Here is a 144,179-nt window from a genome sequence, read left to right on the forward strand (position 1 = left end):
GCTGCAGAAGGTTCCAGGTTCAGTCCTCAACATCTCCAGTCAGAAGAATCACAGGTAGCAGATGAAGACTGGCCAGTCAGAGGAGGCAACACATAACAACTACACCACGGTGGCTCTCACCTATAAGCTCACACGGATCTCATGTATAGCTCTTTTGCACAAATAGTGAAATGCATTTTGTGTTTAATGGTTCTGATGATCCATTCTGTCATGGTGCATCAACAAGTCTATGGAACCAGATATGCTTTTGCACCTGAACTTTGGATAAGGTGCTGGAAAGGAAGATGAGATACACCTACTAATCACAAGAGGTGCCAAAGAGGTGCTGACCAAGGTCCTGAGGCTGGATTAGGTTGTCTGAAAGACAAACTGGGCAAGTGAGCACAACCTGAGCTCCACTGCGAGAGAAGGGGACGGCTCATACGCACACATTCCACACTCAGTACAGTTCAAGGGAATGAGTTAGAGGTGATGAGAGGGATCCTTTTCTGCCTGAGACCCTGAAGAGCCACTGTCAGTCAACAGAGACGATACTGGGCCCTATGGGCAAGAAATCTGGCCTGCAGGAGGTTTGATTCCAAAGTTCCACATTCAGATTTCACACAGACGGTGAAGGCATAGACTAGAAAATGAATATAAAAGCAACTCCTTTTAAAAGGAAAAAGAGAAATAAGCACCAAGTGAAGTGAGGCAGATGGCTGCGAAAGGGAGAGCTTTTTTGGGGGTGCTACCTCGGCTATACAACAGCTTCCCTACATACATAAGAAACTACATAACTACATAACTACAACAAAATTACAAAAACATACCCAAACCAAACAATTTCCACATAAATCACAACAAGATCTATAATAGATACTGAAAACCAATAGCAACCACCACCCATACCCCTCCCCAAACACCCCAGCCCTGTTCAGCAGCCTCAGCTTTTGTGCTGGAGTTAGTCAGGGCCCAGGCCAGGTGGAAAAGGTCTGCATAGCAGGGAGCAGGGCCTTCTGCAACTCACAGCCAATATGGTCTTTGGCCTCCAATGGCCTCAGCTTTTGTAGGTTTGGAGTGTTTGCTCTCTTCCAATTTTTTTTGCTGCTGATTTTCACTGCAATAGTCTGTGTTTTTCACATTGTTTTAGCAGGGAACATTTATTTATGGGTGACCATAAACAAATAAATAAGGTAGTTAAGCAAACTTTCTGTGAGCAGAATTGATGTGCAATTGAAAAAGCCCAGGCCCCGTCCTGGTTTGTAGACAGATCTGATGGTGGCAGTGTATTTGTGCCATTTAGCTTTTGAACATTTGGCCTTTCTTGTATTTGTTTCTTTGCAGACTCCATGGCTACAAGCATATAACTTTATCAGTACCTCTCTAATCAACCAGAAAAGGTAAACAGAGCTTGCTTCTAAGATGTCCCCAAATCAATAATGGCTAGAAATAAACATTTGGGTTGGGATCCTCTCTGCATCTTTGCAAACTACCAATGGTGATTCTGTGGGTGGTTTGAGACAATAAATTATCTTTTCTCCTTTCCGAGTCCTGCTATAGCTTCTATTATATATCAATAATCAGATTTCATTAAGTCTGTTTCTGGGCTCAGATCAATACTAATGACAAAGCACAAAACATTAAGATGACCCCCCCCAAGCCCTGGTGAACAAAGTCCTGCTCTAGTGAGCAGGCAAAAGTGGAAGAATGAGAATCATGTATTTATCCCAAGACTCAGAGGAAGCTGCCATATACCTACTCAGGCCATTGGTCCCTCAAGTGCAGTATTGCCTATGCTGACAGGTAGTGGCAGGAGGCACATGGAGACACCAGGAATTGAAGCTGGGACCTTTGTATGCAAAGGAGGTGCTCTACCTGCTTGCCAAGCGTGGGGGGTTAAGTGTTACTAGGATTTCCTTCCACCGAGGCCTTGACACACACTCAGCGCCAGGCTCTTTGTCCAGCAGCTGGTGTCCCTGATAAAATCTGAACTGTCAGAGAAAGGCTTCACATAACCTCTTAGAATCCTAGAATTGTAGAGTTGGAAGGGACCCTGAGGCTCATCTAGTCCAGCGCCCTGTGATGCAGGAACTTCAACTCTTGATGTATCTGTGCTTATCCCTAATCAGGATATGTTGGTGCTGAGAAAATAGAGGTGCTCTGCTCATGGTCTTTGTAGCCTGCAGCGCTCCTAAGGGAGTTAGAGCTAGAAATATTTCCCCGCTAATCCAGCCTGCTTTGTCAAATATTGATATAATGCGCCCTCTCCCCTTAGCAACCTCTGCTGTCTAAACAGAAAGCCATGATCAGCTTAGGTAGGATATGAAAAATGATGACGTGGGCCTAACGGGAAATACGTGATTTTTAAAAAAACAAGCTCAGCCATACAGCTGGTCTCCCCCCCCCAATCTCCATCCCAAAAAGCTAATAACTTCCAGACTGAACTCTGTGTTCCAAGTCTCTTGTTTACCTCTTCTACACCTCTCACAGAAAGGCAGGAACACTTGTGCTAGGTGAATAGTCTTATGATGCAACTAATCTATCTCAGAGAACGGAAAGGGTATTTATCACTTTTTGGGGTTGTCAATAGCTCCTCTTGGGTGTGAAGAGAAATCTTAGCCCAACCTAGGTGTATTCTTAAGACCAATTTTTGCTTAATAATAATGGAGCATGAGTATATGGAATCAAAGACTGTGTATTCATAAGATAAGTAAATAGTGATTGAATACAATAGGTTAGAATTTAATTTTGTGACTTGATGAAGAGTTACTTAATCTGGGATTTCGGTGTTAATGCAATTCTCTTTTTGGTTCAGTTTTACTGAATTAATACTATAAATACTTGGTTATATTTTATTTATATTTGAAAATATTTGAATCAACAATGGTCATCATCATTAGCTGGTGAAGCTGAATTGCAGGAATGCAAGCCTTCCATAGGGAAACCCATTGCTCCTGTTGACCACTATTCAAACCCCTAATTTATTTTCCAGGTGGAAGCAGCAGCAAGGGGGTCATCTATCTTGGACCTTGTCCTCAGGGAGGAACTGATTGATGAACTGGAATTACTGGAAACCTTGGGAGGAAGTAATCATGTCCTCTTGGATTTCTTTATACAAAGGCAAAGGGAAGATGAGTGTAGTCTGACATGCACTCTGGACTTTAAGAAGACTGGTTTCAGATAGTTAATGAACTACTGGGTTCAGAAATACAAAAAGAGAAAGGAGTCCAAGATGGATGGGAGTTTCTTAAAAGGGAAATATTGAAGGCCCAAATGCAGACAATTCCAACAAGAAAGAAAAGTGGGAGACATCTAAGGAAACAGCTGTGGCTGCATAAAGAAGGAGCTTACAGAGAAGCTGAGAGCAAGAAGGGCATGTATAAGAAATGGAGGAAAGGAGAAATCACGAAGGAAAAGTATACATGAGTAGCCAACAGTTGCAGGGAGAAGGTCAGGCTGGCTAAAGCTCAGGATGAGCTCAGGCTTGCAAGAGAGGTTAAACATATTTTTAAAAGTTTCTTCAGCTGTGTTCAAAGCAAGAGAAAGAACAAGCAAATAGTAGGTCTTCTGTGTGCAGAAGATGGGGAAATGCTATTGGATGACAGAGAGAAGGTGGAACTGCTTAACACCTACTTTGCCTCTGTTGTTGTTGTTGTTTAGTCGTTTAGTCGTGTCCGACTCTTCATGACCCCATGGACCAGAGCACGCCAAGCACTCCTGTCTTCCACTGCCTCCCACAGTTTGGTCAGACTCATGTTTGTAGCTTCGAGAACACTGTCCAACCATCTCGTCCTCTGTCATCCCCTTCTCCTTGTGCCCTCAATCTTTCCCAACATCAGGGTCTTTTCCAGGGAGTCTTCTCTTCTCATGAGGTGGCCAAAGTATTGGAGCCTCAGCTTCATGATCTGTCCTTCCAGTGAGCACCCAGGGCTGATTTCCTTAAGAATGGATACGTTTGATCTTCTTGCAGTCCATGGGACTCTCAAGAGTCTCCTCCAGCACCGTAACTCAAAAGCATCAACTTTGCCTCTGTCTTTACCTAAAAGAAAAGCTGTGCCTAACCTGGTGATAACAGAATAAGCTATGCAAGGAGGGAGCTGCAGCCCAAGATAAGACGTGGTACCTAGCTACTTTAAATGAATTCCTATCTGCTGGGCCTGATGAGCTGCATCCAAGGGTACTAAATGAGGTTGTGGATGTAATCTCAGAGCCTCAGTCTAATATCTGAGGAATTATTGGAGAACAGGTGATGTCCATGCAGACTGGAGGCGGGCAAAAGTTGTACCCATCTTCAAAAGGGGGGGAGAAGACCGAGGTAACTATCAACTGGTCAGCTTGACATCAATACCAGGAAAGGTCCTAGAACAGATAATTCAACTGTTGGTCTGTGATTACTAAGACCCAGCAGGATTTTCTCAAAAACAAGTCATGCTAGACAAATAACATTCTTTTCTTTATACAGAATTACCAAAATTTTTGGTAGAGTTTGATAGAGTTATCTGAGCTTGGTGGATCAGGGGAATGCTAGACGTAGTGTATATTTATTTCTGTGAGGCTTTTGACAACGTCTCTCATGATATTCTTGAGAGGAAGCTGGCAAAATGTGGGTTGAATGTTGGTGGACTTGTAGCTGGTTGACTGACCGAACCCAAAGAGTACTCATTAATGGTTCCCCATCATCCTGGAAATAAGCGACAAGTGGGGTCCCACAGGGTTCTGTCCTGGGCCAATTGTTGTTCAACATCATTATAAATGCCTTGGATAAAGGAATTGGGGGGTTGCTCATCAAAACTGCAGATGACACCAAACTGGGAGGGGGAGCAAGTGCTGCAGAAGAAAGAATTGGGTTTCAATATGATCTTAACATATTGGAGAACAGAGCCAAAGATAACAAAATGAATTTCAAGCGAGACAAGTGTAAGGTTCTGCACTTAGGCAGGAAAAATCAGTTGCCCAAATATAAAATGGGGACACCTGGATTATCATCTGTCATGTATGCTTTAGTTGAGATTCCTGCATTGCAAGACTAGAAGACCCTTCTAACTCTACAGTTCTATGATTCTATGATTTACCTGTTATAAAGATAGCTGCATTTGCCTTGGGTAAAACCCCCTACACAGAAAGGCTTTTAAGGATTGGCTAGAGGCACTTAGAGGCCACTTTCCTATGATTATCAGCTTCAAATGGATCATCATGGTATTTATGCTCTTCTTGTAAACAAGCACATTCAGCTTTGGTTTGCTTTACAGTTCCCATTCTGCAGTTTTGTAGGGGGAAACCTGAGAGATTTTCACCGCAAACAAGCTTCTCTTGAGGGTTGTTTACCATACAGGGCAGCCCCTTCAAAACATGCATGTTTAAACAGATGGTTCCCATTGACTATTAAAGCAATTCCTGCAAGAGAGTCAAATCTAAAGGAGAACAGATGGAGCAAAATTCTGTTGACATCCAGGGTTGATCTTTTGCATATTCATCACCTGGATGTTCATATTCAGACTTGTGATTCTGACCATATTGAAATGCCACCTAAGATAAATTATGGTGTAACTTAGGTTAGATAAACTAGCGGACATTTAATGGGCTTGTTTTCAACCATTCACTGCAGGCCAACAAGGGATGGGATATTATTATGTCCACGGCAGCCACAAGTCATAGGAAGTACCATCATCTTTCCCAGACTTTTAACTGTAAATATCCTTTTAACTGGTGATGCTGGAAACTGAACTTAGGAATGTCGCTGCTGCCTAAATTCTTTCAACATTGGGGGACTGAGCCTGGGGCTTCTGCATGTACACCCTACAGCTGATCGCAGTAGCTCTAAGGAACATGGGAAGCTTCCGTAGACCAGGCATGCTATTCATCTAGCCAAATACTTCCCACTTTGACTAGCAGGGTCTCTTCGCCATCTCATGCAGAGGTTTTTCCACATCATTTGCTACCCATTCCCTTTTAGCACAGCAGGGAGAGGCTTCAGGGACAAGGGAATGGAAGAGGCATGCTCTCCATTTTTATCCCCCCCCCCCCGGAACTCCCCTCACGGGAATATGGGAATGCTTCTGTAGAGGCTTGCTGGAACTCCAAACAGGGATGGGGCTACACTGCAACTTTTTACTGAAGCTTTTACTTATATACTATGCTTGGCTGCTTAGTACCATGTACAGGATAATGCACCTTCCATTCATTTCAAATAGATCATGCAATTTTATTCATAATTGTTTGTGACTTGGCATGAAAATAGCTCCAAATAGTCTTAGGGGAAGGTGCATTTTAATTACTTGAATTATATCACATTTCAGCCTAGTTCTGCTGTTCAGTGAATCACTGCTTTTTTCTGGGAAGCTTTGATAAGCTTTCTGAGAACTACTGTAAAAACATTTTTGTTTATCCTAGACTAGCAGCAGCCAGGAATGCAGTGCAACTGATACTTCAGTTGGCAGAGCAGGAGGCTCTTAATCTCAGGGTCATGGATTTGAGTCCCAGGTTGGGCAGAAGACTCCTGCATTGCAGAGGGTTGGACTTGATGACCCTCCTGGTCCCTCTCAACACCATAATTCTATGATTCATGTTAATCACAGATGAATCAGTTGATTGCATGTGCCTTGGATAAAACGACTTAACCCACAATTCAGCTGCCAGTCAGCAATCAAGAAAACACGCAGAATGCTTTAGACGATGTCAGCAGGAGAAATGTGGAAATGGCCATAACAGCCACGAGTTTGGTTGGCTTTAAAAGAGGATTGGGCAGATTCATGAAGAATAAAGCCGTGATTGCTATGCTCTGCCTTCATGGTCATAGGCAGAAAAAATAATAATTTATATGCCGCCCATTTGAATAGGTCGCCCCAGCCACTCTGGGTGGCTTCCATCAAATTAAAACATCAAACACAGTAAAATGTTTCTGAATAGCAGTAGCTGTTAACCACAAGAGCGGGGAGAGCTCTTGTGCTTGAATCCTGCTTGCTGGATTTTTTTTTAAAGCAACTCTATGTACCCTTGATCCTAGCTCAAACATTTTTGAGAGATGGATTTGATAAGTAGCATGGTAGATGAGGTGCAGAGAAAGAGTCCAATTATTTTAGTGGCTGTGCTAGAAAAGTGATTTCAGCCCCGTCGTGGACCTTCCATGAGCCTCATGGTTGAAACAGCAGTTCTTCCTCCTTTGGATGTAACTTGATTGCCTCCCGCAGGACAAAGTGTTATAGCTGAAATTAGTGTTCAGGAAGCGCCATCCTTTGCCGGGTGACCCACTCAGCAGGTATCGCTGCTGTGGCTGCATATTGCTGCATTTGTAACTACCGTAGTTCAAAAAGAAGACTGTAGTCTGTATAATCCAGGCATGGGGGCTGTGAACTGAGGGTAAAGGTTGCTCCACATTAACATAAAGGATTGGTTTATCTCAAGCTTATCTCTATTTCTGAACACCCGTTCCATGGGCTGCAATGAATAGTACTGTGAGTTCCTCTTCCTGTGATACTAGGCAGATCATTACATCAAATGTCCATTGAATTGCAGGCTTCTGAACTCCAGGGAATATGTGGCGGTAGATGTGGCCTATACAGCCTGATCCTATGCAGGCTTGTGGTTCTGCATAGGATCAGGTTAAACATGTTTCAACCTTCTTCAATAGCAACCATCCTCCCTAGGCATGCCTGATGGCAACAGAAAAGGCTCTCTCCATTGCCCCAGCCTGCTAGACCACACTTGATAATTTGTGGACTATGTCTGCTTGCATGTGCCATCTGTATTTGGTTGCCAAATCCCATCCCTTCCCACCAGCCATCCTGCAGACTGCTGTGGAACAGCAGGATGGGGCTGGCAAAGTCCCTTTCAATCCAATCCTTACTGATGGGTTTGGAGAATCCTGAACAGCGTAAGTACCTGCCTTGGTACATCATAGGTGCTCCTTTGCAGCTGTGGGGGACTGAGAAGAAAGACATGAAACTGTAAGAAAAATAATGGAATCAAAGAATCTTCGAGTTGGAAGGGACCCAAGGGTCATCTAGTTCAGTGTTTTTCAACCACTGTTCTGCGGCACACTAGTGTGCTGCGAGATGTTGCCTGGTGTGCCGTGGGAAAAATTGAAAAATTTGAAAGATTTAAAAATAAAGTATTTTATAATTTTTCATATTTCTGTTTACTTACTATTTCATAATAAAGTAATTATAAAGTACTTTCTTTGTGTTTGATTCCTATTCAAGAGAATTACTTTATATATAGTCAATATAGGCACAGAGTTAAATTTTTTAACATTTTCTAATGGTGGTGTGCCTCGTGATTTTTTTTATGAAACAAGTGTGCCTTTGCCCAAAAAAGGTTGAAAAACACTGATCTAGTTCAACCCCCTGCAATGCAGGGATCTCAGCTAAAGCACCCATGACCTTTTTGGGAGTGTGTGTGTCATATTTAATATAATGAGCTGGGGTGGGTGATCATGCACAATTTATTATTATTATTTATTAAATTTATTGGTCACTTTCTACAAACGCACACCTACATACTGTTTTAAACCAGGGTTTAAAAAAACAACAACATCTAAAAGCCGATTGTTTTTTAATAATAAAAAATTGATTAAAACATTCCACCCACCCCAAAAGGCCAGAGATAACCAAATCCCAAAGTCCTGATGAAAAATGAATGTTTTTAATGTAAAAACCTTAATAAAAAATATTTTTTTAAAAAAATGAATGTTTTTGGCTTGGTGCCTAAAGACACGTAATGGTACCAGACAAGCCTCTCTGAGGGAAGAGCCACATTTATTTATCCATTTCAGTTAAAAAGCAACAACTTCAAAATAAATAAAAAATGAGGAAGAGACGAAGAACGAGGACGAGGCGGCCGGGTAAAGACAAGCGCCCTCCTCCTCCTCCGTTTTATTATTGCCTCCTCAGCCAAGGCGGCGAGGAGGCAGGAGGGCAAGAGCACGCGAGGAAAAGCAGGAGGAGAGGGAGAAGGAAAACGAAGCGCCCGCCGAGAGGCGTGGCGGGTCACGCGCGCAGCGGCCTATCGGAGGCGGCGTCGACGGCGGCGGGCAGGGTCACGCGGCGGCGGGCGCGCCTGCTCCTTCCCCCTCCCCTCCGTCGGCGTGAGGCGAGGGCGAAGCTGGTGACTGAGGGAAGGCCGGAGGGAGGAGGTCGTCTTCGCTGCCGCCCCCCCGCCGCCCCCCCTTGCCGCCGCCGCCGCCGCCATGGTGCTGGAGTCGGTGGTGGCCGACCTGCTGAACCGCTTCCTGGGCGGCTACGTGGAGAACCTGGACAAGTCGCAGCTCAAGCTGGGCATCTGGGGGGGTAAGGACGGGGGGGCGGGGGGAAGCGAGGCTCCTCCTTACCTGCGGGGGGGGGAGGGGACGCACCTGTCTCTGCACCCAAGGGGGGGGGGCGGGCAGAGAGAGCGAGGAGGAGAACTCGAGGCGGGTCTCTCACCCCTCCTGGCCTGCTCCACCCCCCCTGAGTCCCCCCTTCTCCCACTGGGCTTCCCACACCCTCGGATATGGGCGCTGCGCCCCTTCCTCCTCCTGTCAGCCCCATGTGCTCCTCTGACAGGTCCTTCCCCCTCCTCTTCAAGCGAGGTGCAGTGGGGGGGGGGTCTTATCATTATCAGAGCAGTCTCCTCTTGCACCCCCTTATTCATCAGTTTAGCTTCTTCCGCTTTGTCTCTCATGCCAATTTTATGCCCCTTCTCATCTTTAGATGGGTGGCACCTGGTCTGTAGACTAGTTCCCTCTCCCGTCGGGCTTATGCATGCACCACCTCTCTGATTCAAGGGTTGCGCTCCCCAAACCAATTTTGTGCTCTTACTCCTGTTTCTGGCAGAGCATTTGACAAATGGGGAGCCACCACTGAAAAGGCCCATTCTTGTGTTGCCACCCTCTCAGCCTCCTGAGGTAGGGGCACGTATAGAAGGGCCTTAGGTGACAATTGGAAAGTCTGGGTCGGTCCTTGATATATCGGCGTCTTGAGCCACATAAGGCTTTATAGGTCAATACCAGCAAGTCTTCTGTTGCATGATTTTGAGAGTTCATGCTGAGTCCAGGTAGCCCCTTAAGCCCAGGGATGGGGAACAGTGACTCCAGACGATGTTTGACTCCAGCTTCTCTTGGCCTCAGCCAGCATTTCCAGTGCTTAGAGATAATGGGAGTTGTAGTCTTAACAACATAAGGAGGGCCAGAACTTCCCCATCATTGCATTAAGTTGTGTTGTTATATCTAGGAAATATACCAGATTGTGAAATATTCCTGTTTTGTTAAGTAGGCAGTCAAAGGTTATAACGCCTCAAGAACTGGAAACTGTTTGCAATGTTATGCCAAATATGATCACACCTATTTCGCAAAGAGCCACGTCTCCTTAAAGTATAACTTGGTTTCCTTCTTTAATGATCAAATTGGTGACATCTGAGGTTTTGATATGCTAAGTTGCACCCCACCATGTCAAGTCATAATAATAAATATAGCACATGATCTATTACAGTTTATTTATAATGCTTTCAGGCACCAGGAAGGCATTTTTTGTTTGGCTTTATATATAATAGAGCAGGCTAACTCAGAGTGTTGGATTAGAGGGTCATTGATTCAGTTTTGAGTTTAAAATTGTGCACTTTAAATTTATGATACTTTTAAAATATGTTACCAAAAACCCCAATGTTTTTAAATAAATTTATTCACCAGCTCATAATTCCTTTACAAGGGAATTTTTTGTTTTCATTGTATGGGAAGAAAACTGAGGCTGATGTCTTGGCTAGGTTGGAGGTTGAATTTGGGGGCCTCCATCCATTTCTCCCAGTTAAAATTGGAGTAATGTTGCCACAATATTTCACTATTGTGGTTCCTCATCTTGAGAATATCTGTGTTGGACACATCCAAGTCAGTGTGAATCCCTTTTCATGATCCCTTTTCAGCCCAAGGGGCATTATTGAAGTACAAGGCAGAAGCACCTGAAGAAGACTGTGGAGCGGGACTGGTGGGGTTGGTGGTCTGGTGAGAGTTCTATAGGCTGGATTAGAGAGGACTGGGGCGCCACATTCACAGTCAGGCCTGAGGTTCCCTATCCATGACACAGAGACAGCGTGCATGTTTAAGGTAGAGCTCATAGGAGCCAACTCTTAGGAGTCGAGGTCCCTTCGTCCCACCCAATAAAATATCTGAGGGGGCCAGCCCCTCCATTTATAGGTATTGCCATTCAAATGCAGTGGGTGGGTACAGCATCATGTGATTAATTATGTGGGGCAGGGCTTACCTGGAACCCCTACTCCCTAGTAGAGATCCTGGTGTTGCAGAAAGCCTAAAATGAAACCAGTAACTTTATTGCTTTTATTTCTACTTCCTTAGCATCAAATTAAGCTGAAGGATTTTAAAGCTTCCTTGTAAAAATTATCCTTCCTTCTGCAGTGGCTTTAGCTGGGATCATGTTGTTTACTTTGTTGGGCTGGCTTGAAGCAAGAGAACGGGGGTGGGGTGGGGGGTGGAGAAAGAGAGAGATTGGAAGGGTAAGAAAGCATCAGATATTGCCTTGAAAATCACCCATCATGTGATGACTAAGAGGAACTATGTGTGTTCTTTTGGAAGAAGAAACAGTTCGTAGATTATGTGAGTTATGGCCTTGAGTGAGGTGTTTGTTGCACACCAAAGGTTTTTTTTTTTTTTTGCTTTTTGTTTTCTTGGCTAGACTGTTATCAGGGTTGGCTCAAGGCTTTTTGTAGGGTTGCCGTGCTTAGTCAATTGTTCAATTTAGATTAAAAAGTTTTTTTTCCTTTTAGGAAGCAGTTCTTAGATATTGAGTTGCTTTTATTACAAAATAGTAGTTTTTCAGAAATGTTGGTTTATTTGAAAATAAATTTAATCCTAGGACAGTGGGTAGGATTCCTTCCAGCTTGCCAAACTGAATCATACTTTGTTTCCCCAGCCCACCCCCTGTGATGTAATTTTGGCAGGTGTGGGGGGCACATGGAGAGAGGAGAAGGGGAAAGTCCTAGTTTATAAGCAGAAGTTGATCAAGGGAGCCGTGGAACCATAAAAGGTTGAAAACCTCTGCTTTAAACAATTACAAAAAAAAGCAAATGTCCATATTTAAATGATTTTTAGTAATTGTTTGTAATGCTGTAACCTACACTGGGACCTTAGGGTGAAAGGTGGGTAATAAGTAAATTAATAAAAATAATTTTAGACATGCTGTTGGCATCCTTCTGTCTTGAGAGAAAATGGAGTGTGCCTCGGGGGGTGAAGTCAAACTGCTGTGTTAGCAGTACTGTGGGGTCCCCCCACAGTGTGGGGCAGTGTGTATGGTTGCCCAGAGGACAAGACCCTTCCTCTCAGCCTTGCTGATGTGGTCCAAAGGAAACCCAAGCAATATGTTTGACACTAGTTTGGCTGCAGAAGTTGCTGGAAGGAGGTGGACAAGGGGCTAGCCAACCGTCTGGGCTCCATTCTGGATTTGTTGAGGTTTAACTCCTTAGCCTTTTCTTTAGGATCAGAGTTTTCCTTCTTCTAGATGGGCTACCTTCCTAGGTTGACTAGCTCCACCTGCCCTCTACAGTATGTGTAGCTATTTGATTATCCTTGGTAAATGAAAGTACACTACTTTAAAAGCAATCAAAACATGAACTGTAAGAATCTTGAACTCCATAGTGTGTTTCTGGAGATTGGCACTGTGATGAATATCACAGTAAACGAAAGTGAAAGACTTCAGTAGAAAGACTCTTCTTTCTTGACCAGATTCAACAAGCTCTTTATAGTATGAAAACATGTTCTATCCATTATGTAGTTAACTTGTTCTCTACAAAACTGGGTGCATTTAAGAGATTCAAATTAAGCTGCTATTGAACTACAAGAATGACTAGTTAAAGCTAGCATGGCTTTTCTTATGGATCACTGAAATGTTTAGCATCTTCTTCCTTATGATATCTTTATAAATCTTTACATATTGTTGCTGTGCAGTACAATTGTACATACATTTTGAAACTGGAAAATATTTCAAAACCATTAAAACAAGTTTCTCTTTTTGCAGTTCTAGAATAGAACAAGTGATACCTAAAACAAAATGTTCTAGCGTGCTGTGTTGCTGTGCACTACCCTCACTAAGAATATTCCATTCTTCCCCCCTTTTCCATCCAGTCCCTGTTTAGTTAGCATTCTGAGCCCACTGAGCATGCGTGATCCTCAATGGGCTGTTTTTTGGGGGGTCTCCCTGATGGTTTAATTTTATTCTTTTGTACTTTCGCAAATCCTGAGGTTGCCCCACGCCTGTGGATAGCTGCTTTTTTTATGTGAATGGTTTCCTTTTGTTTCCATAAGCATTGGTTACTGGAAGAATTCAAATCTCTATTAGTATGTGTTTGTATACATAGTTCATAGAAAATAAAGAGATCTTGATATCTGATTTCTTTTGCTTTATAGGTAATGTGGCACTTGACAACTTGAGGATCAAGGAGAACGCCCTGGTAAGCCATCTGTCATCTAGGAAATTGCTTGGGTTTGCTTTTTTAAACTGTGCAGGTCAAGCTTGAACAGTAGCAAAGTCTCATTTTTTATCTTCATTTTTATATACTAGCGTAATTTTGTCTTTTTTCCAACAGGTGAATAAGAGGTAGTGGTGAGGAGCAATCAAGAATAGTCTGATTGAGCTCTCCCTCCCTTCACAATGTTGTCCTGAGCCAGTGCTTGAAACTCCCTTTGTTCTAGGTGCATTTTGCAGCAGGGAATTTCATTTATGTGAGCAGTTTCTGAGCTCTTGGGTGCCATACCGAGCCTAAGATTTCAGATTAAAACTGCCACTGTGGAAAGAAAAGGACCTTTTTCTGCCTCCCCACTTCCAGCCACTGTCTGAAGACTGGAAAAGGGACTCTCATAAGCATATTAAGGGGTGGGCAGGGGCTTTGTTTTTTGCAGTCTTGAGATTAGGACTAGACCATGTGAAAAATGAGCATAGGATTTTAACTGCAGTTCATTCATTTTCAGCTTTGTATTCTTGTTATTAAAAAGGCATGCCTAGACACTCTATTGTGGTGCCCATAACTTAGCTTTAAGGTGCCATTTAGCTCCTAGCTTTCATATCTCAATTTATGACACTGTCTGGAGCCACTTCTCACCATCCCTACCTTGCCATTTCATGTCTTCTTTTAAGCTTCAAAGAAGATGCTGGGATAGCCAGTCACAGACCCCTGTATCATATATAATTTGGGTCCTGCTCTGATTTGTTTATTCAAGTCAGTGGAACTATTGTTGCTTAAGTACGTCAGTAAACAAATTGTGAACCAGAGTGCCTAAATACTCTTAGGTCCAATACTTAATGGAATGCTTATTTCAGTTTTACTTGGGAAGAAGAGGTAGCTTAGCTGGAGGTTTCTCTGCTCCATGTTAGCATGTCATTAGGTGCATGTAGTATACAGTGGTGCCTCGCAAGACGAAAATAATCCGTTCCGCGAGTCTCTTCGTCTAGCGGTTTTTTCGTCTTGCGAAGCAACCCTATTAGCGGCTTAGTGGATTAGCGCTATTAGCAGCTTAGCGGCTTAGCGGCTATTAAAGGCTTAGCGGCTAAAAGGCTATTAGCGGCTTAGAAAAAGGGGGGGAGCGGAAAAAATCGCAAGACTTGCAAGACGTTTTCGTCTTGCGAAGCAAGCCCATAGGGAAATTCGTCTTGTGAAGCGCATCGAAAAACTGAAAACCCTTTCGTCTAGCGGGTTTTTCGTCTTGCGAGGCATTCGTCTTGTGGGGCACCACTGTACTGTCTTTCCCCCCAGTGATGATTTGCAGCCTTGCCCAAACTTTAGTAAACATACTAGTGGGGGAAGATAGCATTTGCCATGGGTTTTGGGTGCTTGATGAATCTTTTTGTTCCTTTGCTCTATCTAATTCTTAAACTCAACAACTTTAAACAAGTTTTAAAACTATAAAGCAAAGCTAGTGGTAAGAGCCTTCTGATATGTAACGAGTATGTTATTTTCCTCTTCTCTACCACCTCTCCCCCCCCCCCCCCATTTCTCAGAGTGAGCTGGATGTACCTTTTAGAGTAAAGGCTGGACAAATAGGTAAGTAGATGGTTCTCATTTGCATTTTGATTTGGAGATTGAAAAGCTGGAAGTTAGTAGCATCTTGGTAGTTTGTATATTAGTGTACAATAGCTAAGAACCTGCAGCTGCTTTTTTCAAGGAAATTGGGCAAAGTACACAACAATTACTTGGCCAATTTATAAGGCTTAGAACAATGTTTTCTGCATTTTAAATTAGAATACCATTTGTGGGGAAACAAATATTTTCTACTTTGCAGAATGGGAAACACTTCGATTTCATTCCCTCTGCTTCCTGGTTATATTTTCCTTTTATTTTCCACTCTGCTGCTGTCCTAAACAGATGCCCTGGATCTGAATGTTTGTTGGAGTTTTATGGGCTTTTATTCTAGCTGACTCTGTCCTATGGACTGCTGTTATTAATACTCATTTAAGTTTTAAGAGTAACTTGCAGTTTGGTGATGCAAGGAAAACAAACAAGCTTCTGTCAGATGCTTTCTGTAAATCATATGATGGACAATAACTGCTCATGATTTTTTATCACTTAGCAAATAATTGAAGTAGAATATTTGATTTCATACTTAAAATGCATGAATCCAGCAGTGGAAAGCCTAGAACAGCCTTGTATTTCTATGCCACCTATTATAAAATGTGCAATAAAGTATAATATTTATTTTTCAAATTGGTATATATAAGCGCCCCCTCCCCCAGTTTCCAATCTTCTAACTGTCACTTTGCATCTAAACGTCCTGCTCTGGACTGACTTCTTGAAGCAGCAGTTGTTAAGCCCCCTCACAGGTCAGGGCTTCTGCCCTTTGCTGCTGCTGCTGGCTCTCACAGCTTCTCGCTTAGGTGGCAGCTGTAGGAAGTAATAGAGGAGCAAACCACCCCACCCAAATTGGAAACAGCCACAGATAACAAGGAATTGTGTGCATGCACGTGAGCAGGCTGTCAAGGAAGAGATGGAGTGCTTGGTGTCTCCTCTGTACCCAGCAGTGGCGTAGCGTGGGGGGTGCAGGGGGGGCCGGCCGCACCGGGCGCAACATCTGGGGGTTAGGGGGCGTAAATTACTTGCCTTGCCCCGGGTGCTGACAACCCACACTATGCCACTGGTACCCAACATAGAAACCTAGCAGGCAGCTTGCGGAGGGAAATCCTCTCCTTCACATTCTGCATAGAAATATTGTCAGCTGCTGGAGGAGCTGGAGCTCCTTGCCTCTCGTCTATTCGCTCTCAGAAGACTAGTAGCTTTTATGGGCTTATTTAGAAAGGTGGGAAATATTTGTCTTGCTCTCAGGTTCAGTTTTGTTTCCTCTTCAAAGTGTTTCTTATAAAACCACCAAAAGCAAATGCATAATTAAAATGCCAACCTCTTGCTTGGCTGCATTTCTTAATTTTGTGTAATTTGAATGGGAACACAGGAAGAGTAAGCTTACTTTGAGGAAGTGTAGATTTTCCTGCATTATTTACCTTGGGTGTGTTATGGGTATAATGAAAGAAGTCCAAGATTAAGATTGCAATCCTGTGCCAAGACATGTGCTTAACTTTCAATGCCCTGTAATATAGTTCTTCTCTAGAGCTACAAGTACTGTGTTTCCCATGTGAAAATGAAACGAATGATACCCCCTTGTTCATGTACAGTTTGTTATTTTTAACCTGAAAATTGTAAATATTTGTGTTTCATCCCAACAGATTTATGATGCAACAAATCCTGGCATCTTTTTGGGATCAGAAACTAAACAGTTACTCCTCTTATCTGTTTTTTATTCATTAGCATACACAGTTTTGATAGCACAGCAGATCTGATAGCCTTTTCACCTGTGTAGCATCTGGAGCCTTGGGATCAGCCTAATAGAAATATCACTTGGCAAAAACTCTTACGTTGTAAACAAGGCAAACAATATTTTTTCGAAACAGACTTCACCTGCATGATTCAGTCTTTGCTCATTCACCGAAATATAAAATGTTTTGATTTTTTTTAGATAAGCTTACTTTGAAGATTCCTTGGAAGAATTTATATGGTGACGCAGTAGTTGCAACTCTAGAAGGCTTATATCTTCTTGTTGTCCCAGGGGCAAGTAAGTGGTTGATGGGTAATCTGAAATGCAATATGTAGTTACAATGTATTGCTAGTGCCTTACACAGATTTGAAGACAAGAAAGATTTCTTTAGAATAGGCTGTTGTGGGTCATTGGATTAAGCACATAGCTTAATCTGTGTTTACAGAAATTTGTCCCACTATGTTCCATGGTGCTTATTCACAAGAAAGTGTATAAAATACATGTTATTGTTGTTTCCTTTTTTGTAATATTATGTAAAATTTCCCTTTCTGTGTTATATTAGATATTGCAAACTCATGTTATTTAGGCATTAGTGCAGTGATCCTTACTGAAGAAGGCACTTGCTGTGGAGCCCTTTCTTTCTGCTTATGTGAAAATTTCCTATACCATTTCATAATTTTCTGTGTTTATAATTTAGTGTTGCATCTGTATTGAGGATGAGCAAAACCATGGTTTGTGAATACACTTCAAGCCATTGTTTTGAGGCATTCCACAGTTTAGAGATCAGGAGGATTATACTTGAACTGGATGGTTGTGTAGCTGGTGCCCCAGAATTACTTCCTCCCATCCATCTCTCTTGTTGGCATTATCAGTCCATTTTGCTAAATGTGAAAAAGGAGGCTTTTTTGGTGTGTTTTTTTTAGTTTTGCCTCTTACATTCATGCAAAAGAAAAAATAATCCAACATTCAAACCAAAAACAAAGATGAACAAAAACATACAAATACGTATTAACTGAGTAAACATTTTTCCTCCACAATTTACCAATAATTAATATTCTAAATTATCAATCATTAACATTCTAATCTTTTGAGGTGACTTCCAGCCACCTCAATGAGTCATACTTTTCCTTCATTAATTGCCTTCTTTTGATGTTTCTCATTTCTTGGTGTTTTACGATTTACCGTATTTTTCGCCCTATAGGACGCACTTTTTCCCCTCCAAAAATGAAGGGGAGTGTGCGTCCTATGGGCAAATGCAGGCTTTCGCTGGGTGGGCACCGACCCCTCTCGCTCTCCAGGCTTCAGGAAGCCATCCGCAAGTCTTGCAAGCCCGGCGGGAGGTCCCGCGGCTCGCAAGGCTTGCGGGCAGCAGCCTGCAGCCCAAAAGCTCGGGGGACAGCGGGGAGGTGCAGCGCCGCCACCCCGCTATTCCCCGACCTGATCTGGAGGCTAACGGGGGGGGGGGGAGAAGCAAGCTTGCTTCTCCCCTCTGCCAGCCCCACAAGCTCGGGGGATAGCGGGGAGGCGGAGACCCGCCACCCCGCTATTCCCTGACCCGATCTGGAGGCTGGCGGGGGGGAGAAGCAAGCTTCCCTGACCGATCTGGAGCTTGCTTCTCTCCCCCGCCAGCCCCACAAACTCGGGGGACAGCGGGGCAAGCCGCTGCCCCACGGAGGCTAGAGAGGCTGTCCCTGAAGGCAGAAGAGGGAGACGGAGCACTCCGTCTCCCTCTTCTAGCTTGGGGGTGGCTGTGCAAACCTGGGGGGGAAATAAAATTTTTTCCCTTGATTTCCCCCCCAAAAAACTAGGTGCGTCCTATGGGCCGGTGCGTCCTTTAGGGCGAAAAATACGGTATTTATAGTAACTATTTTGTATTTTGCAAAATTAGTCAAAGCATAATAAAGGTTTTACTTGAGAACATTTTTTTTTAAAAAATAGATTCTATAACACTCCCATTCCTTGCTGAACTTTTGGTTTGTTCGATTCCTAATTATTTCTGTCATTTTCGCAAGCTCAATATATTCAAATAATTTTATCTGCCTCTCTTCTTTTATTGGGCTCTCCTCTCCCTTCCCTTTTCTTGCTTCTGTTGTGGCGTATAAAAATATCCTCTTTTTCCAGTTCTTCATAGTAGTAGTAGTAATAATAATAATAATAATAATAATTAATAATAATAATAATAATTTTATTATTTATACCCCGCCCATCTGGCTGGGTTTCCCCATAGATACTATCCCAAAAGTTTCTGATTTTCTTACATTCCCACCACATATGAAACATTGTTCCTTCTGCCTGCTTACACCTCCAGCATTTATTTCAGTTTGTTCAGCTTTGCTAATTTGCTAGGTGTCAGATACCACCTATAAAACATCTTCATTTTCTGAGGCATCCATTTGTATTGTATGCCCAAAATATTTTGCCCATTTAATCATAACATCTTTCAATTCTTCATCTTTTACTTCCCAATCAAGTAATAGTCTATACATTTTAGATAAAAATTTGCTTCTGTTTTGTATAGATTCTTTTTCCAGCCCTGAAATTTCTGTTGCGAACCCATTTTGCTTTTTTGATTTAAATGTTTCATTTCATTGATAATATTACAGCCAGTCTGTAACATAATGCCTGATTTCTTCATTTTTTTTTAACTTCAATTGATTTGCCTCCTCTTCCAACAGTTCTTTATAAGTTACCAAGTTCTTTCCCATATTTTTTTTCTTTACCTAAATGGCTTCTAACGGTGATACCCACCAGCTTGGTCAGGAGGAGGCACTAAACTAGAGCCATCAGAGATACATTGCCTCTTTATTGGCTTGCTGTTTTGACTAGATCATGAACTCTGTCTCCTAGGCATTAAATATGATGCAGAAAAAGAAGAAAAATATCTACAGGATAACAAGCAGAAGGAGCTATCAAGAATTGAAGAAGCCCTGCGATTAGCAGCAGAAAAAGGTATTGTATGGTTATTCTTGAGGGTTCTAAGATGATACTTTTGAAGAAATTGGAAGGGGCATGTTAATCAAACACTGTCTTGAAGTAGGTCATAGCTAGAGTTGCTTGGGTATTTATTAACCTGATACTAGAGTCTAGGAGTTTGAAATCTGTTTTCAGTTTGAAATCTGTTTTAGTTTTCTTCATAAATGTCATTCTCAACACACTGTATTGTAGGGTGGTTCTTGTTTTTGTCCTTCACATTGCCATCATTTGGAAGCTTTTACTATTACATTATTTTTTTAAAATTAAAAAGTAGTATATGGAGTTGTAATAATTAGTGTCTGAAGTGTGAAAGCTACCTGTGTTATTTCGGTGTGTGTGTGTCTATATACATATATATATATATTTTCAGTTTAAAACTGAAAGTAAACACTGCTGGTTTCATTCTCTTGGGCGTATGAGAGGGCAAGGGGGAACAAGCCAAGGGCTTCTTCCTACTTTTGCACGTGGTTTAGCATGATGTGTGAACTCAACCAATGTGTGAAGCTCGTGATGTTGTAGATTGTTGTAATGTACAATGATAAATAAGAGGCTGTTGGTGAAAGTGGAATAGTTTTTCTAAGTATTTTAAAACTAGTTCTCTCTCTTTGAATGTTTAAAAACCCTGTATTAGTGGTTTAGATTGAAAAGTAGAGTCTATTGTTTTAAAATATGTGCATTTTGGTTACTGCTGTCATATGGATGAAGGAGCTCATTCAGATTTCATATGTGGACTGGAGGACATTGTGTATAAGGATGTCAAGTCTGGTGGGTATGCATGCTTAATGATTACATTAAAGGGTATTTGAAAAGGGAAACTGAATGCCTGTTGGTCTGCTAGATCAAGCTACTTCTTGTGACAGGAACTAGGTTAATGTTAAAGTACTCTCTCAATGGTAACTTTAGGGAAGCTCTGATTCCCTAAAGTACTTTGAGAAACAAGCATGCCTCAGAGACTCTGAAAGCCAATTTATCAACGGAACACTGGTTGCAATATTTTGTAATTATTTCAATCATTGTTTCTTGATAAATTGGCTGTAAAATCATACATATAAAGGCTGTGATTCTTGCATTTTCAACAGGAGTTTATGTTGTTGCAAATATAATGGGTTTGATTCAGAGAAGATTCTGTGAAACTCACTTATCCAGCATGGCTTTCCTGGGTCCTACGCCCTCCTACAGCTGCCTGTACCACATAAAGTGCTGCTCCCAAGGGTTGGTACATCCTCTAGAATGCCATGATATGGGTATGGTGCAGGATGGGGAAATTAGACAAATTTGTTGGGGCTTGCTTTCACAAGCAGAAGTGTTTATCCACTTGTGTGAGACATCTCTGGGTGTAAGCCATTATTCTCATTGCTGAGATGAAGCATTCTTTTTTCGTAAGAAAAGCATTCCATTGATTGGCATGTCAGTCTTAGTCATGTCTCCTTGGAATGGGTTATGTGAATGAAACATGTAGATGATGGCATTGTTTGGTTGTAAATTAATCCAGTAATGGAGTCATATGCTCTTCTAAAGCCATGACTTAAGAGTATCCATTTTTTAAAATGTTTTTTTCTTGCCTTATGTAAAAGCCTCTCACCTAGCTAGTAAGCAAATTTAAAAAGAGAAAGAGGAGAGACCTGGCTATAAATAGACTGTGAATGCTGTTTTCCTATCTCTTCCCTTCTCTACGAGTGTGGCTGCAGGGATTCTGCATATTCATCTTTTTTCAGAGCACATGTGCAGGCAGTCTTAGCCCTGGCAGTTTACCCTTCTCTCTTCAGTTTTGCTCACAAAGAGAGTTAAGTCCAGCAATAGTCTTCTCTGCCTCCAAATCTCAGTATTTTGGGTTGTAGACTTGATGGAACTACCAGCCTCCTACTACCCCAGAGCTAGGCCTAGAAGAGACGCATGTATTTAGAAAACTTTGCCTACTTTCTGAAATTGTCTAGGGAGCCCCATTGTGGTTGTTTTTGTAGCACCCTTGGTCTACTTAGTCTGATTATTTTTTCCTCCTTTCATACACAGACTAATTGGGAAGTGGAGCACCGGGGTTGTTGTTGTGGGGTTTTTTTGCAGGCAGCTGGGGATGATTAGGGAACGTGTGGGCTGTTTTAAGGATGGAGTGAGATATCCAACTAAGTTCACTCTGAGTAGACCCATTGAAACCAATGGATTTAATTTACTCAAGTCCACTGATTTCAGTGAGTCTATTTTGAGTATGACTAATGCTGGATGTCTGCCAGAATCTTGTCCCACAGTGGATTCACTGCTTCTCAGTGGCAGATACAGCAATTGTTATAAAACTTTGTCTTTAAATTATAGAAATTTTGCTGAAGGAAGGTGTATCTCAAAATGTCTTCCTTGTTTGTAGTAGCTTAGCCACTTAGAGTAGACCTATTAACATCATCTATTAGCCATGTAAATTTCAGTAGGTCTACTCTGAGTAGGCCCAGGGCTGTAGTCCCTCTTTAGATTTTATAATTTTGCTGTAAATCCATTTTCTATAGTCTCATTTGGAAAAAAAGAATAGTATGAAATAGTGAAATGGTTTTATACTGGAGCTGCAAACTAACTCTATGCTTCTATATTCCAAATGTCTTGCCTAAATAATCTTATTTTTTGTTTTCCTTTATTTTCATTGCTTCCTTTAATGATGCCTGCCTAACTGTAATTTATCCTCTTTCTGTAAAATTGCTTACATTGAGAAGGACGTAAGTCTAAAAAGACTAAAAAGCGTTTTAAGAAATCATTTAAAGGTAATGGTCACTCAAAAGGTGGGTATAACTAGCACAGTGTGTTGAATATTCCTTTTCTGTTGCTTTTCTTTTTATAATAAGAAAATGCAGTAATATGTGCAACCTTCTTTTAGGCCAGCAAGTTAGTTAGTGAGACTTTGACTTTACTGGATATAAACAAACTACATTGATTTTAAATTAATTATAATTACAATAATAATGTCTGTTAAAGCAGAAATTGGGTAGTTCCTGCTCAAATTAGTGCTTGAATTGTTTGGCCTTCAAACCTCAGTTGGGCACAATCCAGCAATAGCTGTTCAGATTCGATTTTGCCAGAGGATTAAGGGCTCTTTCCCCTGAATGAATTCCAGTGAACACAGTAGTGAAAGGTTTAACACAGCTAGTTTCATTTTTAAATGATGCATTTGTTACAGAAAGAAGTCTGTAGTAGGTTCATACTTAAGTGTACTCGTTCGCATTATCATTCCAGATGGTTGACAGATTTGGACTACCTTCTCAGTTGTAACTCCCTCTTTTATCATCCAAGTATTTCCTTTCCACAGGCCTAAACCATTCTGAAGTCCATGCCCAATAGAACATCAGTCAGATTAATCCTCTCCCTAACATCTGTTTGTCACTTGTTTTAGTTTACCTGATACCCGCTTCAGAAATAAATGTACTTTTTCCTTTCTGTCCTTGAGCTTCTCCATAAGATGTTCCAGTGCTAATGAAAAGGTGTTCAGATGTTTTAAAAAGAACGTCCCCTTCTTTTATTGACATTCTGTTCTCTCATTCCATTCATTTGTGACCTTTTAATCTTACGCTGAGCTGTTTATATTTCTCAGTGATCAAAGCAATACTTTTGATTAATTAAAGAATGTTATGGTTTTGGATATTCATACACAGTCCTGCTGAGCTTTTGCCTTTCAGCAGTTATGGCAATGATGAAAACATTGTTTGATAGTTCTTGGTTAATATTCACTGAAACTGACCAAACAGCCTGTTTTCTGCCCTATTTCTGTGCCCTGTTTTTTGCAAAGATCAGCAGTCCTTAGCAAAACAGCTCTTGCTTGGAGTTCTGTATACTTGAATAAGAATGTGTGAGACTTACTGCCTTCTGCCTTTTAAGGATCTGATGTTAAGATATTTTACAGTTTTTAGACTGGCTTTCCATCTCACTATTCAAGATGGTAAATAGGCTAAATATTACAAGTTGCTTGTTGGAGTCATTCCTAAAATGGGTATTGGCATAGGCTTCCAGGTTTGTGTGAAATATTTATTGAGTGAAATTCATATGCCTTAGTCATGTTCTCCAGGTGTGCTCCCAGTTCTTTAGGTGCCTGGAGAAATCAGGTGAAAGCTTGCCCTGTTCATGCAACCTGTAATGCTAGTTAGGTCCTTTTATAATTAATACTTTTATAATTTATAATCTCCCTCTCCCACCTTGTTATAAATTATTCTTGGCTGCATGCAGTGCTTTTTTCAGGGGGTACTCAAGGCTACGCAGTACCGAACCCTCTTTTTTTGTTTGTTTGTTAAAAAGTGTGGCACTTACTGTAACAACTTCATGATGGGTACCAGCACCTCTTTTTTGTTGTTAAAAATGTGACATTCACTGTAACAACTTCATGGTGAGTACCAGCACCTATTTTTCTAGAAAAAAGCACTGGCTGCATGTATTTTTATTCTTGTTTTTATCAAACACTTTAGTGTTTTTTAAACATTTTAATTGTTCTGTTAATTGCCTTGAGACTTTGGCATTAAGGGTAGGCTCATATTTAGAAAATTAAAATAAATAATCAACATTCAGCACTCATTGACAATTATTCAGGGTCCTTGGCTAGGTAAGGTAAGTCTGAAGCTGCCTTAATACAGTTATAAAACAGTAAGTAGAATTTTAGCATAATAGAAACCAGCAGGTATATTATGGGATAAGCTTTTGTGGACTTGGTTCAAGTACATCAAATGCAGTGGATTCCAGTCTATGAAGACATAAATAAATTTGTTGGTTTCTAAGGTGGAGCAAGACTTCATGTTGTTTTTGCCGCAAAACAGTCTAGTTACTGCTGTAGAAGTCAGTGCAGATATGTGGTTTTGATCTGTAAAGTGCTGATAAGGATATGGGGAAACAAGCAACATAAAATGTAGGGTGAAGAAATTTCTGAGAAAAAATGTGTAGTTTTGTGCAAGATAGAGTACCGTATTTTTCGTCCCATAGGACGCTCCGTCCCATAGGACGCACCTACTTTTTTGGGGGGAACTAAAGGAATTTTTTTCCCCTTTATTCCCCCCCCAAAACCAGGTCGGGGAACAGTGGGATGGCGGCGTTGTGCCTCCCCGCTGTCCCCCGAGCTTGTGGGGCTGGACGATGTCTGCCCGGCGCGAGGGGCGCTCTGCTTCAGGGTGCCCCACGCGCCGAGCAGCAGGCTGCTATCCGCAGCGTGGGGAGCCCTGCGGGGAAGTCCTGCAGGGCTCCCCACACTGCAGATGTCTGTCCGGCGTGCGGGGCGCTCTGCTTCAGGGTGCCCCGCCCGCCGGGCAGGCTGCTATCCGCAGCGTGGGGAGCCCTGTGGGGAACTCCTGCAGCGCTCCCCACACTGCGGATGTTTGTCCGGCGTGTGGGACGCTCTGCTTCAGGGTGCCCCGCCCGCCGGGCGGCAGGCTGCTATCCGCAGCGTGGGGAGCCCTGCGGGGAACTCCTGCAGCGCTCCCCACGCTGCTGATGTCTATCCGGCGTGCGGGGCGCTCTGCTTCAGGGCGCCCCGCCTGCCAGGCGGCAGGCTGCAGACGCCTGCGCAAAGCACGGGCGTCCTCCGGAGGGCGCCCCGTGCTCCGCGCTGCAGGCTGCCGCCCGCAAGCATTGCGCTCCCGGGGGGACATCCCCCAGGTGCGCAAGGCTTGCCGACACCTGCGCAAAGCACGGGGCGTCCTCCGGAGGGCGCCCCGTGCTCCACGCTGCAGGCTGCTGCCCGCAAGCCTTGCGCACCCGGGGGGGATTTCCCCCGGGTGCGCAAGGCTTGCGGATAGCTTCCTGGAGCCTGGAGAGTGAGAGGTGTTGGTGTGCACGGGCGCCTCTCGCTCTCCAGGCTTCAGCGAAAGCCTGCATTCGCCCCATAGGACGCACACACATTTCCCCTTCATTTTTGGAGGGGAAAAGGTGCGTCCTATAGGGCGAAAAATACGGTAAGTCTGGGAAATATTTGTTGTGTTTGACTGTTAATTTGGAGGTAGAGAATAGTACAGTGCTTTTATGTAGGGGGAAAACCCTATTTTAACTGAATCTGAAATGTGTTGAAAGTAGGTCAAAAGAACCTCTGCCTGGTTTAGAGGCTTCTGACAAATTTCTGTTTAACTTGGGGGAATGCTGGATGCTGTGAACGAAACGCTCACTGACCTGGTTTGGATGTAATGCTGAGCTATGGTTTAAGATTACCTGTCTGAGTCTTAGATGTAGGTACTTCCTTTCCCCCTTCTAGCACTGCTACAGTGAGCAGATTGGAATTTCTTGCTTCAATTTTTAAATAACTGTGGTTTAATGTTATGTGTGAACTTTGAAGCACTGTACTTGGTCTTCACTGTGGTTTATGGAAACAAGGCAACTTTATAGAGCTAATGTTCAGACATGTTAAACAAGAGTGAAAGTTTACAGTCTCCTTGTGGCTGCACTGGAGATGGGGAGGGGAAGCATACCTTCCTGAAACTAGTTCATGTAACATTAAACCTGTGTGTGGAGTGTGTCTTAATGGTGGCCTGTTGCTGAGAACTGGCCTGCCGAGCCAATTCTGTCAGCCTCCTACAGATGGCAATATACTTGGGCAGATATAATAGCAACTTGAAATCAGTATTGTGTAGAATGTGATTCAATTTAAGTAAAAACAACAGCACTTTGGGGGCCCTTTCCATGAATGAATTCTTGTCTGTGCTTTACTGAGAGCAGGCATAGGCAAACTCGGCCCTCCAGATGTTTTGGGACTACAACTCCCATCATCCCTGACCACTGGTCCTGTTAGCTAGGGATGATGGGAGTTGTAGTCCCAAAACATCTGGAGAGCTGAGTTTGCCTATGCCTGACTGAGAGCATTGACCTTCTATCAAGTTTATTCCCTTCCTTGCCTTCAAATATAAATATAAATTGGCCCATGTAGAGAAGATGGAACTTAAACAAAATCTCCCCCCCCCCCCAAATCCGGAATCTTAGAAAGCAAAGGTATTCACTCTCACTGTTGCTTTATTAAATGTTGCTTAGTGTCATAGTTTGAATCTTTAATGAAATGAAAGTTTTGCAGTGGGGGCTGACTTGCACTTTTTATGTTTTTAGATAAACCAAAGGAAGAGAAGAAAGATACATTTTTGGAAAAGCTTGCAACACAAGTTATAAAAAATGTACAAGTCAAAATCACAAGCATCCATATAAAGTATGAGGATGATGTAAGTAATGTGAATTCCTTTTACTGGTGGCAAACAAAGTTAATGCTACTGTATTCCTTTGCACTGTTCACCCCATAACATTTAATAAAGCATATAATCAAGTTGGTTTACAAAACTCAAGAAATATCAACATAAAATAGTAAATTACAACATCACTAGAATAATCCAGGTTAACCATAATCTAAAATAGCAGTTGGAAGTTGCAGTGTCCAGCACGAGGCTGCTGAACTAAGAAGGGGTTTACTCCTTGCAGGAAGATGAGTCTCCCTATGAACCTAATTCTGGGTGCCACCACTGGGCAGGCCCTGTCCTGTGCCCACCTGCCACACATTTGGAGGTGGGGGAGAGGCTCTGAGAAGGGTCTCTGAAGCAGACCATAGTTTTTGGCAAGGATTGTATGGTGGTGATGGGGGAAGTGATTCTTAAACACTGGATGCCTCCAATGCCCATTGATGCCTCCAAATTGTCTTCAAAGGTGGAAAGTACATTATAGTAATCTAGACAAGACCCATGGAAATCAACAGACTTAAGTCCATTAATTTCATTGGTTCTACATGGCGTATTACTTAGCTGGATATCACCCGAATACTTTTTTTACACTTGTAAATAAGGCTTTCAAAAACAAAAAATGTTCTAAGATGTTTCATATTGCATATAATAATAACTCCTACTTTTATTGTTTTTAGATCACAGATCCTAGCCGACCAATTTCCTTAGGAGTGACATTGGGGGAGCTTAGCTTACTGGTAATGCTTACTGTTTTCTGGTAGAATTCAAGCAAATTTGGGAGGGGAGACCAAGAAAGCATATTTCCATGCTTTTGATTAAATAAAGAGGAAATTAGTTTGAGATTTGTAATTTACTTAGGAATGTGTACTTGTATTTAAAGGTAAATGGAAATGTTGATATAATTATTATGAGCTTTTCATATAATACAGCCTGGAAATAAGGTTGCTGTTTGATCAAAGACAAACCATGGATTTCAGCTTTATTTTATGAAAAAATGAAATATTACTAGTTGCTCAGTAGCCTCAGGGAAAAATGGAAGAGGTCAAGTCCGCCTAGAAAATATTTTTCTAGATTGTTGGCTGAGAAGGAATCGTCTAGAAAATAACTCTTTCCTCAGTGCTGATGCAAATGAAAACCGCTGTCATCTGTGAAAATCATATGTCATTTGTATTTTTTCTGGAGCAAAGAAGTAGGGTTATATGGGGGGAATGGAGCCAAGGGAAGGAAATATTCATATGCGAAATCAGCAGAGATTAAATTCAGAGGAAGGGGACAGTAATTGCTTCCAGTGGAAGCCCCATTCCTCTTGTGGTCCTTGCTCTGGAGGGCCTCAAAACTTGTGGGTACGTATAGGACACTGCTGCTGGAAAAGGGAAGATTAGAACAACTCCTTGGCAAGCAGATTAGCTACTGCACTCTGGATTCCACCCATAGTGCTTTAGCTTTCTGTTTGCTCTCTATCCCCTGAAATTTTAGGGCTTGTTTATGTGGGAATTATTTTATTGAAAATATTTTTTAAAAATTTATACTACTTACCTGATCTTTAAAAATGGATTCTTACAAAATACTGTTTGGTCAAAACATGGGAAAGAAGTTGGATCATACCAAATAACCTTTTTCGTCCTGAGATTATTTGGGAAATGCCTGGAATCCACTACCTGGGGTGGGTAGTATAGCGTACAAAGCGTTTAAAACAAACATAAGTTAAATTCAATTATTTCTATTTCCAGACTACTAATGAAAACTGGACTCCTTGCATTTTAAATGAGGCTGCAAAAATCATTTACAAGGTACGGTCAGAGCCTCTGATACAAAGTTTAAGAGCAGAAATTTTATTTCTTAGTTAACCAGTTACCAGGATTCAAAGCTATTTTTGTTACACCTGTGGTATTTTTGTCCCTACCCCTACTTGAACAGTAGAGGCTGCTCCTCTCTTGTGAGTACTGCAGTCTAATTGTGAAAATCTGCTTTTCAGCAAAACTTGGCTTCATCTGAACATTACTGAAATATACTCAGAATCCTGTAGTGATTTCATGCTCTTTATTGCAGCTTGTAAAACAGTGATTAAATTGACCCCCAAACCTCAGGCTTTTATATACAATATTTACACAATGAGTCCCGTCTGATTGGCTGATTCTTCTTCCCTCCTGGAGCCCGATTGGTCTTCTCCTGCAGGTCTATCAGTTGCATTCTATGATCCTACCAGCCTAATAGGCTGATTAACTTCCTCCTGGAGCCTGAATGATCTCTTCCTGCAAGCCAATCAGTTGTTGTATTCTAGGATCCTACTTGCCTTTTGTTCTAGGATCCAAGCTTACTACATAACAATTACAATTCACCATGCTTGCTGGCTTAATTAACAAATACCCTAGCAAATAGGAATTAACAAATACCCTAGCATGGAAACATTTCATACTACTTCACTGTTCTCTCTACCTTCTTTATGCTTACAGTATTCTTCAAGTTTAGGATTTAGGATAAAGTGTGCAAAATACCTAATGAATGGCTACACCACTGAATTCACTGTAATTTCTAATGTCAACTTTGTTTTTGGACGTTTGGACTGAATTGCACTCTTACTTTTAAAATAAGTAAGATGTTCCTATTTGGTGAAAGATTTTATATTGTACATTTTAACAGCTGATGAGATGTGTTTGTTCTTTCAGCTTCTGCGTCTTGATTCTCTCAGTGCCTACTGGAATGTGCAGAGTGAAATGTATTATCATGCTTCCAGGGAAGAAATACTGGTAAGTTAAAGCCCCTCTGTGTGTGTCTGTGTGTGTGTGTGGGGGGGGGGTTGCCACCCTTGTTGTGTTGCTGGCTGACCCCTCCCCTACTTAGAGCCTCTACCCACCCACCCGCTCCCCCTCCTGCCTGTAAACCCCACCCCAAACCTTCCCATCCCTTATAGCAGGGGTGCATTTAATATTTCATTAAAAGGTTGTGTTTATTTGTGGTTTCTGCCTCTGATGTATTTTTTTAAAATGTATTTTATGTTGTTAGCCCCCCCTGAAGGTGGTATAGGAACTTCTGTTTAAATAAAGAAGCAAGCTCTTTTGCAATGGTTAAGAGTTGCCCTGCAAGGGATAAAGTATTGTCTTTTTGATTGAAAATTATTGAACGCTAATTTAATATTAAATGCCTTGCTGTTGAATAGACTCATTTTATTTTTTAAAGAACTATGTTTGCCCGAAACGGTGTATGCCCTCCCCATTCCCTTGTTGAGGTGGCTTTGGTTGCCAAAACACTCTTTTAGCTGTTAAGCAGATTAGGTTGTCAGGCTTCTTCACTAATGTGATTACTTGAAAATTAGCTAACACATTTAATGGCCAACAGATGGTTCTTGCTAATATTTAGTACGTTATTGTTACATATGTTGTGATTTCCTTATTTTATGTTGCCATAAATATTAAATAGCAACTAAATATGATGTGGTTGAAGTTTCAAAATTATTTATTATCATTTGAATTTTTTATTATTATTTGCATTTTCAAAAACAGGAACAGAGAGCATATCTAACCCCTCCCCCCCTTTCCTCTCTTTCCCGCTTACAACTTCATACCAAATACAACATGTATACATACACCATATGACTTCCCTTCCACCCTTTCCCTAGTTCCTTTGCTTTTCTACTACTTTGCATAATCCACTTCTTTTTAATCCTCCAATTTGTTATTTATTAAAAACTCTGTCTATTTCAGTTCTGCTGGATTGTTTACACAAGACCTTCTAAGCTATGTATTTGTTTATACAGGTTCTTAAAATATTCAGTAAACATTGTCCATTCCTCCTTGTATTCCTTATCTTCATTTTATCTGGTTCGTCATACCAGTCAGTTCAGCATATTTGAACATTTTATACTGCCATTCTTCCTTAGTGGGTACTAGACTTGTTCTCCACCTTTGTGTTAATAAGGTTCTAGCTGTGGCGGTGGCGTATAGTAGTAAACTCTCTTGGTTTTTTGGGGACCTCCGTTGTTACCACCCCCAAGAGTTTTTTTAAAGTATCTTTTTAAATTCATTATATATAGTTTCCCAATATGCCTTAATGATTTTACAGGACCACTACATGTGAATAAAAGATCCCTCAATTTCATTACACTTTCAACATAAAGCTTTTACCTTTCAACAACAACAACAATATTTATTACGGCCATAGGCCCATACAGGTAAAAACAACACATAAATAACAGCTTGTGCACATGGGGAAAAAAAAACAGTCGCTAAAACACCACAGTAACAATAAAATACTATAAAATGGAATGGCATATGACGCCTTAGTTAGTTTGTAGTGCTCCTTGGCGTCGCTTTTGGGTAAGGACAGCGACCAGGAACCTAGCCACATTCAGGGTCGTATGGGTATCCTTATCCTGCAAAATTTGAGCAAGGTGGAATTTTGGTGGGGTACCCTCTAGTTTCTGTATGATTGATCCCAACAGATTTGCCCGTGGCACATTGAACAGGGGGCAAGTGAACATGATGTGCTGGAGCGACTCCGGCGTCTCCTTATCACATTCACACGTGGCGGGGGCTTGGCCCTTTGAGAATCTATGTCTCAGGACGTTGGAGGGAAAAACGTTGAACCTCGCTTTGGTGAAGGCCAGTCTATGGGCAACAGTCGAGAGGGAGGAGAGGTATGATGGAACGCAGTAAGTTAAAGTGATACCAATGTTCTGGGGCGAACAAACACCTCCCCCCAGCATATAATTTCGCTGTAGATCGATGTCATCCAGTCTTTGGCGGATCAGTCTTTGAGCAGTAATTTGGTCTAGTTTTAGGGAATCTGAAGGAGAGATTCCATAGCTCAGGAGTTTGGCATGAATTCTACTAGTCCAAAGGCTAGCGAATTCATCTCGCCATAAGCACTGGACAAGGTAGTGGTTTGGTAATCTATGCCACAATGATAACCAATAATTGAAGACTTGCTTCCACAGGCAAGTTTCTAAGGATGCGATCTTCAGTTCTAGTCGCATGGCTGCGTTGCTTACGCACAGGGGGAGCATTAGGAGCCGCCGCAGGAATTGATTTTGCAGTGTCTCGAGAGGAGCAAGATCTGTCATCACGGCCCAAAGCGGGGCAGCATAAGCTAGCACGGCGACCACTTTTGCCTTGAACACCTTTAGGGCCGAGGGAACATGCAAAGCTCCATCCGAAAAAAAGAATCGGAGGAGCGCATATGACAAAGTTTTGGCCTTGTTAAGTAGGTGTTGAATTTGAGCTTTCCACCCCAAGTTGTGTTGAAAAATAACTCCTAGGTATTGAAATTTTAGGACTTGCTCTATTTTTGCTCCACCAAGCTTCCATTCGTATAATCTCCGGCTTCTGGAGAAAATCAGAATCTTGGATTTAGCATGGTTGATGGTTAATTGGTTGAGTTGACAATACGTGGCAAAGATCTTCAAAGCTCTGGTTAGTCCAACACGTGTATAGGATAGAATTACCGCGTCGTCCGCATATAAAAGGAGTGGGCAGCGATAGTCCGCAAGTCTAGGCGCGTGTGTACTTGGAGATGAGTTAACTAGGGGTGCTCGCATGTCGCTGATGAATAGGTTGAATAGACAGGGAGCCAATATGCATCCTTGGCGCACTCCCTTGTTTATTGGTATCGAATTTGTGAGATCGCCCGCAGGGGTAAGTCTCACTCTAGCAAGGGTGCCTTCATGGAGCTGACTTATAAGCCATAGGAGTCTTCTATCAATGCCCTGTTTCGCAAGTTTCTCCCATAGAATATTTCTAGGAACGCTGTCAAAGGCTGCCTTTAGGTCTAAGAAGGCAGCACAGAGGTAGCCCCGGGGGGGAGAGGAGTACTTTCGTGCCAGATGGTAAAGAACTATCGCATGATCGGTTGTAGAGCGTTTAATTCTGAACCCTGCTTGTTCGTGGCCAATCTGATTAGTCTCATCTACCCATCGCAATAGTTTAGTCAGCAAGAAGCTGGCATAAATTTTCCCTATGATCGAAAGGAGGCTGATGTTACGGTAGTTTTCCGGCTCCATTGGAGAACCTTTTTTATGAATTGGTACTATAATGGCCTCCTTCCATATTTTGGGGATGAGGCCAGAAGCGTTGATTGCATCAAAGGTTTTGGCCAAGATGCCAGCCCACCATTTTGGGTGTAGTTTAATGGCTTCAGCAGGGATCAGATCGGGCCCTGGGGCTTTACCCGGTTTCAGCTGCGCTATTAGCTTGGCTATTTCGTCCGGATCGGTGGGAGGCCAAATAGGTAGGTGGGTAAACAGGTGCGTCAGGTGGTCGGAGGGAGCATCTGCCTGTGAGAAGCATTTCTTCAGGAACAATTCCCATGTCGGTGCAGGGATGACTGCCCTTGGGTATTTCCTCACCCTTCTGTTGATCAAAGACCAGAATTCCCTGGATCTGTGTGATTTTGAAGCAGTAATCAAAGCCTGCCAGCGATTGTGTTGCCACTCACGTTTGGCAATTTTCTGCGTGCGTTTGTAAGCTAGCTTGGCTTGTGCATAACTAGCTGGCAGAGTAGCTGCATCGGAGGTCTTATATACATTATATATAGCACGGAGGCGCTGTCTTGCTTGTTTACACTGAGAATTATACCAGGGGGCACCGTAAGTATATTCATTTCAATTTAATATTTTGGGTGGTAACCTGAAGAAGGACGTAAGATCAGTCGTATGATGGTGGAAGCGTTTCAGCACTATGCTATGCTCGTCTGAGGCAGAGCCTATGTTTACCTGTATGGGCCTATGGCCGTAATAAATATTGTTGTTGTTGTTGTTGTTGAAGCTTTTACCTTTTTTTTTTAATAAATATTTATGGAGAATTTTTCAATAGATTATAATAACAAACAAAATAACATATACTTTGACAATGACCATATTTTCTTCACTTCTTTGGACTTCCTCGCATCTCTAGTTCCTGCGTTCCAAGTTTCTCGAGCTTTACCCAGCAAATTATTATCTTGTATCAATTCTTAAATTAAAATTTCCCAATATTATATCCCTAATTTTAGATAATTTTACCCAAACCTTAAAAACTTAAACTTTGACTTCATATTTATCCAAAATTTATCTTATCCAATTTTTCCATTTATCTTCATATTCCCTTTAACTAGTTTAATGGAACCATATTGTTGTTAATCTTGCATCTTTCTTAACATTCATACAATTTACAATACTTTTGTAAATAGTCCTTAAATTTTTTCCAGTCCTCTTCCACGGCCTCTTCTCCCAGGTCTCGGATTCTGCCGGTCATTTCTGCCAGTTCCATATAGTCTATCAGTTGCATCTGCCATTCTTCCAGTGTGGGCAAATCTTGAGTTTTCCAGTGCTTGGCAACAAGTATCCTTGCTGCTGTTGTTGCATACATGAAAAATATTCGATCCTTCTTTAACACCCACTGGCCGACAATACCCAAGAGAAAGGCCTCTGGTTTCTTAGGGAAGGTATACTTAAATACCTTTTTCAACTCATTATATATCATTTCCCAGAGAGCCTTAACCCTAGGGCAAGTCCACCAAAGGTGAAAGAACGTTCCTTCAGCTTCTTTGCACTTCCAACATTTATTGTCAGACAAATGGTATATTTTTGCAAGCTTGACTGGGGTCATGTACCACCTATATATCATTTTCATAACATTTTCTTTCAAGGCATTACATGCCGTGAACTTCAACCCAGTGGTCCATAACCTTTCCCAGTCAGCAAACATAATATTGTACCCAATGTCTTGTGCCCATTTTATCATAGCTGATTTGACCGTTTCATCTTGTGTATTCCATTTTAACAGCAAATTATACATTCTTGAAAGTACCTTAGTTTTAGGTTCTAACAATTCTGTTTCTAACTTTGATTTTTCCACCTGGAATCCTATCTTTTTGTCCAACTTAAAAACTTCTTTAATCTGAGCATAATGTAGCCAATCTCACACTTTGTCTTTTATTTTCTCCATACTCTGCAACCTCCAGTTATCTCCATCTTTTTCTATTATTTCCCAATATTTCGGCCATTTGGCCTCCATATTGAGTCTTTTCCGAGCCTTAGCTTCCATTGGTGATAGCCACCTTGGGGTCTTGTTTTCGAATAAGTCAGCTTTTTCCTTTTTTAGACATTTTCGTCAATCTGGTGGGTGTTAAATACCATCTGTGGGCCATTTTCATAATATTTTCTTTTATCACATAACATGCCATAAAATTCAAAGTTCTTTTTCCACAACTTTCCCCATAATTCATAATCAATATATTGACCCACATCTTGTGCCCACTCAGTCATACTTGATTTCACAAATTCCTCTTTAGTTTCCCACACATGTGAAGCTGCCTTATACTGACTTGGATTACCTACTACAGTATGGTCTACTCTCCAAAACCATAAGCAGAGACCTTTCCTAGCCTTGTAACCCTATGACTGATGCCATGGATTTAACCTGGGATTTTGTGCATGGGAAGCATGTGCTCTACCCACTTAGCCTCAGTCCTTGTTTACTTTTATCAGGATTTATATTCTGCCTTTCTATAAATTTTCCCCTTACATTTATATCCTGCCTTTCTTCTGTCATGGAACTGAAGGTGGTTTACTTGAAAATCCTAGGCAGACAGCTATCCAGGTATTGCCTAGACGGAGACCTCCTTACCTTCAGCAAGGTGTCTACCTCATGTGCCTTTGACCATATCCCACCCCAAGTCTTGGGCATTTGTGGCTGTGTTGCCTTTCTGGAACTGTCAGGCATACATTTAGCCTTTCTACATGCTTCCCAGAAGAAGAAGAAAACATTTGATTTGCATTCTTTTTCTAATTAGCGTTAATTGATTGTTCCAGGTGTGCATTGCTTATGGTTGCCATCTTTGTGAGACTGCCATGGAAGTGGCTTTCTTTGCTCAGAGCACTAGACTGCTCCGGTGTTGTGTGTGTGTGTGAGTGCATGCATGTGCGCGCGTGCTTTGTATGCAGCTGTTTCCAGATTCAGTACCTGGATTCTTCAGTTTAAGGATCTAGAATCTAGACCTCCTCAAGCATGGTTAGGAAAGATTAATGCCTGAGATCTGAGAGAGCATTAAGTTGGACCTATGGTGTATAAGTCCACATACTTACTTTTAATATGCTGAGTTGGATATTCAAACTGCTGGCCTGTAGAAGTTTCATTTTTGTCTAACACAATAGAAAGGAACTATTTCAATGAAGTGATTCCATCTATAATCTAGATAGGGAGCTTCCTCTTGGTCAGCACAAGACCCAACTGTAGTCTAGGGCATTGTGCCTAATAGCTTAAAATAATGTAGTCACTTACATTGGAAGAGGATTTAATTTTCCTGATAACAGATATGCTTTGTGGTATAGACTTAATAGCGTGTATGAAGTAATGGCAAGTTTCTTCTTCAGCATGAGTAATGCAGTGGGACAATAGCTATCTGATAGATAATCAGTCCTAGCAAATAGAATTTGAGAAGAATAAAAACCAACAGCACAAAATAATGGTCATCAATACCTAGTAAGGAAAAGCAGAACTACTCATTTTGATTCTGTGATCAGGAACAGTTAGTGCATTCACAGTTTCCCTTAACCAAATGGCATAAAGTCTGGCTCCAAATCCTTAATACAGGTTGTAGAAACATAAATCTTTGGAACATAAATATTTGACAAATATGTTAAGTAATCAGTTTGCAGAGATGGTGCATATGAATAACAGTTGCATATGTACAGCTTTTGCTTCATTTTGAATGTTTTTGCCATATGGCTCTGGTCATGAGATCCTACTATCTAAACAGGAAGTTGGGGATTCAATGATAAGAACACTTTATCTAACAGTGAACAGAACCTGTTACAGTTTATAATTTAGATTCATGATTGTTTGCAATTCCTTAATTAAAAAACGTCTGTATATAAACTCTAGCGTGTCTCAGTAACAAGAGTATCAGTCTGTTTTAGGAAACTGGTTTTTGAATCGCTAATATCCTCATTCCAAAGAGTGTTAACGACACAGTTATGAGACAAGAGCTAAATCACAACACAAATAGCATGATGGAAACAACCTCTTTCCTTTATTGCATTATTTTATTTATTCCTTTCTTTTATTGCATTATTTTATAAGTAACAGGGAAGTGAGAACATTCAATCATGGCTACCTTTTCCTGGTTGAAATACTAATTTGGCTTAATTTTGTGTTTCTCTTTCACATCTGCAGATTTATTTCTTGGGACTGCAGTAATCTACCAGCTTTGCAATATATTTTCTTATAGAGGAAGGAAAATAGGGAAAATCTCGTGTCATATAGCTTGAGTTCTCATACTTCAGTTCTTAATGTGCTTACTTGCGAGTTAAATCCTCATATTTATTTCTGTTGTGTTGTGTCAAATGAAACATTTGTTTTCCTCTGTTTCACACACCTTGATTCCCACATCCTCCTCCAATGTTTTCCTTTGTGGTTGTCTACTTTAGATGGTCAGCCTACATATTTTACATACAGCTTTTCAAAGCAGTAGGTGAAAAATTTAGACCAAATAGGTATGGTTACATGCAAGTTCTGTTCATTGGGATTACTTTGAAAAACACTGGAATACTATTTTAGATAGCCTTCAGTACAAGAGATACAGTCTATGAAAGTGTAATACTGTTTTGGAGAAAAAGCTGTGGAACAGTTTCTGTAAATATTTTTATTATATGCAAGCTATACGTATGAATTGGAACTCAGAAGTCGTGAGACAATTATGTCAGAATTGAGCTTCACCAAAGCGATCCCACCCCCCATGTCAGGGAAGAGTTAGAGTTAGAAGTTTCCAGTTTCTCAGAGGGAGAAAGCTTTCCCCAAGGGGGGGAAGGAGAGCAGTGAAGCTAACAGAGGAGAGCAACAAGAACAACAGGGAGGGTAGCTGAAATAAGTGACTCTGAGGAAGAATAGTTCAGAACCGTTTATAAGATTGTTTTGTTAATACACAATAAAAAGTTATAAAAGAACAAGAAGCGTTTGTGTGGTGATCTGAAGAGGACAATGACCAATCCTGACACCCCAGTTCAGCATTCGAAACTAACCAGGCAGCAGGCGTGTTTTGCAACAAGGGGTGGTCCAGTTGTGAACAATTTCAGAAGTCTAGTTGCTGTCTCTGGTACCTGAGACTCCGGATTAAAATTGCTGCTGTCCTCCCTAAAAAGCTCTGGGAAATGTGTGTGTGTGTGTGCGCGCGCCGGAGGGAGCTTTGCACCACGCAGCGGTTATGCTTAAGAAAGCCCTGGTCATCAGCCTTCCTCCAGTGAGCACCAATGGGGTGCCAGGGCGAGTACAACATACAGACCCCCTTGGTCTGCTTGGGTCTCCTTGGCATTCCAAGGTAGGGGACTGAGGAGAAGGGACAGAAGTGGTGGGTGGCATGGTAGGCTTGCTGGATGTCTTGTGCAGAAGGGAGACTCATTTGGAACTGCACAGGGGAAGGCGACGCCTCCAGGTCCATGCAAAGATGCCTTTGCGGAAAGGAACACCACAGCAGCCTGGCTGAAAGTTACACCAAAGGTGGGGAAATAGTAGTGGGTGGGGGACCTTTCACTTCCTTGTGAGGGGCACACTGAAATAAAGAAGAATATCGTGTGCCCATCATGAGTTTGCAGTTATTTAGCTTAAGGCACATCCTTTCAGAAACTGAGCATCTGGTAGTCCTGGAAAGAGGGCAGGCGTTAGTTCTTGAAGGCTGTGGTGGTGGTGGTGGGGGAGACGTTAAACGAAAAGCCTGAGCGTATCGGCTCCGTAGCCTGTGGCAAGCTTGCAGCCCAAAAATAAATAAAAAGTGTTGCTGATTTTAAAAAAATGCAATTAGACATTCTGTGTTGGTGACCACAACCCAAGTTCCAGGAGTCATGTGGTGAATAGCTTTTCCATCCCAGTTTCTAACTGTGCCCCAGTTTGAATATGCATGTTTCAGATGTTTAAAGGTTTATTTTTGTCATTTACAGGAGCAGTTGAAAAGGGGAGTCCCTTCACCTTGCCAAGAGCCTCCAAATGATCAGTATAGTAAGTATGAAGGACAGAATTTGGGTTTGTGGCTACACAATTCTTGCCTCTGCTGGTAGTGAGGGGCAGCAACTCTTTACTTCAGTAGTTACTTTTTACAGTATATTGTATAGTGCAACACTGCTTTTAACTTATTTTCATAGTATTATGCTAATTCTGATTTAAGGACTTGTTTCTCTCCCCCCCCCCCATTAAAGTATTTAAACCAGTATCAGCATCTGCAAAGCTGTATATTAACCCTCATGCAGAACTTGAACTACAAACTCCTAAGATTGTTGGGAGCATGGAAGTCCAGAGCATTTCAGTTGAACTGACCAAGCCACAGGTAAGATGGCTTGCAACTTTATGAGTTTTAGTTTTTTTAGTTTTTTAGTCTTCTTTTAGTTTTGTGCCATTAACTTCAGTCACCTGTGTCACCTTGCTCTTAGTTACTTGCTCATGTTGTTACTTCGCAAACCATACTGGAAGAATGTGTATGAGGACAAATACCTTATAAATACGTTATAAAACTACATGTTTAACTAGTGAAATGTGATAGAGCCTGTTTTCTTGAGCATTTTTAGAGTAAGGAACATGTATTTCTCCCAGTCTGGTGAAAGACAGGGGTGGAAAACCTGTTTGGTCTGATGGTCCATATCATTTTCTCCCCAAACCCTGCAGGCCAACTTTTACAGGTGGGTTGTTACATGTCAATCAGCATCATGACCAACATAACTGACAGTTGATCCATGAAGCGTGTGTGTCTAGGTCCTGCTTCTTCAGCATTTTCCTATAGAGATTGTGTTGGTGAAGCAGCACTCAACAGGTTAGAACTCTTTCCCCAATCTGCTGACACTGCCCAGTAACACCAGCTGTTTGATAGGTGGGTGTGGCATGACGTAAATGACCTCCCAGTCCAAATTTTACCCTCCGGCGAGACAGGATTGGCCCACAGGGCAGGGGTTCACATCCCTGGTGTAAGGAATGTATTTCTCTCAATAGAGGTTTGCTGTACCTCATGTTACATACGCTTCAGGTTACAGACTCCGCTAACCCAGAAATAGTACCTCGGGTTAAGAACTTTGCATCAGGATGAGAACAGAAATCGTGTGGCGGCAGCAGCAGGAGGCCCCATTACCTAAACTGGTGCTTCAGGTTAAGAACAGTTTCAGGTTAAGAATGGACCTTTGAAACTAATTAAGTACGTAACCAGAGGTTCCACTGTATTGTGATCAGCATTAATTTGCCTTAAGTTTTGAAGAAAGCTTCATGTTCTTAGTACAGTGGAACCTCATGTTATGTACCATCCTCCTTACGAATGCTTCGGGTTACGAGCTCTGCTAACCCGGAAGTAGATGCTCCCGCTTGCAAACTCTGCCCCGAGATGCGAGCAGAAGTCACGCTCCGGCAGCACGGCGGCAGCAGGAGGCGCCATTAGCAAAATAACGGTTTCGGGTTACAAACAGACCTCCGGAGCGAATTACGTTTGTGACTGGAGGTACCATTGTATATGGTTTGAATTGAGTCTGTTAAAAAAGATCTGTTGGCTAAAAATTAGGACTTCTGTATTCTGACACAACATACCTCTATGCCAGGGACAACTACTGAGTGATGGCTATTCCTTTCTTTCTTTATAAGAAAAGGATACTTGTATGTCCAATACAGTTATTTAAACTAAATAGACCTTTGTCTTGTCTCTAGTATGGCAATCTTTAGTCTCTTTAGTCTGAATGCTTTAAATACTGTGATTTCCTGGTGGTAAGATACAATGTCCCCCTTCATTTGTTTAGTACCTTAGTATGATTGACCTTCTGGAGTCCATAGATTATATGGTTCGAAATTTCCCATACAGAAAGTACAGACCAGAGGTACCACTGCATAAGAATGCCAAACAGTGGTAAGTTGTAGACCTTTCTGTATTTGTTGTTCTTGCTTTTTAATCTTCTTACATGCTTATGGCAAGATTGCTAATTATTCTCATAACTCAGGACAGCTAACAGCATTCCTAAAGTGTTCTTCACATGGATGGTCAAACAGAACTCCTGTATGTGCTGTAAGTGTCCACCACCGTGCATACACGGTGATCTGTGAGAAAGTAGGATGTGTTCATAAGAAATATCAGGTCTCTCTTGGGCTTTCCCCATTTTTTCTAAAGCAAGCTTTAAGAAATTGAAATCCTTCTCTACTGCTACTACCCCTTTTGTTATCTTGCCCTGTTTTTGAGGCTGTTGGTTGGCTTATATTATTGAAACAAATTGACACATAGGTGGCAACTGTTTTATAAGAATATTAAACAGTTTTGTGCTTAAGTTGGAAACTAGAGTGATTTCCCACCCTCTAGCCCCATGTTCTTCAATCTTGAGCCAATGGATGTTTTTGTATTGCAACTCTCATCATCCCTGACATGACTAAGGTGGTCAGCTCTAAATGCCCCCCTACGCGGTATAGCCCATATCCTATACGTGTCAAATGTCAGTTGTAGTCTGTTCTTACAGGGGGGATTCTAATTTTTCCTGTGAGGAGTTGTGGCTTCTTCCCGGTTTGCAAAGCCCATGACTGGACTCTCAGCAGCCAACTCTCAAACATTTTGAGTATGTACAATGGATGTATCTTCTCAGATTTTGGGAAATTAAATGGCGAACAAAAAAGTTTGTATTCCATGGCATCTTTGGAAATAATGCAACCTGAACTGGACTGTCATTTGTTTCACATACCACTCCAGGTTTCCCTCCAAGCTCTCTTTGCTTCAGTAGCCCACTTTAAAGAAAAGTAATTTACTCGCTGCTCCCGTGAAACCTCTGAAACTTGAGATCCCTTGCCCCATCTATTGCATTCTTCTGCCAGTCTCTGTTCTGTAGTATTATTCCAGGTTGCAACAATTTCTCGTCATTTGTATTGAAAATGTAATTGGGATGTGTGTTTTTTTTGCAGGTGGAAATATGCAGGAAATAGCATCCTTGAAGTCCATATCAGACGATACAGCTGCATGTGGTCGTGGAGTAACATAAGGCATCATCGGCAGCTTCTGAAAAGCTACAAAAATGTTTATAAAAGCAAACTGACACAAACCAAAGTATCAGAAGAAACACAGAGACAGTTGCAGGTATTCGATGTGTTTCTAGAGTGTGTGGTGTTGTAAATGCAATGCATTGCTATAAACTGGGGAAGGGGTGACACCTCCACAAATACAAAACCTTCTCAATTTCTTTCTACTCTGGCAATTTTTTAATCCATATGTAATATTACCTTGTGAAATCATTTTGTAGATATATTTTCTAATACGGACTTCAGCAATAAGAGCTGACTTATTTTGTTGGAATGAAACTGAGAGTTTACTTATGGTAGGTGCTAAGCAACATTTGATACTATTAGCAGGATATAAATACATAGCATGTTATTATGTTATGGTGGCAATATGATGTTACACCTTGACCAGCGTGATCAGCAGAGTATTCACAGCTTTAGCAGAGTAGTAGTCCAGCAGAGCATCAGTTTCTTCTTGCCCTCCAGATGCCAGGCTTTCCAGAGTTGACGGTTAAAAATCTCCTTGTCCACACAGTTCAGTGTAAAGTTTTTATTGTCTTAAAACACAAAACACGTCCAACACACTAACTACATAAATGTAAGAGATGCAAGTGCATCATGAAGTGTTCTACTAAGTACAGTTCTCTGGTTTAGATGTAGAGATCCAAATATCCAGATAGATTCAACTCAGTTGTATCCATAGTTCTACTAGTAATAGTAATGGTATTGCAAGAGGAATAATAAGTTTGGACCTAAAACACTGCTGACCGCAGCACTGACTTTATACCTATCAATGCATGTACACACATTCCTTAGAGAAAGGGAGGATGGATGATCCCCCATCCAGTGGCCCCCAACCTTGAACTGTTTGTAACAAAGCACTGCAGCTGGTATGCGAACCCTGAACAGAATTCAGACACGGGGAAAGGGGAGCTTGAGATGCAGACCAAGCAGTTAGTGCAATTTCACCCTTATCCCCAAATTACACCAATATAGCAGAAGAGGCTAAGGCTGTATGCCAGTGGAGGGGATTTTTTTCTGCTTGGCAGAAAATGGGCCAAATTTGACAAGCGGGTGGGGTTGCCCACTTGTCAATCATCTGACATCATTATGACACACGGCAACTTTGTGTGTTTAGGGCCCAGTTTCTGGAACTTCAGAATGCTGTTTTTTGAACCTCCAAAAAACAAAAGTTCAAGAAGCAGCACAGGACTGTTTTCAAAAGAGAGACCGACCACTTCCCCAATCTAGAGCAAGGCATGCCGTCACCACCCATCAACTAATAGGGTTGTGCACCTTTCTTCAGCAAAGGAACAATTGGGAGCTCACTTTAAGCTCTTGATTGTTCATTTGAAGCCAGAGTGGTATCTGCACCACACCTGATGTCCCATGATGTCAGGTGTGTGGCCATGGTTTGGGGGAAATCTCCTCACGGGCCAAATTATCTCCCTTGGTGGGCTAGGTTTTGCCCATGGGCTGAAGGTTCCCTGTCCTTGCTCTTCTTCATATTGTTGAGTGCATCAACATAACTAATGAGGATGAGTACCATGCACAGCTTTGTGAAATGACTGCAAAGCAAGTTTGCTGTGAAGCAAAAGAGAGAAAAAGTGGCTTAATTGAATTAATTAAATGAGACTTGTCATCCAGGTAACATCCTTTGAAGGCATTGGATGGCACATGACTGGTCCTAATACGCACTGATTGATGAGATTTGCTGAAATAACTGCTAACTGCCCTGTTAAAATGTTACATTAAAGTTGTTTTTATGCATTTGTTCCACAGGATTTAGAAAAAGCTCTAGATGTGTTCAATATTGTTTTAGCAAGACAGCAAGCACAAACTGAGGTAAGCTCTACTTTATCTTTTTTCATTGCATCGTAGTTATTAAGAAACGACTACGATGAATGTAGGCAGCTCTCCACTTGCGTCCGATCTGTCTGCCTGTCAGTTGCTAGGCGGGGAGGCAGAGCAGCCTCAAGAAAGGCCTGCTGCACCTCTGGCTCGTGAGGAGACCCTCCCTGTCCTCTCTGGGGAGGGTCCCCTTGCAAGTTGGGAAGACTCTCCAGGGTGCTCCCTACTTACCCAATTTTTATCTTTACCAGATTTTTTTTAAATAAACCTGTCCCACTATGCATTCTGGCTAAAGTGGTGTAACACTTTAGGGAACATCTAGGGAAAGGCTGAAATTGGCTCCCATCAACACAACTAGGATTCTATAGTAAGATGTTCACCTTTGTTCTTCTTGCAGACTCCTATTACATAGTTCCTATTTATTAGCAAAACATCTCCATTCTATCCTTTGCCAAAAATTGTCTTCTGGAAGCGAGAGGAAGGCCACTTAAACATGCAATGCTTAAAAAATAAAAACTAGTTTGCCATTCAACACTCATTTTTCAGTTTTTCCTTAGGAGTGATCTCTTGTGCATCCTTTGCTTATTGGCGGTTGCAATGCCACAGTGTATCTAATTTTTCTTTCATGCATTTTTTAAACTTTCCGATTTATAGGTTATAAGGTCAGGACAAAGGCTGTTGAGAAAGAAATCAACTGATGGAGAGAAGAAAGGTGGTGGATGGTTTAGTGGATTGTGGGGGAAGAAGGAATCTAAGAAAAAAGATGAAGAAGAACTTTCAGTTCCTGAAAGTAGGTTTGCATCTACGAGTAGCTGGGGCACTAGATACTTAGCTTATGTGGATTGCCTGGATTGCACAAATTTTCATATTACTGGCTATAGTGGCTCCTATATTTTCCTTAAATTTGTGGCATCATTTCAGTGATAAAATAATATCAGAGTTCATCAGTAAAAATGGGACAAGAGACACCCACACTTCATGTCTATTTGTAAAGCAATTCAGGGTTTCTATTCAATAAAATCTCACTAGAAGTTTTAGTGGAATCTTTTCTTCAAATACTGCAAGTGATGTGAAAATATTTTAAAAATAAGCAAGCACTCGAAATGAGTAGCTAATGACAATATCTCAAACCTTTTGTTCAGCTATTGATGATCTCATGACACAAGAAGAGAAGGCGAAGCTTTTCACTGCCATCGGCTATAGTGACAGTTCTCACAATCTGTCTTTACCCAAGAAGGTATTTGTACTTTTTAATAAATGTAGGAATATCATGTGTGTGTGTGTGGCAGTTGTTTTTCTCCAAATTATTATTTTCTTCTAAGGGCTTTTTTATTTTTTACATTGGATGAAAATGGATCCAAGAGAAATTGTTGGGTCAAATTAGTCATATTGATTTGTTTGCTGTTGGTGGGTTCTTGTTGTTTCATTGGGCTGTGTATAAAGGAGAGTCATAATGGTGTGAAGGCGTCCTCTTCTATTTGTCCCCATGTCAGTCTCCCCACCTCTTCTTCCCCAAACTTATACTGTATACAACACTAATATCTCACATCAAATGTTATTGATCTGTAGAAAAGACTCTAAAACCTGAAAAAGAGACAATTTTGTAAATCAAGAAAATGTTTAATAACAACTATTTTTTAAAAATGGATGCTAGAGAGGCTGAGCACTCCTAGGGTTAATAGATAAATTTATTGAACCATTATTAACTTGTAAAGTAGTTTGAAGCCTGGGTGCTTTGTCACTGGCAAATGGTTCAAGGCCACTGAATGGAAAGTAGGCTGAGTTGAGAGGGACCTTGGGAACTATCTAGTCCACCCCCTTTCTCAGTGAAACTGCAGCATCCTAGACAGATGGCCTTTCATTTGGCCTTTGTTTAAATACCTCCAGTGAAGGAGAGCTCATTACTGCCTGAAGTATTCTGTTACACTGTGAAAGAGTGCATACTCTCAGCAAGTTTTTCCTAATGCTTTACTCAAATCTGCTTCCCTGCAATCAGTTTTAGTCCTTGCCTCCTGGAGCAACATGTTCTGCATAACAGCTCTGAAGGCATTTCAAGACCACAATCATATCTTCTCTTTTCTATGCTAAGCATAACATCCCTCTTTCAGCCTGTTTTCATAAGACTTTCCAGACGCCTCACCATTCTGGTCACAATCCATACATAGTTAGGCAAAGGCTAGGCCAGATGCTAGAGGCCTAGGCTTAAGCTAAATGTTCTGGGAGAATAATGTAATGGATATTGGTTTCTAAAATGGAGTATTCACCAATGATAATTTGTTAGTCCTATGCTGATATTTTGAGACATGTGCTTGGTGAAAGACTGGAGTCTTCCCACCTTGCAATTTGGTTCATCCCTGACCTAAACTACACATGCATTAGAAGAGTTAGTGCAGTTTGCCATCAATAAAGTCTTGCTGCATCTTGGAACTTAGCCATTGGAGAAAACTTTGGCGTAATTAATATTTTTCAAGAATCCTTTAAATACAAGTTTTGTCTTACTTTGCTGTATATATGTTTATTAAGTAGACATTGATGAGTACAGTGGGCAATGAAATGTATGGCTAACTTTCTTTACTGCTTATATTTTCTGTTTAGTATGTTGCCCATGTGGTATCCCTGAAACTCTTAAGCACTTCCTTTACAATTAAAGAAGACAGAAATGTTCCAGACACTCTTAAAATCCAGATAATTGATTTAAGCACTAAAATATCACAGAGACCAGGAGCACAAGCCCTTAAGTAAGTTTCTGTTGTGGTAGTGGTACGTGGTTGATGGCACATAGTAAAAACTAATCCAGTCCTTTGGTTGTAAATTGTTTTAACTGATTTTAGTATTGCATTTTTACATTGCTGTAACCCGACCTTGAACCTTGTGGTGAAGGGTGATTAGAAATTAAATTAAATTATCTGTTTCATGTTTCTTTTTTTAAACTAGTGTGTTTTTTGGACAGTTCTTATTAGAGACATGAAACTTTTCAAGTCTAGTATCTGCCATTAAATGAGTGGTGTGAGGGGTGCTGAAACCCATCTATAACTTGTTAGGATATATCGGGATGACACTATGATGAAACCTAAAAATGGATTCTGTCTCAGATTATATCTATTCTTTTCAAAGCAGAGACAGATATATGTGCCATAAATTTTGATTCACAGTTAAGTGCATAGGCTTGCTATCCCTCCTGCTTCAGGTGGGCTGTGCATTTTTCCGTTACCTTTTAAAAGGTTTGGATATGTATATGCTCCTCGTTATGTGTATTCTCCTCATTCTATTTTAAAAAAACAAAAGGAAACAGGACAACCTCTTAAGTTATTTGGGGCAGAGGTGTGGAGGCTCATTGACATCACAAATTTCAGCCAATTAGTTCTGTGCACAGCTGGCTGTAACTGTTAAGCAAAATTAGCTTCTTTTGAGCTCAGCCCAGAAGAGCAATTCTATGTCTAAATAAGGCAAAGTGGACTAACTGAAAGCGAATCGTTCATATTCTGTTCATCTATACATACCGTTACCTTATTCCTTAAACTGATGCTACTTACAGACACACACATTCACAAAAGTGGTGCTCTGCCAAATTCTTTTCCGATTTTGTTCTGCCTTACACCTGATTTGGTATGGCCAAGTCTAGTCCCTGTAATATTGATTAATATTTAACTGCATGTATAAGTTCTGCATTCAGATTGTCAACTTTTAACTTGCAGGGTAGAAGCAAAGCTTGAACACTGGTATGTAACTGGTCTGAGACAGCAGAACATTGTTCCTTCACTCGTGGCTTCCATTGGGGACACACGATCATCTCTGCTTAAAATAGAATTTGAGAATAATCCAGAAGACAGTACTGCAGATCAGAGATTCTTTGTTGAATCACAGCCTGTGGAAATTATATATGATGCAGTGAGTATTGTTCAGTAATGATTAACAGTGTTTCTTTCTCTTGAAGTCCTGTATTTTTTATTCATGGATTTGCAATTCCATTACGAAAACTGCATAAACAAAATTTTCTTTTGCAGAAAACAATAAATGCAATGGTGGAATTCTTCCAGACAAGCAAGGGCATGGACCTTGAACGCTTAACAACGGCCACTCTTTCCAAGCTAGAAGAAATTAAAGAGAGGACTGCCACAGGTATCTTTCCAGAAACGTGTTCGCTTGATTACATAGAGGGATTACAGAAGACTGACCAAATGACCTTTTGAATGCTGTTTAACATCTATTTGTTTTAAAGCCTGCACCATTTTCTACACTGCACACTCAAGATTTTTAAAAGTATCCTCATTTTGTTTTGTGTTTTAGGGCTTGCACATATTATTGAAACTCGCAAAGTCCTTGACTTGAGGATTAATCTGAAACCTTCTTATCTTCTGATACCACAGACAGGTTTCCACCATGAAAAATCCAACCTTCTTATTCTGGACTTTGGTACTTTTCAGGTATATAATCCTTAGGTTTCTAAAGATCAAAGCTTAAAAGGTCTCTTCATTTAAATAGTTTAGAAATGGAGGAGTGGGTGTTGTTAGTGAATGACCTACGTGACCTGAGTCTTGAGGTTTGTGCTCTGTGCCCCTTCCTTTAGAGTTCTATCATTTTTGGTGAACTCTGATAATTGACTAACCCTGAAGACTATTTCACTGGTCATTTGTAGTATTTTAAGTTAATGAACCTATATATTTTTAAAAATCATTCCATAAATCAGTCTGCTGATTAATCTTGCTGCTATGAAAGATGAATCTGTGAAAATGAGGTGTCTAATATGTTCTAAACAATAATGAAAAGTGATTATTCAATAGTTGAACAGCATCAATCAAGGCAACCACCATACCTCAAGTACATCACTGGAAGAGATCATGGATAAAGCATATGACAAGTTTGATGTAGAAATCAAGAATGTGCAACTGCTGTTTGGCTTATCAGGTATTCAGTCTGTAAGGAAATAAAAGTTACATGTAAACAGAGTCTTGATTACTGGCTGGTGTTTGGAGCTGAAAGCAATGCTTTGAGAATCAAATCCCAAGACAAAATAATTTGTATACTGGTGTTAGGAGGAAGAGGTGGCAACTGGTGCCTGTTTCTGCAGAACCTTGCAACTGGCCTGGCCAGAAGTAAACACGGCTGGGCTGGATGTGTTGCAGTGGTAGCTCTGCAGCCTCCATTGTGGCTGTATAAAGTGTATCTGACAGAGCAGGTGAACCGAGATTGGCAGAGAAGCAGGAACCACAGAGCCTCATTCACAGACAAGGGAACAACCTGTGCTTTGAGGTACCTAGGTATAAATCTGGGAAGTAGGTGTGTGTGAGGAAGCCTGTAGAAAGGGGAAGAAAGCAGGTGCTTGGAAGTCATTAGCTACCGTACTTGAAACTCCAGGGATGAATAGAGCAACCAAATATGCTTAGGAGTAAAGGACTTGTCATATCCTTTCTGAAGTAAGAAGTAGGTGTGGGGCTCTGGGGATTTAAAACTCAGTAAAGCACAGTTCTGTCCCGATCCCACCATGGGGGATATCTGACAATTTGTGGTATCCATTTTCTGTCTGTTGCTCTGTACCTCCAGATTCCATTTTGTACTGTGTTGATTTAGTGCTGAGACATTTCAGTTCAGCCAGAATTTGCACAGAAGTCCAAGACTGGGTGAGAGTAACCTGTTCCCATCCCTGTTGTTGCGCATAAGGGAGTCTAGGTGGGGAGGTAGAAGTGCCATGTTAAATAGAGACTTTATTTAAAAAGTGTATGTGTGTGTGTGTGTATAATGCATGTATAAATAAGAATGGAATAGGTTAAAGCATCACTAAAATAACAATACATTTTAAAGTTCTGAGAAAATAAGCATCTTCAGCTGATGGTGAATGATAGTAATCTTGACGTCAGCAGAATGTCATTAGCTTCAGTTATGCATCCCAGATTTACCTTGAGTTTGGTGCTTCTTAATAGCAACTGTGATGTTACAGTTTTAGAGAAGTGGCCATGTTAGTCTGTTGCAGTAGAAACAAAGTATTGTGGTCCCTTAAAGATTAGCAAGTACTCTTTAAGGGGGTAACAAGATGGCTATGGTAGAATTGTTGAACTTTTCATAGATAGTGCATCTAGTGTATTGGGTTTTCTGCAATTGATCAGTTGCTTAAGACTAGTGCTTCTTTCTACCAGGGTTATATCTGGATTTACATGTTTAAGAACAGGGGTCTGCAACCCGCGGCTCCGGAGCCGCATGTGGCTCTTTTACACCTTTGCTGCGGCTCCGGGGCGGATACTAGCAAGGGGAGGAGGTGCATTGTGCGCCCCGACACTCCCCACTGTGGCTGGCGCTGTACTGGCTGTGACGTCGCATGGGGGCGGTGCGTGCATTAGTCACGCACCGTCCCGACGTCACCTTCCCGTCCGCCCGCTACATTGTAAGGGGCATGTACGCTGGTCACTGCATTGAAAGGGGGCATGTACGCTGGTCACTGTTTTGAAGGGGAGTGAAGAACACACACACACAAAAGGTAACTTGTTAATTTAACATTTATTTCTATGAGGAGGAGTAATTCTGAGGGGTCAAACAAAGAAATAATAAAAAAGTGACAAAAAAGTTATTTTTATAATGACGAGTTTTGCGGCTCCCAGTTTTTTTTTCTCTTCGGAAACGGGTCCAAGTGGCTCTTTTTATCTTAAAGGTTGCAGACCCCTGTTTAAGAACATAACTTTTGAATTAGAAATGTATATTTTCTCTCATGCTAAAGTTACTAAGAGATGCAAATTATTAATTGTTCTTCAGGAGAAGATTGGAAAAAGGCTCGATTTGAACATCCCTCACCTCTGCACATATTGCATCCCATGGACATACACATACAGCTTGCCAAATCAATGGTGGAGAAGGATGCCAGAATGGCTAAGTAATGTATCACAATTTAATTGGTTGTAATTATGGATTCCATGTGTTTCTTGGAAAAATGAACTGTAGAAAGCATTTTTTCTGAAATTCACTTGTTTGGTATTTCAGTACTTTCTTCTTCCTCTGTAGATTTCACTTTTGTATCAGTTGGTTAATAAAATTGATTGTTGGTAGTCTAGTTTTGTTACATGCCTTGTATGTAACATCAAACACTTTTAATGCCATCCTTTTAAAAATATCCTTAGGTTCAAAGTATCAGGAGAGCTTCCCTTACTTCACTTGAGGATTTCTGATCAGAAGATCAAGCGTGTCTTTGAACTCATTGATAGCATTACGCTCCCACAGAAGCCAGCTGCTTCAGCTTCGAGTGCAAAAGTAAATACACAATATTCATCATATGGGGAGAGATCAAAAACACATGCTACAGATTGAAAATGTGATTGATGTGAAGACAAGTAAAAACTCTTATTCGGAATAGAGAGAGGTGCAATGTTGCGTTTTCTAAAATGAGGGCATTTTAGAAAAATGCAAACAACAAAATTAGAACCACAGCTCATTCTCTGTATCTTGCAATCTTCTTAGGTATCCACCATTCCTGCTATTGCTGATAGACAAAAAGATTTTCTTGGCACATCCCTATTGCTGGAAGGAGTAGGATCAGGTAAAAAATGAAATATGATGCTGATTGTCGCTGAATAGATCACCAACATGTAGTGATCTTATTGCCTCTTAATTTGGCTCTCTCATGCTGTTACTGACGGGATGATCCATGATGATTTAAATCATGATGAGATGCCAACAGTTTAACAGGTTAAGGGAATAATGGCAGTTTTTCCATGAATGCCGTAACTTGTGGAGTCAGGTTTACAATACGTAAATGAAAGATACATTTATCAATGTAGTAGAATGATAGGGAAGCCTTGGGGTGAGCCATGCTTTGAATTTGAGCATACTCAGAATAATTAAAAGGTTATCCTTTGACTTGGATAATGTATTAGGACTTTTAGTTAACATCCTTAAAAATATGAAACAGGTTAGAAGCACAGAGCTCTTGGTAACAAAAATAAAAGAAGTGATCAGGTTGTTTCTGTTTACTGACATATTTGAGGCTGATCAGTCCACCATTGGGGCAATGTTTTTATGTAGTCTATTTCTACTTAGATAACTTTTTTTAAAAAAATCTCATTTGTTCCTTAGAATCTGATGATGAGTATTTTGATGCTGATGACTCTATTATATCTGGAGAAAGAACTTTCCCCAAGAGAAAGGAACTAAAGACTGAGCTTGTGACTGTTCAGGAAGAGCTCACAAATCTTCAACTGAAGTTTGAAATTAGGGAGGCAAGTGTCCCCCCCCCCCCAAGAATATTCAAATGATAAAAGTTGAATAATATATTTCCAAAACAAATGGGCTGCTGCAGTGGGCATTGACATCTCTTGTTGAAATGGAGCATGGGCATTGTGCTGTAACCAACCTGACTTCATCTGATATTGGTGGGGAGTTGGCAGTGGTACACAGCCTGATCAATTAAAGCAGAATTACTGCATCAGCTGCAGGCTTCCCTTCAGGGCCTAACTCTCCTTAGTGTTGCTTTTCAACTGAAAAAGTTAAACTGGGAAGCAGGTAAAAAGTTGTTTCCTCCCCACTCCTGTTTTGATGTATCATTTAAACCTGATTGGCACATACACAGTCGGCTCTGCTCATATACCCAGTCAATAGCTATCAGCTGCACTTTATCAAGTGTTTGATCATAGGTTCTGAATGCATATGAACAATTTAAGGTTAGCATCAAATGTATAGTGAGTGTGCTGGGTGGGTCTAAAAGCAGCACAATTCCACTAGGTATCTTAGTTTTGTTGTGGTGGTGGTGGTGTTTTTCTATTTTTTATTTTAAACTGCCCTGGAATATGTAGCATGATGAACAATTGGTAAATTTCCTAAATAAATAAAATAGTTTATTCAGTTCATTGAATGTATGAATAGTCTCTTACAGTGCTGTAATAACCTAATCTGTTGGGCTAGTATCAAAGATGCTTTTCAACACTGTAATTGCCACTCAGTTAAAGATGAAGGGCCATAGCTCTGTCTTGCATGTGGAAAGTCCTAAATCCAATCCCCAGCATCTCCAGGGAGGGCTGAGAGAAACCCTTGCCTGAAGCCTTGGAGAGCTGCTGCCAGTCAGTGTAGACAATACTGAGCAAGATCAACAAGTGATCTGAATTGGTATAAGGCAGCTTCCTATGTTCCTATGACTCAGCCTAATACTGAGCATGCCTCCTCAGAGTCCTGTTGAATTCAGTGGGACTTGCTCACAGGTAAAGTAGGGTTAGGATTCTAGCCTTGGTGAATTTATTATATCAACTTGGCAGATGAATAAAAACATCCCCCCCAATTACTTTTTTTAAAATGAGGTGCTTACACGCACCATGTTAGAAGAGGCATTCTTCCTGCTGTCACGTACATCCTCTTCTAGGATGGCACCAGTCACTTGTCATTGTAAGTAGTTGTTTTCTCCCCTTGTATGGTATTGAAGAAATGTAGGTAGGGACAACACTGGGTTTGAAAGAAGTTATATAATACTTATCCTGATGCTTTACTTAGGTGGTTTTGGAGCTCACTAAGCAACTACAGAGAGAAGAAACAATTCTTGTATTTAATGTGAAGCAGCTTGGAATGGAAGCAACTGACAAAACTTATCACTTGAGAGCTGTATCTTATTTGAGGAAAATTAGCCTGGATTATCATGAAATTCAAGGTAGTTTAATAGATAAAATAAGGATGTATTTGTGTGATGGAACGTACTGATTTATTGCTATTATTGTCCTAATTGCTTATAATGTTTTAAATTGTTTTTAGCTGCTTTTTCACTTGTGGTTTTTTAAAACTTGTGGTTTTTGTTATTTTTTAATTTAAGGGATGTAAGATGTGCCTGGGATGAGAGGAGTTGGGGAGAAAAGGGGTGGCTCCAATTGCACCCCTTCTAAGACAAGGTTCTTGAGAAGGTAGTTGCAGACCAGATCCAGGCACTTTTTAGAATAAATTGATTTTCCAGATCCATTTCAGTCAGGGCTTAAGCAGTGGTGTTGGCACAGAAACTGCTTTGGCCACCCTGTCAGGAGAGAGACAAGGGAAATATGCCCCTTTTAATTCTCCTCAGCCTCTCAGTAGCTTTTGATACCATGAACCATAGTGTCCTTCTGGAGCAGCTGTCTGAGTTGGCGATGGGTGGCACTGCTTTTACAGTGGTTCTGGCCCTACTTGGATGGACGTTTCTAGAGGGTGTTACTTGAGGAGCATCCTTCAGCCCTGTAGAACCTTCAGTGTGCGGTTCCCTACCTAACATATACATGAAACCACTGAGTGAGATTATTCAGAGTATGTTGTCAGCAGTATGCCAATGACAGCTCTACTTCTGCTTTACATCTGCAAGTTTGGCAGTGGATGTGCTGGACCATTGTCTTGCCTCGGTAATGGACTGAAAGAGAGACAACAAAAGAAGCTCAGCCCAGCATGTACATAAACTGGGGGTACTTCTGGATCCTTTGCTGTTGCTTGAGGCCCTGGTGGCCTTGGTGGTTCAGAGTGCCTTCCATCAACTTTGGCTGGTGGCCCAGCTGCTCCCTTATCTGGACAGGGATAGCCTCAGGTCTGTTGTCTACTACAACACGTTATACATAGGGCTGCCTCTGAAGGTGGTTCGGAAACTTTGGTGGCTAGGTAGCTCTCTGGGGCAAGCCAGTTTGAGCATACTGCACCAATCCTGGCCCGACTGCAGTGGCTACTAATTAGTTTCCAGGCCCAATTCAAAGTGCTGGTTTTGACCTATAAAACCTTAAATGGCTCAGGACCGCGATACCTCAAGGACCATAGCCTCCCCCCCCCCCCCATGGACCGACCTGAACCCTGTATTCATCATCTGAGGCTCTTTGCGTGCCTCATGCACAAGATGTATAGAAGGTGGCAGTGTGAGAATGAGCCTTTTTTGTGGCTCCCTGCTTGTGGAATGCTCTCCCCAGGGAGGCTTGCTTAGCACCTTATCTTACATATCTTTAGGTGCCAGGCGAAAACATTTCTCCATAACCAGTCCTTTGGCTGATTAGCAATTTATTCCTGGTGTCATGCAGGCACTGGGGTGGGTTATTCCTGCAGGACACCCTCATAAATCTACACTCCAAATAAGTACCAATCGTACTTTCTACTTGCAATTTGAATTTATTTGGAAGTGACTTTTGTCTTTTGTGACTCCTATTTAAAGGTGTTCTAGAAAATGCTGTGTCCGATACCTGTTGTAGATTTTAAAGCTGATGCCAATTTTTGTGAATAACTCTTAAATGAAGTTTTATGTTGTATTTGCAGGTAAAAAACAGCAACTTCATTTAATTAGCTCTTCAGATAAACCCGGGTTAGATCTCCTGAAAGTAGAATACATCAAGGTAAGGGTTTTTTAATAACTATTTTTTTAAAGCTGAGTAAATATAAAATTGGAACCTGCGTGTATGTGGATGGCATTTAGTTTAGTCTCTTAACGTTCACATTTGGTATTTCTTTTAGGCCAATCAAAATGGTCCAGGATTTCAGACAGTTTTTGATAACACTGAACAAACAGTTTGGGTAAGCAACATCTAGGACAAAATCTAGTACTGGCCTGAATCATGATTCTTTTGGTTGCTCTGTAGCATATCACTTTGCAGGTAGCAGGGGCAGGTGTGAGGGAAATGGTATGGATAGGAGTTCGATTGTTGCATTTCTTAAACTTGTAATATTGTCACTTTTGTCTCATTCTCCCTCTGGGTTGCTTCCTCCTAGCTTTATGATATATATATTTTAAAATAAATCCTGTTACAGTTTCATTAGCTTGCTAAGATGAGCTGTCTGCCTAGAGCTAACTTTGAAATTAGGATGGGACCCATGCTTGTTCATGCCCCACATATGTCTGCATCTGAAGATGAGGCTGCTCTGTCTCATGTGGCAATGCATGGTGTGTCTTTCCAAAACATTGTGCCCGAATAAGAAATTAAAGTAATGAGACTGAAGGCCAAAGGGCTTTCTTTCCTTTTCTGGACATTTTTCCACTTATAAAGGCTTCTAATTTTTAGAGGTCCACGGTTTACCCTTCTGGCCAATCAGGGTTCTGGACTGGAGATTAGCACAGGTAATTCATATGCCCATCACTAACCAAGGTGTACTTCATGGTACTGCTGTTACTGTTTGGCTTGCATTTCCCCCAAATATTTCCAACTAGTTAACTGGAAAGAACACCCTAAACATGACTTCTTTATTCATATAAGGTTTCCGTATTTCCCCCCAAGTGACAGAATGCAATCTATTATAGTAAACCCATACTATGTGAATGAGAAACTCCCACTACCTGTGACTCTTCTCCCTCCCCAACTAGGTGTCCTTCTCATCATTAAACCTGCTGCTGCACACGCAGGCCCTTCTCTCGTCTCTCAATTACCTCATGGCTGTTGTCCCGTCAAGGGGTCAGAGTACAGGGTCATTGCAGATACAGGAAGGCAAACAGAACAAAGAGGCTAATTTGAAGAAAGGTATGGTGAATTTCTCATTTCAGCGTAGCTTATCTGAAAATATTCCATGAATTGGCTCACATCTCAGCAAAAAATCTCTTCCTTACAGTGACAAAACCACACAAAGAAAAGGATGTGTTTGATTTCAAAGTGTTTGCCAAATTGGATGCCTTCTGTTTAAACATTTGTGATGCAAAGAACAGTATTGCTGAAATAAAAATTCAAGGTAAGGGGTGTGTGTGTGGGGGTGGGGGGGACCTTTTAAGAACTTGTTTCCAAAACTTGTATCAAAAATTGTAATATAGCTGAAGATCTTGATTTAATTTCTTTGAGGATTCATGGCTGATTTCTTGTGTTCATATTTTTGGTCCACTGTGTCGTCAAGGTTCACAATGTGTAATAAATAAATGCACAACTTTAAGAAGTTGGAAAGAAAGATAATTTTGAAAGGTTTGAAATTGCATGTACCAATTCTTCTCTCTCAGGTCTTGATTCATCTTTGTTTCTTCAGTCCAGTCAAACCATTCTCTTTGCACGGCTGAAAGATATAATTGTTACTGATGTTGATTCAAGGACAATTCATAAAAAGGTATAATATACTAAAATTGAATGTTGTTATAGAATTCATCTAATGGTGTTTCACTAGGACTGTTTTTTTTAAAAAAAAGATTCAGTGAGCTGAATTACAAGCTGCAAAACTGGATAGAAAAAAATTCTTAGGTTCCAGTGGACAGGTTTGCAGAATAAATGGCTACTTGGTTAGGAATCAGTGTCCACCCATGGGAGCTGTTAGGAAGGAACTGAGCACTTACTTTGACTTCTTAGTGGCTCACATGATGAATGCAAATGTGGCTTGTGAGGCTGGCTGCAGAGGAGGAAGCATTCCATGCCCTGCATTGTGACTGAAAGCTGTTGGGCAGGGGGAGACTGAAGTAAGATTTTCTTCTTCCTATGGGAGCCAGTTTTACAAATTGTCTTTGTAGGATTGATAAGGCAAGAGGCACCATGGATGTTTTCTATGTCCTGAAGCATTGCAAATGTTTGGGAAGACAGGAATAACCATCGTCTAGTGCAAAGGATGGGGAATGAATAAATAACCACTTAACAATAAATAATAACAGTGGCTGGTGGGATATGACATCTTCATTGGGTTAGCTAAAAAGCTTCCTTGCTTTGAAAATATTTTATGAGACAGTCACATACAGGGAATTCTGTCTCTGAAATGGGCTGAATAGACTGACCTGTAAATCCATTCTGAGCTGATAAATCTACTCATTGAGATAATGCTAATCTTCAGAACTTCATTCCTAGAAATGGAGATAAAACTCACATGCACCTAAGATAATTTGAACTGCTCAAATACCTGTGTGTGTTTACACTGATCTAGAAACTGAAAACTATATGTACTTTCTGCCCCCCCTTCCCATTTTAGGCTGTTTCTATAGTTGGTGATGAAGTCTTCAGTTTCAATTTGGCATTGTATCCAGAAGCTACTGAGGGAGAAGCCTACAGAGATATGTCCAAAGTGGATGGGATAATGTCTCTCAAAGTGGGCTGCATTCAGATTATATACCTACATAAATTCCTCATGTCTCTCCTGGTAAGACCCAACAATCAAGTGAATTTTCATTATAATGCCATGTATAGAATTAATAGGAAACCTTTACATTACCATGCAAGATGATACAGTTTGGTAATTGTATGAGAGTTTTGGAAATATACTTTTGGGAATTTATTTAGGTTTTCTTTCCTCTTCCAAATAAAATAGGCTCTCATGTTCATTGGATTCGGCCTGATTCAGTCCCCTAGAGAAGCAAAAGTTCCATATGAAATTATATAAACTTCTTACAGATTTGAAGCTCTTAGTTCCATTTTACCAGACTAGTTGCCTCTTGCTGGGCACAAAAGGAAGTCAGACTTTGATTTGGATTAATTTGTTGCTTTGCCATCAGTTACTGCTCCTGCTTTGTCATGATCTTGTCTTGCTAAAGTCATTGCTGTGCCATCTTTCATGATGAAGGATGGACCTACATTTTAAGTAAAGATCTGGGTCTGAGAATCTGAAATTTTTCTTGAACAGCTGCAACTGTTATAGGGGAAAGTTTACGATGTATTAATACAAGGGATATTCAATAAAATGAAAGTGCCACTGAAGAAATCATCACTGCTTTTTTCCTCTTGCAGAATTTTCTGAACAACTTCCAAATTGCCAAAGAAGCCTTGAGTGCTGCTACGGTGCAGGCTGCAGAGAAGGCTGCCACAAGTGTGAGGGGTTTGGCTCAGAGGAGCTTTCGTCTTTCCATGGATATTAATCTAAAGGCTCCAGTAATACTCATCCCTCAGTCTTCAGTTTCATCTAATGCTATAGTGATAGACCTGGGATTGATCAAGATACAAAACAAATTCAATTTGGTGCTGGCAGAGGACTGTTCACTCCCCCCGGTCATGGATAAAATGGATGTATTATTGACACAACTTAAGTTGTCAAGGTGAATTAAACTTTTCTTATCCATGTGCTGTTGAATCAGGATAGTCAGAATGCTGTTTGGGGCTGGTCCTTCATGTTATTCCAAAACAGTCATGTTGTTTGTTGTTACTTAGGACAATCCTGCAACCAGGTTTCTCTCAAACTGACATCCAAATTCTACATCCTATTAATCTGAACCTTTCTGTGAATCGCAACCTGGCTGGAGAATGGTATCACAAAATACCAATGGTGGAAATCAAAGGGCATCTAGATGCAATGAATGTAAGTTAATTTTTGTTTTCAAAGGCATGCTTGCATAGTTCTTTTTATTATGACAGATATCTTCAGAGAATGTTAAGACTAATGCAATGATGCAGAGAAACATGCAAAAACATTTAAAATGTGGCAAGACTTCAACTATGTGAAGCTGTGATATGCTCACTGCTAGGAAATGAATGAATGAATGGATAAATAAATAAATAAATAGAGTCAAACCAGGGAATGGCAGGAGAGAGTTGCTTAGCCTCCCTGCTTAGCAGCTGACATGCATGGTAGTACAGCAGCAGCCGCCACTATTCTGTTCTGCCTCCAGAGTTTCAACTCTAGTTGAAGAGAGAGTTGTGTGGAGAAAGAACTGGAGAGCAAGAAAATATTGAATTGGTCATAAAGGTACTTTTTAAATGGATAATTATTTTATTATACAACAGACAGTAGCAAGAGCATAAGAAAACTTTTATGTAGAGATCATAAGTAGAAGTTTTTACAGTGGTGCCCCGCAAGACAAATGCCTCACAAGATGGAAAACCCTCTAGGGTTTTCCGTTTTGGAGGCGCTTCGCAAAACGAATTTCCCTATGGCCTTTCTTTGCAAGGCGAAAATGTCTTGCGAGTTCCTGCGAGTTTTTCCCCTCCCCCACCCCTCCTAAGCCGCTAAGCCGCTTATCAGCTGTTCCGCTGATAAGCCGCTTAACAGCTGATCGCTGAAAGCCGCTAAACCACTAATAGCGCTAATCCGCTAAGCTGTCAATGGGCTTGCTTCGCAAGGCGAAAAAACCACTATACGAAGAGCCTCACGGAACGGATTAATTTCGTCTTGCGAGGCACCACTGTAGTTAGCTACTCAAAAATGGTACTAATCAGGGTATGGTTAGAGTGGGGGCAAGAAAGAAAGCATTATAGCTGTGGTGACTTTTGCTTTGAAGCATTGCTGGAAGGCAGGTTGTGCTGAGGAATTGGAACCCCATGATTAAACTGCTGTGGATGCAAGAATGAATCCAATACTGCAGGTCTCTTTGGCTTGTCAGATACTTGCTGCCTATTACCCACAATATGATGGGCAATAGGCAGCAAGTATCTGCTTGTAATTGGTCAGCAGTTGAACATTTGATAGAAGCTCTCAAATTCAGAGACAGATAATTTGACTTTATATGCCACTGTTTAGATCATTCTAAGTCAAGAGGATTTGAATGTTCTGCTTAAAGTAGTGACAGAGAACCTTGCTGAAGCAGATCAAACCACAAAGCCACTAGCAAAAACTGAAGGTAAGCCAGTCTTCATTGTAAAATGTGTATGTGTTTTCCCATTCCTTTCTAGATTTTCCTTTGGGATGCTTCATATTGCTGAGGCTTGGATTAGTTTTAAAAGTTAGGATCATAGGAGAAGAAGCATTTCTCAGGTTCACCAGACATACTCTTGTCTCTTGAATAAAATATCACGAAAAGAGGACGAAGTAATTTTTTTTCTTAGGTGTGGGCTTGAGCCTGATTTATTTATGCAGTGCCAAAGAAAAAAAAATGAGAAATAAGGACTGCCTAAACCATTGAGCCAGAATTTTTGTTTTTCCTAACCTTGGTAACTATAGCAGGTGGTGAAAACTGCTTCCTGCTTAGTTATTATTTTTGGGAGCTGTGTATCAAAGCAGCCCTGAAAATTAATGCAGAAAGTAGTTGATGTCCCTAAAGAAAACTATATTCAAATGGATTATATTGAACAGTGAGTGGTCTTTTCCTATCTTAGTTGGTTATTTTTAAAAACCTTGTAACGTAAATAGTTTGGTCTTTGAGGTTGCTTGTTTTGGTCTCCCATCCCCCTTTGTTCTCCTTTTGTGAATTTTGTCTGGATCAATCCATGACAGCCAGTGCAGCTTTTGGAATTAGTATAGGGTTCTGTTTCTTCAGAGGTGATGAAAACATGGCATAGCGGGCAAAGACCTTTCCGGGTTTCCCGTCTTGAAGCATAAGAGGGCAGCAAAACTCACAATGCCACGTGTTCAATATCTCTGAGAAACAGTCTCCAGGTGAGAACCATTGTTCCCTTTTTGGGATGAATAACCATAAAAATGCTGTTTTACAAGTGGTACTAACCTGTCTTTCGTATCAGCAGGAAATGGAAAACAAAAGACAAAAACACTGGTAGCTGAGAAAGAAATTATGTTAGAAGATAACTTACTGGGCACATCAAAAGAAGTCCTGCAGGAGGATATTACCAATATGCTGCTAAACTTTGAAATCAAAGAGGTATGGCAGCTTGTTTGTCTCTTTAAGCCTAAATGTTGAAGTTTGTTTTATTTATCTGTGCTAGAGACAATTACTTGACACATGAAAGCTTCTAAGATAGGCCCACAAATCTGTGTTGTTAGCAGTGTAAAATATGCCACTTCCCTCATTTTCTGGTACAGACTAAGGCCTAGCTTCCCATTGCATGAAAGAGCTGTGATGAGTCTTGTCTTCTCATGCTAATATCATGTCCCCTCGCCAAGGAAAAGCTTTAAAGTTTTTGCTTTTAAACAAACCACAGTTCCTTGTTTGTCTGAACTCAGGGAAACTTGGTTTGATTAACCTATGGTTACCGAGAACAAAAGAAGTTTTGATCAAGGCTGCTTCTCAAACCATAGTTTCAATGAAACATAGCCCACTGAGTTCAAAAGTCGTGGGTAACTAGCAGGTATATATAGTAAATGCTGAACAGTATTCATGATGATTGGCTCTTTTCACTTGGGATTTGGAAACTAGTGTTGGCAGAAACCAGGTAAGTGGTGTTGATTTCAACTATATATGGTTGACTTTTGAGTCTTCAAATGCATTCTGTTGGAATTTTTGAAATGTCCTGTATTTTTCTTTTAGGTTGTAGTAACATTAATGAAACAGATAGACAAGAAAAGCTGCCCTTTGCACACATTAACAGTGTTGCAGCTTGGAACTGAAAGCAGAATTAAAACACATTCCATGACTGCTACAGCATATCTTAAAAAAATCCACATGAAGTGCCTTGAATTCACTGGTAAGTCAAGGTTAACTTAGAATTTGACAAAATAACATAATTCAGGTGGTGCAAACAGTTCTTCATGTGACAATATTAAATTTGCAGATTGTTTTCCTACATGTTCAATTTGTGTTCTGTAATGTCTGATTCTGTGTCCATCTATGATTTACATAGAATCATAGAGCTGTAGAGTTGGAACCCTCTGCTTTTGAATGTTAAAGGTAGTTTTTCAGGACCTTTGTTGGCTGCCTCTGTGCCATAAGCTTTACTCAACTTTTTATTTATTGTAATTGAATGTTTATTACTGTATGTGTGTTTATAGGTTTTTGAGAAAAACCTGTGATGAAAAATAGAAATGTATAAATAGTGTAGTTCTTACACTTGTTAGATTGTAGTTGGTGGGTGGAGGTTTCTCATAGAACTTTCACATTTTAAAATATTTTTTCCAGATTTTCCTAACATGGCCAGTCTTCCCTCTCATTTGCAGTGTATCCTGTTAAATGTCACAAATTTAATTTAAGGGATGAACCTGGTACTTGCTACAAATAATTTAAGGAGGAGTCTCACACACACAATCACACACACACACACACACACACACTTTTGCAAAGCAGCTTTCTGGTTATAAGGAGGAGGAAATGGAATGAGTTGCTAGGATGAAAATTCAATAGTTTCTGAAATAATTTCTTCCAAGAAGCGAATCTCTAATGCTGGAAACAAGCACTTTTACATTTGTTTGTAGAAGAGTAGCTCATGTCACTTAATAAACCTCTTTACTCGTCCTTTGTCTTGTTCTGAGTTGCTTAAATTCCAGCTGGCAGACAGCATTCCTATCTCACCCACCCCTGTGAGCCAGGTTTGACAGGTGGGCAGGGCCACTCACAGGTCCACCCACTTGCCTATCACCTACATTCATGACCAGCTGATTGTCAGGGCATGCAAAGTGCAAGCCCCAATGTTCAGATAGTCGAGGCATCAGAGGGGCTTGCAAAGAGCCATTCATGGTGCTATGCAAGCCCTGACATTCAGCTGATTGTTGGGGCTTTGCAGGCACAATCCCCTTTTTGGCCCAGCCTAATATTTGCTTGCCCTACCACTGTTGTCAGAAATGATGTCCATTGTAAGGCGGGTGGGCTTGGCTTCTCCAGAACTGCCTGGTGGACCTAATTAGGCCCACAAGCCAGGGGTTCCCCTCTGCTGCTATACACCATTTCTTCAAAAAACAATGTATCATTGAAACATTAACGCATTTATTGCATTGATTACTTTACTGTGCAAAATGAATGCTAAATGAATCAGAGCTCTGTAAACGTGCTTCTTATTTTACCCACAGATTCCAAAGGAGATCCTCTGAACATCATTAGTTCTTCAGATGAATCTGGCGAGCATCTTTTAAAAATGAAATATATAAAGGTTTGTTTGTTTTTAACTAAAGATCATTGTGGGATCTTATGAGTCAGTGTTGAAGAAATGAAATTAGGGCTTTTATGCTCAGTGATGTGGAACAGCAAAGTGAAATAACTGGGAATTAAATGTTATGGTTACCTTAATTGAACATTGTAGTAAGGCTAAGTCCTTTAGCTGATCATCTGGTTGGTCAGTGCTATTCTGGTCTCATTCAGCAAGGTGTAATTTTTGTATGAGTGACAGGTGAGGGGTAGGGGAGATTGAGGGATGGCAGAGAGTGGGAAATGACTTTAGGTGATGAAGATTGAATAAATATGCAAGGATCTGATTTTCCCTGAAGGCAATTAATTACCCTCATCTGAGATGGAAAAAACTCTTTCTGCCTTAACCCTTCTTGCCCTGTGGTCTAGGAAGTTGTGAAACACAGCTCAGCCACTTTGGGACAGGGTGGGGCTGCTTTAGGGCAGGCACATGTAGATGTTAGGTCAGAGGAACCCTCTGGATGTTGCTTCCATTGATATAATGATCTGAAGCTTCCTAATTCTTTTCTTAGGCTGATGCAGATGGAGCACATTTTGAAACAATTTACGAAAGTACAAAGCAAGCACTAAATGTAAGTACTGAAGTGTGTTGGCAAGTCAGCTCCTATATAGTATGGTGTGTTTGGTGTATTTTTTTGTAACAATTGTTAACTTAGTCAAAGGGTTTTGGGATCAAGTTTATTGGATCGACATGCTCTTCACAAGCTTGTGTGAGAAATGAATGCAAACAAAGTTAAATTTTATTTATGATATCCATATACCACAGTTTATAATGTTTATCCCAGGGCAATATACAATGTGACTTTAACAATATGATTTTGCCACCACATGATGTAGTGATTGCTGCCAACTTGGACAGCCTTAAAAGGGGAATGGACAGATTCACAGGGGATAAGGCTATCAAGACACGGAGAGTCTGTTACCTCCAGCGTTGGAGGTCCTATGCCTCTGAATACCACTTGCTTGAGAGTGCTGCTGGGCTCATATCTCACTTGTGGGCTTCCCGTGGCCATCTGTTTGGCCACTAAGAAAACAGGATGCTGGGCTAGGGGGGCTTTTGGTCTGCTCTGGCAAGGCTGTTCTTAAGTTCTTAACAAAGTAATAAACAAATGACAACATAATCACAATATACAAATTAAAATGGCATGAGTTCAATTGATTATACATAAGCTAAAGGGCAGTTTTTAAATAAAATAATCAGACATCCAAGGCCTTGCTCTAAGGCAAGATGCCAGTGATCCTCTGTGACATACTTTCTCTTTCTTAGGTCTCCTTTTCTTCATTGGACATGTTGCTACACACCGAAGCCTTGCTGTCAATCATGAATTTTTTCACGTATGCCACAAGTGAACTTACACCTGCTGATAAGAGAACTGATCGAAAGCTGCTTTCAGAGGAGCCCAAAACTGTTCTTGCAAAACCAGGTATTGTGATGTAGGATATCGCTATATCCTTCTTGATAACCAAGGATGGTAGTGGTGTGTTAATTTATATACTACTTTACATTTTGTCAAGTGCTTTATTTGATTTAGCATAAGACATAGGGGACAAAAGAAGAGTAAAAATGGGCATTAATGCTGTGAAGGAGACCAAAAGAACAAGCCACAGCATTGCATGAAGAAGAAAGCTAAGTGTGTGAGAGATTGTAGGGAGATGTAAACAGCAGACAGAACTCTTCCTCTGCAGCTGTTCCCCTTGGCTACTTTTATGCCAGGGAGGCTCACATGGCACCTTCATTACATATCTTTTAGTGCCAGGCACAAACACTCCTCTTTTTCCGGACCTTTGGTTAACTAAACAATCTATGGCCTTTTAAACTGTGTATGGAGGAGTTCATTGTTTTTGTTTGTTACTATGTTACATGTTTTTGTGTTTTTATATTGTAAACAGTCCTCTGATCCTCAGATGAAGGGCGGTACAGACATTTAATAAATAAGTAATTTTCACTTTGCTGGGGCTCCTGAGACTTCATTGATAAGGGTGTGTAGGTGGAGAATGGTTCAAAATTGGGGTTGTAGGAGGGAAGCAGTGATGAAAAGGGTTAAAGCACAGGGCCATTTTTACCCGGGGATGTAAGGGGTGCTGGGCACTCCGGCGCCGAATTCTGGTAGGCACCAGATGATTGGTGGGCACGCAGCCCCCCCAAAGCCTCTGCGGGGATTGCTCTCCTCCCGCAGCAGCATGGGGGAGAGTTGTGTGCCCCCCAACCAGATGGCTGGCAGTGCACAGCCCCCCCCACTACCTGTGTATAGGACGACCTCATCTATTACACGGAGAAAAATGGTAATTTGGGGGCGCTGGGCAGATCTTTGCACCCCAGCGCCGCATATGCTAAAGACGGCCATGATTAAGCATGCCAAATACTGCCTGTCACTTCTCCCATGAAAATAGCTTGCCAGCCCCAGATTGCCCCTTGGCGCATCCTTTGGGGCCGGACTATATTTTGGGGAGAAAAAAAAAGAACGAATTTCTATGCCCCACAAATAACCCAGAGATGCATTTTAAATAAAAGGACACATTCTACTCATGTACAAACACGCTGATTCCCGGACCATCTGTGGGCCGGATTTAGAAGGCAATTGGGCCGGATCCGGCCCCTGGGCCTTAGATTGCCTACCCATGCTCCATAGGGAGAGCATTTCACAAATGAGGAGCCACTGCAGAAAAGGCCCATTCTTGTATTCCCACCCTTTAGACCTCTCATGTAGGGGATCCATGAAGAAGGGCCTCAGATGATTATTGCACAGTCCAGGTCAGTTCATATGCAGGGAGGCATTCCTTAAAACCAGTTTCCCATTAACATCCGAACTGGAAAACTATTGTTTAATAGTTGTTGTTTAATGTGTCTTTCTGTGGCGCAGTTTCTGCTCTTGTGACCCACGATGGTGGGTTTGACCTGAAGCTCACTGCCAAATTGAGTGCCTTCAACATTTTAGTCTGTGATCAGAAAGGTGACATTGCTGATATCCGAATACAAGGTAAATGAATTTCTGTAATTTGAAATTGCATAGACATTTTATTAATTTTTTGTAAAATATTATCCATTTTGAGCATATGAAGATGTCTGTGAATCATAGAAATATATCCTTAATTAAATGTAGGGAAACTAACAGTTTGCTTAATAGGTTTTTTTTTACCTGTTGAGTTCAATATATATATGCTTCTGAATACCAGTTGCTGGAAGCCAAAGGGAGGGAGCAGGAGTGCTGTTGTGCTCAGGTCCTATTGGAAGGTTTCCCACAGGCATCTGATTGGCCACTGTGAGAACAAGATGGGCCACTGGCCAGGTCCATCAGAGCTCTTCCTATGTTCTTGTGCCCATAGCATGGAAGCAAGCTCTGGACTCTCTTTGATGTATTTAGATCATGGTCTTCTGTAGTAAGTGCAGAGTGGCCTCCATCATCTTCCTATCCAGCCTCGGAGCAGATTCACACTGCTATATCACTGCCATAGGATTTAGTTATTTCATAATACTGATATGAATAACTAACCACTCTTTAAGAAATCCTCTTTTATCACACTACTGTTTTGAATTGAAAGCTGAACATTTTCCTTTGTTTTTTTCTGCCAGGTATGGAAGCCTCTGTTTTTACAATGACGAAACAGACAGAAATGTTTGCCAGGCTTCGTGACTTCATAATAACAAACGTTGATCCTAATACAGTTCATAAAAAGGTGAATATGAGAAGTGAGGTTGTTAAGCTGAGAGCCATCTGTGCTTCACAGGAAGGCTCAAGAAAATTGATAGGAACAGATTTTCAGACTTTGTCTTGCCTTATGCCTGCCAGTTTTAGAAACTGTGCTGGTAAATGAAATGAGGGCCGAAAAAGTCAAAAGGGTATGCATTTTGAGGCAGTATGGAATACTTCTTTTGCTGGGTGGTGAGGAAGCAAAGCATTGAGCATGGAAGAAACAGAAGATGATGGGAGTTTTCTCCAATCTCTGACAAACTGAAGAGCATCACAGTTTGCTTTTAAATGTGAACTTTAGTGACAAAACTGTGCTTTTAGCATGACATACCTTGCTTAAACTAGGAATATGTCCTCTACTGTATGCTATTTTTTAAAACTGGTGCTTGATTCTTTCTCTGGCTAAACAAAAGGTATAAATGGTCTCAAATAGTTGTAATATGCCTATGATTGCTTTCATTCAAAAATCCATATGTGGTGTACATTATGATTATTGTTGTGAAGACAGTTTGAATGCAGCAAGTGCAGAGAAAGGAGGTCCATTAATTTGGCTTGATCAGACAGAGTCCTTATTATACCCACGGATTTAAGGACTTGCTATTTATCTTTCATAATGTTGCTTGAAGCTCCATAGGGGATAAATGCATGTTTTTAAAAAATGTAGCTTATTCTTGAAAAATAAACACTGAGAAAGGTGTAAAATGTTCCTATAGAAATCTACAAGAGCATGATTGTGCTGAATGAATACTATCTTTGCAGACTGTCTCAATAGTGGGAGATGAAGTCTTTCGGTTTGCAATGTCACTTTATCCAGATGCTACAGAAGAAGAAGCCTATACAGATATGTCCAAGGTGGATGGTAAAATGTCACTGAAAGTGGGCTGCATTCAAATCGTTTATCTGCATAAATTCTTCATGTCACTACTGGTAAGAGATGAACTTATTTTTCATTATTGCATTTTAATTTTAAAATATTTTTTAAAGACACTTCCGAACCGAACTCCCAGGTGTGCAGAATTTGTACCATTCTTTTGTATCCCAGCATGATGGTTGTTCCTAGTCCTGCTTTTTCCATTGGATCATAGTGATGATGATGATGTCATGACTGTGACAAGATCTGGAGTCTGAATTCAGACTTGCTGTTTTGATTCAAGTCACATTAATCCTTGGCCATAAAAAAAGAAAAAGAAAATAGGGAACAGGTTATTACTTTCAACAATTTTCATCACAGTTCTGTTTTAACACCCTATTGATTGTGCTGTCCACATCCTGAGTTGAAGTGTCTATTCTTATCTTTGTTTATTCGGTTGCTGTTAGCATTATAAACTAGCTATTGTGCTGCATAATTATACCTTTTCACAGAACTTCCTAAATCACTTCCAAACTGCAAAAGACGCCCTGAGTGCTGCCACAGTTCAAGCTGCTGAAATGGCTGCTTTGAGTGTGAAGGATTTTGCTAAAAAGAGCTTCCGACTTTCAATGGACATCAATCTCAAAGCTCCAGTTATAGTAATTCCTCAGTCATCCATCTCTCACAATGTATTGGTAGCAGATCTTGGCTTAATCAGAGTTGAGAATGAATTTAGCCTGGTTCCTGGAGAAGAGTCTTCTAATCCTCCAGTGATTGACAAAATGGATATACAACTAACACATTTAAAGATATCAAGGTATGAATATTCTGCCCCTGCCCCCTATTTAACTCAAGATTAACTCTTGATCATAGGATATAAATTATGTAAATGCCAACAATAGTTTCTCCTGGTGGGCTGTGAGTTGACAATACATCTAATGAGAAAATATTTCCATATGATAAGGTTTTCAAGGATAAAGTCAGTAGGGATCTTGGGCAGTGAGTCAGCTGTTGTGGATGTGTAGAACTGGGGAATGTCACTACTGTGCTGTAAGAGGTAGAGCTTCCTTCATCCCCCTACCTAAAGAAGGTTGCAGCTCAAGGTGACTGAAGAGCAGTGTTTGCTCACTCTGACAAGGGGATGGGTCAGAAGCGAAGATTGCTACATTTAGGGTTTTAAAGATAAAAAGTAACCCTTTAAATTGGGCCTGAAAATAGATTGGAGGCCATCGAAGATGACAAATCACTCGCATAATGTGATTATATTTATCTATCTTCCTTAATAATCTGACCATCGTTCTGGACCAATTGTAGTATCCACAGTTTTCAAGTACAGCCCCAAGTGTAATGCATTGCAATAATACAATAATACAATTACTAGAGCATGGATAACATGCCACAAGGCTATCTTTGTCCAGATAGGGTCATAGTTGATAGATCAGTCAAACTGATAAAAGGCACTCTTTACCACCAAGGATATCTGAGCCATAGTGCTAGATCTAAGAGCACCTCCACACTGCAAGCCTGTCCATACAGGAGGAGGGCAACCCAACCCAAAGCAGGTTGAGCATCACCCAACTGGTCAGACAAACCACCCTCCAACTTGGAAGTAATTAACTGTGGTGGTTAATTGGACTGTGGTTTTGCTGAAATCTTCCTGGTGTGACTTTAACATGAGAGATAGAGAGAGAGAAATTTGATTTAAGTGTGCGTGATATTTGATGCAAGTGATACGACTTGTTTCATATACCTGTAGGTGCATGGTTTCTCCGTAACGTAAAGCTGGCACAGTTGCACATTAACAGACCTTGAAGAGGAAACAGATGTTCCACTGTGGAGATATATTCCCATCAAGAGTTGGGAACATGTGGCCTTCCAGATACTATTAGACTCCAACTTCCATTAGTCTCTTCTAATGGTCAAGGATGAAGGAGTGTTGTATTCCAGTAGACTCTGGAGCACTACATGTTCCCCACCCATTCTGGCTTCTGCATTTGAAGTGTTGTTTCAGGGCTGGGGAAATACTGCCTGAGTTAAACTTGGATAATTGCTGCTAGTATATGGTACTACACTTGATGGGGCGAAGGCTTCATTCAGTATAATGGAATCTTCATTTCTAATAATTGTAAAATTGGAAGGGAATCCAACTGTCATCTAGTCCAAACCCCTGCAATGCAGGAATCACAACTAAAGAAACCCTGACAGATGGCCAGGTGGTTCTTGTTCTTGACTAGAAACAGTCACAGGACAAGGGCTGCTTTTAGCACACAAGGTGATAGTTCATAGAGCTGACCAAATAATCCATGTGTTCTGTTTCAGCAATGGATGGAGAGACTGCAGATATCTTGTGTGCCCTAACGTTTCAACCTTTGTTTTGTAGGACCACAATAGGCAGTGGTTCTCAGCCAGATATTGAAATTTTGCAGCCAGTAAATCTGTTGCTGTCAGTCCAGAGGAATTTAGCAGCAGCTTGGTACCTACAGATCCCAGGGATTACAGTTAAAGGAGACTTGAAGCCAATGCAGGTAAGGCCATGGGAAGTCTTGATAATTCCATGTTCTAGATGGAGATAAACCTATTGCAAATATTTTGAGATAATAATTATAACTCGGGGCTTAATAGTTATTGACCTAATCACTTGCTGCTTTTGCCATGACGAGTTTACTGAGCCCATTAATTTGTTCTGGTAGCTAGGTTTATCTCTACTTAACAGTGAAGGTTATTTGACATAATACTGTTTGCTAAACATAGAAGTATTCCTGACTGTTCTTTGACATGTTTTTGCATGGGCAAATATTTACAATATGAAGTAGGTGACAACTGATTCAACCAAACAGAATTTTCATGGTTGCTGGGATTCCAGGATTTTCTACTGGATATTATATTTTTTACTGGTTTTTACTTTCATAACATTGTTCATGTGACTAACATTACGGAGAGCAAGGACTGCTTGCATTTTTTATTATAATAGGCTGTGGGGGCACTATGCATGAGTAAAGTCCCCCAATTCTGTTACCTGACAGTTGGAGAGTGTAATGCTCAACTTCAAGAAACTACAGTGCAATCCTGAGTCCAAGACAGGTGTTGATTGAAAATGGGAGTTGCAAGGTATTTTTTAAATACAAAACTTTTAAAAAGTGGCTTTATTGAGGGGGAAAATGGTTTAATTTATTTACAGATCTCTCTCAGCCAAGATGATTTGACCCTGCTCATGAAAATTTTGCTGGAAAATCTTGGAGAAGCTGCTGCGCCAAGCAGGGTTATACAGTCAACATTACCAGAAGCTCAGATGCTCAAACAAAGCAAAAGCCCGACTGATGCTGATCTCCATGAAGGTGATAAGTTGAGCTAAGTTGATTATAGTAATTACGATAAGATACTGTATTTGGTCTTAAGCAAGGTATTTTGTTTATGGGATCAAAGAAGAGTTGGCAGCTAATTTTTAAATCTTAGCACAGTTGATGTGCATTGATCTCCAAAATGCTGCAGATTCAAGTGTTACTTTTTATCTCTAAAATGTTTCAGGTAGTCTCATCACTTCGGGAGAAGGAGTTCTTCATGAAACACAGCCTAAGGAGAGTGTGACCCTAAAGTTTGAATTCAATTTTGAATCGCTTTCCATTATTCTCTACAATTCTGATGCTGAGCAGGTTTGTTTCACCTCAACATGAAAAATATTTTCCTTTGGAGTAAATATGAATTAAGATAATGTTGGATAAAATCATACTGTTTAAAGAAAAAGAGCATTATAAGTTAACATATTGTCTACCATAATTAATGAGCTTGGTGTTAAATACAATCTCATGTTTTGATGCCTCTTACTTCCCTTCCCACAGTGTCCTCCTCCTTCCTCTCTGCCCACTTTCCCTTCCATTTTGTCTCCTCTTTGCTGTCAGTTCTGCTCCTCTCCAGCTCCATTCCCTGCCCAGCTTCACAGATTGTTCTCCTCTCTTCCTCATTGTCTTTTAATTTCACTCATTTGTCAGCCCCTTTCCTTTGCTGCATTTCTGCTCTCAATGACACTTCTTGCTCCAGTCTCCTCCATCCTCTGCCTCTGTAGGCTCATCCAGACTTCCTTTTGTGCCGTGTTTCTAGGCACAGGTTCAGACTTTAAATCTCTGTGTCCAAGTGGTTCTTTTTTGGCTCTGCTGCTTTTCCTGGGAATACCCACATTTTGCTGCTAAATTGGAGCAAATGGCAATTGAGGTTTCTGCGGATTGCAGTTTGTCCCGATTCAGCTGTAAAACATGAGTTTTCCCGGGGAAAGCACCACAACAAAGAACAAAACTGCTCAAACACTGAGCTTTAAAGTGAAGATCTATGCCTGGAAAGTGCAGCGCAAAAGGAAGTCTAGACGAGCCCTTGGACTGTTTCTTTACCTCCCCATAACATCATTCTTCACTTTGAGTCCTTCTCCCAGCACTCTCAGCTAAGATCTTGCATAATGGCTTTACAAAGTCTGCCACAGAAACCCTGGTTCTGACCCCTCTTTTTCATCACATCATACCTGGGTGAAGCAGGCATATGTTGTATGCATACACAATTTGTTAGCCTTTGGGGGTAGGGGGGAAGTTGGCCTTTTGTGTCTCCCCCCCCCCCCACCATTTTTGTACTTCTGCAAGCCTCTGGGCTCCACCAAGCCTGATGATACTTCTCTTGTGAGCAGGTGGTGGTGTTTTGGCTACACTACTCATCCTGAATATCAGCAGTAGAGGGAATGATATCCCTAGCACACTGAATCTAGTTTGCCTATCTCATTTTAGTGTCCTCCATTTGTGGCAAGCTTTGAAATATTAAAATCTTCATATAGATTTTTTTCTCCTTTGCGAACATTTAAATTATTAAAGCATTAATAACAATTGTGTCCTCATGTGCTTCTGTCCTCAAGTAGATTGTAAAAGTATGCACTTTCAGTCTTCTAGGTTCTGCATATAATTCTTTTACCTTGGTTATTTATATGTATTGTAGAAATCTCAGCTTTCACTTCACGATAACAGCTTGTGTCTTGGAGAACTCAGACTGCATCTTATGACATCATCAGGACAGATATTTTCAAATGGTTCTATGGATATTAATACTAAGTTGAAAACATGTACATTGGATGATCTCAGAGAAGGGATTCAGAAAGCAACCTCAAGGTTAGACCCTGATGTCATTATTAATATTTCTAGAGCTCCTGTAGTAAGAAACTTGGTCTTGCACATGAAATAAAGTGCAAACTCTGCTTTAGGCTTTATAGCTTATTTAAGAGTCACGATGCAAGGGAAGGGAAGTGGTAGCTGAGTTCTCTCTGGGAATGTTGGTGGGTGGGTGGAGAAAGAAAACTCCCTTTAGTGTTCCTTTTGGCTAATGACTGGGCTAGGTGGCCCTGGGTGAACAAAGAAAGCTGTATTCAAACTAGGAAAATGCTGAAAACTGACAATTGGCTTCAGTTACAATGCAGTCACGTTCTAAGTAGCATCATCTTTTGTTGCAATTGTATGAAAAATACTATTATTGGTTGAATTCATACCCTGCCCTTCCTCCCAAGGAAGGCTACTAAACTACAAATCCTTTCAGGAAAGCAGTTCTTCAGCTTGTTTTCTGGCTTTATTATTTGTTTATTTTTCAGAATGATAGATAAGAAAGATGGCACAGATGATAGTGTCATGATTGACCTCAACTACAAGCAAGATAAAAACGGGAGTGAAATCATATCTGTCTTGGACAAACTGTATTTGTGTGCCAGTGTGGAGTTTCTATTGACGGTAGCAGATTTCTTCGTTAAATCAATGCCAACAGCGTCGATGGAAGGATCTACCCAGATTCAGTTAAAATATACCACTCATGGCAAACCTAAACCAGATAAAGGTCAGCAAAAGAACTCTCTCAGTTGACACAGTTCCACATCTGAAACAATAAAACCAAAACAATGAATACTCGTGCATAGTTGAGCATGCTTAAGCCCACTGATGTCAGTTAAAATTTTAAACAGGGTGTGAATGTGTATTAAGGCAGTAAAAGCTAATCTGAAATATTGGCACTTTTCAACAATGTTTCTGGGCAACTAAACAGTTTGTGTGACAGGGTTCTTTTCAGTGGGCTATAGTGGAGAGGAATAGCTTTGTCCGGGCAGTCTTCTGCTCCCACAGCTTCTGTATCCTACCCAATATGGAGCGGGTGACGCTGTGGTCTAAACCGCTGAGACTCTTGGACTTGCTGACTGGAAGGTCAGTGGTTTGCATCCATGCAGCGGGGTGAGCTTCTGTTGCTTTGTCCCGGCTCCTGCCAACCTAGCAGCTTGAAAGCATACCAATGTGAGTAGCTAAATAGATACCACTGTGGCGGGAAGGGAAACGGTGTTTCCATGTGTTCTTGTTTACATCATGGTGTCCTGTTGCCCCAGAAGTGGTTTAGTCCTACTGGCCACATGACCTGGAAAGCTGTCTGTGGACAAACGCCAGCTCCCTTGGCCTGAAGTGAGATGAGCACCACACCCCATAGTCAAGTTTGACTGGACTTAACTGTCCAGGGGTCCTTTACCTTTGCCTTTTATCCACCCATTATATTTAGTTTAAATTTAGAGAAGTATATTCCTATCTTTCTGAAGCAAGCAAGCAAAAAAGAGTTCCTTGTCAACTGTGTCCCTGTTCACCACCAAATGTCATTTGGTCTTAGGTATCTTTTATGAGCACTGCAGTGAACAAACCATTTATTTTGTTTTCCATTGTTTGGAGATAACATTTTTTTTCTTTGGGTAGTGAATCAGTGCTTGGTTTAGTTCAACCTAACCAAAATAATCAGACAACTTTTTGAAAAGTAGATGGGTGAATCATGCAAGTATTTCTATTATGCTTTCCTGCATCGGTATACCTATATAAGTGGATCCCCTATCAACAGAAAATGCATATGTCACATACAGCAGAAACACTAGACTTTTCTATTATGAAATCAGAGAAAATGACTTGTCCGGATGTTTAAATTGTGAAGTAAAATTTGAAACAGTTATTAGTAGCAAGGAGCACAATATTGCCAACAGTACAGTCACATTTATGCATCCTGGATGCAACTACTAGGGCAAATTTTCTGAAGTACGCTATTGTAAAAATTGTATTTCATGGTGGTGCCGTGGAGGTATATTTTTCATTCTGTTGTGGTGACTGGCTGCTAAATCAAGACTGAACTAAATTTTAAACTTTTCTAGATGGATCACCGCAGCCCAACATGACAGTATTGACACGGATCATAGAACCAGAAATTGTGTTTGTGGCCAACTTAACAAAGGCTGATGCTCCTGCCTTAGTAGCTTCATTCCAATGTGATTTCAGTTTGTCAACTAGCCCTCTTCATCAGTGTATGAATGCTCAAGTGCATGACTTGAAAGTGCTGGCCTGCCCTTTCCTCCGAAAGAAAGAAGAGAAGAATATTACAACAGTAAGTTCTGTAGTTTATCTTTTATAGCTGGAGAGAATAACTCCTTTCACTCACAAGCCGTGTAGCACTTCTGAGACACTGCATTTCTGCAACTGGCTGGTTCTGGAATGAAAAAGGTGGTTCTACACAATTGAATATAGTGCTGTATTATCTGGGAATAACCTTCTGGATGGCTGAGACCTTTACATATGGTTTTCCTGGCATTTAGTTCCATTCAGTAAACATGCTTGCTCCTTATTGCTCCCTGTTCATCACAGTTGTGCTTATACTAATGCATTGTCGCTTTATTACCCAGTTCCTATTCTCCTTGTGGGAGAGTATACTTTTTAGTTACTGATTTCCTCTCAGTACTCCCTCCCCCTTATTGCAAAATAGGATACTTCAGCAAAGCATTACTATTTATCTTAATTAGAATTAAATCAAATAACTTTCATGCTGCTGTAAGTTTGAGGGCATTTCTAACAGTATGCTTGTATTCTCTAAGATTGTACAACCTTGCTGTCTGACTATGGAAGCTGTGATGCGTACTTCAGAAATGCAGAGTGTGACAGTGATAGTAGAAGAATTTATTGTAAAGGTTAGTAAATGGTATTATAATGACAATTTCCAGAAAGGCCTATCACTGGTTTAAAATACATGTCACCTTATAGAGTGCTGTTTTGTGGTGACTCTGTAGTGTGCCTTTTCCTGATGCCACCCTTGCACTTTACAACACCCTTCCCTCAGTAATATGGGATGGTCCCTTTATTATTTGTTTTAGATGCCAGCTTTTCCACTGAACTCGGTTACTGAACTTAGACCATATATTTTTCTATTCTGATCCTCTATTTTATCTGTTACTGTAATTATTATTGTTGTTGTTGTTGTTGTTGTTGTATGCTGAGTTCTGGCAGTTCCCTTGCTGCAAGAAGCCAAGTTACAGGGAACCAGGCAGAGGGCCTTCTCGGTGGTGGCACCCGCCCTGTGGAACGCCCTCCCACCAGATGTCAAAGAGAAAAACAACAACCAGACTTTTAGAAGGCATCTGAAGGCAGCCCTGTTTAGGGAAGCTTTTAATGTTTATTTGACTATTGTATTTTCATATTCTGTTAGAAGCCGCCGCCCAGAGCGGCTGGGGAAACCCAGCCAGATGGGCGGGGTATAAATAATAAATTATTATTATTATTATTATTATTATTATTATTATTATTATTATTATTATTATTATTAATTATATTGCACCATTTAGATTTTTTTTTTAATAAAAATTTAAATGGGTTAAAATGCTCTAAAATAAATACATTCACCAAGTGGTTCATCCTCAGGGGGCCCAAATGAAAGAGGAACACCTCACCCAGAGTTGTTCTCTCTCCCCTGACTCTACTCCTATGTTTGGAGGAAAGATCTTTCTCATTGTGGGACATGGGCAACAATGCTGAGACCAGCTGCCAGGGGCCCTCGCAGGACAGCATGAGTGTGCATCTTTATAGTCCATTCCTAAATATGTGCTTCTACCTAGACCAGCAGCTTGCCCCACAATTTTCCACAGGAACAACTGGAAAAATGCATTATTACTAGAATACAATAAGCCTTAATGGGCTATTTAGCCAAGGCGTCAGGATGGAAGTACAAAGCACAAAAGTAAAAGAATGCAACAGGGCTTATTCCACCACCTCCTTGGAGTCCCCCCCCCACAAGAAAACCAAAAAGACAAAAAGAAGAAAAGCAAAAATGCCAAATGTAGACCAGAACAGCAACACTTTTAAAATTTCAGACTCCTCATCTGGTTAATGCTGCTAAGAGAGCATTGTACAGTGTACACCAAGAGACTCTTTCTCTTGTCAGTCATTTTCACCACCACCAGAGACTGTGCCTGTGGTGCCTGTTCTTGTTCAGGAAACTAACCCTGGAATAGAGCAGGATAGGGAAGAAGGGCAGCAGAGTTCAGTGGCTATAAAAGCGAGGACACCCTTTGGACTTCTTAAGGAGCTGGGTCCTCTGCCATGAATGAAGACTAAAGACTGGCAAGAGAGGAGGTGCCTGCAAAGTAAATTGTAAGTTTCCTGCATGGACTAAACTTGAGAAGTGAGAAACCCACTGTGTGCCTCACATATTTTGCCAGAGAAGGCCCCTTTAGGGGAAATGGCCAGTGTTCCATTTAAAAGTCATTTCCTTGCACAAGGTAGATGTTTTACTGAACACCACTGTGGTGCCATAAAACACACATTGTTACATGTTGTGCATATAAAACACTGAAACTTGTTAATTCAGCTTTTTTTCCCCTTTTAAAGATTTCACCAATAATTCTCAATACTGTAATTACAATCATGGCTGCCATGAAATCAAACCTGAAGGATGAAGGATCTGGTGAGACTGCTTGCAATATGGTGGACCTCTGGGGTATCAAGTCTGTTGACCAGTGTAACTACTGGTTTCTTGGTGTTGACATGGCCACAGAAGCAACCGAAACATTCAGTGCTAACGAGCAGTGTGTGAAGAAGGAGAACCTGGTTGTTGAGGTGAAAGCTGTTCAGATCACTCTGGAGTGTGGTTTGGGGCATTCCACTGTTCCCTTACTGTTAGCAGAATCAACATTTTCAGGATCAGTGAAAAACTGGTCTTCTCTCATGGCGGCCACAGCTGACATGACACTGGAGGTATGTAAATATAAGAAGTGATTGATGCTTTATATTTGAGGCATGGTCTGCCGTTGCTGGGTCTAATGATAATTTGAGTTACACCTGTAAATTATTTTTAGGTACTTGTTCCATGTGCATGTAGAATTTTGTTTCTTAAGTTTTTATTATGCTCAACCTAGGTGTACTAGATTGAAATGAAGCCTAATGTTAAATAATATTAGCTCTTATGTTCTCAATATTGTATCGCAGGTTCACTATTACAATGAAACAAATGCAGTTTGGGAACCGCTTATTGAGCGAGTTGATAATGAAAGACGTCAATGGGACTTAAAGTTAGAAGTAAGCAACCTTTTATAAATACAGATATATAAATATAAACACCATTAATTAATGAAAAGTCAAACTGTTATTCCTGTCTGGATATTACATTTTTTTTTGCCAGCTGAAAAGCAAAGTGTATTTTGCCATGAATTTTAGGCAACCTTCCTCCAACCTTCCTCCTGTTTTGGACTACAACTCCCATCAGTCCCTGATAGGTTGGTGGAAGGCTTCATTTAAGGATGCTAGCAGTTGCTTATCCTGGACTTGGTTTTGTAGTGGCATAGTCTCATTCTGTCTTTGCTTCAAATTCTAATCAGCCACACAACCCAACAGGCTTTCAGGGCTGCTTACAGCATAAATGGCAGTAACACACACCAAAAGATAATTAAAATCTTACATTGCACAATTTATTAAACTATCATATTTCAAGTTAAAAAAATATTTAGTTCAACTTTCTCTGATTATTCAAATTCTCTGTTGAATATATACCTTCTGTACTCCATGTTTAGATTCTGAAACATGGACTGTTTATAAGCAGCTGTTAAATTAGAAGTTTCTAAAAATTAATTTGAAATTTAATTCCATGTTTGCCAAGTCTTCCTGTTCCTTACATGTATGAAGTTAATGTTAATCGTCATTTGCGTTCATTAAATTCACCATTTAATCTTCTAAGTTATACATACTTAAAAGCTGTCAATATCTTTGTGGAATACTTGTATTGTTGTATATTTCCATTGACGAAACAGAAAGATAATTCTTGGTCTAAAGCAAAATTGCAAACCTAAATGTTAGCATAATTTAAAATTGTGCCTCCGCAGTTCAATTTCCAAAGTTTCAAATAGGCAATAATTTAATAATGCTGCATTTATTTTAGATGAAGACTAACCCCTTACAAGATAAAAGTTTGTTGCCAGGAGATGACTTCATAGTTCTACCAGAACCTCAAAGTGTCATCAATATATCTTCAAAGGATACCATGAATGTAACAATATCCAAATGCTGTCTTACTGTCTTTAGCAATCTAGCTAAGGTAATTTCATATGCATTGTGGTGAGGTTATTTGTAATCAAGCCCTTTCAAGTGGTAATTTGATTAACTTAAGGGAGAAGATAATTATTGATTACATATTATGAGGTGGCATTTTTCTCTTTCTGTTTCAGTTTAGCTGCTGACTGTTTAAGGGAGCAATGTTTTCTTTTATACTGAACATGCTGCAAATTGATGTCATGGGGGGGGGGAAGGTGGAAGAGAAAGGTGTTGATTCAGATCCTTGGTTAATCCTGTCAAGGAGAGCTATTTCCCTTTATCAACATAACAGGGAAAACAATATTTTTTTAAGGAGCTCCTGAAAAACATATTTTTTGCCCAGGCCTTTCCTGGATTTCTTTTGCTCTATTTTACTGCTTATAACTTCTTTTGCTATATTTTGCTGTTCATATTTTTAATGATATGTATAATTATTTATACTATGCTGCTTTTATGTTTTATTGTATTTTAAAGTTAAAAGGTCTAGAAAATATTTAAATAAATGAAATAATATAGAATAGTTGGGGAAGAAAAGCATTAAAGGTTACAGGCAGGAAGAAATGCTTTGATAGTAGGATGCTGCTTCCTTGATGCTCTGGGTCGCTTCCTGCCTTCATCAAATTCAGTCTACGAGCGCTTGAGCTCCCTTAAAACTTCTCAGTCTAGTTCTGTGTTACCATTACCCCATCTTTTTCAGCTTATTTCTTTCTTATACCTCATTTTCATTCTTCTGCTGTTAATGGTCAACTTTAATCTCTGATAGCTTTGAATATTGAGTAGCCCAAGAACATTTATAGTCCATGTATACTTTAAAATGTTTGCTTCATCTTAGGGATTTTCAGAAGGAACTGCCTCTACGTATGACTATTCATTAAAAGACAAGGCTCCCTTTACTGTGAGAAATGCTCTGGGTCTTCCCCTCAAAGTTCATACATGCAGAAATCTCCAGGTTGTTGGATTAGCTACAAAAGAAGATATTCATGATATAGCAGTTGATCAGAACTTGGAATTTGAATACTCTACAGTGGAGACCCCACACAGAGGAAAGTTATCTGCAATGTATCGCCAGGAAAGTTCTCTATTCACTTTGAGCATTGGTAAGATGTAAAGAATGCTGCGTGTGTTTAGGAGGGTTAATCGGGGAGGGAGGGGGACCAGGCAAACAACTCTGGTAGGGAGTAAGTTACTCAAGACTAAGTATATGAACTGTTCACTATTCTAGAAATGCCTGTGCTTAAGTTAGAATCAATTCTGAGTAAGAATAGTTGTAATGAGCAATGTTAGATTGATTAACAAGTTAAGTGTTTCCCATGCATTCAGAAAAAGCACAAGATGCACCCCTCCTTTTACTGGACTACTTCAGAAGTACAAGCAATTAGATGTTTTTGCACATAACAGCCATAAAACAAAACAAATTCCCTCTGCTGCTAGAAAAGAAGCAACTCAGGTTCCCCCTCAGTCTTCTGCATTCCTCCTGGAAAACTTTGCTTTCCAAAGGAAGGAGATATTTGACTGTGTTTTCTGATATCATCGTTGTATGAAGAGATACAATCACAGGAAGAGTAGATTGACACTTGCTGATCCTTTTTAAACTGAATATGCCATGCAACTTGTAAGTCTTCGGGACTGAGATATTACTTCTTGTATATATTTAAATAAAAGGGGTAGGTTTTTTATTTTGTTGTTGCTTTGTTGTTGTAAAAACAGGACCTGAAGGATACACAGAGGTGGCAAATATTCCCATAGCAAAACCAGGAAGAAGACTTCACAATGTAAGAAATCCTCAGAGTGATCACTCGGATTCTGTTGTAGTGCAGATAGATGCAGCAGAAGGAAATAAAGTTGTTACCATACGCTCTCCGCTTCAGGTAAATGATCATGTTGTATGTTAAAAGCATGATTATTGTGTTCTAAAATGCTTTGTTAAATTACTCTGGTTGATTTGAAGGCTGCTTTAGATTTGGGTGGGCGGAAAAGATGCCCCAAAGAAATATAAATGGCAGATCGCTGCATTTAATTGCAAGGCTAAACTTGGGTCAAAGTTTGGGTAGAGTATTGTCAAATAGTATCTTAGCTGCTAGGAGGGGTACATCAACATGGTTTGCTGGCTCCTTTATTGTTTACAATGCTATAAAATGCTGCTTACCACTTTTTTATACATACTGGTAAAATATGCTGCTGTGTTTTAATTTCAGATTAAGAACCACTTCTCTGTCCCATTTACAATTTACAAATTTGTTAAGAATGTTAAACTGTTGGAGCCTATAGGTGTGTCTAAGCCTGAAGAGGAATTCCATGTTCCATTAGATTCATATAGGTATTTTTTTCATTTGTTTCAGATTTCTTAAGCAGTTTTACTTTTTAAATAAAGAACCCCAAAATTTAACAAGGACTTGATTTCTCCCTCCTTCCCTTCTTGTGCTTGAGCTTAGATGTCAGCTATTTGTTCAGCCAGCTGGGATCTTAGATGGTCAGTATAATCCTTCCACAACCTACATATCTTGGAGAGAAGAGCTTCATAGGAGCAACGAAGTCAAGTGTATGCTACAGTGTCCATCAACTGAAGTCAATTTTCTGCCTCTGATAGTGAATACTGCTGCTGTGCCTGATGAGTTAAACTTCATTGCATCCCATGGGGAGAACTGGGATCCAGCCTACATTATTCATCTCTATCCAACACTCACTTTGCGGAATCTTCTGCCCTACTCTTTACGATATCTGCTTGAGGTATAGCATCTCAGGACTGGATATAACATAACTTGAAAATGTTACAGATAGGTAGCCGTGTTGGTCTGCCATAGTCAAAACAAAAAAAATTCCTTCCAGTAGCACCTTAAAGACCAACTAAGTTAGTTCTTGGTATGAGCTTTCGTGTGCATGCACACTTCTTCAGATACCAAGTGTGCATGCACACTTCTTCAGATACCAAGAAGTATATTCTTCAGATATACTTCTTCAGATATCTGAAGAAGTGTGCATGCACACGAAAGCTCATACCAAGAACTAACTTAGTTGGTCTTTAAGGTGCTACTGGAAGGATTTTTTTTTGTTATAACTTGAAAATGCCAGGGATGATTTGATCCTTCATAGAGTTGCTTCCTTCTTCTGTAACATATTTTAAGTTTGGTATGCCTTGAAAATCCTTGCTCATAAATCTTAATTCCAATTGCCTGTTGTAATTTTAAAACCACTTTTCATTAAGTGTGTCTTTGTCTGTGAGATGAACAGCCTTATGATTTTTGCATATGGTTGGATCATTGCAGTTCTGAAGACTTGGAGGTATAACTGGCTCATTTTCTTAAAAATTCCCAATTTTGCTACTGCTTCTTCTTGCAGGACCTGGGTGGGTGAACAGAAGGAGGAAGAAGGTTACTGCACGACTTGCAACTATGTCATAGACCAGTGTTTGCCCACCTGCTGCCCTCCAGATGTATTGGACTACAACTTCTGCTAGTGCCAGCCATCACAGCTGTGCCAGTAGAAGCAAATGAGAATTGTCCAAAACAGCTGGAGGGCACCAGATTGGGGAAGGTTGTCATAGACTCCTGGGGTCTTACGCTGAGATGATTAGAATACTGTGTGTTTATTGCAATATTCCTAAAGCTGTTTCTTTTCTACATCATTTTCAGTTGTGTTAAAAATGGGTTGTGGCTTAAGATGTCCTTGTGCCAGTTTTCTGATCGATATTGCTTATATTTCTTTCTTTATAATAAGAAAGATGTGCAGATGTCCTTGAGTGTTGATACTCTATTTTCCAAAAAATATTCTATAATTTTTGCTGGTTACTTTTAGGGAACAGCAGAGGCCCATGAACTGCCAGAAGGGAGCACTGCTGATGTTCTTCATTCGAGAATCAGTGGTGAAATCATGGAACTAGTCCTGATAAAATATCAAGGTAAAAACTGGAACGGACACTTTCGACTCAGTGACTCGCTGCCAGAGTTCTTTCCTGTGTGCTTCACATCAAATTCTGCAGACACGACAACAGTTGATATATACATTCACATTAGGAAAGTTGGCAGCCGGATGGTTCTGTCTGTGTACAGTCCTTACTGGATCATCAATAAAACCTCTCGTGTTCTACAGTACCGTGCTGAAGATGTGCATGTAAAACACCCAGCGGATTTTAGGGACATTATCTTGTTCTCCTTCAAGAAAAGGAACATTTTCAGCAAAAATAAGGTATGATGCCAAGTTCACATATACTGGCCTTTAAGGGGTAGGCTTCTTAACTAGGGTGCTGGCTTTCCTGGCTATTGCAAGAGTTGCTGCTACAAGAGGAAATGGAGCCAAGGGGGTGAAGAGGGGTGCTTAGCAAGAGCTGGTAAATTCTATTACCCGCAGCAGCTGGTTGCAGGTTGCTATCATGGCAGGAGCCGGGGTGAGTGCCCAGGAGAAATGGGCTCCAGCAGCACACCCTGAAAGTGGCCCTCAGTATCAACAGTGCCAAGGAAAGTGAGACTGTTGAGGAGCTGCATATGCTACTGGAGTAGATGCAGAGCCTAGCATTAGATGGCAGCAGTGAGGAGGCGGCATCTGAGGTCCTGCCATGGGGCCATTGCCTACTGTTGGGCGATGACCCCTGGGACAGCTTCACCCAGGTGGTGAGGGCCTGCAACCCAGACACGCTCTGTGGCCTGATTTGGAGGAATTATGGGCTGGGCACGTGAAAGTGACTGGGCTTAAAGGGGGCATTTGGAGGAATGAGGGGAGGGAGGAAGGTTAATCTAGGACAGGCAAGAGTGATCATCTGTGTGGTACCCAATCTGGGACTGCTGGAAGGGAGTGGGAATGAGGGGACTTCTTCAAGGGGTGGAGTGGGGGCAAGAGAATTGGTAATGGGGCACATATATGAAGGAAGTGGGTAGCCCCCTATGCATTAGAGGGAGAGAGAGAGTGCTGCTTGAATTGGAAGGGTAGCGAGGATTAAAAGGGGTTATTTGAAGGGAGAAGGTGAAAGTTGTCTCTGTGTGATACCTGTATGAAGCAAGGTTCTGAGTAATCTAGAAGGGGGATGGGATATGTACGTGTTACAGCTGAGAGGGAAGATTGGGGCAAATGGGGACAAGGAAGCCAGAAATGAAAGGCTTTCCAAGTGAGTTGTCTCTGCACATGAAGCATGTTTGTTTTCCTGTGATCCCTGGCCATTAAATCATCACAAAGCCTGTGAAGCAGATGAGTGTCCTCTGATTTTGGCATCTAATATGTTTTTTTCCTCTCCTCCTGATGTAGATCCAGTTAAGCATCTCCACCAGCACGTGGTCTAATAGTTTCTCTCTGGATACAGTAGGAAGTTACGGATGTGTAAAGTGCCCAGCTAACCTTATGGATTTTCTGGTAATATCTGGGTTCTGTACTTATACTAATTACTGTTCATGCCAGATGCATAGAACAAAATCCATCTTGAATTTCAATAATAATTTAGGGTGCACGAGGCCATCTTTCTGATACTTCTCTTGCTCTCCTTGGTGTCCTTTGTGCACAGACTATGATGCCTGTCCAAAAGCAGAGAGTGATGTTACATCTTTGAAAGGAAGTTGACGGGGATTAAAAGACCACCCAAACCAAGCCTTTATAGACCATGTGGCAGTAGAAGACCACGACAAGAGTGAACTTTCCTACTCTTGGCTGGTTTATATTACTTAAGTGCTAGGAAATGCAGGCAAAAGCCATCACATTCTGATCTTTATAATTTCAGTTTACACATCCACAGTGTGCTTGTGAGGAACAAAGGAGTGTTTCTATGTGTGTGTGCTGTAAGTGAGCTAGAGAGGTATTCCTTGCAGTTAAACTCTTGAGCCCTTGAGCACCATCACCAGATTGTTCTCAAACCCAAATGGCCAACTAGATGGCTTCTTCACTTTTTAGATAAGTAATCTACATTTGTCCCTTGCCTCTCATTTAAACCTGGAGAGCTGAGCAGTCAGGGAAGGGAAAAGGTTTTTTAAACACTGTATGGTGCCTATATTAGTATTTTTAATAATATCATTTTTGCAGGTTGGCGTCAGCATTAAAATGAGCAGTTTCAATCTCACTCGGATAGTTACTTTGACTCCATTCTACACCATAGCAAACAAAACATCTTTCGAGTTGGAAGTGGGAGAAGTGGGAGCTGATGGTTCACTTCCTACTAATAAATGGAGTTATTTCTCATCTTCAGAGGTAATTTAGAAAGCAATGCTTCTCACTTTCACATCACTGAAAATTTCTGAAGCACATTTTGTTTTTATTTGATCTGAAGGCTAGAACCTCTAGACCTAAAAGGAGTCTTGCTGGGACCATAAGAAAATGGCAACAGATAAATGAGCAATAGATCCTACCTACCAGGATTTCACTCTTCTGTTCAGGAATAATTTTAACTCTTTGATATAATAAGGTGAACAATTCCTGTCAGTGACATTCTTAATACTGTGCTGTAACATGAAACTATCATCATCTATTTATGTGGCAAACTGTGTTCAAAACTCCCGTTGCATTTTGTGACATGAAATTTCATTAGCACGGGCTGCTTCTGATCTCTGGGTGCAGTACTGTGTCTAAGATATCAGATTAAAACTGCAGAGTAGAAGGAAAGGAGGACCTTTTTCTTCTTCCACACTTACAGCTACTCTGAAGACCGGAGAAGAGACTTAAGAATATTAGGGGGGTAATGGAGGCACATTTGAAAAACATTGGAGAAACAACAATTGTGAATTAATTGGTCTAAATAAGAGATTGTGATATTTAACCATGATGAAGATGAAAAGGAAATTTTTGAAGGAAAAAGATAAAATTAAGAAATGTAATAAAGTACTTGGGAATAAATACAACAAGAACTTTAGAAAATTTAGAACAAAAGAATCTTAACAAATTAAAGAGGGAGATTAAGGAAAAGCTTGAGGAATATAAGAAAATTAAGCTTTCTTGATTTGGAAGAATAGCAATAATTAAAATGAAGTTTTTGTCTAGAATTTTTTTATCATTATTTAGAATCTTACCAGTTAAGATATCAGAGACAGATAAAGGGTTGGTAAAGTACGATTAATAAATTTTGTAATGGAGATAAGAAACCTAGAATTAAGAAAAGATGATGGTGTAAACCCCAGAAAACAGGTGGATTGGGCCTCTCCAACATATATTATATAGCCAATCAATTAAGATGTATCGTAGATGGGATAACAGAACAAGGAGAGTTAGAATGGTTAGAGAATGGTACACAGGAAATGAAGGAGAGTTTGTGAATATATTTTTTTGTAAACCATGTGAAAAATGAACATAATATTTTAGCTGCAGTTCATTCATTTTCAGCTTTGTATTTTTGTTATTTAAAAAGTGTGCCTAGACATTCCATTGTTGTGCCCATAACCTGGGTTTAAGGTGCCATTTAGCTCCTAGCTTTCATATCTCAGTTTCTAACACTGGTTGCAAATCTCATCAGTAATGGTTCCTTTAAAATGGTTGGTGTACTTCTGTTTTAGATGTCTTTTGTTGGATTTATTGCCAATTTTAAGCAGAAACTCTTTTTATTTTGCCCACTAGTGTCTTCCATTCTGGCCAGAAAATTTGTCTGGAAAACTGTGCATCAGAGTGATTGGCTGTGACCGTGTGACCAAACCATTCTTTTTCAGCAGACAGGACAATGGGACTCTGTTGAGTCTAGAAGAACTGGTGAGAATATGGCATTTTTTTATTCCCTGTTGTGCTTACTTTAAAACATGGTCATGAACAATATTTGCTTTTAAAAAGACCTATAAACCAGACTTGCATATAAATGCACAAAAGCTACTAGCTTGAAACTATTTTTACTAGTCTGCTGGGGATCAGGGTTGGAGTGACAGGAGGCACAGCAGCCCACTGCTTTTCTATGCCTGGCCACTCACCTGCATAAAATTCCTTATCACATGGCTACCACATGAAGGTTTTAAAATGCAAGGCTGTTCTAAATGCTTAAAGATTGCAAAAGTAGTAGATCCTCCCACCTGGTGCTTTCTAAACGTTTACAAGAACAGAAATGTTTTCACAAGCGACTTAAAATTGGTACCTTGGTGGGCTTTCCTGCATAACTTGTTTGAAGCTATAATGCTATTACTGAGAAGACCTCACTCTTCATAGCCACACAGTTTAATTTCCTGAAGCTACAAGATCCATGTTCAGGGCCTGGTCTGTAAATCTCAGGTTCCTTTGGATAAAACAGCCATGATGTTATGGTTAGCTAGTAAAAAGGGGGGTTAAAGTTTATAGCCATTGGTGCTGCGTGGTTTCTGGTTATTCCCAGGAGCAGGAATAATATTGGTTGCTGGATCAAATGTGGTAAATTGGGTGCATTTGAAGTGTAGCTTCCAGCTTGGACTACCGGCAAGAAGCTGCTAGCACCTTTGAGAAGGAAGAGACAGAACTCTCACACTCCATTCATTTTGGGTTACCTCATCTGGACTCTCGTGTGAGCCCCATTGTAAGAGCCAGAGTTGTCTGGTTGACCAGCAGCTGTTTGTTGCTACTGTGAACTGCTTGCTAGAAGTATAAACTCTAAAAGGTATGGTGAAGCTTGAATTAGGCTATGTGGATATCAAGCCATAGCTTTTAGTACCGTATCCATATATTTTATTTTCAACAGAGCTCAGGGATCCTGGTAGATGTGAACGTGTCTGATCATTCTACAGTTATTAACTTCTCAGATTATCATGAGGGAGCGGCACCTGCTTTGATCATAAATCATACTCCATGGGCTTCTCTTAAATACAAGCAGAGGTATGTGAAAGAGCTTTCTTCCATCTTTTGAGAGAGGTGCTTTGCTATAGGATGTATAATATTTTTATTCTGAATTCAGTTGCACTTTTGTTCATCCATAACTAACCTTGTGTTTCTATTTTTTCCATGCAGTGGTTTACAGGAAGAGATGGAACTGAAGCCGAGGGGAATGAGGCTGTTTGCCTGGGCAGATCCCACTGGAATAAGAAAATTAACTTGGGTGTATGCACAAAACTCCGGAGAACATGATCTTCTTAAGGTATTTGGTGTTGAAAGAAAAATCGGTCAAGCCTGAACCCCGTGGGAAACCATTTCTATAACAATCTATAATGCCCCTCAACTCAAATCTGTTTCTGCCCTTCTATGCATCGTTGGTACCTTTCAATATATTACGACAATTCTGTTTCTTCTTTAACTTTGAAATTTTAAAGTCAATGTAATTTTGTAGACAACCCCAGCTTGTAGAAGGCTTGCATTTCACCTACCATTCATAACACAACACAGCAGTGTTCATTTTGTTTGCATTGCTTGCACTTGCTACAAGCTAATGCAAATTAATTTTGCTTTAAAAATGACAAAAGTGTGCCCAGTGCTACATTAGTAGGTTCATTTTGTGTTACACAGCCTCTTCTTTTCCTTCCTGCCAACCCAGGATGAGTGTGGTCAGTTTCCTTACAACTCCAATACCCAGATACATTGGGTCTCTTTCTTGGATGGACGCCAAAGGGTTCTGCTTTTCACAGACGATGTTGCCTTGGTTTCTAAAGCCCGGCAAGCAGAGGAGATGGAGCAACCGGATCAAGAAATAAATGTTGCTCTTCACAGTGTTGGGCTTTCACTAGTCAACAACGAAAACAAACAGGAAATTTCTTACATAGGAATCACCAGGTACTGTTCATAAATAATAGCTGGCTGCCTGTTAATTCACAGAAGTCCTGTTTTGAAAATCAGAGCAAAATCGGTTCTCATTTTCCTAAAACAAATATTTGTCTAAGCACTGCTCCTTCCACCATGTAAAGCTTAAGAAATTTGGATTAGTTAAAATACAGTGCTGTGGATTGTTTTTACTTTTTAAAAAATAAAGATTTAACTTAATCACCAATGTATTTATTTTTCAGTTCAGGCATTGTCTGGGAATTAAAACCAAAGCAGAGGTGGAAGCCATTTAACCAAAAGCAAATACGCCTCTTGGAACAGGCATATCAGAAACATATTTCTGTGCGAGGTGTGGAGGCTTCTGATTGGATTAAAATAGACAACAATTTTGAGGTATGCTGCGGTATCACGTACATGTTGCATTTATGCTACTGAGCACAATAAGACATTTTGCAAAAGTCTTCTGTTCATAAATGTTAGTTGCCTCATATAGGTGGAGAATATCGAGGCTTTAAACAACTCAACAAAAAGCTGATCTCTGAATCCCTGTCAGATAATTTTGAGAATGCAGACTGGCACCATTGCTCCTTACTTTCTTGCATATAGACCTAGGAAGCCATAATGCATAATACACAAATCCTGCATGTGTATGCAGAGAAACACAAGGTATATGAGCATGACAAAATAGAGGAGATACAGTCAGGGGTGTAGGAAGGGGGTGCGGGGGGGGGGAGCGGTACGCCCCGGGTGCCATCCCAGGGGGAGAGACAAAATCCTCCCTGGGTGGATCGTGCCGCCACGCCACAATCCGCCCCCACCGGGAAGATCACACCACTGTGCTGTGATTGGCCCTGCCTGGAGGATCGCGCCATCATGCCGTGATTGGCCCTGCCGGGAGGATTGCACCACCGCGCTGTGATCGGCCCCCGCCGGGAGGATCGCACCGCGATTGGATCCCCCCCCCCAAGGATCACGCCAATCACTCTGCTGCTCTGGGTGCTGTAATGTCTTCTTCTGCCACTGGATACAGTATGGACAAGCAAGCAAAGGCAAATGTAACACTGTTCAGCATGGCATAGCCAAGTAACTCTAGTTATAGGAAAAGCATGAGACAAACAGACAATGGGCAAAACTAGGGGTGTCTCCTTGAGAGCCTCCTGTTGAGGTAGAAAGGCAGCTGCCACTGTCCTCTCAGTGTTACCCAGCTGCTTGGTAGCTGAACCAGTGTCTTGCTCCATCCACTGTCACTTTCCCATTTGGTGAGTCAAGTGTGTAAGAAAAGTTTCTTGCCATATCTTTTTTTAATCACCCAGAAGGCATTCCAGAAACCTCTAATGGAAAATCTGCAGTGTCCTCTGGGAGCTGCTGCCCTTCATTGCTCCTCTGCCACCCAGGTCTTCCCTCATGTCGGCTCGGGTTAAGTAGATCATGAAGCTGGGAAAGAGTGCAGGGGAGATCCAGGGATATTTCCTCTGTCACCTCAGTGGTCTGCACTCCTCAGGCAGCCCCTAATGGCTGCTGCCCACCCTTGCTGTTCTTGCCTGAATAGGTTTGCCAGGAGCAACTTAGAGGAGTTGGAGTTTGGTGCTCAGCCAAGTCTGGAAGTCTTCCATGCTTCCACTTGACTTGCATCCCTAGGCAAAAATGGCAGCAACTGACAACAGTTTTTAGTTGTCCAGCTACATGATATTTCTTTGCTTGAGCTGGGTTTACTGCCAAAGAGAGGAGATAGAGAGGGGTGAGATTAATAGCAGCTGCTGCCAAGGCAGGCTATTAAGTTTGAACGTGTAAGCCCCAGGCCTGGGTGAAAGCAGCACAGTTGGGCTTGGGGAGGGGAATGAGAAACAACTTAGGAACCAGCATGTTTGCTACTAACCTGCTGATGACAGTTTTGAAAGCTGCCAAGCACCTTGAACGTGACAACAGTCCTTGCCTATCCCAAACAATTTGGTGGTCTGTAAGGTCACTGAAATAATGTTCTGCCCTTCCCTGCATAAGGGTATGGAAGCACTCTGCTGTTCAAAGGGGCTCTTACTGGGCCAAACACATCCCAAAAAGGCATCTAGGGTCCTAGACGAAATACCTCTCCATCCCAACAGCGTGAAATTGAGGGGTTGTAAAGAACAGAGGTTAAATATATATGCGTGTTTTTCAGGTTAACTTCAACAAGATGCCAATGGAAATGCGCCTTCCAATCAAATGTAGCATAAAGCGAGATTTCTTATCTGGCATACAGATTGAATTCAAACAGTCACCTCACCAACAAAGCTTACGGGCCCAGTTATACTGGCTTCAGGTACAAATCTTTGATTATTATTATTTTTTTTAGAAAACCTTGGTGTTATGAGGGATAGCAGTAACTCTGGTCAAGGAAACTGGAATCTTAAAGATGGTAGTCATGGACTGTATAAAGGTTTTCTGGAACCACATTTGTTCTTGGAAAGACTGTGGGTCACTAAATGATTTGTCATTTAGTTAGTTATTCACGAGAATTTTAAAACTATAGTTCGTTTAAGCACAAAACATTCTGTACATTTTGTAAAAATTAAGAGCCAAAACCCTGCAAAAATAATCTTATTTCTTAATTGTTTTTTTATTTAGCAAAGATAAGATTTTGTAGATGCTGACTTTGCTTTATTTTGTGTAACTAAGCTAAAGGAGCTTGAAAGTGAAATCCTGTGCCCACTTACCTGGGAGTAAGCGCCATTGAACTTAATGGGGCACATTTCTGAGTAGACATTGTATGATTACAGGTAGATTGCATTTTATGTTGATTTGACGTACACGATTGCAGCGTCATGTGGATCGTCAGAAAATAAATAAATGCAGAGTGGGGAGAAAAAATGGTGTGGGAGAGCAGGAAAGAATGACAGACAATCACATCAGCCACTGGAAGAGTATTAGAGTGTGTTTGGAGAGTAGGAGTGTGGAGAGAGTGGAGGAGGTTGCAGAGAGGTTTTTTTTTTAAAAAGCTATGTTTCTAAAAGCTTGAAAAAATAAGAAAAAACAATATACCTAAGTCAGCTTCAAATATCAAGCATTTTTAATATAAAAACTAAAAGTGAATTAAGAAAAAGAAAAGACTTCCTATTTTCTATTAGTTTTAAAAATTTATGCCAAATTTTATTCCGCAAAAACACACAACTTTTTTATTTTCCACAAACCAAACTTTTTTCTGTCTACAAACTCAGATATCACAACCTTTTCCTTCTTGTGCAAAAATCCATAAGGAATTTCCAAGAGGTTGGAAAGAGATCAGAGGAGGCCGGAAAGAGTTGTGGAGGAAGTTGGAAGGATTTGCTGATTTTTGTGCGTTTCTTTACAGTTTTCTAGGGGGTGCTCTGGCTTTACATGATTTTGCTTAGATGTGCAGTAGCCAGGAATATAACCCCCCACATCTGCCTGTACTCTGCTAAAATAATAGTCTTGATTAATGCTTATCATATATTGGCTTCTTATATATTGGTTTGTTACTCCCTTGAAGGTTGATAACCAGTTGCCTGGTTCAATGTTCCCTGTTGTATTCCATCCTGTAGCTCCTCCAAAATCCATCGCATTGGATTCAGGTAATAATATTTTTAACATTCTAGATGCAGCAAGAATCAGCCACTTACTAAACAGGTATTCATTTCACCTCTCATTTTTCCTTAGAACCACGGCCATTCATTGATGTTAGTATCATCATTAGATTTAATGAGTACAGTAAAGTGTTGCAGTTCAAGTAAGTAAAATATACTTAAAGGTTTTTGAAACATAAGCCATGTGAATCTTACTCCTAAAGAAATTCTTAATTCTTAAGGATCGTAAAAAGGACCAAATTAAACTAGAGCAGGGGTTGGAACCCTCTGGCCCACGGTCTTAATTAGGTCCAGCTTGGCCTGCCAAGACCCTTTCCCCCAAACCGTGCCCACCTGCTTCACACCTGATGTCACATCTGAAGGTCAGGTCTGGGGCAGGAAGAGATGCAACTGCCCGTGCAAAACTGGGAGCCTGAAAGCATGGTTCCTATTGTTCATTGGCAGTGGAAGTTTGCTGTCACTACTGGTTAGCTGATTGGCAGCGAGAGCAAGCCTGTTGGGATCCTCTGTGCTACAAAATTATCAATAGGGAACTCAAAGCTGGGTTCCAAGTCCCTGCCTATCAGCTGATGAGCAGTAAATTCAAGTCTCACATGGCTTGGATTGGCTGTGCTATAAAGGAAAAATGGATCACCTGTTGTCATAGTGATGCCAGGTGACTGACAGGCCCATGAGGATAGGAGGAGCCCAGGATTAGGCCAGCTGGCCACAGCTAGTTCCCCACCTCTGAACTAGAGTGATTTCATGTTTCAAAAAATATATTTCCCACATGCAAAATTTCCTCTAGAGGACTAGAATGGCCCAAAACATTTAGCTTTCATTGAGGGTAGAAGCTTTCTGCATATACAGTCAAACCCACAGATCATTTAAACTGGAATTGCTTAATGAAATATTTTAGTTTGTCCATCTTCATTGGGATTGTGAAATGGTTTCAATAAAAGTACTTTGAATGAAATGCATGGACCATCTGTGGGTTTGGCCAAATCTATTGAGAGGAGCTAACCACAAGCCTGTGGAATTACTCACAAGTTTTCCACCACTTTATTGTTTAGTCTTCAAGGAACTCTGGCATTGCAGGTGCATCACAGGTAGCTGCATAAGCAGAAAAGGTCCAATATTTCACTTGCTTTAAAATGAAATATTAACCACAAAATGGGCAGTTGGCCTCACGGAAGCTGTGTTGTCAGTTACTTGTATTTTCCTTTTCCTCAGGTATTTCATGGTTCTAATCCAGGAAATGGCTTTGAAAATAGATCAGGGATTCTTAGGAGCTGTTATTGGACTCTTCACTCCATCTACAGACCCAGAAGCTGAAAAACAAAGGGTAAGGTCTGCTTGGGACATCTCATATGTTGAGCTGAAATTCTGTTTTTTAAAACATGCCAGTCTATGAAAGCACAGAAGAATACTAATGCTAGATCTGACCATAGATTTGAACTAGAGAAAATTATTTATTTTCAAGACAATAATTAGCAACATGGGGGGAATATAACTAAACAAGATCTGGACAACTGTAATATTTTTAGCAATTTCTGGAAACTCTGTTTTGTGTATAGTGTTAGTACACAAAACAAGTTTGGGATGAGTTTACTAGGCATCAGATTTCCAAAAGTTGCCTGTGGCTTTTAAGTGCCATCCCAGGAAAATTTTCTTACAAGCTGATCTTGGTGTGTCATGGATTTGGCATATGGGGGGCCTGTTGCTGTGATAATGTGACAAACAGTCCTGAAAGTTCTGGTCACAGTAAACGGTTAACTGTTGTTTACCATGATGCCATCCTGGGCTCCTTAGGGTATAGAGAATGCTTCCATAGAATCATAGAGTTGGAAGGGATTCTGAGGATCATCTAGTCCACCCCCTTGCAATGCAGGACTATGCAGCTGTCCCTTACAGGGATTGAACCTGCAACCCTGGCATTATCAGCACCATGCTCTAACCAACTGAGCTGTCCAGCAGACAGGCAGGCCATTAATTTTATAAATATTAATAGTAATAATGATGTTTGAACAGGGCTGCAATTTTTAAATTATTGCAGAGAGTTGAGCTTCCACTTGCTGAATTTTCATTGAAATAATATTTTCAAACCAGTGTATAGAAAAATGCTAGAAGGCAGTTTTTAAAGGAGGTAATTGGAACAAATACTGTAATTTCCTGTGATAGGTAATGTTACTTGAAATGAGATCAAATTGCATCAAGGCAAGCAATATAATATAATATTATAATAATATAATATAATATAATATAATATAATATAATATAATTATAATATAATATAATATAATATAATATAATATAATATAATATAATATAATATAATATAATATAATATAATATAATATAATATATAATAATATAATATAAATATGCTGCCCATCTGACTGGGTTACCCCAGCCACTCTGGGCAGCTTCCAGCAAATTAAAACACAATACAGCAACAAACATTAAAAACTTTGAACTTCCTTCAAATGCCTTGTAAAAGTAAGATAGTTGATTATTTCCTTGAGATCTGATGGGTGGGAACAACTACTGCGAAGGGCCTCTCCTTGCTTTCCTTGTAATGACACTTCTTTCAGTGAGGGAACCACCAGAAGGCCCTTGGAGTTAGATCTCAGTGTCTGGGCTGAATGATGGGGATGGAGACGCTCCTTCAGTATACAGGGCCAAGGCCATTTAGGGCTTTAAAGGTCAGCACCAGCACTTTGAATTGTGCTTGGAAACGTACTGAGAGCCAATGTAGGTCTTTCAGGACTGGTGCTACATAGTCTGGCAGCTGTGTTCTGGGTTAGTTGTAGTTTCCAAGTCACCTTCAAAGGTAGCCCCACGTAGAGCGCATTGCAGTAGTCCAAGCGGGAGATAACTAGAGCATACACCACTCTGGTGAGACAGTCTGCAGGCAGGTAGGGTCTCAGCTTACGTACCAGATGAAGCTGGTAGACAGCTGCCCTGGACACAGAAGTGACCTGTGCCTCCATGGACTGTTGTGAGTCCAAAATGACTCCCAGGCTGTGCACCTGGTCCTTTAGGGGCACAGTTACCCCATTCAGGACCAGGGAATTCCCCCACCCCTGCCCACCCCCTGTTCCCCTAAAACGGTACTTCTCTCTTGTTGGATTCAATCTCAGTCCACTAGCCACCATCCACCCCCAACCACCTCCGGACAGAACCACTCACACAGGACATTCTCTACCTTCACTGGTTCCGATTTAAACAAGAGGTAGAGCTGGGCATCAGCCGCATATTGGTGAACACCCAGCTCAAACCCCCTGATTCATACCTCCCAGTTGTTGTTGTTGTTTAGTCGTTCAGTCGTGTCCGACTCTTCGTGACCCCATGGACCAGAGAACGCCAGGCACCTCTGTCCTCCACTGCCTCCCGCAGTTTGGTCAGACTCATGCTGGTAACCTCGAAAACACTATCCAACCATCTCGTCCTCTGTCGCCCCCTTCTCCTTGTGCCCTCCATCTTTCCCAACATCAGGGTCTTCTCCAGGGAGTCTTCTCTTCTCATGAGGTGGCCAAAGTACTGGAGCCTCAGCTTCACAATCTGTCCTTCCAGTGAGCACTCAGGGTTGATTTCCTTCAGTATGGATAGGTTTGATCTTCTTGCAGTCCATGGGACTCTCAAGAGTCTCCTCCAGCACCATAATTCAAAAGCATCAATTCTTCGGCGATCAGCCTTCTTTATGGTCCAGCTCTCACTTCCATACATTACTACTGGGAAAACCATAGCTTTAACTATACGAACCTTTGTTGTCAAGGTGATGTCTCTACTTCTCAAGATGCTGTCTAGGCCTGTCATTGCCCTTCTCCCAAGAAGAAGGCGTCTTTTAATTTCGTGGCTGCTGTCACCATCTGCAGTGATCATGGAGCCCAAGAAAGTAAAATCTCTCACTACCTCCATTTCTTCCCCTTCTATTTGCCAGGAGGTGATGGGACCAGTGGCCATGATCTTCGTTTTTTTGATGTTGAGTTTCAGACCATATTTTGCGCTCTCCTCTTTCACCCTCATTAAAAGGTTCTTTAATTCCTCCTCATTTTCTGCCATCAAGGTTGTGTCATCTGCATATCTGAGGTTGTTGATATTTCTTCCGGCGATCTTAATTCCGGCTGGGGATTCATCCAGCCCAGCCTTTCGCATGATGAATTCTGCATATAAGTTAAATAAGCAGGGAGACAAAATACAGCCTTGTCGTACTCCTTTCCCAATTTTGAACCAATCAGTTGTTCCATATCCAGTTCTAACTGTAGCTTCTTGTCCCACATAGAGATTTCTCAGGAGACAGATGAGGTGATCAGGCACTCCCATTTCTTTAAGAACTTGCCATAGTTTGCCGTGGTCGACACAGTCAAAGGCTTTTGCATAGTCAATGAAGCAGAAGTAGATGTCTTTCTGGAACTCTCTAGCTTTCTCCATAATCCAGCGCATGTTTGCAATTTGGTCTCTGGTTCCTCTGCCTCTTCTAAATCCAGCTTGCACTTCTGGGAGTTCTCGGTCCACATACTGCTTGAGCCTTCCTTGTAGAATTTTAAGCATAACCTTGCTAGCGTGTGAAATGAGTGCAATTGTGCGGTAGTTGGAGCATTCTTTGGCACTGCCCTTCTTTGGGATTGGGATGTAGACTGATCTTCTCCAATCTTCTGGCCACTGCTGAGTTTTCCAAACTTGCTGGCATATTGAGTGTAGCACCTTAACAGCATCATCTTTTAAAATTTTAAATAGTTCAGTTGGAGTACCATCACTTCCACTGGCCTTGTTATTTGCAGTGCTTTCTAATGCCCATTTGACTTCACTTTCCAGGATGTCTGGCTCAAGGTCAGCAACCACACTACCTGGGGTATATGAGACATCCATTTCTTTCTGGTATAATTCTTCTGTGTATTCTTGCCACCTCTTCTTGATGTCTTCTGCTTCTGTTAGGTCCTTTCCACTTTTGTCCTTTATTATGGAAATCTTTGCACGAAATGTTCCTTTCATATCTCCAATTTTCTTGAACAGATCTCTGGTTCTTCCCATTCTATTGCTTTCCTCTATTTCTTTGCATTGCTCGTTTAAGAAGGCCTTCTTGTCTCTCCTTGCTATTCTTTGGAAATCTGCATTCAATTTCCTGTATCTTTCACCATCTCCCTCGCATTTTGCTTGCCTTCTCTCCCCCGCTATTTGTAAGGCCTCATCGGACAGCCACTTTGCTTTCTTGCATTTCCTTTTCATTGGGATGGTTTTCGTTGCTGCCTCCTGTATAATGTTACGAGCCTCCATCCATAGTTCTTCAGGCACTCTGTCCACCAAATCTAAATCCTTAAACCTGTTCCTCACTTCCACTGTGTATTCATAAGGGATTTGACTTAGATTGTATCTTACCGGCCCAGTGGTTTTTCCTACTTTCTTCAGTTTAAGCTTGAATTTTGCTATAAGAAGCTGATGATCTGAGCCACAGTCAGCTCCAGGTCTTGTTTTTGCTGACTGTATAGAGCTTCTCCATCTTTGGCTGCAGAGAATATAATCAATCTGATTTCGATGCTGCCCATCTGGTGATGTCCATGTGTAGAGTCGTCTCTTGTGTTGTTGGAAAAGCGTGTTTGTGATGACCAGCTTGTTCTCTTGACAGAACTCTATTAGCCTTTGCCCTGCTTCGTTTTGATCTCCAAGGCCAAACTTGCCAGTTGTTCCTTTTATCTCTTGACTCCCTACTTTAGCATTCCAATCCCCTATGATGAGAAGAACATCCTTCTTTGGTGTCACTTCTATAAGGTGTTGTAAGTCTTCATAGAATTGGTCAATTTCAGTTTCTTCAGCACCAGTAGTTGGTGCATAAACTTGGATTACTCTGATGTTAAAAGGTCTGCCTTGGATTCGTATCGAGAGCATTCTATCATTTTTGAGATTGCATCCCAGTACAGCCTTCGCCACTCTTTTGTTGACTATGAGGGCCACTCCATTTCTTTTACGGGTTTCTTGCCCACAGTAGTAGATATGATGGTCATCCGAACTGAATTCACCCATTCCCGTCCATTTTAGTTCACTGATGCCCAGGATGTCAATATTTATTCTTGCCATCTCATTTTTGACCACCTCCAACTTACCCAGGTTCATGGTTCTTACATTCCAGGTTCCTATGCAATATTTTTCTTTACAGCATTGGACTTTCCTTTCGCTTCCAGACATATCCGCAACTGAGCGTCCTTTCGGCTTTGGCCCAGCCGCTTCATCAGCTCTGGATCTACTTGTACTTGCCCTCCGCTCTTCCCCAGTAGCATGTTGGACGCCTTCTGACCTGAGGGGCTCATCTTCCAGCGTCATAACTTTTATATGCCTGTTGTCTTTGTCCATGGAGTTTTCTTGGCAGGGATACTGGAGTGGCTTGCCGGTTCCTCCTCCAGGTGGATCACGTTTGGTCAAAACTCTCCACTATGACCTGTTCATCTTGGGTGCCCTGCTCGGCATAGTTCATAGCTTCTCTGAGTTCTTCAAGCCCCTTCGCCACGGCAAGGCAGTGATCCATGAAGGGGATACCTCCCAGTAGTTTCATACAGATGCTGAAAAGCATGGGGGACAGGACAGAATCTCGAGGCACCCCAAACATAGAAATGTTTCATCAGTTTATGTAGCACCTACTGTTCAAGTCTGAACCTAACTGAGGATTTCAATTAAAATTATTGCTCTTTTAACAGACAAAGTTGATACAAAAGGATATTGATGCTCTTAACACACAGTTGATGGAGTCATCCTTGACTGACATATCCACCCTCAGCTTCTTTGAGCACTTCCATATTTCTCCTCTGAAGGTATGTTTGAAAGGACTGTGGCTTGGCAACACAAAAATCAAGCTGGTTATATTTAATTATGTAATATTAGAGTAACGTTAAGAATAAAATGGTATTGGATAAAATGATACTGCAATATGTACTCAAGTCACATGGCCACGATATTGTTACATTTGCTGACTAACTGTAGTGTAAATATTCTGTTCAATGGGCGCCGCCTGACAGAACAGTCCTCACTGAAGCTTGTGCTTATTATCGCCATTCTCATTTCACAGATTTGCAGCCTCACAGCTTGCTCAGTAGGGAGAGGACGGCACAGCATCTTGGGTGCAGTCTTGCTGTGTTTCCATCTGTGACAAATTTTAATTTCTCTCTTCATTAACTAGCTAAGTAGATGGAAGAAAAATTCTCTTGGGTTCCTTCAAAGTAATATGTGGAACCTGCCTTAAGTGATAGTGATGTTTTTGGATTTATTTATTTATTTAAATCAGCGAAGAGAAAAGGCTGGCTTAAATCATGTTTCTCACTGATGCTCCTCCTTAAGTTTCTTAACCTATGCTGCAAACTTGCCCACTAAACCACATTAATTTAGGACTACGATATTATTTATACTTTTGACTCATTCTTGCAACAAAGCCATGAGTCTCTTTAGTCACCCTGCAAATACCTTGCATGCTTTACCTGTAGAGGGAATATCTTTAAAACGTTCCTGCGTGGGGTCTTTCTTATGACCAGCACCCATGGCACTAAGCAGAATCCTATTTACTCAAAAGTCAATGGGGCTTTCTTGTCAGGAAGTTGATACAGTACTGTAGCTTAAGCATGTGACTATAGGCACTGGTGCATAGCACAATCTTGTCTTCCATTCGTCTTTCCAGTGTGCATTGCTCCTTTCTGCTCCACTTGGCTCAGCCCCCCCAAAAAAACCTAAAAATGAAGTGCCCACAACTGATAGGTCAAAGCAGGGTTGATAGTTCCCAGTCAGACTAGAGCAGTTTATTTTTATCAGGTGAAAATGAAATGTCTGCTCATCCTCTCTGGTGGGTGCCATTGTGGGCTGGCATTCCCCCTCGTGCCAGGATCCAATGTGGGAAGTCCTAGGGACTTTCCCAGGCAGCAAAGGAAGTCCCATTTGCCTAATCAGCAAATCATAACCGAACATGGGACCCACCAGGGGCGGGCTCCAGTATATTACGTAGGCATGTGGTTTGTTCTCCAGCCATATTTTTTCCTCCCACCATCCCACTCTTTATATATTGCTATTGCATATTGTTTTGCTTAACATTGCTATGGCATAGCTGGTTGCCATATTTGGGGCCAGGCTGGAATTTTTTCAGTTGGCAAATTAGCTCCAGCCCTCTGGTTTTTGCCATCTTCGTAGCAATTGTCACACCTTTGGTGGTTTAAGCAGTGGGTAGGTCGTAGCCTCTGCCTGACCCCCTCCCTGAAATGGGCTTTCCTGTTAAAGGGATCCAGGGGAGATGCTTCTTTCTGGACGCCTGGGCAGGGGCGAGGGGCCACAGCAGCCCCCAGGTGCAATCCAGTGGGGGAGTTGCCCTTTGATGTAGGTCAGGGACTCCCTCCTTTCCAGTTGATCTCAAAATGCAAGGTCTTCCAGCAGGTGAACTGGAAGGGATGGGATCTACCCAGTGCCAATCCTCTTATATCTGCTGTCATTAAATTTGCGGCCTGATTTCACCCAAAAATGCAGTGCGTCTTATTCTTGGTATTGGGAGGAACCGAAGAGGAGGGGAGATGCCTTGCCACACAAATCTATGAGCCATTCATCACCTTCTTGTATCCTCATTAACCCAGAATAGAGGACAGGAGCTAGAAATCATAAAAAGAGAGAGATAAACAAAAGAAATAAAGAGGATTTCCAATTTTCCGTCAATTATGTATATGAAGACTATTTAGAGTATTCAAAATGTTCTAAATTTACATAGAAAAGCCTCCTTTTTATCTCACCATATCTAGAAGGCGGTTCAAGCTGAAAATCAACTGTGGGTCTAATTTAATATAAAACATTTCTTGTATACTGTGTAACTATGAGCACTCTTTTCTGAAAAGAAAAAATGATTGATAGAATGATTAGCAATGTAACTGAGCACTTAAAAATGTTGTCACAAACATCGTCACAGATCTAGTATCTTTTTTTCTGAAGCATTTTTCAAACTTCTACATGTTTGCCGCTTCCATATGTCTATATATTTAGTAAATCTTGACAAGCAGGTACCCAAAATGTTAATTCATATCCACTTCTATCTTGTTAGTTGCATTTGAGCCTTTCTTTGGGTTCTGGTGGGGAAGCATCTGATAAGGGCAGAGGAGAAATGATAGCGATCCATTCTGTGAATCTGCTACTGAAGAGCATTGGGGCCACTCTTACAGATGTAGATGATCTAATATTCAAGTAAGTGGATGAAGCAAGTATTTATCTCTTAAATTCTCTTTCTGGGTTCTTGTTAAGCATTTGCAGTACTAATTATTTTTAACCACTCTGTCACTACTGTGCTCATGCTTCTGGAAACTTATTAGAACAGCATTGGGTAACCACAGAAAGAGGGCTGTATGAAGGGAGAATGGATACTCATAAAAGCGGCTAAGAGAACCTGCTGTGATGTTACCTGCTCAATCACATGTCAGGCTTGAATTTGCTGCCATAGGCAGCTTGCATTCTCTTAACTTCAGCTCTGCATTTTTTACATGGGGATAATGCCAATCAGCTTTACAGGGTTATTCTATAGATGAAATGATGTACGAGAAGAAAATACACTGTAAGTATTTAGAAGTTTTAGACATTCTCAGCAATGGGAAAACATCATTCTCCAGATGCTGATTTGATGCTTCTTTTCAGGCTTGCTTTCTTTGAAATCAAGTATCAGTTTTACAAAAGAGATGAATTAATGTGGAAAGTCATCGGGCATTACAGAGATCAGGTAAGTTGTTTGCCCTCTGCATCATTTTCTCCCCTGTATTTCCAACTGAACTTTGGATTTAGCACATCATTTCCACATGCATTCATAAGGCCTGAAGCTCAACTCTCTTTGCCCAGGAGGCATTAATATTGCAGTGTGAAATTGTAGTTCCTAAGCAATGACATACTCTTTGCTTTGTGTGTGTGTTTGTACACACACAAGCGCACATGTGCACACCCCCTCCTACCCACCCCACCCCACACTCTCACACTATAGTACTGCTGTTAAGCTACCGTTAAATATTGTTTGTTTTTGACGTGCATAGATTCTCTTCCATTTTTTTTAAAAAAGCTGAATACTAATTATTTCTCTTTTGTGTTTCTGTGTTTGCTTATTTTTTACCTTAGTTCTTGAAGCAGGTGTATGTTCTTGTGCTGGGTTTAGATGTCCTGGGTAATCCCTTTGGCTTAATCAGAGGTCTGTCAGAAGGTGTGGAAGCTTTCTTCTATGAGCCTTTCCAGGTATGATGTCATTGTGCCGCTGGAGTTGCAGGTTGTTGGCTTCACTGGATTTCTTTCTGAAACATTCTGATCTTTTATTTTGATCAGTAGCAAAGGATTTGTAAACTGACGACTTCAAAAACCTGTGTGTTGAATATAACTATGTTAGGAAAAAAGAACAATATGTATACTGGCTCCAGTAACTATATTTTGTGTCTCTCTCTGTGTGTGTAGCTGGTAAAACTGAATCCAGTCCTTTGCTGCTGCCCCTGACCAGCAGATGAGGGCCGCTGTCAGTTTTTTGGGAGGGTTGTGTCAGTAGAGCTTGACAAGGCAGAAATCACGAACACAGCATCCATCTGTATGCATGTTTCCTCATCTAGCTTCTGTACACACATTCCAGCTAGGAGGCATGCAGCTAATTTAAGTGATCATGGTTTTTGTCAGAAGTGACTTCTTTCAAAAGTTCAGTATTTGTCATAAAGATCTTTTTGGAGCTGCATAAAGCCACAAATGATGGGGGAGTGGAAGTGGTGTGGGTGTGTAAAACAAAACAAAAACCCCTCAAATGTCCTTTTCATCCTTCCTTAGGGAGCTGTTCAAGGACCTGAAGAGTTTGCTGAAGGTTTTGTGATTGGTGTAAGAAGTCTGCTTGGCCACACCGTGGGTATGTTGAACACTTCACAATTTTCAGTATATTATACATGCACAACCTAAATTTTCATGCAAGAGTTGACTACGTAAAAAAATTACTGGCCCGTTCAAGATTTGGTCTCAACACTCAGCCAGTATTTGCAATGGGTCACCATAAGAGTGCACCTTTCTAATCTCAACCTTTTTCTGGAATGGTCTTGGAACCCCATAACGTTCTTCTACTTGTCTGATAGGCGGAGCCGCAGGCATGGTCTCTCGAATAACTGGTTCTGTTGGGAAGGGTCTGGCTGCTATCACTATGGATAAAGAGTACCAGCAGAAGAGAAGAGAGGAAATGGGTCGTCAGCCTAAAGATTTTGGAGACAGTCTTGCCAAAGGAGGGAAAGGCTTTCTACGAGTATGATGCTTAGATACTTTCTGGACTTCTGTGTGAGAGGAAAAATGGATAGATAAATCTGAAATGCAGTTTTTTTCTGTCTTATTAAATTGAGCCTAATCCATGTGAAATATGCACACATTGGGCTCCCCTCCCCAAAGTTGTTTGTGTTTCTAACACTAGTTTTTTTGGCAGACAACTCTAGCAGCAAAAACTGAAGTATTAATTTTATGCAGTTGCATTTGGCTTTGAACTCTCAAGGGTACTGATCTATTGGCCAGGCTTCATAATGCGGGACAAAAAGTTCCTAAACATCCCAGTGCTTGGGTATGTGTGAAGCCAGACTAGGGACTTAGGCTCCAAGTGGAAGTTTGAGAGGCAGAGCTGTTTCTGGCCTGCTTTTTTGTGGCATCTTGTTGAAGATTGCACGTACATGAAGTAATTTTGCTTCCCTGCTTCCATCAGTCAGTGAGGTGAGAGCTGGGCATCATAAGGATAGCATCGTGTGACACATTTTGTCCAACGATATGTGTCAAGGAAAAGAGAGAGAGCAGCAGTAGTTCTATCTTCCTCATAATATTTGGTAAGATTTTCCAAGGAGGCATTCTGTAGGCATTTGTGCAACTTCTTCGACTGGGGTAAATACAACTGCCTTATTGATCAGAGTCATACCGTGCATCTTGTTTTGCACTGGGGACATGGAAGAGGAACTTCTGCATGAAAACAATTTTGATAATATTCTGTGTGAAAGAATTGGAAGCTTTGGGTTATTTTTCACCAAGGAATCAGGCATGGTGGACATCAATGCTCTTGAAAACTTAGCCAGACCTCCAATTTAGCCTGTGTGTAGATGCCATTTGATGGCACAAATTCTTGCCCTTGGACCCAGCAGCAGCAGCAGTAAAGGTTTGGTAAATGTATGAGCAAGCACCTGTGTAGCTGCTCTTGCTGACCCTAGACAGCTGCTTACAACAAAGTCTAGAAAACTAGACTACTGTAGGTGGTCTGACATGGAGTACTCTCCCGCTGCATAGTTGCTTGATCATCATCTGCCATTTAGTGCTGTGTTTGGCTTCTTGTTTTAGTGCATCTGTTATCTGTGGTGCCTGAGTTGGTCTGGGGTGAGCTAACTTTTGAGTACCCTCCTTGCAGCAAGGTTAGGACATCATAAATGGCCTTCTGAGCTCTTTTGTGACTTGCGCTTATGCGTTAATAGGTCTTTGTCAACTATATCAACTGACCTTTGAAAATAATTGTTTCAGTGTTTATTAATTTCTGTGTGAATCATGGACAGTGTCACTAAATTGTGAATGTTGGGCTGCGTGTGCCCATTTCATCACTGTGATACCCCTGGTTGGGCAAGTTTATGAACTTGCCCCAAGAGAGACTGTTTTGAATATTGAGGTCCAAAGACTTAAAGTAGAAAACTTAGAGGACGGTGGATGAAATTAATTTGTAGCTTTTTGATTTTGACTTGCTGTTCTCTCTATTTCCTTTAAGGGGGTTTTCGATGGAGTGACTGGAGTAGTCACGAAACCTGTAGAAGGTGAGCTCTGATATTGTGACTTGGGATGTTGAGGAATTTCATAGTTTCAGAATTGCTAAGTAAAAAATTTTAATGCCATTTTATTCAAATAAAACCTTCTATAGTTCTAACAGTATTAAACAGTTGGACTAATAACCCTCAGGGTCCCTTCCAACTCTATAATTCTATTATTCTATAAAAAGTGATATTTTAAGTAGAGAACCAACACTCCTTATGGAGGAATTATGTAACTAGCAGAATTGTATACTTTGAGTCTTGAAACCTAGCTTGTTGCAAGAAGACTCAATTCTGTTTTATATTCTTATTCTGGAAGGTGCCAAAAAGGAAGGTGCCGCTGGCTTCTTCAAAGGGATCGGGAAGGGTCTTGTTGGTGTTGTGGCCCGTCCAACAGGAGGTGTCATAGACATGGCAAGCAGCACATTCCAGGGGATCCAGAGGTAAGAGGGACAGGGGGTTGGACTGGGAGCAGCCATTGAGAAGCCATCTTTCCAGCTTCCACCAAATGTGGTTCAGGTGTTGGTGGGACGGAAAGAAGAGCATCTGCTGAAGATTTTTAAACCAGGACTGACTTGTATAAGAGAATGTGATATTTTAGATGCAGTGGTACTTCGCAAGACGAATGCCTCGTAAGACAAAAAACTCTCAAGACGAAAGAGTTTTTCGTTTTTTGAGTTGCTTCGCAAGACAAATTTCCCTATGGGCTTGCTTTGCAAGATGAAAACGTCCTGCAAGTTTGTTTCCTTTTTCTTAAAACCGTTAATACCCAGGGAATCCGTGCTTCGCAAGATGAAAAATTCGCAAGACGAAAAAACTCGCAGAATGAATTAATTTCGTCTTGCGAGGCACCACTGTAATCTGATTCCAAGTCATTTCAGGGCTTAACTAGCACTTTGAATTGCATTATTATTAGGGTACTACGTGGCCACCTTTTTTTTCTTTTTGAAAACTCAGTTGCTTACGATAATTCAGTTTCAGAATAACAACTTCTTGTTTAGTATTTTCATTGTCTTGAAAGCTTGAACTGATTCTTGTAATAGTCAACTTGCATGGGAAACAGTATGCAAAGACTCTGATTAATCCTGAAATGATAAAAAAAATATGAATTTACGACATAGAAAATGGAAATCTGCATTGTTCACAATGATATTTGACAGGGTGGCGGAATCAACCGAAGAAGTATCAAATCTCCGTCCTCCACGTCTCATTCGTGAAGATGGCATCATTCGGCCCTATGACAGGGGTGAAGCTGAGGGGTATGACTTATTTGAGGTATGCTTTGTCATATATCCCAGCTTTAACAGTAAAAAAAAATATAATAAATGTATTTAAAGTGTCCAAATATTAGTGGAGGGAATTTCACCCACAAAGTTTTTATGTGAAAAATGCTCCACATCTGAATCGTTGCTTCTGCCTGTGGATTTTGTCTATAATGTTCCCAGGTGTGATCCATTTCTGATGGTTCTTTACTTTAGAGCTTGACTATTCATGAAGGAGTCTATATGTGTGGTAGAATACATTTCCAAATTCTGCACCATTGTCTTGAGAGTTAAAACCTTGCATCCCACATAGGATTCAGAATGCAGCTATATTTAGGCTAGACTTTTTCTTGCTTAGTTTATTGTTGGGAGCTGACTTGCTATCTGCATCATGACACCTAAGAATATGATAACTGTCATATATTTGTGACTGGGAAACAAATCTATGCGAACTGCAGCCCAGCCTAACCTGATACTTCATTTTTCACACATTGTTGGTGTTTAGTCACCAAGGAGATTGCTTTTTACAACCCAAGACCAATGTGGCATTGTCACAGAATAGACGTGTTGGATTTGGAGTGGGGAGACTTAGGCTCAAGTTCTTGCTCAGCCACAAGAAAATTTGGGTGGCTTTGGGTAAGGCCTTTTTTCTCATCCTAGTCTGATTATGAGATTCATGGGATAACTTCAGTGCTTTTTTTCTTTAAAAAAATGTTTTGGGGTACTCTCATTTTGACTCAAGATACCGTAATCATTTTACATTTCAAATCAGGGAAAATAAATACAGTAAATGGACAAAAGGACAAAGATTCACAAAATGTTTAGGGGTCTGCGTCCCCACAGGAAAAAAGCACTGGAGAACTTTACATGCGCCCTTCTGGGCTTAGAGAAAGAACATTGGCATTCAGAAATGATGTAGAAGCATGTTTCATTTTATTAATTTGCCTGTTGTTTTTGCTAGGCTCTTCAACAGTATTAAATAGTATTATAGGGTGATGTTTTTATTTCCTTTAAGTACATGCAATTTGATTTATGCATTGACAGGAAGCATATCTCTTGCTGATATTTGGGGAGGTGAGATATACATTGAGAACAATAACACAGAAACCTATTACTTAAGGGGCATTTATCTTGAATTATTTATCCACAATCTCTTCTAAGCCAGAAGTGAAATTCCATTCAAAATAGGTACCCATAAACTGAAAGTTCTGTTCTTTTCCTTTTTGTCTCTTGCCTTCCTGTTCATCACTTCCAGCATCTGATCAGTTTCTAATGTATTTCTTCTTTCTTCCTCTCTCCCACTATGCTTACGCAGCAACAACTGGAATAATGGAGTCTACGGTTTCCATTATCTTTTTCTATATTTAATCATATTTGTCTGCTTTGCTCTATCTTAAAATTTAGGGCATGATTCAACAAGAATCCATTGCATTCTGTATCTTCCCACAGAGCCTCTTTCACTGGTACTGCCTACTTCAAATGATAGGAATGTATTTATTTTTATCCCTGAGGTTAGCTGCACACCATGAAAATTGCCCTTCGGTTGGTGTGATGGCTAACAGAAGTGGAAAAGAGTTTACATCTATATTTTTTAATGTGTCAATTATTGATTGATGCTTTTCTGTAATTAAAAGCAAAGAGAGATCAGTGGCAGTGTAGCATTGGCTAGTTGAAGTGTCAGCGTTGTATATTGGCATATATGTAAATAGTAAAATATTTTTGTTCGTGTGTAGCTAGCCGTTGCAAATTCATGAATATGAGCTAGTCTTTCATGTTTCCTTATTCATACAAAAGAGGCTGGATGTAGGATGTTAAGCGACTGTCTGCTTTTCTACTCAGCACACATAGACCTCAGTGAGAGGGAAGCTGGTGGTCCCATTGGTCTGATGGCAGCAGTGGCGTAGCGTGGGCACCCGGGGCAAGGCAAATAATTTGCGCCCCCTAACCCGTGGATTTTAGTAGGGGCAGAGAGCTGCGAGTGCGAGCGTGCCCCCCCCCAGATGTTGCACCCGGTGCGGCCGGCCCCCCCTGCACCCCCACGCTACGCCACTGGATGGCAGCCATCACTCCTACAACCAGCCTGAAAAAAGCACACCTTTCTCTTCCAGCATCAGCAACTCTGACAGGAGGAGAGGAGTGAGGGTCGAGCTAAGAGTGACATATTCCACCAGTCTCTAAATCAGAACCCTGTGTGAAAATTGTATAGAAACACCAGTTTTAAAAAATTCTACTCAGATTGTTGAAAATTGATGTTGATGCCTTGATGCTCAAAAGCAGCCATTTGTTTTTGTTTATCTGTATTTTCTTTTAGGATTTTTTGGGTGATGCTGTTCAATATAAATATTTCCATAACTATATTGATTAGAGGTAATAAGATATGTTTGGAGACAGTGTAACTTTAGTGTATTGAAACATGCTGTGGAAAAAATTATTATAGGCATGCATTTTCTTCTTGAACAGTAGGTGCCTGCTAGATTTTGTTAGATTAAGAAATGTCCCATAAGCTTTAGCAACAAATATAAAAATAATTGTGCTCCTTTTTGCCTGTTTATGTACTTCTGAGTTGCTCTCATGTGGCAACTCATGAGAGAGCCTTCTCTTTTCTGAGAAATATTTTCAATAAAAAATAAAAAGCAGTATTAAATGTGAGATTTAATATTGGTGCTCAGATGTTTTGAGTAATTTATTTTCTCAAATGTATTTTGTAATTATCACAGAATCTTTGTGCAAATATAATGCCATGCACACTTTTTTTGGCAAGGATTTTGGGCTTCAGAGAACATTTCTTTAAGTGTATTTGCCTCTGTGTGTGTGTGTGTGTGTGTGTGTCCTGTTGCTTTAGAGCAGCCTTAGCCCTCCCTTTCTGTGCTGGGTTGGACTGATGGGAGGACACCTGGTCGGGGTGCTTCCTTGCTTGAGAGGGAAGGAGCCCCAAAACAAGCAGCATCCTTGACCATTCTCTGCTGTTAGCATTCTGAGCTTCATTATGGTCTCCCCCCTTTTTCTCTTGCCAGCCCTGCATTGGTAGGTAGCTGTTTCTTACCCCATCCCTGAGTTAGTGGACACCTGTTTTTGATCTAGCTAAAATTTCCATAGCGCATAAGCTACTCAATGCCTCTTTTTAAAGGGTGGGGGAAGAGATCAGTTTAGTCCTGAAGTCCCTTGCAATCCTGAATTGGGTTGTCAAATGACTTGAGGTCTAAGGTGGAAAGGATGTCTTCATGCAGGACATAGAAAAGACTGGCACTCGCTCCCAGGGGAGGCAGTGATGGCCACCAACATGGATGGCAGTAAAAGAATATTGGACAGATTCATGGATGGCTGGCGCTTGCTGGTTACTAGCCATGAAGCCTCAGCTCTACCTCCACAATCGGAGGCAGTAATGGTTCTGAATTCCAGTTGCTACAAGCCACAGGAGGGGAGAGTGCTCCTGTGTTCTGGTCCTGCTTTCGGTTTCCTACTGAGGTATCTGATAGCCACATTGAGAACAGGATGCTGGACTGGTAGGCTGTTGGCCTGATCCTGCAGGCCTGATCCTTCTTATGGAAGGAGGGGGGGGGAGAATGGAGCTGAGTGGTGGAAGGCAAGAGTTTTATGCAACTCATAGGGCTTCATGTCACAAGATGAATATTAGATTACGAAAGGAAGAAAAAGAATTGCTTTAAGAAAAATCAGTGGTTTCTTTGATGTTTGAATAATAGCAGATCCTGTTACAGAATCAGGCATTTATTCATAAATGTGTACTTTGCCTTTATATTATCTTAATGTGCGTTCTTATTATCTTGTATCTTTGCCTTCTTTTGTTTTTAAGAATTGTAAAACGTAATTTCAGTTAATTCAAGGATTGCTGTCCTTTTTTTGGTCCCAGGGCTTCTTCCAAGGCTCGTTTCATTCCGAGAAGGGGACCCTGCCAGTGCCAGGGGAGGCCTCTGTGGGCACAATTATGCCTCCGCATGCCACGCTGGCATCTCGAGTTCATAAAAAACAACTCTGTATAGCATGTTTAGTCAGCTGGGACTTCTGGTTTTGATCAAACAAGTGCTGCTATTTCCTATTTTAGATTTGCACTTGAATGTGTGAACTCTCTCTCCCCCCCCCCCCCATTTTCCTTGTTGCAACTTTTCAGAGATTTTATAACCTGTATGTTATAATGATACAATCTTTTTTCTATGATTGAAAGAAGTACTTCTAGACTGGTGGAAATAAAATTATGACATGGAGAAAATGAAAGCTGAAGCCTGTCTGAATTGATGTTGCAAAATACAGTATTACTACATTCTTCCTCTTAAACTTTGCTACTTCCTCTGCTACTTTCGGGTAGCAGGCTGTGCCCTGTGGACTTCTCTTTAAAAACAACAACAACATAGGGTTTTTTTAATATAATTTTTTATTAATTTTAACATAGAAATTATGAAATGTACCACACAGTTTATCACTTATACAATCTTATTGGACCTCCATCAGCACCTCTGATGATCCTTCGTCTTGACAACTTCTTATGCATTTCATAACTTTATATTGCCTTTACATCTCTTAACATATCATCCCCCCTTCTCCATTTTTGCAACACTTCCAATAGTACTCCTCACAAAACTTCTTGCAAACCTACAAACGTTGTCTGGTCTTCACAAATACTTTTCAAGTAATCTGTAAATTTACTCCAGTCTTCGGTGAACTTCTGGTCCCGCCGGTTTCGAATCCTTCCTGTTGGTTTGTCTAATTCTGCATAGTCCGTTAACTTCATCCTCCATTCTTCAATCATCGGCAATTTTTCTTGCTTCCATTTTTGGGCCATTAATATTCTTGCTGCTGTTATCGCATATAAAGAAAGCTTACATTCCTTTCTTTTTATATCACTCACAACAATGCCCAATAGAAATGCTTCTGGTTTCTTTATAAATGTATATTTCAACATTTTTTTCAACTCATTATAAATCATCTCCCAGAAGCATTTCACCTTTTTACATTCCCACCACATGTAATAAAATGTTCCCTCTTTTTCTTTACATTTCCAACATTTGTCACTAACTTTATACATTTTCGCTAGCTTAACTGGTGTGATATACCATCTATACATTATTTTCATCACATTTTCTTTTAGGGCATTCCATGCAGTAAATTTTAAACCTTCTTTCCATTTTACCCATAGTTTAATGTATTTTTCTTTTTGTCACTTTGGATATTTTATGCACTCAAGTTTTGCACAGGAAAGAATGCCAGCAATTTGGCAAATGGATTATTACACAGATTGCTAAATTTAAGGTGGGAAATCTTCATTGTTAACGAATATGGGATTCAGTTCTGGACTCTAAAGCACTATGCAAATTGACTATCTCCCCCCAACACTAAATATGCTTTCTTGGGGAGTGGGGGGGGGGAAGGGTGGGCATGATCCACTGGGAGAACTCCCTTTTCTAGAATTCAGTCCAAGCCTTGTAATTATTACCTCGTGTGGGTTTGAAATTCTAACTGAGACTAGAAACGTGTCTTTTGTTTTTTCACCCTCATCCTGCTGCAGAATTCTCATATCAAGAAGCTGGCTGGAGAAAGCTTCCAGTACCACTGTGCTGTTCCAGGGGGCAGAAAGGCGCACATTGTAGTAACCAACAGGTATTATTGTGCTGACTAAACCAGAGGAGTTCAGCCAGTGTTCTGGGGGTATTTCATTTGGTCAAACCAATCCTCACCTAGTCAAAAGGCAAACACTGCCACTCTGTGGAGAGTTAATATTGAGCCAGGATTATATTGAAGGCCTCTGTGGGAATTTCCTCTTTCCTCTTTGCTTGCAAATTAAATTGAATTATATGTAGGAGGAAGCACATCTCAGTGGTAGAATGTCCAGGATTCTGGTTTTTCTGTTGAGGGCATGGATAGTGATTGGCTAGGCAGCTTCTTTTCTCAACAGGGTCTTGCTTCATCCACCCCCCCCTTGCCTACGAGCGCCTAGAGATCAGATGGTGGTACTCAAGAACTGCATTGGGTTCTGGGGCCTCCGGTTGCTGATTTCTACTTTGAGATCCAGATTCTGCTGTACTGAGGTCAAGTCTAATATGACTAATATGAATTTTATTCATCTCATGATGAATAAAATCTCCCTTTCTGTTCATATATGGTCCAGGAAGACTAGTACTGTTCTCTGGTTTGTGTCCAGGGTCCTTCCAGGGATCTTTCATGTTACCAGCAACCTGTGCCTTTAAATAGAGATGTTATCCAGGATTGAATCTGGAACCTCCTGCATAAAAAGCTGCTTTCCCACAGAGCTCTTTTCCAACTTGGATTATTAATATGCATTCCTCCTTGGTCACATGCCTTCATTATCTTTTGTTGAAAGCCCACTCAGGGAACCCATCACTTTGCTTTTGGGCAAAGGTTTTCTCAGTGAAATATCTGCTGATATTAATTACACTTCTCTCCACACTGTTTTGTAACACTGGTGCAAAAGGGCTTATTTCATCTGCCAATTTAAGTCCAGCCATAATTTGAACAATTTTGTGGCCAAAGATGTTTAACGTCTAATATGCTGAAGTGAAAATGTATCTTGTGTCACGTGCATGGTCCATAAAAGTAGATATTTCTGTACTGAGTAGTCTTGGGTTTTGTGAGTGTGCCAAACACTCAAGTGTTTACTAAAGAGAAAATATTGACATGTTTCTGTCTTCATCTAGGAGAGTTATGTTCATAAAGGAGGTAGAGATTTTAGGGCACATAACAACAGATTGGGATTATTCATATGAAGACTTCACACGACCACCGGTTGTGGATGAAAACACACTGCAGATCTTTGTTAAGGTAAGAGGAACAGATTCACACTTGTTCTAGAAACCATAAGCAAATACTTTGGTGTTGGTTGTAATCTCACAAACACAAAATAGAACAGGGAATAACTTTATGTCTAATTTTCTTTTATAATAAAATTGTGACCATGGCTGATCTGATTATGCTCTTTTTAATAGTGGAATGTAATAACATTTTTGCAGTTATTTTAAATTGTTCTGGTTTTTCTAACAGGACCAAGGGCTGTTAACATTTCACAAGAGAGAGAACTCAGGACAAGAATCGGTAAAGAAAATCCAGCTCAAGAATTCAGCTTCAGCAAGGGTAATTATGATATCGGAACTAGTACTACATTTCCAGTGTAAACATATGGCGGAACGCTGGTCTTCACCACTCAGGTGCTCTTGATTTGAACTTCAGTGCATTTCCACCAGTGCCCTGGGGCAGGTTTGTCCGGATGCAGTGCTTTTCACCGCAAGGCACGATAACTGCAATTGGCACCTAGATTAATAAATCTCCGCCTTCTTCAGTGGTCTTCAGGTTAGCGTTCCTTCACCCTTGAAGTTCTTTCCTCAAGAAATAGGAAGAAGGGAAGAGCTCCTTTTCAGTCTCATGCTTGAATACTGGTCTTGGAGAATGGAGTGCTTGCCTCCTTCTGTCAGTATTTTTTTTTTTTAATCCCATATTCCCCTACCCACTTTCAATATTAATTGAAAAAGAACAAGGTACAATGTGAGTGTTAAAGGCAAATGGGAGAATAAATTACAAGAAACGGGTAAAAATCGGTTTTCAGGGTAGGGAGGAACAAATGTAAAAGAAGAAGCCTTCTGCACTTTGCACCTCTGGATCAGCAAATTCTGCCTAAAACAGGGAGAGTGAATCACAATACCACCAGTGCAAGCATCTGTACTTAAGCTTGAAGAAATCTGAGCTATGGAATGCCTTTCCACAAGGAAAACATTGTGGCAAAGAAAGTAGCAATTTCCAAAAATGGGTTATCTTTGGAAAGTAATGTCAGCAATTGTCAAGTGATTGTGCCCAATTCTATCTCCATCTGCCACTATTTTGTGACTGGGTTTGCCATTTCACTACTAATTTTGTGACTGGTGGGATTTGGTAATTTTCAGCTGTTTCAAGTGGGCTCTGGAGGTTGAGAATCCCTGCACTGGGGCATCTTAATGAGTTGATTTAGGCAGTTTCTCTTACAGACTCTTGTTTCCAAGCCTCTCTCAGGCTCTTTTAATTTTTATTTCTGGTTGCTATTAGCTTAGCAAGTTTTTGCATCTCTCCAAGAAATATTCATTCAGTTTTTCCGTGAAGTCTTTTGTGAGGTTTGGTGGATAATAATAATCTGTTTGCTTCGCAGAGGATCTGTCATGCTATTGATGAAGCTCAAGCAACAAGACATCAGCAGAAGTTGGTGAAACAAGCATCTTTAAAATTAAGCAGACCACAGGAACCATCTTAATAACAGTAACATCTTTCATTCATGTGGCCTTTCAGAGAATGAATTTTATGGAAACTGTGTGGATACATTCATGCCTGGAGATGCTCAGTTTGTGGTGGGAGATGGAGGTTGAGCTGCCTAGACTGGCCACTCAAAAAAATATTATTTTGACATATTTGAATGTAGCCATAATTGCAATATTTAAATGTCGTGATTTCTTTTCCAAAGATAAATAGAATTATATTGAATCATTCCTTTCACTTTAGTTGACCAAAATTATTAAGGTCTGCTTAATATGAATCTTAAATGAACATTTGTTTGAGCAAATTAACTACTCCATTCTCTTCTCATATTTACTTGGTGTATTGAGATAAATTTTTGATGTTGGGAAATGCTTGTGATAGTAATACAGATTCACTCTTTTAACAGAAGGCAATGTGTTTTCTATTCAGAGTATATTTTCTATGTTTATTCAAAAATTATTCATGTTGTTTGTAATGAAAACATCCAGAAATGACTCAGGAACATTTTGTTTGGCGTTCAGCTGGTTTTGTAGGCAGTATAATACAGGCGTTCTTTTGATTCAGAATTTCAAACCTGTTTCTGACTGGCCATTAAGTGAGTTGCACTGTAGGGATCATACCTGTATTAGTAATGACACCTTTATTTATGTCAGCTAATGAACAGCCTCTCATTACCTTTAACATATATTTAGGTTTTAAAATAGATCACTGTTTGGGCTGAGATGATTGGCACAAGTTAATGTATGTTCGGACTATCACACATTCAGCAAAATGATTATGGGTAATTGAACAAATGGGTTTAGGAACATGGTGAGCTTCATACAGCAAACTGTATAATTGTTGGAAACATCCTGTGCTGAATTCTGGGCTGCTCTTCAACAAGGCACATGTGCTAACGCATTAAGAGTTCTCTGTTTACAGGAGCTTGTGTGCACTTTTGCAGCTGGGGTACTGTTCTTGTTAAGCAAGTCTTGTTTGCAGACTACATAGCAAATCAAGTACTTCTACTGCCATTTTTTTAATTTTATTTACAAATGAAGGATTTTGCCATCTAAAATTCAGTTCTTTTTCAGTCTGTCCATTTGTTTTTCTGTAACATTAAATCACATATTTTGCCTTTGGGATCATTTTGGTTTATGTTCCCCTCTTAATGCTCATTTGCTTCACTTTTGGTTAGTTGTTCATGTACTTGGCCATTTTTGGCCGCACTAATGCTAACATTTGTAGTATGTGGAATTATGATTTATTGTTCTTGAATTATAGGTCAGCAATTAATGATTAAGAATTTTAAGCAAAACAATTCAGACTGAACGTGTATCTGCCTTGATCATAAATCAGGTGCTTTATGTGAGTCCATATCATGGGGGAAAGGAGTACACTGCCAAATACTGCATTTTGTGGAAAACACTTTTGTAGGGGGTAATTGTCTTCCTTGGGCAAATTCTTACATAGCATTGCTCAGTTACCTAGAACAGTGGAAGAGACACAAGCCTTTAGGACTGGCTCATTTGCTAGCAGATAAAAGCCTTACCTGGCTCAGTAAGTGTGTCTTGGCTCAAGGGTCATCTAAATGGTACTGTTTGTCTGCTCTTTATTTCTTTCGTTATGTGTATATAATATTGCCAAATAAAAATATTTTATATGCAGCTCATTGTGGCTTTCATGACAAGCGGTTGATGATATTAAATAACCAAATCAATAGGCAGCCAAATAATATTGAAATAAATTGCACTGTGAACTTTAAAAAACACACTTTTTTCATCACTCCTTCCTGTTGAAGGTTGTGGCCCAAGAAGAGAGAGGAAAATACTGGCTGTGCAGGTGGTGTCGTCAGGAAGGATTTGGCTTCCTGGAACATGGTCTCCGCTTCCTTGAGGAAGGACTTCTGGTGAGAGATGGGTTGCACCTCACAGCAGTTGGCAAGAATGTGTTTGCCAAGAGTCTTTAAAATCTGATCAGGAAAGCTTTACACTAGAACTTGAGGGGGAGGGAGAAAACAATACGAATGACAAAAGAGCACCTGGAAATGGGGATAATAGCTTCATTATATATAAAGGATGTGTACACTTGTGAAGAAATCCATGACCTGAAGCATGAAAAGCAGATAGAGAGTATATGGGTAAAAATTGTAGGAGAGAGAAACAACCGTAACCTTACTGTGGGTGTCTGCTATAGACCGCCAAGCCAGACTGAAGACTCAGATGATGCCTTAGTAGAGCAGATTACCAAACATTCAAAAAGGAGAGAAATAGTAATCATGGGTAACTTCAACTTCCATGTTAACTGTTGGGACTCAAACTCTGCCAAGAATGTAAGGTCTGACAAATTCCTCTACTGCATCACTGACAGTTTCATTTCCCAGAAGGTGGAAGAACCAACAAGGGGATCATCTATCTTGGACTTGGTCCTCACCAATAGGGAGGAACTGATCGATGAAGTGGAAGTGCTTGGAAACTTGGGAGGAAGTGATCGTGTTCTCCTGGGTTTCAGGATACAGAGGCAAGGGGAAACCGAGTGTAGTTGAACACACACTCTGGACTTTAAAAAGGCCAATTTCAAAAAGCTTGAGGAGCTACTGGGTGTGATCCTGTGGTCAGAAATATTCAATGAGAAGGGAGTCCAAGAAGGATGGGAGTTCCTAAAAGGAGAAATATTGAAGGCCCAAATGCAGACAAAACCAACAAGAAAGAAAAGTGGGAGACCGGTATGGCTGCATAAGGAACTTACAGATGAGCTGAGATTAAGAAGGGCATGTATAAGAAATGGAGGAAAGGAGAAATCACAAAGGAGGAGTATATATGAGTAGCCAACAGTTGCAGGGGGAAAGTCAGGCTGGCTAAAGCTCAGAATGAGCTCAGGCTTGCAAGAGAGGGTAAAAATAATAATAAAGGTTTTTTCGGCTATGTCCAAAGTGAGAGGAAGAACAAGCAAGTGGTAGGTTCTCTGCATGGGGAACACAGAGAAATGCTATTAGGTGACAGAGAAAAGGCAGAACTACTCAACACCTACTTTCCCCTTGTCTTCACCCAAAAGGAAAGTGATGCCCAACCTGGTGACAACAGAATAAATGCTTTAAGGAGGAAGCTGCAGTCCAAGATAGGAAAAGAGGTAGGAAGGAAACACCTAGCTACTTTCAATGAATTCAGATCTTGAATTCAAAGTCTGATGAGCTGCATCCAAGGAGCTTGCGGGTGTAATTTCAGACCCTTTGTCTATTATCTTTGAGAATTCTTGGAGAACAGGTGAGGTCCCTACAGACTGGAGGTGGGCAAATATTGTCCCCCATCTTCAAAAAGGGGGAAAGGAAGACCCAGTTAATTACCAACCAGTGAGCTTGGCATCGATACCAGGGAAGGTCCTAGAACAGATAATTCAGCAGTTGCTCTGTGAGCATTATGAAAAGGATGCTGTGATTACTAAGACCCAGGATAAGGGTAAAGGGGCCCCTGACGGTTAGGTCCAGTCCAGTAGAGACCCAGGATAGGTTTCTCAAAAATTAAGTCATGCCAGATGAACCTCATTTTATGGAATTACAAACTTGGATTGGGGAAATGCTGTGGATATCTTGATTTCAGTAAGGCTTTTGACAAAGTTCCACATGATATTATCGTGAGGAAGCTGATAAAATGTGAGTTGAATGAGGTGTCTGTTAGGTGGGTTTGTAGCTGGTTGACTGACCAAACCCAAAGAGTACTCTTTAATGGTTCCTCATCATCCTGGGAAAAAGTGACAAGTGGGGTGCTGCAAGGTTCTTTCCTAGGCTCGTTGTTGTTTAACATCTTTATAAGTTACTTGGATGAAGGAATTGAGGAATTGGATGCTCATCCAATTTGCAGATGACATCAAACTGAGAGGGATAGCTAATGCCACAGAAGACAGAATCAGAATTCAAAATGACTTTAACAGATTGGAGAACTGGGCACAAGTTAACAAAATGAATTTCAATAGGAACAAATGTAAGGTTCTGCACTTAGGCAGGAAGAACCAGATGCACAAATATAGGATGGGGGACACCTGGCTTACTAGTAGTACATGTGAAATGTATCTAGGGGTCTAGGAGTCAACAGTGTGATGCAGAGCAAAAAAAGCTAATGCTATTCTAGGCTGCATTAACAGAAGTCTAGTGTCCAGATCAAGGGAAGTCACAGTCCCACTCTCTTCTGCCTTGGTCAGACCACACCTGCAATCCCATGTCCAATTCTGGGCACCACAATTTAAGAAGGATGTTGACAAGCTGGAAAGTGTGCAGAAGAAGGCAACCAAGATGATCAAGGGTCTGGAAACTATGCCTTTTGAGGAACGTTTGAAGGAGCTGGGTTTAGCCTGGAAAAGGAGACTGAAAAGAGATAGGATAGCCACCTTCAAATATCTTAAGGGCTGTCACATGGCGGAGGAAGCATGCTTGTTTTCTCCTGCTCTGGAGGGTAGGACTTGAACCAATGGCTTCACGTTGCAAGAAAGGAGATTCTGACTAAACATTTAGAAAAAACTTTCTGACAATAAGCTGTTCAACAGTGGACTAGACTCCCATGAGAGGTGGTGGGCTCTCCTTCCTTGGAGGTTTTTAAACAGAGTTTGGATGGCTATCTGTCATGGTTGCTTTAGCTGAGATTCTTGCATTGAAGGTGGGACTAGAATACCCTTCTAACTATAAGGTTCTATGATCTGTCCCACAAAGAGCCCCATTTTCTCACAAACTTTCCTGTTGCTTTCCACAAGGTGGTAGTCTTTCCACGCTATTGCAGCAGGGTTTTTCTGTAGGATTGTTAGAACAAGGTCTGAGAGTTTGAACAGACTGCACAGTACATTATCTCTGCATCTTCAGGAAGTCAAACATTGTAATTACTAGTAAAAGTTAATCTCTGCAGGGAAACAGTGAAGGAAAGGGCAACATGGCCACTCAAACCTCACTTTAACTTCAAATCTGATTAGGCCTTTGCCATCTGCATAAATATTTTCTAAACAGAACAAAATGCTCCGCCATGTGCGTTATTTATGTACTGTGCATGTGTGTTTGTACATGTATACATACTGTTAAATGTCACCCAAACTTTGAGTGACGAGAAACTGCAGAGCTGCCTCTGCTTCCCCAGGGCTCAGTTTCCCTGGAATGAAGGTCAGCAGAGACTGTATGTGGTTTGATTTACACATAAATACAACCGGAACATAGGACAGAGGACATCACAGCATAAGCACCCTCATAGATTTTGCTTTCCCATTTGGTTTCCAGGGGAGCCCCACCATCCAGCACAGAGAAAGACATGCCTCTGTGCCTGCCAGCTTCCACACACAACAACTCTGGCTCTTGTTCTTCTTTCTAGGACCACATGGCTTCCATCCCGGTGAATGCCCGCCTCTCTCTCCCTGGACAGCAGCATCACTTTGCTGTAGCTGTTGCAACCAAGTTCATTCTTGGAGATGATGCTTAGGGCGCTTTGCTGGCCAGCCAAAACCATTCCCTCAACAAAGGAATGCCCACAAACGTGATCATAGGTTGGGAAAGGAACCCGTGTGTATTATCAAGACTGACCCCTCTCATAACAGTACATAACTCAGAGAGCAGTGAGAAGAATTTGCAAACTTTTCTTTTTAAACAACTGGTTGTCTAAAGAGCGTGGTTTGTGGATTATATTACTAGTTGTCTAGTAATAGGAAGAAAAAGGGAAAGCAATAGGGCATACTTAGCAATAATATTGTATCATTATCCACTTTCACCCCAGGTAGCCTGTTATTTCAAAAGCTCAAAGGCAGTTTTTCATAGGCTGCAGAATAGTGTACATAACATGACTGGACCAACCTGAGTTTTTGCAACAAAAAGGCATGCTTTTTGAGTAATAATTCCTTGTAAAGTAGAACAAAGAGCTCTGTGTAACAAACTAGAGAAAGACTTCTTTTTCACAAGCTGGGAGCAGCCTGATGAAAATGTCAGGCTGGATTAACAAGTGTTTTTATAAAAGTGATAGCTTTAAAAAGATAGGAGGAAAAAAATCATAAAACTAATTTGGATATTATATTTATACAAAATAGGCCTATCCACCATGAATGCATCCATCAATAAGTTAAAGCAAATATACCTGTCAAAGCTGGATGCTGACAACAAAAGAATATGGGATAGCCATCTCCATCCCATGCTTGTGAGTTCCCAAAGGTATTCAGCTGATTCATCAACCTGGGAAGGTAGTGCATCTAGGAGAGTGGAAACTCTTAGCCTAAACCTTACCTGTTTTGCAGGATATCTGCAGGAAAAGAAAAGACTAAAGCGTACACAAATCCGAAGTGGAGTCCCTAAGATGGTTGGATGGCGCCTTGTAGGCCTCCTTCCGGCAACTCCCACAGCCAAGCTGGTGCCAAACATATTGCTCTGCTTTCTTTTGGACCCCATCAGCCAGGGTTTGGTGCCCTGGGTGAAGCTTCCAGAGGGGCGCCATTGAGGTTCCCAGCCTCTCTCTCTCTCTCTGTGTGTGTGTGCGTCTGTGTGTGTGCGCACTAAACTGAGTCTTTGACCCGGGTGAAATAAAGCCAAGTTTTGCCCTGGCTTAAGTTCATCAATATGCAAAGGAGGTGGCATGAGAGACCGGGTCTCTCAAAAAGGAGGTGTCTGAACTGTGCAGCAGCCGTGAGACTTTTACTTGCATTTCCATAGGACCCAGAAACAGATTTCTACTTAACACAAGCATGCAAGTGGATTTGGGAGGGTGGTGGTGATGATTGTCTGAAGTTCTGACATATTTCTATAGGCATATAACAGCAGAGGAAAAGGCTCAAAGAAACAAACACACAACTTTCTAGGGTGCAAAAGGGCAGAAATTAGCATACACTTTCATCTGCTAATTTAGATGTACACATGCAAATTTAGATCTAACCCATTTATATAGAACTAGAATACATCTGTCCACAGTTGGGACGATCAGTGACTGTCCAGCTGCTGTCCAGGAACTGTGGATGGGCAACTTCACAACCTCTGGCTTTGCCTCCCCCTTTACCTGGACTTGATCCAGGTCGCCCTTGAAACTGAGTGCTGTCCGCTTGACAACCCTTGAAGTGCAAGGTCTGTTTTCTGTATTGCACACAGACACCCTACATTTTCCAGAGGAGAAGCTGCCTTAGAACAAGGAGTCTTGTAGCACATGAAAGACTAACAAATTTATTAAAACAAAAAAAATTCCAAAAGACAGTCTGTGGAAGCTTATGCTATAATAAATTTGTTGAGCCTTTCAGGTGCCACAACACTTTTTGTTACATTAAAAAACACACAAGCAGCCCAAGCAGCTGTTCTTCATGCCTCTTCCACTTACAGAGTGTGTGTGCCATCCATAAATATCCAGGTGGAGATCAAAGGATAAGTGGTGGCGTAATTCATTATGTATGCTTTTTATTGCATATAAAATTGAGGTGTTGTCTTCCAGGTCAGTGCTCTCCCTCCCCGTCCAAATGGAGGGGGTATGTTTGCAGGTAGGGGGGACTTTTATAATTCAAGCTGTGTCAGATTTTCATTGCAAGTCCATGTTTTCATGTGAACTCTGCAACGAAATATATTTTATTTTAAAAAATTGTGCCTTGCCTTTCTATTTCAAAAACACTCAAGGCACCAGGCAGAACATAATAGTGGAATCAGTACCAGATTATAAAAGTGTTGGTTTTTTTAATAATAATAAAAAATCCATCCAGTAAGAAACAAGCACATATAAAGCAGATGAAAAGAAATAGGGTGATATCAAAAGCCCTGGGCAACAGGATGGACTTTACCTAGTGCCTAGAAGTGAAAGATGGTGAGAGGCACATGCGCACAAATGGCTGCCATTGGGACACCACCACTAAAAAGGCCTCTCTTCTTTGGCAGTCATATACCTGACCACAAAGGAAGGGGACATGCGGCAAAAGGTCCCTGTCCTGATTTCACTGTTGAGCTACCAATTTTCAACTTCCCATCAGTTCAGAAGTACCTGGAAAATGCTGTTACCTCTGTCAGGGTCTCTCTGTGTGGCCTGAGGCTCCCTACATTAAATATATCAGTCCATCACAACATGGGCAGGGGGCAGATGCCTCCCCCTAAATCAAGCAACTCAATGAAAATATTTAACTAAATGATGTTCTCTCCCCCCAAAACATACCCCCCCAACATAAAGGCTGTCTATGTCCATGTATCACAATTGTGATTTGAAATCAGTTTCTGGGCCTTCCCGACAGCTGGAAGAAAGTGCATAAAATAGTTTTTCTTTTTAAAAGTGGGCCAGCCTTTGGTCTGCTGGAGTCCCAAAATTTTTAATGAAGGTGTTGCAATTGTCTCTCCAACTGTGACACCTTCGTATCCATCTCGATTTTTGTATTCTTCCCAGGGAGACAGTGATTAAAGATCTATTCTCACCCAGCAGCAGATGATCAATGGCAGATGGCATTTGCTATTGTTTGTTCTACCAATCAGTGTGTGTGGAGATCAGCAAAGCCAGAACCAGCGAAGGGGAGGCGGCAAGGCAGAGCGTCCTGCCAGGGGCTCAGCTCAGCTTTAATCCATGACTTAGAGGACAATGTGTTTTTATTAGTCATATTGAAGACTTCATGGGGATAAATTGCATCCCCAGATTTTTAAGAGTCTGCAGAACACGTCTCATTATCTGTATTCTGGAGGAGCATATCATGTGGGTGGGGGGGGGGAGAGTGCTTTAAATTGCTACAGGTTTATGCCTTTCTTCCTTTACTCATTTTTTCCAGCCTTTTGGCCCCTCCCTCAGAAAAAGATTTTATGCTCCTTGTCAGGTCTGGGTGTGAGGAACTAGTGTGTATTCCTGGTGGAAATAGTGACCTCCCTAATGATAGAGATTGTATGGTGTTTTCTATGGGCCAGATCTTCACTCTGCCATAAAATGCAAACTCAGTGGGTGGCCTTGGGCCAGTTACTGTCTCTCAGTCATTAACATAAAACGGGAAGAGGGAGAATTGTGTGTGCCACCTTGAGCTCCTGGGAGGAAAGGTAAATACAGTCATACCTCGGGTTACAGACGCTTCAGGTTGCGTTTTTTCGGGTTGCGGACCGCCAAAACCTGGAAGTTTCCAGGGGAAGTGAATATTTCCAGGGGAACTGAAAGAGGCAGTGGTGCGTTCGCTCTTAAAGAAAACATCATTAGATCCCTTAGATCTATCCAATTACCGCCCGGTCTCGAATCTTCCATTCCTGGGTAAGGTGATTGAGAGAGCGGTTGCTGAACAGCTTGGTAGGTTTCTGGATGAAACATCGGCTCTGGATCCATTCCAGTCTGGCTTCCGCGCTGGTCATGGGACCGAGACGGCTCTGGTCGCCCTAACAGATGATCTCTGCAGGCAGCTGGATCGAGGCGGGTTGGGGCTGCTGATTCTTCTAGATCTGTCAGCAGCCTTCGACATGGTTGATCACGAACTCCTGGACCACCGCCTTGCCGACGTGGGGATCCAGGGCACAGTCCTTCAATGGCTGCGCTCGTTTCTCTCTGGTCGGGGACAGGGTGGCGCTTGGGGGGGAATTGTCATCGCGCCACTCCTTGGTGTGTGGAGTGCCTCAGGGTGCGATTCTCTCCCCGATGCTTTTTAACATCTTTAGGCGCCCCCTCGCCCAGCTTGTCTGGAGTTTTGGGCTGGGTTGCCATCAGTATGCTGATGACACCCAACTCTATCTGTTGATGGATGGCCATCCTGACTCGGCCCCAGACACACTGACCAGATGTCTGGAAGCTGTGGCTGGATGGTTACGTGGGAGCCGGTTGAAGTTAAATCCTTCGAAGACAGAGGTCCTCTGGCTGGGGCGGGACGATATGGGATTGAGGGGGCAACTCCCATCTCTTGTGGGGGTGCAATTAGTGCCAGCATCGTCTGTTAAGAGTTTGGGTGTAATCTTCGATACCTCCCTCTCTATGGAGGCGCAGATTACAGCTATAACAAAGGCGGCATTTTTTCATCTCCGCCAAGCTAAGCAGTTGGCCCCTTATCTCTCTCGCCCTGACCTAGCCACTGTGATCCATGCGAGGGTCGCCTCCAGACTGGATTATTGTAACTCGCTCTATGTGGGGCTGCCCTTGAGACTGACCCAGAAACTCCAGCGGGTGCGGAATGCCGCGGCGAGACTCCTTATGCGGTCTTCGCTGCGAGATCACATTCATCCGGTACTATACCAGCTGCACTGGCTCCCGGTGGAGTACAGGATCAGGTTTAAGGTGCTGGTTTTAACCTTTAAAGCCCTATACGGCCTAGGACCCTCGTACCTACGGGGCCGCCTCTCCTGGTATGCCCCACAGAGAAACCTACGGTCTGCAAATAATAACATCTTCAAGGTCCCAGGCCTCAGAGAGGTTAGGCTGGCCTCAACTAGAGCCAGGGCCTTCTCGGCTGCGGCTCCAATCTGGTGGAACGCTCTGTCACAAGAGACTAGGGCCCTGCGGGACCTGACATCTTTCCGCAGGGCCTGCAAGACAGAGTTGTTCCACCAGGCCTTTGGTCAGGGTGCAACCTGACTCCCTACTCTGGCAACCTGCACAGAATTTTGCTTAATCGGTTGCCATCAATTTGATTTTAATTAATTTTTACAATGAAATATTTTTAGAATGTGTGATTATTTGACTGTTTGATTATTTGATTGTTGTTAGCCGCCCTGAGCCCGGCTTCGGCTGGGGAGGGTGGGTTATAAATTAAAATTAAAATTATTATTATTATTATTATTATTATTATTATTATTATTATTATTATTATGTACCAGAATGGGTTACTCCCGGGTTTCGGCAGTCGCGCATGTGCAGAAACGCTAAATCGTGCTTTGCACATGCGCAGAAGTGCTGAATTGCAACCTACGCATGCACAGCCACGCCGCTGCGGGTTGTGAACATGCATCCCGCATGGATCACGTTCGCGACCCAAGCGTCCACTGTATATGTGTAATAACAATAGCAATAATAACAGCAGCATGACTTGGTGAGTCAGCTTCCGAAGCGCCACCCATAAGAGCTGCGAATGGTGAGGGTCCTTTATTTGGGGCGTGGTAAAAAGTGCTTCCGGCATGGGACTTTTGCAGCTTTGCAGGCCAGTGGCCAAGTCACCACCAGAGCAACTCATGCGCATATGTGTTTCCTTTTGGAAACTTGGGAGATGGGCAAAGAGCAGGGGGTCCCTAGGTCTCCCTTTTAAAAATTATGTGTTTATGGTATTCCACTTTGATTCCATGGAAGCTGGGAACATTGCACAGTTCACTCCTCACGTGCCCACCATCTTAATTTGTTTGGGGTGGGGGGAGAGCAAGTAGGGGCTTGATCCGTCTGCATTGTCCTGGGCTCAGAGGAGCCTCTTGGCTCCCCATAGCTCAGAGGAAGCTCCAACAACAGCAAGCAGAATGAGCTTGTTTTTCTTCTCTGAAAAGTACCCTACATTTGTGTAGATGCAAATAAATTAACAGCTGCAAAATTTATGCAGGTTTGTGTCAACTGTCCATGGCTTGATCCTTGTAAGCACCCAGAAATGCCCCCCTTGTGAGGAAACAGGTGCCGTGAAAGTAGCACCGCATCAGGCCTGCCTGGAAGACCTATGGAGCAAATGCTGAAGCAGTGAATGGGAAGCTAATAAAGTTTTAAATAAGATTCAGATGTTCCCTGACTTGTAGAGACAGCCTAATGAGCTGATGCTTCTATTAATAAAGGGATGGAGGGTTTTAAAGGCGGGAAGTAGCCACGTTCCTGGCTGCTGCCAAAGGCTGACACTAAAGATCACCAGTTTTCCTAACCATGATAGATGCCTGTGCTGTAGGTGTGTGTCTCAAGGAGGGGTGGAGAAATCTGCCAATTTCTTCCATTTCTCATTTTTCCACTCTTAAGTGCAGTTCGCTGCATTTGCATTTTTTGTTTTTGTTTTAAGTCCTCACAAAAAAATGCATTTTTAGTGCTAATGTGCAAATATTGTATGCCAATTTGGTCTATGATGCTCATTTCTGCAAGCAATTTCCCCCAATATAGTAATGTGATTTTGGATGTTGTTCTTAACAATATGCACACTTTTAGGCACCCCCCCAGCATTTTGGTGCACATTCTTTTGGTTGGAGAACTGCAAATTTTGAAGGGTGGCTGTCTTTTGGTTCATGCATTTTGCTGCCTGAGGTAAAGTCGAGGGCTGCCATGTTTTGAAGAGTAAAAAAGAGGTGCCCTCTGACAACTCTCATTTTAAATACCCTTACAGTCGTACCTCAGGTTAAGTACTTAATTTATTCCGGAGGTCTGTTCTTAACCTGAAACTGTTCTTAACCTGAAGCACCACTTTAGCTAATGGGGACTCCTGCTGCTGCCACACTGCCGGAGCATGATTTCTGTTCTCATCCTGAAGCAAAGTTCTTAACCTGAAGCACTATTTCTGGGTTAGCAGAGTCTGTAACCTGAAGCGTATGTAACCTGAAGCGTATGTAACCTGAAGCGTATGTAACCTGAGGTATCACTGTACTATATGTGGGCTATAGAAGCTGTGATATATTGCTGAGAGGGGTGGGCAGGAGAAGAGAAGAGGAAAGCAAGTCTTCAACCACCAGTTATATCTATGTGTCATCCAGAAAGTACCATATTTTTCGCCCTATAGGACGCACTTTCCCCCCTCCAAAAATAGAGGGGAAATGTGTGTGCGTCCTATGGGGCGAATGCAGGCTTCAGGAGAGCCCCAGCGCCAGCCTCACAAGGTTGGGGGACAGCGGGGAGGTGGAACGCCGCCATCCCGCTGTCTCCCGATGTGGTTTGGAGGCTGACGGCGGGGAGACGCATGCTTCTCCCCGCCGCCAGCCCCGCAAGCTCCAGGGACAGCAGGGAGGCGCAGTGCGTCTTCCCGCTGTCCCCGGACCTGGTCTGAAGGCTAGCAGCGGGGAGAAGAGCACTTCTCCCCGCTGCCAGCCCCAGAAGTGCCTGGGGGGGAATATTTATTTTTTTATTTATTCCCCCCCCCAAAAAAAAACTTGGTGCATCCTATGGGCCGGTGCATCCTATGGGGCAAAAAATACAGTATAGCCAGAGATATTTTGGCAAATTAAAAAAAAATCCACCCAGACAGAAATTTTACCCCTGAAAAAGAGGACGTGTCCTGGGAATAGAAGACACATGGCAACCCTAACCAGAATATGGCACACCTTCCTGATTACTGTAGTTTGTTAAGGGTTCTGGGTTAAGAGTCTGGATAGGGAATATCAGGCAGCCCTCCAGGCCTCTCTGCCAGGCCCAGTTCCGCTCTGCAAGCTCCTAGAGTGCTGTCAACTGACTGAAAGGTGCCAGTGAGCTTGGATGGGAGGGCTTCGGATGTGGCAGCGCCTCTGCTTTGCAGACTCGGGGGGCTGGGAGCTGCAGTCCAAAGCATCCAGGGGGCACCAGGTTGGCGAAGGCTGCTCAGCCTAGATTCCTCTGTATGCTCCTCTTCTCTGAGCATGTTGCACCTGCTGCCACCTCTTTGCGATCTCGGCTTGATGTGCCAGCCTGTCCTTTTCCTTCTTTGCAATGGAAAATTGTGGGGCGGGGTGGGGTGGGGGGCGCTTGATGGTGGGAATGACTTGCGAGACCTGTTGTGTCGCTTGGCATCGTCAGTAAATCTCTCTAGCTGGATACTTTGTGTTGCTGTCAGGGGAGAGAGGAGGGCCCGGTGTAAGCTCCCCAAGCTGAGAAACGCAGCTAAGCTCCTTATGTGAATTTCCCTCGCAGAGGAGAGAGAGGCTGCTTTCTGCAGACTTTATTTTTACATTTTCCCTTCAAACAGTGAATTGCCTGGGAAATGTGATGGCTTGGCAGTTTTGGAGCTGCAAGCCATTGCTTAATCCAGAGAGGAGAGTTTAATAAACGGCATCGCCACTTTGAAATGCCTGGTCTCCTTCAGGCCAAAGGGTTCAAATCAAAACACGGCCATCCCTGCATCCATCCCTGGCTGGCAAATTAACTTCTGTGACCTTTGCTTTAAGAGGGTCAAGACACTTTGCTGGGGTATTAAGTAATCAGTGATGCTTCCCTTGAAGAAGAAGCTCGGGGAGGTGTGTTGTGGCTTTTTTACCTCCTTTCCTCCGTTTGCTTTACATCTGGGGGTAAGGGATCCCTTAGGGCCAGTGGCGTAGTGTGGGTTGCCATCGCCCAGGGTCATGCAGAGGGAGGGAAATGGAGTACGCATGCACATTCAATGGTGTCTGCATCACCCAGGAGATTGCAGCCACAGAGATAAGAGTTGTTCCATTGTCTGGAGAGGTTGCTTTCTGGTTCACCTGGAGAAGCTGTTTTCAATGGAGCCCAGCAACGGAAGCACACAGCTGTACTCAGGAACTGAGGCAGCACTAGGTGTTGAAATGTTGCACCCCTAATAAACTTGCGCCCAGGCCAACTGCCCCTGTGCCCCCTCATGCTATGCCACTGGTTAGGGCCAGCCATCATATTAGGTGGAGTGATGCAGCTGCCTCAGGGAGCTAATGCTGGGAGTGGAAGCAGCTTCCCACAATTCCCTTTGAGGCCCCAAAGCTAGCCAGCTGCTGTCAGGGTGGTGGAGGTTGTTTTTCCCACTGTTGAAGGAAGCTTCAACTGCCAGTCTGGTTGCATTGGGAGGGGTCAAAGGGCACCATCCCCTCCTTTGTCTCAGTCAGCGAAATGGCTTGGGCCAGCCCCGGTATTGGTTAAGCCTGTTGTAGGGCCAAACTACCCATGACAGTTTGAAAGCCTGTGTCTTTAAGTGACGGTCTATCTCCACAATGACCATTGACTCATTGGCTGCCACTCGTTAAGTACACATTTGGCCTTGGTGGGACGGAGCAGCTGGGAAACCTCAGAAGAGGAGGGCTCAGAGCCAGGGGATTAGTGGTGGGATGTGGAGGAGCAGTCAGAGGGAGAAGATTGGGAGGAGGTGCTGGGTGCTGAAGGGGCAACAGGGTTTAGTGAGCAGGAAGAGCCCATGGCAGGGAGCAGTTCAGACTCTGAGACTGCTGGAGAATCCCTAGAGTCATCCTCTCCTGCTGCAACAAATTCCCCTCTCCTCTGGTCTCCAAGAACGCACAGAGTAATTAGCAGAGCAGAGGTCAGAGGTGCACAGACACAGTTTGAGACTGCTTGGGAAATATCCAGGATGATTGGGACCTTCAGTCCTGGCAACTGCTCCATAAGGGCAAGATCTACTGGGGAGTGTTGCTGAGACCACTAGGCTGAATTGTATGTTCAATTCTTTGAATAAAGAATTAACTTCACTGCCAATGGAGGTCTGCTTCCTTTATTGCTGACTTGCTTCTGACTCCACCCCTGACAGAAGGCCATGTCTCCCTATTCTGCAAAGGATTTGAAGCTCTGCAGCCACCTCTTCTATGCCAAAGCCTTTATTCCAGTATCAGAGCTCAGTTGGAAGAAATATGGACTCGTATTTAGGGTGGGAACAATTGTTTTGGTTGATGATGAATTTATTCTCTTAACCACTTGACGTCTTGCTGCCATAGTTTGTATTCAAAGTGGTTTGGTGTTATCTAAAATCAGAAAACATGTCATTCTTAAATTAATTGATTGATTATAATATATATAGAATATACCACCTTTCAACATATAACAAGAGAATGTGAATTTCCTCCAGGATGCCAAAAAAGTGATTGTATACATGATGAACATGGGAAGACAATGAAGGGATAACTAATTTAAGTGATGTCAGGTGAGTGAACATAACTTAAAATGCAATAAGGCTAGGAAGCATCTGCTGCACATCCTTTCCACCAAGTGTCCCTCTCCAAAGCGGAGAACCACATGCTTTTCTCTCCCTAGCGCTATCAGCATTTCCAAGTGCCCCTGGCTTTGCCCTTAGCTAAAGACTGTCCACCTAATGACGTTTAGCCTACGGATGTTTCAGAATCTGTAGCCAGCTAAACTTTGCATCTGAGACTCCTAAACTGAATTTAGCAAATGAGAGCTGGCTTTGCCAAGTTGATAAAAATGTTGGACTTGGATTGCACCATGGTGGGGCATTCTGAATTAAAGCCCTTCCTTCCCCGTGTTGTGAGTTTAATCCTTGTTAGGGTCATCTACTGATGGTGCCAAGCATCAGTCCTAGGCTGCAGAATTTGCCCCTTATAGCTGATTCAACAGAACTGAACATTGTTTGGATTGGCATGGAATCTAGAGACTGAGTTTCTGCTGGGCAAACCTGATGCCATTTTCCTCCCCTTGTCATGACTTGGAGAAGCTTTACTGGACAGACTCTCTGCTGTACCCAGAAGGTGCAAAGTCCCATGTCGGCAGATGGCCCTGTGCTTTTTCTTTCCAGAGAGCCTTACTGACCATCTCGTCCCAGTATGAGCAGCTGCTCCGTTCACTTAGGGGCAGTCACCTCTGATGGCTCATTCTTTTTCTGCCCTTTTCCTGTCCGCAAAGCATAAACCTCCCCCCTCTTGCTTTGTTCTGTTTCTGACCTGGCTTGCGGTTCCATCCACCTGTGCCCGCCTTGAGCAATATATAACCTCTAGCCAGCCTTCCTTGCCTTCGCTAGCTGCAATTGTTCCAGGGTTTGTTCATTTCTTCAAAAACACGACAGCTTGTTGATGAACAGGTGTCTCCTGGGACGTGCAGTTGCCTTGTGCAAAGGGAAGGATGAACCACTCAGGGAGGTTTCTCTATACCTTGCTAGTGTAAGACGGTTGCTTAACAGACTTCACTTTTTTATACACACCCTCTCATGATAGAAACTTCCCCCCTTCCAGTTAAGGGGGAAAGGGGACTTTGGGGCAGTGTGTGTGTGTGTGTGCGCGCATATGTGCTTCAAAGAGGTGTCCCTTATGGCACATACCATATTTTTCGCTCTAAAAGACATACTTTTCCCCTCCTAAAAAGTAAGGGGAAATGTGTGTGCATCTTATGGAGCGAATGCAGGCTGCACAGCTTTTGCTGAAGCCAGAAGAGCAAGAGGGATTGGTGCGCACTGATCCCTCTTGCTCTCCTAGCTTCAGGGATAGCTGCCCGAAGCCTCCTGAATGCAGCAGAAGCGCTCGCGCTGTGCTCAGGAGGCTTTGTGTTGCTTTCGCTGAAGCCAGGAGAGCAAGAGGGATCGGAGCCCCTTCCATTTCTCCTCCCGCTTTGCTGGAGAGGCCCTGAGCAGAGAGGAAGAGAACATTTTTTTTCTTGTTCTCCTCCTCTAAAACTAGGTGCGTCTTATGGTCGGGTGCGTCTTATAGAGCAAAAAATATGGCATATCAGAAACCCCATCTCTACACATGCAGTGCATAGTAAAACAATGGAACTACTCCCACAGGAGGCAGCGATGACCAACCTGGATGGCTTTAAAAGAGGACTGTACAGATCCATGGAGGAGAAGGCTGGCAGTAGCTACCAGCCATGATGGCTGTTCTCTGCTTCCACATTTGGAGGCAGTAATGCTTCTGAATGGCAGTTGTCGGAAGCCACAGGAGGGGTGAGGGCTGTTGTGCCCGGGTGCTGCTTGAGGGTTTACCCCTGGGCATGCTGGACCAGAATGGCCATTGGCCTGATCCAGCAGCCTCCTTTTATGTTCAGATATCCCCCATATACTTGATGTTCAGTTGGTCATTCCATAGATCTGCAAAGAAAGTCTACAAATTGGCTTTTTGGGAATCACCTAGCAACAGCTTTGTCAACTAATAACGAAATCTGGTTACATTACAATGGAGTGTCACCAGTAAGATTTTTTAGAAAATGGCACTGAAGCATCAGCTGTGAGAATCAGAAATATTAAGCTTTTGAGTGTCTTTTGGGAAACTTTTATGCCCCCTTGAAGCTCCTGTTTATTGCTGAAAGTGGCTGCTGGAGATTAATTTGTCTCCACTGGATTGCTTAGTGGATTTTTAAAGCTGTCATTTTGTTCTCAAGGGCCAGTCAACCCAGCCTGCCACTTGGGGTGCTGCACCTATGCTCGGCCTGTGAGAGTGTCTGTGTGAATATGGAAGGAATGGAATCTGAAGTTTTGGGAACTAGCTTACAAAAAGCTGGCTTAAGGAGCTATAGAAGGCATGTTGCTTGCACCCCCTCCAACATTCCTCAGATGAAAATAGGGACATTTCTCACTCCCCACCAACTGACTCTTCTCAAACTCCCATGTTTGTCCCCCAAGAGCATCACCTATCGAAAGAAGGGCGAGTGCTGCCACTGCCATACCAGCAGGACACACAACACACACCCTTCACCGTCCGGAGAAAACCCACTAATCCCGCTTTTATTTTATTCTTCAGTAGATTTACAAAAAGAAAAGTGCACACCAAAAAAAGAAAAAAGAAAAGAGTAAGATTAGATGCGGGACGCGGGTGGCGCTGCGGTCTAAACCACAGAGCCTAGGGCTTGCCGATCAGAAGGTCGGCAGTTCGAATCCCTGCAATGGGGTGAGCTCCCATTGTTCATTCCCTGCTCCTGCCAACCTAGCAGTTCGAAAGCACATCAAAGTGCAAGTAGATAAATAGGTACCACTCCGGTGGCAAGATAAACGGCATTTCCGTGCGCTGCTCTGGTTCACCAGAAGCGGCTTAGTCATGCTGGCCACATGACCCGGAAGCTGTACGCCGGCTCCCTCGGCCTATAGGGCAAGATGAGTGCCACAACCCCAGAGTCGGCCCCGACTGGACCTAATGGCCAGGAGTATCTTTACCTTTAAGATTAGATGCACAAAGCATTTTTTTAAAAAATCAAAACTCCTTGCACTCCACTTTGCACCCCTTCTTCCTACCCAGGGCAGCCTTGCCCTCTGCACCTCAGGGCTGTCGTGTCACGTGGGACTGGGCCTTGGTGGCAGCAGCCCCTCTTCATCACCCGCTCTCCTCCAGCCGCTATGAGCTGCCCAAGGGAGGAGGCCGGCAGAGGCAGCCATGGAGAGGCCACGATGGAGAGGCACTGGGATGCTCCCCTGATGCCACTCGGGACAAGCGCTGGCTCAGCCTCCTCCTCAAGCTGAGAGACAGCAGCACTGGCAGGGGAAATGGAGACATGAAGGATCAAATCAGAAGCTGGGATGGCTTTCATAATTCCAAGACTGTCCCGGTGAAAATGGGACACTTGGAGGGTTTGTGTTTGTTAGTTGCATTTATTTATATCCCACCTTTTCCCCAGACTGGGACTCAAGGCAGCTGTAATCCTCTTGTTCAGCTTTTTAAAATAATCGATTATTGGTGAGAAGGGATGTAGCTCAGCAGTAGAGCATCTGCCTTGCACACAGGAGGTATCAGGCTTGGTCCCCATATAGGAGAGGCTCCCTGGAGAGCCACTGCCAGCCAGTGCACACATTAGCTGGATGGACCCAATGGTCTGACTCAGAAGGCATCTTCCTCAATCCCTATCCTATCCCGCCCTGTGCTATCCTATCTTCCTGTTATTGTTTGATGCTGCTTTGACTTATTAGTTGCTCATTCCAAAAGAGTATGAGAAAACCGAAGGCCAATATCGTAACTTAAAAGGCCACAATGATAATGTTAGGTCTCGTGCCAGTCTCTGAGCAGTGAGAGACTCTAGGGGTTCCAGCACTTACTCAGGGCTCAGTTTCCATCAGAAACTGTGGCTTCTTTAGGATATATGGTTTTATTTATACATATGCACAACCTGAGCATAGGATGGAGGGGCCTGCAGCATTAACCCTCCAACAGATCTTGCTTTCCCATTTGGTTGCCAGGGCAGCCCCCAAATCCAGTGTAGAGCAGGCATGTCTCTGGGTCTCCAGTTTCCATCCTGTTTCCAGCTTTGCCCACACAACTCTGGCTACTGTTCTCCTACCTAGCAGCTAGCTGGGCAGGGAAATGCACATCCATTTGCTCTATGGCACAGAACAACATATTTGGTTATGCCAGTCATGGTGCTTGACTATCTAGCCAAAGTCATTACCTTAATAAAAGAACTGGTATTCAAAAGCATTTACTGCCATGAGTTCCATAACTTAACTATGCACTGCATGAAGAAGTGCAGGATCCCAAGAATTTGTGGGGGCTCAGGGCATCACCCAGACTGACCCTCCCAAACTCATAACTTATTTGAATAAAACCATTACAATGATCCATAAAACAGAAAAGCAGCAAAACTTCAGCAATAAAAAGCAGTGCTTTCCCCCACGGGGCCTCTGCCCTTCCCTAACCTGTAACTCTGCCTTCCCTTTTAAATTTCATCTGAGTCAAATTAACTCGATAATTGAAAGTATCAGTGGTCGTAGCCCCAAAGGGGTGAGGATGGATATATCCCGTCATTCATTTTCTCGCCCTAACAAATGGAGGGTAAGAAGAGGGGGGCACAGAGAGCAATTGGTGGCCAGGCGGGGGTCCCCTGCCCTGGAGCCTAGCACAAGGGGCACTTGGCCCGGTCTTTCGCTGGCACCGCTGGCACCGTGATTTCTTAGCAGCGCCTTGCTTGCCGGCCTGCTGAGCAAACTTGGCACCAAGACCAATTTCCTGACGCCTGACCTACATGGCCATATCTCTAAATTTGCAAAACCTGTGATTTGATGGCAAGCAGTGAAAAGGTCGCTGGCGGAGCTGGCAAGGCACTTAAATCAAAATGATGGAGCTGGGTAATTTCATTAACAACAGTTGTATTTACTGGGAGCCACAGATGGTGCCGTTTAGCTTATGGCCAATTTGTTAAGACAAAACGAGTATAAAGAAAGACGGGAAAATATTCCAAGTGAGAGGTGGTTAAAAATTTAAATAGGGACCAGATGGTTGAAGATCATCCTTCATCCAAATTTGGTGAGGAGGTGCCTGTGCAGTCTGAGAGCGCAGAACTTCTTGCAATGGGTGGATTCTGAGTGACTGAGTCACCTTCTTTTGTTTGCAGGAAGACAGTCCCAAGGACTGCAGGGTCAGACATTTGGGGGTGGACAAGGGTGTCTTGCCGCTTGACGGCTCAGACATAGGTGGCTGGCAGAAGGCAAAATCTATTTGTGAATATTTTTGTAAACATTTTGTTTGAAAATAGTCTATGCTTTTTTTAAATGAATCACTATGTAAACCCAATTTTATGCAAGCTGTTTTATTTATTTTAAAGGTGTTCTTCCATCCCTTTCTTAGCTAAAAGGGGTTAGCTGGAGCAGTACTATGACAATTGCAGCCCTCAGGTTTGTGCTATAAAAGACTTTGCACACAAGGAAAAAGGGATTGGGAGGGAGGAGGAGAGAGGAAAAATGCAAGCTCAGGTACCAGTTCTTAGAGTTATAGTTCTTATAACATCCAGCTGAAATTTGGTTATGCCAATCAAGTGGCCTGATGGAGTGTTTGCTGCTAGATGACAGGGGCATATTTATTGTGACCAAGATACCAAATATGTTTGTATAGTGACTTAGTTTAGTGAGCTTTACTAACCTTTCCTCTTCCCTTACCCGGCCCTTTCCCTTTTGTCTTGGCCTTGCAAATGTGAGACTGTGAGCAGGCGGTCAGGGAATGATCTTAAAATCAGACAGTTTTAGCCTCTTTACATGTCAAATCAGTTGTGACAGTAGTAGAAGTTGTTATTACATATTTATCTAAACGGGAGCCATTCACAATTTATTATCAGCTCTCCCATGCCCTGCAATGAATTTCTGACTCAAAAGAGGAGGATGTGAAGCTCTCATGTGCTTCCCAGAGCACAACTAATCTGGCCAGAATGATGGACTCTCATGCTTGGCTTTAGGTTGCAGCATAAGTCAGGCCAAAAATCTGAGCACTAGTGATCTGAAAAGTGGATTCCTCAGATAATTTCCCTGTGATCCATGCCAGTGCCCAGTGGGTGATTATGACACGCTTGGGAGAGCTTGCCACATCTTTAAAAACACACATATATATGCCTTTGCAGCATTTAAAAGATATGCAATGAAGCCCTTGGAATGGAGACTGTATGAGGCAAGAGAGTAACAAACATTGAAATGGCCTCTGAGTTCTTTGTTTTCAAGGTGGCATTTGCCAGGTTTCCTTTATGGCCCATTTTAGCCACTGATCTTTTTTGTTTAAGAGAGCACAGATAAGAGTTTCAGGGCAGAAACAAACATAGCAAGGCTCTGAATTGGAGTGGGGGATATTAGCCTCAGAGCCACATTTCCACATGGGCAACATTTTGAGGGCCGTGTGATGGGGCAGGTGGGTCCGTATGCAAAGTGGGTGGGGCCATATTCCCCCTCCCCCATCTCTCGCTCCTTCCTCACAATGATCTCAAAGACAAGCACAGCAGAAGATGTAGGACAGATCCCCATAGCTGAAGTAACTTTCCTGGAGAAGGACAGAGTCTGAGGATGAGCTGAGTCAATAATAGAGACAAGAGACAAAGTGGTACCTCACATGGTACCTCACCAAAGACTCCTGGGTAAGCACAGCAGTGATGAGAGGTCTTCGTCTGGATCAGTTAAGGAACAAGAAGCAGGAGGCTGAAATGAATGGACAGTGCTTTATAAGAGAGCAGCTGATCAAGGCTGACTGTAAAAACAGTCTCTTCTTGAAATCTGGAGTGTGGTTCAGCAAACAGTGAAAATATTTGCTCAGAAAATGCTTACCCTTCAGCGTCTTCTTTCTAGTCTTTCAATCCACTTCTAGTGTTTTACACAGAGACTAGGAAGAGTCTAAGTATGCAAAATGAAGCAGTAAAATTACCCCAAACTGTGACAGGACTTTAGACTGGTGGGGGTAGGTGCACACACCCCTCAGGGAAACCCTGATGCCAAAGGAAAAAAACAAGCATTGCTTTTCCCATCAGTGCCAGATCTAGCTCCTAGCCAGGGGCCTCTTACCCATAGAGGCTAGTGGTGTGGGGCACCAGGACATCAAGTTCTGGAGGGCGCCAGGGAAGAGGCAGAGGCTGGATGCGGCGCCTTCCAGCATCAGCTCGCTGCCCTCGACATGCTGTGCCGAAGCAGCGCTGCACCCGGAGCCTCCGTCTGCCAGCTGAGCCAGGAGGCATCATATCCAGCCTCCGCCTCTTGCCCACTGGAGGAGCTGCCCTCCAGCCACTGCCTGCCTCCTCCAGCCCCGCCGGCTGAGCCGTCCTCCTTAAAAAAACTCTGGGAAACGGGGGGTGGGGTGGGGCAGCTTTGCACCATGGCACCGGATGTGCTTAAGACGGCCCTGCTCCTAGCATGGTTTTATTACATTTGATTTATCCTCATTCTTCCAAATGGCTCAAGGCGTGTCACATGGTTCTCCCTCCCCCCACTTCATTTTATCCTTGCAGCAACCTAGTGAGGTGGGCTAGGCTGCAAGACAGTGGCTGGTCCGCGGTCACCCAGGGAGCATCATGGCTGAATGGGGTTTCAACCCAGGTCTCCCCAGTCTTCTTCTTTTGAAATCATTTTTATTTGATTTTACAAAAACAAAGTTATAAAAATTCAACTGCAGTATATATCCATATACAGAGATCCCTCCGAATCTCGCAACTCCCCCCCCCTCCATGGGGTCCCATTTTAAACATTTACAACTGCATAGTCTTCCATACTCTAACTTTTACATCAGTCCATATTGTCCATGGTATTTGTTACACTACAAGTGGAATCAAAATCCTGCCAATGTTTCCATCTGCTTACAGTGGTCTCCTAAATAACATACAATCCCCCCCCCATTCTTTTATAAAGTATTTGTTCTCTTGGTTCCTGAGTTTTCCAGTCAGTTTTGCCATTTCGGCATAGTCCATCAGCTTGGTTTGCCATTCCTCTCTGGTAGAGACCTTGTCTTCCTTCCATCTTTGGGCTAGTAACATCCAAGCAGCTGTTGTTCCATACACAAAAAGTATTTTCTGCTCTTTGGGATGTTAGTACCTGTAATTCCTAATAAAAAGATTGTCTGGGTTTTTTTTTAAACAAAGGTTATTTTAAACATTTTTTTCATTTCATTATATATCATCTCCAAGAAAGCTTTTATTACCTTACAAGTCCACCACATATGATAAAAGGTACCTTCTTTACCTTTCCAGCAGGTACCTTGTCCTTTACATTATTGCTAACTTACTAGGAGTCAGATACCACTGGTACATCATTTTCATATAATTTTTTTTCCGAGTACAACATGGCATAAATTTCAAGTCTGTTTTCCATAACCTTTCCCAATCTGCCATCTGAATATTATATCCCAAATCCTTTGCCCAGTGAATCATTACCAACTTGACGTGTACATCTTTTGTATGCTGTTCTAAGAGGAAACTGTACATTTTTGACAATAATTTGGTGTTGTTTTCTAACAGATTTTTTGAAATTTTGATATCTCACAACTAAAACCTTTATTTTTAAAAGAAATGTCATTTAAAAATGTCCTAACCCTAACCCTAACCCTAGCCCTAACTAAAAATGTCATTTAGTTGGTGAAACTGTAACTAATTTGTGAATAAATCCTTTCTCATAGTCTTTTACCGTATTTTTCGCCCTATAGGGAGGACCAGCCCATAGGGCGCACCTAGTTTTTTTTGGGGGGGAGGGGGAATAAAGAAAAAAAATTATTTCCTCCCCTAACCCTAACCCCCAGAACAGGCTCCTATCCACAAGCCTTGGGAGCCCGGCAGGAAGTCGTGCCAGGCTCCCAAGGCTTGAGGAGAGCTGCCTGAAGCCCAGGGTGCGCTCCACTGCGCTCCCCAGGTTTCGGGCTGCAGGCTGCTGTCCGCAAGCCTTGGGAGCCCAGCGGGACTTCTGAAGCCTCTTGCTCTGCAGGCTTCAGCGAAAGCCTGCATTCGCCCCATAGGACGCACACACATTTCCCCTTCATTTTTGGAGGGGGAAAAGTGCATCCTATAGGGCGAAAAATACAGTAGTTTCACCTGATGTTCTACTTTGGTTAACAGCTCTGTATATGTCAGCCAATTACTTCTCATATTCAGTTTTTTCAGAGATATTGCTTCTAAAGAGGAGGTCTCCCCAGTTTTTAGGGGACAAGGTGAGGTTGCATTCAGACAATACTCCAAATCATATTTTGGAGTCCTCTTCCCCAACCTGGGGCCCAACTTGGGTCCTGGAATACAACTCCCATTACCCTCAACCAGCACAGACAATACTCAAGGATAATGTGGGGGGTGTTATTGGGTGGTTGTTTTTATTTTTATTATATATATATATATATTGACGTTTTATGTTGATCTTGTTCTGTGAACTGCCCTGAGACCTCGGGTATAGAGTGGTATATAAATTTACTAAATAATGAATAAAAATAATAATAGTCCAATACACCCAGGAAACTCAAGGTTGGGGGTGGACTACCACTTACCTGCTTGGACTAAGCCCTTCTGCATTCAAATGTACTGTAGGTTTTCTATTCTTTTCTTTGGCTTATGAAACTATGTAAATGACATCACAGAAATACTGAATAATACTAATCACTATTATTGTTAGATTTCTCCACCACCTTAAATGCTTAATTCAAGGGAAAAAAACTTCTCTCTTTTTTTAAAAAATGCATGCATTATCCCATTCAGCTGAGTCAATTCCTCCCCCTCCCACAGTCTGTGTAGTTCAAATTCAATATATTCTTCCTGCTTGAGTATCTTGTATGCTAGTATAAAAACTGGAGATTTACTTATATTTTAGTTTTACCAGAGAGAGAGAGAGAGATTCTTGTATAATTCAGTGGTACACCTAGAAAGGGGTGAGTGGAGAGAGAGAGAGAGAAGGAAAAAACTCCTTTAGGCCACAATATGTCGTTAATATTCCAAATTAAGTCAGATTATTCTGCATCAACAGGCAGGTCAAGCTCAGCTTTATGTGGTATCATTTATAATACAACATTTTGCCTAAAGCAGCACAAAAACCCTGAAGCACCACTCTGAATTATCATGACTAAATAATACAGAACACTTCCTGCGGGGGGTGGGGGTGGGGGAATGGAGCTGTGTTTGGGGCAGGGCCTTTGGGTTCCATTCTGACAATTGTTGTGACTTCTGAAAACCAGAGTTGGCCAGGCTAATAGTGGGCTGAAGGCCGGTGCCATGACCCTGGAGTCAGACTCCTTCAGAGTCCTAGGGCCTGGGAGTCAATGTGGGAGAGGGGATTGCCCCGAGGGCTGGCCCCATAAGCATCTAACATGGTGGCTCTTCCACCAAGAGCCCAAGGCTGTTGTGTTGCCCCCCAAGGTTTCTTAATGCAACAACCACCTTCCTGGCTCCATCAGAGTCAACAAGTATTAAAGCAGGCTGGGTCACTTTAAATGAAGAAGCTCCTCCCAGCAAAGGTGGAACTCGGAGCTGAGACAGAGCAGCAGCTACTATTTAAGGCTTTGCCTGCTGCTGCTGCTACTGCTGCTGAAACAACATATGAGCCCAGCCCAGCCTCAGCTAAGAAAGGAGCTGTCCAAGGTACTCTTGCTGTGCCTCAGTTCTTCTCAGGTGAGTGTGCACAGCAGAGCTGTGTGTATATGAGCTAAAGAGACTCCCCCCTTCCCCGCTGCAACCAAAGGACAGATTAATAGGCCACTGGTGGCAGCCATTGTCTCTCCTCCTTCACCCAGAAAAGCTCCTGGAAACAGCACAATGTCAGTCAAGCCATCACTTGATGTCGTGGCAAGACAGAAAAACCTTCAGCTGCCATGCCTGAGAGACAAAAAAATCTTAAAATGTATGCACCCCCTGAAGATTGACAACCTCCCTGCTTCCGTTGTGTGATGGACAAATGGTCTTTTGAAAGTGTGCATCCTCATTGTGCCAGCCAGGGGCAGATTTTAGGGCAGCATGTCTGGTTCCACCATCCGGGGTGCTGAGCTGGGGGCAGGGGGCGTTGTATGCACAGGGCATTGCAACTATGACATAGTGAATTGAGCAGAGTGGAAGGCAAGTCTAGAAGGGGGTGCGTGCCAAATTTAGCTTTGCACGAGGGCCCAGTGGAATTTGAAAGACCAAAGTCCGCTCCTGGAATGAGCCTTTTATGCAGTGGCTCTTCATTTACGAAATGCTTTCCTCAGTGGAGCTTACCTGGTGCCTTCATTACATATCTTTAGGCGCCAAGCAAAAACGTTTCTCTTCAACATTCAGTGGCTTTTATAATGTGTTTATGGGAAGGGGGTTATTGGTTTAGTTTAGTTATACATTTTGTATTCTCTCTTTTTTAATGTTGTGAACTGCTCTGTGATCTTTGAATGAAGGGTGGTATACAAATTTATATTATTATTATTATTAATAATAATAAACCTAGACACATTGACTGCATGGAAAGGGGAGGCCTTCTCTCTGTCTCAGCAGGAACCCCCTGACAACATTATGGCATTTTGTGATTGTTTTATGGATTACTGTGAAATTATATGTGCCTTCCATTCAAATGCTAATAATCATAGTGATCACAAGGATGAATAACAATTATCTCTCTCTCTCTGTGTGTATATATAATTACATTTATATGCCATCTTTCCTCCAAGGAGCTCCAAGTGCCATGCGTCGTCTCTCAGGTCCAAGTCTGGCACTCTAACCACTCTAACCACTCAGGAGGAGCACCAACCTCAGGGCTGGCCCAAGTCATTTTCCTGAGGCAAAGAATAAGATGGCAAAAGGTAATCCGACTAGCAGCTTCTGAGTGGGGCCGCATCCTGCACTCCCCCTGAGGGCAGAAGCCCAGATTACAGACCCCACAGCTTTGCCCTCCCCCAGCTCCTTCCTGCTGCCCCTCCTTCAGCATCTGCCCCTGGAGAGCCCTGCTGCCAGTCAAAAGCATCACCCTGAGAGGGTATTTTGTTTTCCTTGAAAAGGCAACCTCTTCGCTCAGTGGCATTATTTGCCATATAATTGGAGGATGGATTCCCTTCTCCCCTGGCTCCCTTTCATGTTGTGAAGCAGGGATATTTTATTGAAGAAATAATTCACTCCAGATTATTCCGTCTGCTACACTAAAGAAACAAACAAATGAACAAAAACCTAGCCCTGCAATGTCAAATAATGCCTAATTTTTAGAAAGAGGGGTTTTTGCGATTGAGGAGTGTGGCACTGGCAGGCCTCTTGGGCTATTAGATGCATTACATACATTATTAAGAAATAACAGGGGCACCTTCCGAAGACAAGACAGGAGTCATAACAATGGGACATTGATTGTCAGGGAGAAAGAAATTACACCCCCCCTCCCATTTTAGCAGCACAGCGGGATTTCAGACCCGCCAGCCCAGCCTCCCGTTTGGCGTACAAATTTAGATACGTGGGGCCTGACAGTCCCTGACAGATCTTCACATCTGGAAAACTGGATAATAACAACAATTCAATTCAAGTAGAAGGAAGGAAAATTAGGTTTTCAATCTTGATGCCAGCAAGGAAGCTCCTGATATGGAGATACACAGTCAAGTTTGCATGAGTTGACTATATAAAAAGCAGAGCAGTGTGGGAGGGAAAGCGGGGGTGGGGTGGGAGGAAGAAGAGGAAGGAAGGATAGCAGGGGAGTAAGGAATTAGCGCGCAAAGTTCCTGTGTGCATCTTTCGTTAATGTGAGTGCTAAACAGAAGGCTTCTAACAAAGGGTTTTAAAGGCTGGTGAGGAGGACTGTTGGCATAGGAATTTCCCTTTGGGGTTCAATACAGAGGCTCATGCCAAGTTTCCAGTTGGTTGGGCTTTACTGAGTAATGCATTACAGGACAGAGTCCAGAGAGCTTTCTATTAACACACACACAACATAATAAGCATTGCATTAACTTGGCTGCTTCATCCTCTCCCTGATCAGCTTCCTGATTGCTCCACGATCTCTCATCCAACCACCCTCCTTGAAATGATTTAATCCACCCATTTTTCCTACTGTATGTGCAGAGCCCTCTTTGTACCTTATCTGAAGTTGCATTGCAATCTCCTAAACTGGGGACTAATCTATACTGAGGAGTAAAAACGTTAAAAAGTGTTCTAAAAATGTAACACCAGAGGGCGCTGTAGAGCAGGAATCTTTGCCAAAGGGAAATTGCATTGGGAGCAATTTTTAATAGCATTATAATATATTAAAAATAGCGTTTTCCAGAACAGTGTAGATCCAGCCTAGTTCTTACCAGTTTTGTGGTCGGGCTGTATTCTTGCATATGTGAGACAGAATTTCTACCTCATTGCATGGCATGGAAAGTGTCTAATTACCTGAGTCGGGTTTACCATGTTGTGGCAAACAATGGGCACATTTAGAATGGCTGAAATTATTGTTATTGCTGCTGATGCTGCTGTCGTTGTTGTTACAGGTTCCTGGTTGCAAAAAGAGACTGCTAAAGAGGTCAGACTAGGTGGGCAAACTTAGCCTGGCAAGACTTCCTTTTGCTTGCGAGCTTGTTTTATAAAATGTATACACCATTTGACTGTACAACAACAACTCTCAAAGCAGTTTACAAGGTACTGGGAGACCAGGCCTTAACTAAAGAGATGGCCAAGTAAGTGTGATGTATTGCCAAAGAAGCTGCAATAGTTGGAGAGCCTTCTGATAGGTGACATTTCCCCCCCCTTCTTCCTTGACTTGAGATGATGTCATCAAAGCATCTCTGTGTGGAAGAGAACAATAGACTGGCAATCTTGGAACTGAGCTTGGAACAACCTTCTTCTGCTTCTCTCCTCCCTCACGGGATGGAGGAGGAAAGCCTTCTCAACAGAGGGCTGGGTATCTGGTGGTTCTGACCTGTTCAGACTTTGCCCACATCAAACAGTCTCTTCTACTGAATGATGATGAATACCTGAGTTGCTAATGCATTGTTGGGTTTTTGTCTTTCAAAATTAT

The 144,179-nt window shown here is 41.8% G+C and overlaps 1 protein-coding gene and 3 long non-coding RNA genes across 8 annotated transcripts; 1 reads left to right on the forward strand and 3 right to left on the reverse strand.

Annotated features, from left to right (window-relative positions):
* Positions 1 to 9,117: 9,117 nt before the first annotated feature.
* Positions 9,118 to 114,634, forward strand: VPS13C (vacuolar protein sorting 13 homolog C). Of its 5 annotated transcripts, none has more exons than XM_081887543.1 (85): positions 9,119 to 9,263; positions 13,364 to 13,407; positions 14,952 to 14,994; positions 16,955 to 17,050; positions 19,601 to 19,702; positions 20,432 to 20,491; positions 22,420 to 22,485; positions 26,765 to 26,874; positions 27,561 to 27,620; positions 28,614 to 28,673; positions 29,550 to 29,630; positions 38,789 to 38,846; positions 39,044 to 39,171; positions 40,616 to 40,722; positions 41,757 to 41,928; positions 43,632 to 43,694; positions 44,355 to 44,490; positions 44,843 to 44,937; positions 46,296 to 46,438; positions 47,396 to 47,588; positions 47,705 to 47,819; positions 47,988 to 48,124; positions 48,482 to 48,605; positions 50,442 to 50,559; positions 50,804 to 50,933; positions 51,141 to 51,219; positions 51,756 to 51,898; positions 53,160 to 53,313; positions 54,915 to 54,991; positions 55,110 to 55,169; positions 55,954 to 56,107; positions 56,196 to 56,312; positions 56,572 to 56,675; positions 57,519 to 57,686; positions 58,271 to 58,575; positions 58,688 to 58,835; positions 59,994 to 60,093; positions 60,932 to 61,068; positions 61,675 to 61,831; positions 63,147 to 63,226; positions 63,774 to 63,833; positions 64,529 to 64,685; positions 66,123 to 66,239; positions 66,833 to 66,936; positions 67,710 to 67,877; positions 68,313 to 68,617; positions 70,181 to 70,325; positions 70,979 to 71,135; positions 71,326 to 71,450; positions 72,769 to 72,938; positions 73,412 to 73,650; positions 74,984 to 75,213; positions 75,698 to 75,790; positions 77,484 to 77,849; positions 78,081 to 78,170; positions 79,027 to 79,182; positions 80,011 to 80,275; positions 80,886 to 81,046; positions 81,374 to 81,495; positions 81,611 to 81,905; positions 82,971 to 83,360; positions 84,411 to 84,515; positions 85,176 to 85,340; positions 86,697 to 86,825; positions 87,772 to 87,905; positions 88,038 to 88,164; positions 88,558 to 88,793; positions 89,024 to 89,174; positions 90,937 to 91,077; positions 92,266 to 92,347; positions 92,433 to 92,502; positions 93,572 to 93,683; positions 99,028 to 99,141; positions 101,394 to 101,533; positions 101,978 to 102,059; positions 102,446 to 102,559; positions 103,130 to 103,205; positions 103,426 to 103,589; positions 105,069 to 105,114; positions 105,428 to 105,551; positions 106,269 to 106,383; positions 111,889 to 111,980; positions 113,036 to 113,159; positions 113,379 to 113,468; positions 114,511 to 114,634. In XM_081887543.1, the coding sequence occupies exons 1-85, from the start codon at positions 9,164 to 9,166 to the stop codon at positions 114,610 to 114,612; spliced, it is 11,274 nt and encodes a 3,757-aa protein (XP_081743669.1). In that variant the 5' UTR covers positions 9,119 to 9,163; the 3' UTR covers positions 114,613 to 114,634. The 5 variants fall into 5 exon arrangements, with proteins under 5 accessions (XP_081743673.1, XP_081743669.1, XP_081743670.1 ...); XM_081887544.1 differs by having other exon boundaries at positions 60,935 to 61,068; XM_081887545.1 differs by having other exon boundaries at positions 22,420 to 22,467.
* Positions 107,876 to 109,253, reverse strand: LOC309356376. Its single transcript, XR_014162736.1, has 2 exons — positions 108,421 to 109,253; positions 107,876 to 108,253 (listed from the first exon to the last, which is right to left on the reverse strand). It is a non-coding gene; the product is annotated as an uncharacterized lncRNA (long non-coding RNA).
* LOC309356372 lies at positions 114,568 to 117,288 on the reverse strand. The gene is made up of 2 exons (XR_014162730.1): positions 116,102 to 117,288; positions 114,568 to 116,071 (listed from the first exon to the last, which is right to left on the reverse strand). It is a non-coding gene; the product is annotated as an uncharacterized lncRNA (long non-coding RNA).
* A 12,622-nt stretch (positions 117,289 to 129,910) lies between these two features.
* LOC309356416 lies at positions 129,911 to 132,151 on the reverse strand. The gene is made up of 2 exons (XR_014162777.1): positions 131,859 to 132,151; positions 129,911 to 130,071 (listed from the first exon to the last, which is right to left on the reverse strand). It is a non-coding gene; the product is annotated as an uncharacterized lncRNA (long non-coding RNA).
* Between the last annotated feature and the right edge of the window lie 12,028 nt (positions 132,152 to 144,179).

The sequence above is a fragment of the Podarcis melisellensis genome (assembly GCF_964234715.1).
Source record: "Podarcis melisellensis genome assembly, chromosome: 14".
NCBI classification, from domain to species: domain Eukaryota; kingdom Metazoa; phylum Chordata; class Lepidosauria; order Squamata; family Lacertidae; genus Podarcis; species Podarcis melisellensis.

Bases quoted from the DNA above. Each gene is read 5' to 3' on its own strand.
- VPS13C (XM_081887543.1), top strand. From the start codon at position 9,164: ATGGTGCTGGAGTCGGTGGTGGCCGACCTGCTGAACCGCTTCCTGGGC. The intron at 91,078-92,265 runs GTACAAATCTTT...ACTCCCTTGAAG, and splicing joins CCCAGTTATACTGGCTTCAG to GTTGATAACCAGTTGCCTGG. The intron at 92,348-92,432 runs GTAATAATATTT...ATTTTTCCTTAG, and splicing joins ATCCATCGCATTGGATTCAG to AACCACGGCCATTCATTGAT.